General features: G+C 37.4%; 8 protein-coding genes across 10 annotated transcripts in view; 7 read left to right on the top strand and 1 right to left on the bottom strand.

The window, feature by feature from the left end:
* fbxw2 (F-box and WD repeat domain containing 2) overlaps positions 1-1,959 on the top strand; it is a 14,457-nt gene extending 12,498 nt beyond the window's left edge. Inside the window, exons 6-7 of the mRNA XM_056458002.1 lie at positions 1-61; positions 261-1,959. The exon at positions 1-61 is cut by the window's left edge and continues 109 nt beyond it. Coding sequence (XP_056313977.1) covers positions 1-61; positions 261-552 — 353 coding nt within the window. The 3' untranslated portion in view covers positions 553-1,959. The remainder of the gene's footprint in view (positions 62-260) is intronic.
* A 17,713-nt stretch (positions 1,960-19,672) lies between these two features.
* Positions 19,673-22,966, top strand: gas1b (growth arrest-specific 1b). Its single transcript, XM_056458001.1, has one exon. It carries the CDS (start codon positions 20,121-20,123, stop codon positions 20,910-20,912), a length of 792 nt encoding a protein of 263 aa, XP_056313976.1. The 5' UTR covers positions 19,673-20,120; the 3' UTR covers positions 20,913-22,966.
* A 5,031-nt stretch (positions 22,967-27,997) lies between these two features.
* Positions 27,998-44,712, bottom strand: c9 (complement component 9). The gene is made up of 11 exons (XM_056458000.1): positions 44,606-44,712; positions 44,385-44,493; positions 44,094-44,247; positions 43,838-43,988; positions 40,748-40,886; positions 39,607-40,065; positions 31,024-31,264; positions 30,666-30,800; positions 28,628-28,803; positions 28,319-28,547; positions 27,998-28,226 (listed from the first exon to the last, which is right to left on the bottom strand). Exons 1-11 carry the CDS (start codon positions 44,680-44,682, stop codon positions 28,075-28,077), a joined length of 2,022 nt encoding a protein of 673 aa, XP_056313975.1. The 5' UTR covers positions 44,683-44,712; the 3' UTR covers positions 27,998-28,074.
* Positions 44,713-49,798: 5,086 nt separating this feature from the next.
* Positions 49,799-65,998, top strand: dab2 (DAB adaptor protein 2). Of its 3 annotated transcripts, none has more exons than XR_008837835.1 (15): positions 49,799-49,945; positions 53,472-53,715; positions 53,819-53,958; positions 57,581-57,679; positions 58,105-58,236; positions 58,353-58,436; positions 58,536-58,556; positions 58,637-58,687; positions 58,789-58,851; positions 61,505-61,640; positions 62,311-62,937; positions 63,022-63,233; positions 63,691-63,781; positions 64,729-64,772; positions 65,642-65,998. XR_008837835.1 is itself a non-coding variant. In XM_056457997.1 (14 exons), the coding sequence occupies exons 2-13, from the start codon at positions 53,586-53,588 to the stop codon at positions 63,763-63,765; spliced, it is 1,770 nt and encodes a 589-aa protein (XP_056313972.1). In that variant the 5' UTR covers positions 52,638-52,737; positions 53,472-53,585; the 3' UTR covers positions 63,766-63,781; positions 65,642-65,998. The 3 variants fall into 3 exon arrangements, 1 of the variants encoding a protein (XP_056313972.1); XR_008837834.1 differs by lacking the exon at positions 49,799-49,945 and adding an exon at positions 52,638-52,737; XM_056457997.1 differs by lacking the exons at positions 49,799-49,945; positions 64,729-64,772 and adding an exon at positions 52,638-52,737.
* A 439-nt stretch (positions 65,999-66,437) lies between these two features.
* hspb15 (heat shock protein, alpha-crystallin-related, b15) lies at positions 66,438-68,995 on the top strand. The gene is made up of 3 exons (XM_056457998.1): positions 66,438-66,872; positions 66,996-67,059; positions 67,186-68,995. The coding sequence occupies exons 1-3, from the start codon at positions 66,506-66,508 to the stop codon at positions 67,388-67,390; spliced, it is 636 nt and encodes a 211-aa protein (XP_056313973.1). The 5' UTR covers positions 66,438-66,505; the 3' UTR covers positions 67,391-68,995.
* A 12,486-nt stretch (positions 68,996-81,481) lies between these two features.
* Positions 81,482-91,980, top strand: myhz1.1 (myosin, heavy polypeptide 1.1, skeletal muscle). The gene is made up of 41 exons (XM_056457992.1): positions 81,482-81,541; positions 81,665-81,704; positions 82,088-82,309; positions 82,400-82,543; positions 82,627-82,783; positions 82,880-82,907; positions 83,012-83,120; positions 83,205-83,297; positions 83,390-83,453; positions 83,530-83,628; positions 83,718-83,821; positions 83,902-84,040; positions 84,168-84,286; positions 84,418-84,567; positions 84,650-84,820; positions 84,908-85,208; positions 85,305-85,375; positions 85,521-85,608; positions 85,722-85,839; positions 85,922-86,045; positions 86,149-86,285; positions 86,491-86,746; positions 86,830-87,072; positions 87,166-87,342; positions 87,526-87,671; positions 87,757-87,847; positions 87,937-88,326; positions 88,416-88,542; positions 88,784-88,902; positions 88,987-89,183; positions 89,274-89,457; positions 89,565-89,730; positions 89,812-89,936; positions 90,012-90,320; positions 90,428-90,631; positions 90,734-90,859; positions 90,944-91,114; positions 91,239-91,343; positions 91,466-91,561; positions 91,649-91,780; positions 91,893-91,980. Exons 3-41 carry the CDS (start codon positions 82,103-82,105, stop codon positions 91,911-91,913), a joined length of 5,808 nt encoding a protein of 1,935 aa, XP_056313967.1. The 5' UTR covers positions 81,482-81,541; positions 81,665-81,704; positions 82,088-82,102; the 3' UTR covers positions 91,914-91,980.
* Positions 91,981-96,853: 4,873 nt separating this feature from the next.
* Positions 96,854-108,226, top strand: myhz1.2 (myosin, heavy polypeptide 1.2, skeletal muscle). Its single transcript, XM_056457991.1, has 41 exons — positions 96,854-96,909; positions 97,082-97,121; positions 98,380-98,601; positions 98,687-98,830; positions 98,915-99,071; positions 99,168-99,195; positions 99,300-99,411; positions 99,496-99,588; positions 99,681-99,744; positions 99,821-99,919; positions 100,009-100,112; positions 100,193-100,331; positions 100,457-100,575; positions 100,707-100,856; positions 100,939-101,109; positions 101,197-101,497; positions 101,602-101,672; positions 101,818-101,905; positions 102,019-102,136; positions 102,219-102,342; positions 102,446-102,582; positions 102,793-103,048; positions 103,132-103,374; positions 103,468-103,644; positions 103,827-103,972; positions 104,058-104,148; positions 104,241-104,630; positions 104,720-104,846; positions 105,073-105,191; positions 105,276-105,472; positions 105,555-105,738; positions 105,851-106,016; positions 106,103-106,227; positions 106,303-106,611; positions 106,719-106,922; positions 107,021-107,146; positions 107,231-107,401; positions 107,525-107,629; positions 107,705-107,800; positions 107,894-108,025; positions 108,131-108,226. The coding sequence occupies exons 3-41, from the start codon at positions 98,395-98,397 to the stop codon at positions 108,149-108,151; spliced, it is 5,811 nt and encodes a 1,936-aa protein (XP_056313966.1). The 5' UTR covers positions 96,854-96,909; positions 97,082-97,121; positions 98,380-98,394; the 3' UTR covers positions 108,152-108,226.
* Positions 108,227-115,617: 7,391 nt separating this feature from the next.
* LOC130229279 (myosin heavy chain, fast skeletal muscle-like) lies at positions 115,618-127,849 on the top strand. The gene is made up of 41 exons (XM_056457994.1): positions 115,618-115,674; positions 115,885-115,922; positions 116,159-116,385; positions 116,476-116,619; positions 116,704-116,860; positions 116,957-116,984; positions 117,089-117,200; positions 117,285-117,377; positions 117,470-117,533; positions 117,610-117,708; positions 117,798-117,901; positions 117,981-118,119; positions 118,255-118,373; positions 118,507-118,656; positions 118,739-118,909; positions 119,001-119,301; positions 119,401-119,468; positions 119,596-119,683; positions 119,795-119,912; positions 120,628-120,751; positions 120,855-120,991; positions 121,078-121,333; positions 121,417-121,659; positions 121,752-121,928; positions 122,120-122,265; positions 122,351-122,441; positions 122,534-122,923; positions 123,014-123,140; positions 123,407-123,525; positions 123,610-123,806; positions 123,889-124,072; positions 124,186-124,351; positions 124,432-124,556; positions 124,631-124,939; positions 126,345-126,548; positions 126,647-126,772; positions 126,858-127,028; positions 127,153-127,257; positions 127,352-127,447; positions 127,537-127,668; positions 127,774-127,849. The coding sequence occupies exons 3-41, from the start codon at positions 116,179-116,181 to the stop codon at positions 127,792-127,794; spliced, it is 5,808 nt and encodes a 1,935-aa protein (XP_056313969.1). The 5' UTR covers positions 115,618-115,674; positions 115,885-115,922; positions 116,159-116,178; the 3' UTR covers positions 127,795-127,849.
* The last annotated feature ends 6,458 nt before the right edge of the window (positions 127,850-134,307 follow it).

The following is a 134,307-nucleotide window of genomic DNA, read 5'->3' as shown; positions in this document are numbered from 1 at the left end:
TTGTGTGTTGTTCGGACCTTGGCATATACCAGTGGGACTTCGCAAGCTTTGATGTCATCAGGTTCATGCATTTCATCTGTCCATTTAGATTAGCTTCATTTTATATTAGAAATGTAACGTTTAATATAAAACTTTACATTTGAATCTGTAAGTTCAAGTAGATAATTAACATGGTCAAATTAAATGCAAAATATTTTTGTGCATTTTTTTAGATCACTAATTAAATAAGCTAAATTGTTTTATTGAATTGGTCTTCTCAGAGTCATCAAGCCACAGCAGGACCCCTCCAGCCTCTCTCTGCTTAGTTTTGGTGAGGTTTTCGCTCTGCTCTTTGACAACCACCATCTCTATGTTCTGGACTTGAGGACTGAAGTTACTGTGGGCCGCTGGCCATTGCCAGCCTACCGTAAATCGAAACGTGGCTCTAGTTTCTTAGCAGGTGTCACTTCCTGGCTCAATGGACTGGACGGCAAGAATGATGCAGGCCTAGTGTTCGCCACCAGTATGCCTGACCATAGCATTCATCTGGTTCTTTGGAGAGAGAATGGCTAGGGCATGGAGGAGGCGAAAACTAGCCCTGTGTTTTGAAAGCAGGCAGAACTTTACAGCAAAAAGAAGAAAAAAGGGTGCTTTTCATAAAACTTAACAGCCAACATCGTTAGATAATGCATGGACCAAAGTGTTTCCCCCTCAACTTTGTTTCCATTTGCATTACGGATTCACTCTTGCTTCACTCTCTTTCTTAGTTACTTGCAAACAATGCATTCAACACGCTAGGATTCATAGAAAAGGAAACCGCTGGAGATTTGCAGTAGCTTTTCCCCATCATGTAAACAATCCAAGGGTTTTGTTTGCTGTAGACTTGAGAGATTTCCCGCTGAACTTAAGAGCTGAGCCGCTTTTGCTTTCACACCAGTGAAAGTTGTTAAAATGCTACAGCACCACCAGAGCGCAGATTGCTCCACAGCAGGCACGGGCAGGAGAGTTGGCATGCTTTATAGCACAATCACCAGGATTGACAATGAAGTACGTTGTGTGTTTTTTTAAGTGTTACCATTTCAACAACTTTGTGTTTATTTACACTAGGAAGTTCTTTAGGACAAAGAGAAATGTTGCCTTAAATCTATGATTTCCTTTTGAAGAAACTGAATTTGCAGACCTGTCTGGCTATAGGCGCTGGATTCCAGCCCAAACATCTGTGTTGGTCATTTTGCTGGGTCTTAAAAAGGCTCTGATAAAATGCTGTCCGAATGAGTCAAACGGGCTTTTGTATGAAGGTCATTGAGAGGTGGCTCCTCACCATTACTGACCCTTGGTTTTTAATTTTCATTCAGTTTATTAGTCATGTGCCTTTGTTTTAACACTTAACCGTTTGCATATACAGCGTGTCACGTTTTGAAGTCCAGTCCTCCCTCAATGAAAAAAGTCTGTTTTATGCTTATTTTTTTAACCTAATGTAATCAACACTGTAAGAGTTAGTCTTACCACTATTTAGCCAGACTAGATCACACAAAAGTGTTTCTTGTGAAAGTCGTTGAATGTTCATTTTTAATCTTTATTTTTAAAGACTGATCTTATTTTTGCATAATCCAGGGCTAGCCAGCCTTTTGTCACTTTATAAAGCTGCTTCTGTAGTTCTGTATATCCCACTGGAACATTAGAACAATATAACTCTTATTTTCTTTCCCCAAACCATCAAAACAGATGACTGAGTGTTTGGGTGGATAGTCTAATGCATTTTCACTGTATTGCTCACATATTTCAGAGTTTAGATACTGGGTAAAATATGATTACCATTGGGGGGTTACGACGTCTGTATGCACTGGTTGTGTTGCTTCACTGAAATGCAAACCTCACAGACCGTAATGCCATCCGTCCATCGCTAGCAGAATTCAGGTCTGTTGTTTGTATAAGAAAACATGCTGTCTTACAAATAAACAACAGTAGCTAACTAAAAAAGTTGACTTTTTCTGACTCTGGATGTTTTTTTATTTGTATAACATATCTTGTATGTTATGTATGGGTGAAAGATATACAGCCAAATTATATAGTTTTAGTTAACACTTACCTTCACCACCTTCATACTTAACTGTTAGCCACATTGGGATTAGAGGTAGGGGCGGGTTTGGCCATTTAATAAGAGGTTAAAGGTCTTTCTTTGAGGAAAGAGGACTTCCCCACATTTTTTCTCACTCTGTCTTCAACAACTGGTATTTGGGGGGTCAGACCTTCGTTGTATTGGCTAACTATCAAATCAAAGTTTTGGGATTTTGCCATTAACTGCGCAGATGTAAATAACAGGGTATTCAGTAAACAGTCTAGAAATACTTGAAACGCAAAGAAAGCTGGAAATCATGCACTGAGGAGCTGAGAATAATCACTATAACACTGCAAGCCACTACAACACGTCCAACACCATTACAGCTAACCCACAAAGAGCTTCTCAGATTTGCAAGGCTTTAAGTACCACTTGGAACAACGCTTGCTTCGATGCATCACAGCTCACTGCACAGCATGTTTACTTTTAAAAACAAATGCCTGAGGATGAATGCAAATGACATAAAAACAAATACAATTCAAATTAATTATTGATTTAAAACAGCTTTTGTCACTTAGATCAATCTGTACAACTAGAATAAACTGATCTAAGAGACAAAAGCTGTTTTCAATTAATTTTATTTTAATTTGTAGAAAAAAAGCACAACTTGAGATGTATTTGTGAGACTCAAAGCGCAAAACTGACATTTATTCACTTAAATAATTTATAATAAATTAATTTGAAGTATTCTGCCTTAATATGATCCGTCCAGCAAGACATACACGTCATTACTGCAATAAAAAATAAAAGACATTTATTGTATATACTGTAGTGTTTTCAAACCATTACGGTGAAGAAATGCGAATTAATCCTGAAACCGCAACTTTTCTGGTGTTTGCTACCAGTGTAAATTTTAATGTGGAGCAGTGTGATATGAAGCTAATATCACCATTCCCAACCCCAGTACTATTCAAATACAGTGTTGGTAGCATAATCTGATGTGTAGGATAAGTGGTGGATCTCGGCATAGGCACCCAGGGCAGCATGGCATCTTGCTGGGGGTGGCATGAAGAGATGGTGCAAAAAATAAGTGCCCCAGTAAAAGCTTTGAGATAAAATTTACTGTACTGCAAGTGTATTAATTTAGAGTAGTTATCCCAGAATAAAGACGTTAGGGGCTACTCATATTTGGCGTCTTTAGTACACGCAAGTTTGTTATTCTCTATGCCAGACGTGGGCAAACTCGGCCCTGGAGAGCCAGTGTCCAGCACTGAACATGATAATCAGTGTCTTCAAGATCACTAGAAATCTATAAGCAGGTGTGTTTGATTAGAGTTGGAGCTAAACTGTGCAGGACACCGGCCCTATGTGCATCCGAAACACTGGTAAAAGCAAACGGACTCATGTGCGCAGAAAGCCAATTTTCGCGCCTCATACTTTACGTTCCGCTACTGATCCCGGTTGTTTACATGCACGCCTATAAACGTCGACATGCAAGTCGACACAACTGAAGTTTTTTATCATATGATGATGCTGTTACTTTGACTAAGTGATTATGTTACTTTGACTAAGCATTGCTATGAAGCAGAAAGGAGGAATAATGAGTCAGCGAGGTAACGAAAACTTCTAAGACAATAGGCAATTCTATAAAACATCTATATTTTTGTGTTCTTTAGAACTGTCACGGGGGTATGTTTGGGGTGGGTTCGCCCAGGGTACCATTTAAACTAGAACCGCCACTGTGTAGGATAAAATGTCAGAAACTGCTGGTTGAAAACACCCTTCTCGATAGTTTGCATCTCTCGCTGCTTTTAGTCATTTTGCACACTAGAGGGCGATGCTGCAACGAATAAACGGGGGTAGAAATGAGGAATGAACTAAATGGTAAACATTTATTGCTATATCACGACGTTAAATTAAAACTCGTATGCTTTTAACATTTGATTTTCATTGACAAAAAATCAATGTATTGATACATTGAAACGTATTACGTTTGTTAATACGTAAAGGTGAGTGAACGGTTTCTTTTCTTTTATGACTCAACTATCCCAATAAAGACTCGTATATCTCAACATGTAGCACTCGTAAAAATGTTAAGGTCATTCCATAGTTTGACGTTCTTGTAGTCTCGGTCTCGGTCTCGGTATTTGCTCAATTGTCTCTCAACTAATTTATATTCTCCCTCTTCTTTTCTTCGCCTTCTTTTCTTTCGCGCTCCTCCTCCCCTCAAAGACTCCAAAACTCACTGGAAGGAAGGAGTTAAATCCAGAATAACATGCCATTGCCATTCCCAATGCTTCCGCTTCTGTGTCGCAGTGTCACTGCTGAGTTAATGGACCATTTGGGTTTGGAGCATTGGCAAATTCCAAACATTCATGTACATCACAGTTTACACAATCTAGTCCAATTGCTCATCCATTTTATATATGCTTTGTAGGATATTAGGGATGGAGAAAATGATTAATATATGTTTTGTGATAGATTATTTCTGTATTACATTTTAATCCATTTAAAAAAGTAAAATGCAATACTTTTAGAGATTCTAAAAACTCTTAACAAAGTGACGTTCGTTGACATGTTGGTAGTTTAAACCATATAATAAGGTTCTAGGAAGAACCAAAAAGTGGTTTTCACAGTTATGAAATTGAGGAGTCTTTCTATTGCTAGCTATAGACATTGGCAATAAAACAGTTAATACAAGAAACATCTTGGATATTGACCCACTTTAAAGGGCACCTTTTACCCCCTTTTCAAGATTTGAGATAAGTTTTTTGTGTCTCCAGAGTGTGTCTGTAAAGTTTCAGCTCAAAACACCCATCAGATTATTTATTGTACCTTTCAGATTATTGGGACTTTCTGCTCTGAACACAATGCAGCTGTTTTTGTTACCTGTGCCATCAAGTAGGGAGTGAAAGATATACGGCCAAATTATATATTTATTTTTAGTTAACACTTACCTTCCCCACCTACATACTTAACTGTTTGCCACATTGGGATTAGAGGTAGGGGTGGGTTTGGCCATTTAATAAAAGGTTAAAGGTCTTTCTTTGGGGAAAGAGGACTTCACCACCTTCTTTTGATGAGACTCATTCTCTTTTGATGAGTCACACACAATGTCGTTACAAAGTTGACGCACACACACTGCGCGCACGTTTAACTTTGCACTGTTTTTGCATGTCAAATGTGACAGGACACGGTAATATCCACTGCTGTAATGATATCCACAATGATTATCCATTAAACCTAATTTATCGTCAGATTGAAGCGTCTTCTTGTAAACTTGTAAAACTCATGCTTGACCACATTTGATGATGATTGATGATCACAGATTGCTGAACAGATCTTTTAATCTCAGTTGCTTTGCGTACGTCCTGTCTTGTTGATATGATTGTGCGTGTTACTACGGAGACATTAATGCAGGGCTGTCAATCAATTTGGTGGGTGGCAAAACCACACGCCTATGTCACGTTGCTGTCGGCCTTAAAACGACAGGGATTTGGATTCTATTTTAACATCAGAAAATGAAAAAAGAGACTTGTTGTCTTTATATCACTCCAATATGACAGAGGACACACTATACTTACACATAGTTCTTTCCAAACAGCTTACAAAAGATGATTTTCAGATGACTGATGAAAATAAAGTTAACTGAATAAAAGAGTGTGTGTAACTTATTTGACTTTAGTTGTGTAATTCAGCCAAAGTAATGTTTTCTTCTTCTTTTTTTAAATCCAAGAAATGTTTGCTCAATGTCATTCCAGTGCTGGAAGAATTGAGGGAAGCTCTTACCCACCACAATGAATGATTTATGAAGATATAACAAAGATGAAATCAAAAGCCTTCAGCATACCCTTCGAATGAAAGTAAGAAGTTTTATGTTGTTGTTTCAGTGTAGAAGGTCTTCCCATTCCTTAGACCACCCACGTGAAAAGATTTATATCAGTATGCATTGAAACCACAAGCGATTACAATGCAAAGGACCTCTCTGATGAACTCCATATGCTTCAAATCGCAAATGCCAACAGCAAGCACAGCATATTAAGTCCTGGTGAGTGGTTTTTTTTGCTAATCCTTTTATTGATTTGTGCATGCTTAATTATGAGTGCTCTAAACATATTGAAATGGCATGTCTGCACTGTTTCTAATATTGGATGAGAGAACACACTCATACACACACACACACACACACACACACACTGGTGTTTATTTTCACCCTGTCCGCAGACCAAACATGATTACAAGTTGTACAGTCAATATTTAGATATTGTGGTTAGGCTCTCAGCCATGCTCTCTTTTCTCGTCCCCTCAGTGTGTACATGTCATCAGACAGGATATTCCCACTTTGACTGCACTGATCTCAGTACTGTGATCATTGTAATGTCTCCCAGACAGTTGTATGTTCCTTTTAACTCTAATGTATTTGTCAGGGCATGTGCTCAGCAGGGCTAATAATTTCCCACTCCCGGTCACTGCATCATTCCAGGCTTAACACTCACTCACTTTCCTTCTGCTTAGTCCCTGATTTATCAGGGGTTGTCACAGTGGAATGGACCGCCAATTACCATGGTATATGTTGTACATTAAAAAGTGTCAAAATACACCTGTTGCCATATCATCATGATATTGTTTGCTTGACAAAATATACAGATATGCAGATTTATTCCCACAATGTACAATTTTTTTGTCATGTAGCACAAAAACAGCTGACAGCAAGTCCTATTGATATCAAAATTTCACTACAAAACTCACTACAGTCAAAGACTATAGAATACACAAGACATGTCACTCCTATAGCTTTGAATGGAAAAAAATATAACAGTCAATATGGAAAATAAATCCCCACCTACTAGTAAAGGAACCAATCACTGATCGATATAGACTGATGATTCTCTGGGGGCAAAGCTCAGACCAGATTTGTGCTTTTACAACGAGTTTGGTAGTAAACAAGCGCACTAGATGCTCAGTGAATACTTGCTTCACAGACATAAGAAATTTATCCAAATAAAGTTTAACATTTTTATGAATCTTTTAAATGGAACAAGTGCACTTGAAAATAATGGTTAAGAAATCTGTGTTTTTGAAACTAATGAAGACAGCAGACGTCAATGATTTATGTGAATTATTTAGCCTGACATGTTTACTGCTCCAAAATATTATAAATGTTTCTCAAAATAAAATATTTTGTGTTCAAACGGATAAAAAGGTTTTGTTTTTTACCCAGACATTTAAAAAGAACATATTTTAGAGCAGTAACCACGATACAGTGAAACTGTGGTATTGTTATTCAAGGTTATCATACCGTATACATGTATATACTGTTCTACAGCTCAGTATATTTTATGCTGAAGGAAAATTTGGTCAATCAAAATCAGAAAAAAAGGTGATGTGTAAGGGAAACAGTACAACTGTCAAAAGTATGCATAGTTAATTTACACCTATGCGTAGGCCCACACTAAATCTGTGCACACAGACTTCCCCAGATTTTTAGCACATCGTTGAGTCTATGCATTTACTTATGTACATTTATATTTATTCAGTTTTTAAATTAAATTCAGTAATATTAATGACTAATATTAAAGTATTCATTTGATTTATTTACAATACAGTTTGTAAAGTAATACAAAGTAGACATAGTAATAAACATATTTTATGAGAGACTTCCTTGTTACTTGTTAATTTGATTACATTAAATAAAAGTTTATTGTGTATTATTTTTTATTTAACATATTAAGCTTTTATGCGATTCAGAAATAGCAAAAAAATGTCCGCCGATTCTGTTTGGCCCTACCTATGCGATATAATGTACTTGTCCAAAAAGATTATATAATTCCTCTGTTCTGCCATTGTTAAAGTTTAGATTCTGTTATTTGTTTAAATTAGAAGGATTGTTTAATCACATGTATATTGTCATTGCTATTGTTAAAGCCATCAGCTTTGATGTGAACTAATGTATAAAAAAAAAAGACCTGACTCTTTTTAGGGTAAATAAGATATACTCGCCAAACAAGGTAGACTCACCAGCTTTTGAGGTTCCTCAAAATGTTTAACAGTAGCTTTGTGAGCAAGACTGTAATATAAACATAAACTAAATTCCAGACTGCACAACCCAAAAAGTGTGCATATGGGAATTTAAGGCAATGCAAGGAAAGCTCATCTCTGTAGACATACACATCGATTTATTAGCACAAGAGATGGCATTTATCTAACCATGGTATGCTAATGTTGACATGAAAAAGCAGAAGGAAAGAGACCGACCGTAGAGGATATACATGTGGTGGAACAATTTGGGACATAAGTGTCTGTAACCTTGTGCTACCCTAAACGTTTTATTCATTATTTGGATTTCAGCAGTTGTTGATAAATAATAGACTGATAAAAAATGATGTGTTTAAGGGCTTATTATTTAAAACATCTCCAGTGAATCACTTAAATAATTATTTTTCTTTATTTAAATGTCTCATTCCTTTATTTGAACAAATCCTTCAAACCCATACAGATGCATTGAAGGTATGTAAACATCTCTGAGTTTTGTCTATATATATATTTTTTTACCTATTCAGAAACACTCTATCATCGGTGTTGATGTTGGTGAGCACAAGGCTCAAACAATTCCGCTCTCCTCTGTCTTTCCAGCCCTCCACGGACAGACAATGGATCATTCACACTGCCCTGCCTTCATGCCACTGATTGGCTTATACGGTAAAAAAAAAAAAACATTCAGGCCTCGTGGGAACTTTCCAGCCGAGATGATAATCAGCAGGGGGAGGGAAGGGAGAGGGACAGATACTGGATACAATAGGCAAAAGAGACCTTATTTACATCTCATTTCCCCTCCCCAAACAAATCAACAAAAACATAGGCCTAATGAGAGGGACAGAACTGGTGTTTTACACTCATTGGACTACTTAACTACTTGCTCTTGGTGGAAATGTGATGTAAATGCGTTTAAACATTAATGCAGCTTGTAATACAAAATGTTTAGGTTTGTTTACTGGATGAGTTTTACTGAGAAAGAAGGTAACTTGATGTAGATTTGGAAATTGGAACTGGCGGCCAACAAACAGCTGCCCAAAATATTTTACAGAATAAGATGATAAATTGTACAGGAATGTAAAATTATCTACAGCGAGAATGTTAGAGCTCTGCTCAGGACCACCGTGAATTCTCTTTTAATCAAATCGTCCTGGCACATGAGAGCTGTGATGTCATTTGGCTCACATGGAACAGATTTCCTCTGCTCTGCGATTGAAAAATTGGTAAGACGTCTCTGAGAATATGTTATGTCACTTGGTGGAGCAGCTAACTGACATAGTCCAAATAATCAGCAGTGGTATTTGAGCAGCAAGGACAATCAACATTACAAACTTTGATATGAAGACAATAACTAATGAAACAATAGAACAATAACTATTGAAAATCAGACAAAAAAAAATGCACCGTTTTAAAAAGGCTCTGCCAAGAAGATTTGTGATAGACACAATTCAACTGAAAACATGTTTTTGCGTGTATCTATTGAATATATTTCATCTTTATTTTGAAATAGACGTAAATATATATTGTAACTAAGAAGAGGAATTCTATATTTGGGTGGGGCTAAAGATGATTAATGCAGTGTTTCTCTGCCCTGATCCTCGCACCCCACCACTCTACACATTTTATGTTTCTCTTTTCACTTCAGACATTTGTTCCAATTCAGCAAGTGCCCTGCAAAGTGACTCCATGGGATATTCTGCCATGATTTAAGTTTGAGGGGGATATACGTTTCATTCAAATCTCTTTTTAGTGTGTGATTTGAGAATAAATTTTTTTATATTATATATTTTCAAAAATTGTATTACTATACACTACCAGTCAAAAGTTTGGGGTCAGTTTTAGTCATGGCTTTTATTGTAAGAAAATAATTTTGTTCATCAAGCCGGCACTTATTAAATGTAAAAAAATGTACATTTTTAAATATTTATTAGAACTGTAAATAACCGCTTTCTTATATGTAGTTTCAAATTAAATTATTGCTCCAGTCATTATCGCTTTTTATTGCAATTACCATTAATAATAAAAACTGTTATTTTATCATGCAATAACATTTCACAATTTGTAGTGTATTTTAGATTAAATAAACGCAGCTTTGGTGAGCAGGAGAAGCTTATTTTAATACATTTAAAAATCTTACTGACCCCAAACTTTCGACCAGTAGTGCATTTTGCTGTGTATAGGGCTCAGGTAGAGAGCAATGAAAGAGAAAGAGCAGGGAGCAATGCACAATGCCAATTGGAACATAATTCATACATCGAGCTGATCTAAATATGATGTTATCTAAATCATGTGTATTAAATAAGAGAGACATGTAAAACCAGCCTGATCTCACGAGAAAATGTAAGCATTTTACCTTTTGTCAGTTTAGTGGCTAATTTGTACGAGTTCAGTCATACGAAATTGTACGATTTTAAAAAGGAGGCGTGGCACCTAACCCCACCCCTAAACCCAACTGTCATTGGGGGATGAGCAAATCGTACTAAATTGTACGAATTAGATTGTACGAATTCATATGAATTAGCCACTAAATCAAAAAGTTACAAATTGCTGTGAGATTGTGTTGGTAAAACGTGTGAAACACTGAATTAGTGGATTTTTGGTAATATAGTTTTTCTGTGTGAGTTATGCTGTTAAAAATTAAGTTGAATTAATGCAAACAATTAAAACAATTGATCAACAAAACCAGATGCTGTATATTTACAACCTTGTGGGTCAAAATATATTTCTCAATATTAAAAAAAAAAAAAAAAAAAAAAAAAAAAATATATATATATATATATATATATATATATATATATATATATATATATATATATATATATATATATATATATACACACACACACACACACACACACACACACACACACACACACACAGTTGAAGTCAGAATTATTAGCCCTCCTGAACTGCTAGCTCCCCTGTTTATTTTTTTGCCCGTTTTCTGTTTAACAGAAAGAAGATTGTTTCAACACCTCATTTCTAATCACTGATTTATTTTATCTTTGTCATGATGACAGTAAATAATTATTTGACTAGATATTTTTCAAGACACTTCTATACAGCTTAAAGTGACATTTAAAGGATTAACTGGTTAACTAGGCAGGTTAGGGTAATTAAACAAGTTATTGCATAACGATGGTTTGTTCTGTAGATTATTGAAAAAATATAGCTTAAATAGGCTAATAATATTGACCTTAAAATGTTTATTAAAATATGCTTTTATGTATGTATGTATGCATATGCATGCATGCATACATGCATGCATTCATTCATTCATTCATTCATTCCAGGAGCAAACTGTTCCGCTCTTGAGCAATTATGAATGATACTTCAATAAATATTGATTTTACAACATTGTTAGACAATAACAATTATAAAAGTTTCCTTTAAAGTTGTCTAATTCTAAATTGATTATATATTTTTTACTTATCTATTTATTTATATAAATCATTAATGCAAAATTACAAGTGATACCTGGAACATTTTAAACGGCGGAAAGAAGTAGAGATTTGTGTGTATGCAGGCACAGGGCCGGGATAATATGTTTGTACAGTTTTATACTGATTCAGTTACAATCATCCATTTAATTTGCAATGTCTGTTTCTTCTTAATAAGTTATTAAATAAAATCCCATCCTGTGACTTTTTTTTATTTATTTATTTTTAACCACTTTACTTAGATATTGCAATTATGCAGAAGACAATCAGTTGCAAAATAAAATTTCATGTCAACTTTAATATCTAAATTGCTTTTGCATTTCAGTAAGTGAGAAATTAATATATTTTAATAATATAATTTTAATAATTTAAATAAGAAAATATTAAAAATAATATTCTTTCATGTTGCACAATACACAAAATATGGGGATTTTACATATAGAAACAGTGCTGCTGTTTATCATTATGGATTTTCTTTCAGTGAGAAACAAGTATGCGAGTAACACAATTTGAATTGATAATGTAAAAGTGGTTCTTGGAATATTTCATACACAAATTTCAATTAAATTGACCCAGGCAGCATGGTGGCACAGTGAGTAGCTCTCTCGCCTGACAGCAAGAAGGTCGCTGGTTCGAGCCTCAGCTGGGTCAGTTGGTATTTCTGTGTGGAGTTTGCATGTTTGCTTGGTTTCCTCCGGGTGCTCCGGTTTCCCCCACAGTCCAAAGACATGTGTGTGGTGAATCGGGTAAGCTGAATTGTCCGTAGTATAAGTATAAGAATAAAAAAAGTGTATGGGTTTATCCCAGTGACGGGTTGCACCTGGAAGGGCATTCGCTGCGTAAAAAACATATTCTGGATAAGTTGGTGGTTTATTCAGCTGTGGTGACCCCAGATTAATAAAGGGACTAAGCCGAAAAGAAAATGAATGAATTGACCGAATTAGCAACGCAGTGGCGCAGTAGGTAGTGCTTTAACCTCACAGCAAGAAGGTCGCTTGTTCAAGCCTCGGCTCAGTTGGCGTTTCTGTGTGGAGTTTGCATGTTCTCCCTGCATTCGCGAGGGTTTCCTCCAGGTGCTCCGGTTTCCCCCACAGTCCAAAGACATGTGGTACAGGTGAATTGGATTGGCTAAATTGTCCGTAGTGTATGAGTGTATGTGTGAATGAGTGTGTGTGTGTGTGGATGTTTCCCAGAGATGGGTTGCAGCTGGAAGGGCATCCGCTGGGTAAAATCCGCTGTGGCGACCCCGGATTAATAAAGGGATTAAGCCAAAAAGAAAATTAATGAATGAAATGACCGAATTATTTTGTTTTTGTTCTAAATGTAAATCCAACTAGTCAGTGTGGACCAGCAATCTGATTTTAATTTTAGTTTCTTTTTTCAGAATATCAGCTGAACAATCAAACTCAGGTTTTGAACAACATGAGGGTGAGTAAATCTATCCATGTCCCTTTCAGTGTATCTTCAGAGTTCATATCATTCAAAATATTGACATTTAAATTATTTCTGTACTTTTGGCTTTATGTGAGAATAAAGGCTCAATTTAATACAATATAATACCTATAATTATATTAGTCTTACATTTTTAAAGAAGTTGCCATATTATTAAAGAAACATTTTCGAAATTCTGATCAAGAAAACCTCTTTGCAACTGTGACATCCTTTGGTTCTGTTCTGTTCTATTCATTTCACAGATGCTTTGTAACTATGACCGTACTCTTTAAAAATTACCAGACCATTACTTTAGGGTCAAATGCACTTTACAGGTTGTCTAAGTGAGGACATTAATGGGCCAACAATGCATTTAACGCTTCTAGCTGAGATATATGATCAGGCTCTTTACACATACACACACACACGGTTTTATTTTCATAGCCAAGATGGATAAGTGACACGCTAACTGTTAGTAACAAGGAAAGGAATTTATTTTCATTATTTGCCCAGGTCAACATGTGGTAATTGTATCAACGTTTTTAAAGAGGGTCTTCCTTATAAAATGACAAAGGAAATGGCTGCAGCAACTCATTCAGAAACATTTGCTTAAGATATGAAAAAGAAAGCAGATGGTAAAACAAACACAAAGCAGTGAAAGTAACAGAGAACCGGTTAACAGCTGTTTCCATTAAATCAGCAAGAAAGGCTCAACTGGTAGAGTCGGGCCATTCTGGCAACAAACTGATATCGCAGTGTGCAATCTCTGTGCCTTTGAGAGCTTCTTGAAAAAAGAGATCCTGATGAATATGTTTTTGCCAATGAGGCTTGCTTGTGTGTAATCATTTGTGACAGTGGTGGAGACGTGAAGACTGAGACTTCTTGAGCGCAGAGAGTGCTGTGTGTATTTTTCCCCAAAAAGAAACAGAACACTCAGCATTCCTATTCTAGAGTTATGACCTATTGTCATTGTGGGCACTAGTACCATACAGTTTCAATAGGAAAATTAGTTATTGTGTTATATAAAGTATTTGTCTTTTGTTTCATTTGTTATTTTTAGTGCTTTATTAAAGATGTTAAAAAGATAACGCATTTAAAAAAACATTATTAAAGTTTTTGCAGACATAGAAAAACAAGGAACAACCAGACAAACCCATCATGAAACAATAATCTATGCAAAATTTTAAATAAAGCATGAAACAAGGGGAAATGGCAACATACAAGACATATACAGTGCATCCGGAAAGTATTCATAGCGCTTCACTTTTTCCAAATATTTTATCTTACAACCTTATTCCAAAATGGATTAAATTCATTTATTTCCTCAAAATTCTACACACAATACCCTATAATGACAATGTGAAAAAGATTTTGTGAAATTGTTGCAAATTTATTACAAATAAAAAACCTGAAATCACATGTACACAAGTGTTCACAGCCTTTGCTCAATGCTTTGCTCATGCACCTTTGGCAGCAATTACAGCCTCAAGTGTTTTTGAATATGATGCCACAAGCTTGGCATGCCTATCTTTGGGAATTTTTGCCCATTCCTCTTTGCAGTAGCTCTCAAGCTCTATCAGGTTGAATTGGAATCAACGGTGAACAGCCATTTTCAGATCTCTCCAGAGATGTTAAATAGGATTTAGGTCTGGGTTCTGGCTGGACCACTTAATGACATTCACCGAGTTGTTGTCAAGCCACTCCATTGATATGCCACTGCATTCATCTTTTCCTCTATCCTGACTAGTCTTCCTGTTCCTGCTGCTGTAAAACATCCTCACAGCATGATGCTGCCACCACCTTGCTTCACTGTAGGGATTGTATTAGCCTGGTGATGAGCGGTGCCTGGTTTTCTCCAAACATAACGCATGGCATACATTTCAAAGAGTTCAATTTTAGTCTCATCAGACCAGAGAATTTTATTTCTTATGGTCTGAGAGTCCTTCAGATGCCTTTTGGTCAATTCCAGGCAGGAGTATCTTCCGTCTGGCCACTCTACCAAATAGGCCTTATTGGTTTTCTCTAACCTTCCCCAGATTTGTGCCTCAAGACAGTCCTGTCTCGGAGGTCTACAGATTCCTTTGTCTTCATGCTTGGTTTGTGCTTTGACATGCACTGTCAACCCTGGGAGAGTGTATAGACAGGTGTATGCCTTTTCAAATCATGTCCAATCAACTGAATTTACCACAGGTGAACTCCTATTAAGCTGCTGAAACATCTAAAGAATGATCAGTGGAAACAGAATGCACCTGAGCTCAATTTAGAGCTTCACAGCAAAGGCTGTCAATACTTATGTACATGTGATTTTTCAGATTTGTTTTTTTTATAAATTTGCAACAATTTCAAAACTTTTTTTCACATTGTCATTATCGTGTGTAGAAAATAATTGAATTTAATCTATTTTGGAATAAGGCTGTAGTGTAAAAAAAATGTGGAAAAAGTGAAGCGCTATGAATACTTTCTGGATGCACTGAACGACCTACAAAGACACAGCAATGGGTGTAACGAGAGAGAGAAAAAAAACTTACAAATCTAAAGAAATTAAACAACATGATTAGACTTTATGGTGTTTTAGAAAAAAGACACTTCCCAGAAGTGGTATATCTAATTCTTTCCAAATGTAAAGTGGAGGTGAGTCCAACAAGCCAGTCAGAAAAAAAGAGGCCTAACATGTTTCTTACAGAAACAAAGGATAACTTTTTTATTAGCTATGATCATGCCATACTGTACAGGTAACCAGTTAAGAGTCTCCAGAAAATCTGACCAGCCAAATATTGCTATCATTGAGTCTGAGAGTAAAACACAATCATAAACTTTAGAAAATAACTGAAATATTTTAAACCAAAAAATCTGAATTTGTACACCGAACTAAAAAGATGTGCTAAGGGACCCTCAGCAGCTTTACACTTGTCGCATGTGGGGGAAACCGAAGGATAGAATTTGCTTAGCTTTGTATTAGAGTAGTGAAGTCTGTGTAATACTTTGTACTGAATAAGGTTGTGTCTAGAATTTATAGAACATGAAGAAAAAGATAAAAGGCATTGATCCCAATTAGCCTGAGAGATTAAAATTCCAATCGAATTTCAAATGAAGAGAAGCAAGTCATTTAAAGCTGTTTTTAAAAGCATTAACAAATAAAGAGGTTAGGCCCCAAGATAAAGCATTTCATTAATTAAAAAATGATGCATCAACTGGTAAACTGAAGTTTTTCCTCTGTATTAGTATTATATACACAACTTAAGGTGAAGAAGGGCAGTGAGACATTTTGGCTTACTTCATTTCTGGCCTGTGTCCAATATTGACATTATTCAGACTGAATTAAAACAGCATGCATGCACAAAAACAGCTAGGGATTTTCTAAACCCCAAATTATACAAATAATTACACCAAACTCTGATCTAGGTCTTTCCACTGAAAGTCCTCTTTTAGTTTCCCCCCCGAATTGCAAAGCCTGGGCTACTTTTCAGGAAATAATGATAAACAGGTCTGACAGCTTGGCAAGAAGGGACAACCGACTCCTCAGAGAGATTCTGAATACATTTCACAGCAGTCCTCTCTATAAGAAAAGGAAATGCCAACATCTTGCAGTAATAGTCTCACCAGATTGAACAATTTTGTCCTTTGTGAGCAGTGAAGCCCTGAGCCCTGGAGTTGCTCCGAGTCGTCCGTGTGAGTGAAAATACACTGGGCTCATGTTGTGTTTTCTCACCGAGTTAACAGAGTTAAATCTGAGTTTAATCAGACCACATCGCAAAACTGCAGAACTTTCTCATTACCGTTAATCTAATGGTACGCTATTGAATCACTGCTTTACTTTACAAAAACATATTTATTAGAAAGCAGCATCAGAAATGGATGTGCTGTATTACAGTTCTGCTGTGGAATGTCAGAGAATTTGCATGAGACTGTTTGCTCCTTTCCTCCCAAATGGGCCATCTAATCTCTCTAATTGGGAAAGGGAGAAAATGTTGAAAGATGGGGGTGGGGTGGAGGGCATTTTTGGCCAGCTGCCCAAGCTTTGTGGTTTGAGCGCAGCAGTGTGATAGGGTCAATGTAGCATGGATGACACAGTCCACTCTGTTCTCCAAAACTGTCCGCTCTCTTTCTGTAAATCTGGGCCAGGCGATGATTGTGATCAATCACTGACAGATAGAAAGCACTCACATTTTCCATAAAAGTGTAGTGTACACGAAATCTGTGCTTTTTTTTTCATGGATTTAGGTTATGTAACATCATATGTGACTTCTCAAACATGGCCAAGCCAAAGTTTTTTTTTTTTTGTATAAAGCTGTGAAAGACACAATGAGGCAAAGATTTGGGATGAGAACAAAAGGAAAAGAATAGCTGTGTGTTGTAACAGCTGCTATTTTGCTCCATCAGCAGTCAAACCGACGAGAAGGGCTTTTCACTTTGCACTTCACATGGAGTGATTGTTGTTCTAAGCAATGCTTTTGTCTTTCAGTAAGAAAGATTTTACTCTTGTAACTAAAACCTATTAGTGTAAACGGAGCCTGAGAAGCAGGGTTAGCACCTTGTTTTATCACTGGGGTATGAAATGCAGCTCCAGAGCAGGGCTAACCTCACTTTGCTGTGTCAAACATGTGCAGTGTGAAACAATGGTGTTTGAAAGTTATCATGCTTAACAACTGACAGCATATCACATCTCAGATTCTTTTGCATTAGACTGTTATGAAAACACCTTGTGTTATAGAGAACCAGTCGACAAAAGCAATGGGACATGCAGCAATTTGAGAGAAGAGAATGTTTTATTCTCAGCTGTATAGTTTGTATATTTTACTGAGGAAAAATCAGGCAGCAATATATATTGATTGGATGCACAAGCGTTGAACATTTTTGTAAAATGGTTGTGAGATGCATTCATTCAGTCAATTATATTTACCTGAGGTTTACAGTTTTGTACGGTGCATCCCCTCCCACCCCCCATAACGATCTAAAGGACATCAAAAAAAGATGTATGGGGAGTCAGCCCTTTAATAGTTAGAAATAGCTTTCTTCAAAATTAGCTTTCTTAAATATTATACATTTGAAGCACCCCCCGGTTCATACCATTGTAACGCATTGAATCGTGCCTATAAATGGTAGGAAAAATATCATTCAACAGTCTGAAACTGGGAGCATTACGGTGGCGTAGCGGGTTGGACGATCACCTCACAGCAAGAAGGTCACTGGTTCGAGCCTTACCTGGGTCCGTTGGCATTTCTGTGTGGAGTTTGCATGTTCTCCCCGTGCTCATGTAGGTTTCCTCTGGGTGCTCCGGTTTCTCCACAAAGTTCAAAGACATGTGCTATAGGGGAATTGGGTAAGCTAAACTGTTTGTCGTGTATGTGTGTGAATGAGAGTTTATGGGTGTATCCAACACAATCTCTCGGCAATTTGTAACTTTTTGATTTATGGGCTAATTCGTATGAATTTGTACGATCTAATTTGTACAGTTTAGTATGATTTGCTCATCCCCCAGTGACGGTTGGGTTTAGGGGTGGGGTTAGGTGCCACGCCTCCTTTTTAAAATCGTACAATTAGCCACTAAACTGACAAAATGTAAAATACTTACTTTTTCTCGTGAGATCAGACTGGTGTGTCCCATTGATGGGTTGCAGCTTGAAGGGCATCCACTGTTCTGCGTAAAACATATGCTGGATAAGTTGGCAGTTCATTCTGCTGTAGCAACCCCTGATAAACAAAGGGACTAAAAAAACTAAGCCGAAAAGAAAATGAATGAATGAATGAGTCTGAAACTGCCTGTTCTAGAGCACCGATAAACATCTTAAGTATTCTCAGAACAGGTTTCTGGTAAAATAGGTGTTTATATCTGCATGTAGCCTAAAAAAATACACAGAATTTGTATAGTGTGACCTTCAGTAACCTCTAAAATAGTCACTAAATATCCCTCAAAACAATGAAAATGTATACATTTTAGATGTAATTTAAATACATTCATAAATTATATTCACTGAAGCATGTATTACTAAACTACTACTGAAAAAGTTGACACCCCCCTCCTGATTGTTAATGTATAATTCGCACACTGATTATTCATCAAAATCATTATTATTAAAACATCTTTGAAATCCTTTTGTTTAAATGACAAATCCACCTTTTTTAATCCTTCATAGAAAAATAAAACATCTGTCTTCCAAACGGACGTTAAATTTTGTGATATGGAAAGTCATAAATCAGAGTAAAATTAAACTGTATGAAACACAAAGACTTGTTAGTGAAGTCAGTACAATTTGTTTTGGAATTCAACCATTAGTGAATTATGGGTTTTAATTTCTTAAAGAATGGGTATTTAAAACAAATGCAACCTAATAATTTTCCAAAAAATAGAGAGGCAAATCCAATTATTATTATCTGAGATTGCAAAGTAGACTAAAATTCATTGTTGTAATCAACCAAAATTTTAAAAAGCTAATTTGATTAAATCATAAATAAACAGATTGCGCTTAAACAGAAATATTTTTCTAGCTTATAAAAAGTTGTCTAGTCATTTTGACAGGCTGAGGTCTGTAATATGAATAATTGGCAACAAGTTAAAACAAAAGTCTAACAGTCACTTCTGAACATAACTTTGATAGCCAAAAATTCTGTCTCGGAGTAGACGGGGCCGCATTCTCGACCTTTATCGAACTCTGACCGCCACCCTCCAGATGACGTCAGAAATCACAACAACTAATGGGACCAATAGTGTGCTGCGTGCAGATCTCGGGGGTCTGTGCGACTGCATAGACGCAGCAAGAGTTGGCTAGTCGGAGTGAGTTCAACTTTTCCCACTTCTGTGATTTGAGTTAGACGCGCAGTGCGAAATCGCTTTTGAGATGTGTTGATGTCAATTATAGGCTAAACTCTTTGTTTATTACTGGATTACTGCAAACTGTCTCAATGCGCAACAAGATACCCTGCACGTTTTTCCCTCGCGGCAGTGAGTATATGTGATTTATTTCAAGCAGTTGGAGTTTTGTCCACTGAGGGATTTCTGTGCGTGGAGAAGGAAGAATCAAATATGAGCACCTTTACTAGTGTAAACTGGTTAAAAACTCGCGACCAGGAGGGGGTATGGAACAAGGGGAGCTGTTTGTGACATTTTCTGTCGAGAAACGTGGATTACGGACCACCAAATGGAAACCTTTGATCCAGAAAGTTAACTTTTAAGCTGTTGCATGCGGGCACATGAAGGAATGGCAAACTCTGGCAACTCAGTCACTCCCTGCCTGTGGATATTGTTTTTGTACATCGGCATTGTGTTCTTTAATGCTTTATCCACCGCGTCTCCGACACACAGCCAGCGTTTGATATGCTGGCAGGCTATCATGAAGTGCCAAGGAGAGCCTGATTGTCATTACGCGTATACTCAGTATGTTCACGCGTGCGATCCGGTGATAAAGGGCAACAAGAAGGTATGTCCCAGCCACTGCATTTCTTCCATCATTCAGCTCAACCTAACAGTGAACGGCCCTGCACTGGAAGACTGCGAATGCGCCTCGGACACTGTGTGTATGATGACCAAGCGAGCCATCGAGCCATGCATGCCCAGAACCAGCCACATGGGCTGCACCGAAGCCCGTAAACAGTGCGAGAAGGACCCCGAGTGCAAGACTGCCATGCTGGACTATCTGTACCACTGCAGGAAACTCTTCGGAGGAAACCGCTGCTCGGACGACTGCCGGACGCTAATCGCCAACATGCGCTCCAACCCCAAAGCACAGCTCCTTGACACCTGCGTGTGCGACGGTAATGAAAGGACCACATGCGAGTATGTCAAATTCAGCATGAAAAACTTATGCTTTGGCGACGGTTATGGCGGGAGTGGCTTTTCAGATACCGAGGATGATTTGGAGGAAGACTACGAGATGGATTATGAGGACGAAGCGAGCGATGCCCGGGAGTTACGAACACAAACGAGATTGATTGTGTTGTCCACCATTTTGACCTTTTTTCTTGTGTTGTATTAAGATACTGTTTTCATAATTCAGTGGATAGCTGGCCCCTGAAAGTTGTTCCCATCACAAATAATCGCCTAAATTTTAAGTTAAAATGAAGTGTTTTTTTAATATCTCATACTTGACTCAATGCAACTTTTCAATGCTCTGACGTTTCTTCTCAGAAAAAAAGCGAGTTTTTACAGTTGTAAACTCCCAGTTGTGCTATTTATTTGATTTGTATTATTTTCATTTAGGACTCTTAATTTACATTTGTCACTTTAGCCTACAGAAGTTAGTCTTGTGAGAAATAAACCCAGAATTATGAGAACACAAACTTACAATTGTGAGAAATATATATGCAGTTCAGAAGGGAAAATGTTTAGATTAATTTAGTCAAAAATTGTCAAGAAAATTGATATTGTGAAAAGTAAGAATTCTGAGATGTTAACTCAAAATTGCAGTAACTGAGTGAAAAAAGTTCTTCCCATGTTTACTGGGTTTCCTCCGGGTGCTCCAGTTTCCCTCACAGTCCAAAGACATGCGCTATAGGTAAATTGGGGTAACTAATTTGGCCTTAGTGTATGGGTTTGTGTGTGAATGCGAGAGTGTATGGGTGTTTCCCAGTACTGGGTTGTGGTCAGTACTGGGTTACACGGGTCATATGCTGGAATAGTAGGCGAATCATTCTTTTTTTTTTTGCATAGGTATCTGCGTATTTATCCTGGATGGAAATAAATGGTAATTTGGTTACAGCTAAAGTACACGTGTACTTTCCATGATCTGTATTGGATACAAGTAGCTTTTTAGCCTACTTATCACTTCATTGTAGGTTTAAGGTAACTCAAACCATTTGAGGAAAACATTTGCAACAAACCATTTAAGTTCAAAAACTAATCCTAATGGGTACTGTGAACTTTAATCCATTTGAGTAAATGAAGCAATTTGAGGACGGTAAAACCCAATAAATGAAGAGAACTCAAACCGAGTACTGTAAAACCTAATAAGTTAATGCAACTCAAACCACTTGAGGAAACCGATTGCTACAAACCATTTGAGTAAAAAAGAAACGAATCTGTATGAGTACTGTGAACTTTCTCCATTTAAGTTGAAGTAATGAGGTATTTAATTAACTCATTATCTTTAACACTGAGTTCAAAACTCTTTTCAAATGAGTAGAATTAATTTTCAGTAAATTGAGTTAACTACACATTTCATTTGATAAAGTAGACGGTTGAGTTTTACACTGTGTGAAAAACAAGTAAAGTGACAGAAAAGAAGCACCCTGGAAGTGATCGAATAGTCTGATTAAGTATTTGACCCAATTTGCAGCCATTCATTAAGTGATATTTTTCATTGAGCAGAAAGTCTTGTCTTGAGTTTTTACTGTTGTACGGTAACTTTTCTTTACATTTGCTTTTGATTAATGTACAGGTACACTAGAGAGATGGGCAACTGTAAAATAAGAACAAGTGGTCAAGCCAGAATCACATAGCTAAAGGTCTTTTCAAAACCTATTTGAGGTACACCGAATGAAAATACTCGAGTTGTCTTTGATGTAAAGAAAATATGCTCTACGATATATTAAGTTATTTTGAACTATATGTTTGAAACCGTTAATCAAAGAGATGAAAATACTGGAAGTTTATTTTTGTATAAAAGATTGTTTAATGTAAATTGTAGGTAACAACATATTGTAAATGTGTATAGTGATTCTGTATCATAATTGTGTAAATAATGTTGATAATGCAGTGTAAACCTCATCATGCTTATAAAGATTGCCTTCAAATTATTTCAAAGATCAAATTACTTTTTTGCATGGTTATTTCATACACAAAAAGTGGCCATACATTTTTAATAAAATAGCTGAAATAATTGTACACATGAAGAGTTTAGATGCCAAAACCTCTAAATGCCATCTAAATTTTTCCTCTAAAATGAGCTTTTTTTATCAGGCTCCTGTGTGTATGTTCAGTAATATCACTTTTGTGGCAAAGAATAAGTCCTTTTCCTGGTATTTAAAGTGAAAATCTCAGCATGAACAAAGGAGGTTGAGAAATTTTTTTATTTTATTATTAAAAATTTCAGACGGGACTTTGAGGTTTTTTTTTTTTTTTTTTTACATCTAAACTCTTCATATATTTATCTTGCAGACCTTTTTTCTCAAATAAATAAAATTTTACCCTACACTTGAAAGCAGATTTATGAAATGTTAACATACTGTTTAGTATATATGCTAAACGTGTAAATGTATAATATATACAGTGGAAGTCATAATTATTAGCCCCCCTGTTTATTCCCCCCCCCCCCACTTTTTGTTAAACGGAGAGATTTTTTTCAACACATTTATAAGCATAATAGTTTTAATAACTCATTTCTAATAACTGATTTATTTTATCTTTGTCATGATGACAGTGATATTTATTAGATATTTTTCAAGACACTTCTATACAGCTTAAAGTAACATTTAAAGGCTTAACTAGGTTAATTACTTTAACTAGGCAGTAGGCAGGGTAGGGTAATTAGGCAAGTTATTGTACATCGATGGTTTGTTCTGTAGACTATCAAAATAAAATATAGCTTAAAGGGGCTAATAATTTTGTCCTTAAAATGTTTTTTTAAAAATTAAACTGCTTTTATTTTAGCCAAAATAAAACAAAAGACTTTCTCTAGAAGAAAAAATATTATCAGACATACTGTCTAAATTTCATTGCTCTGTTAAACATCATCTAGGAAACATTTAAAATAGAAAAAAGAAAGGGGGCAAAGGGGGGCTAATAATTCTGACCCAACTGTATATATAAATAGCATTTATGCTGAACATTATAAAAAGAGACTATACAATGTATGGTCTTCAATAAAAAATAAAAATAAAATTCAGTTTCCACCTGACATCCACCGAAGTTTAGAAATATGAATACGTCATTATCACGAGCATGTGCTAGTCAAACATTTTGGCTCCGTCTCTTCCTGTACTTGACCTTGTAAACATAAATGTTTACAGAGGGAGTTAGTCTAAGTTTCCCGAGACTCTCCGTATTTAAGAAAACAAATGAGGTTGTCTTTAAATGGGATCAGGGCTGAGCATGAGCCAAGCAAGGCCTTGACTGGCTTATTTGTTCAAAGCCCGAGTGTTTATTTAGTCTTCACTCAAGCTGACAAGGAAAAAAGCAGAGCTCGCGTGAATGAAGCCTCAAGTAGCCATCACAAACACACTCGCTCAGCTACTGTGTGTGTGTTTAAGTGGGCTTGTCATTGAGTTTGCTTCTCAGCGTGAGTAGCTCTTGGCTAGTACAAATCTCCTCTTGGATTCCATATGCCTCTTTGTTCTCTGAAGTTTAATATAATAATGCCAGCCTGATACCTAGTTAGCATTCCAAATACAAAAGAGCAGAAAGGTATTATCCCATAAAATATAATAGAAGTTGCCCTTCCCCCAATACCTTAAAACAGCCAGATTCAGAAGTGAACCACTAGGGAAAATAGTGAATTTTCATGCGTTTGTCAGGAGAGCTGTATCCAAGATGGCAGACGCGGTGCTCGGTTCATTTTGAGGGAGACGCGGGACAAGGCTCCTCAGTGTTAATGAATAAAGGAGAAGTCGAGTGGCACTTCTGTCATGCTAATACTAAACACACAATAGAGGTGGCGCACAATGAGCAGGCACTTCATTCTGTCTTCTAGTGACACCTCTAGAAAGAGCGAAGAGAACTTTCTGGAGAGAGCAGAAGGGAGATGTGGCACAATGTGAATTATGTTAATCTTGTTCAGTGAAGGAGGCTACTTTTTCACACAAAAATAAAGTATATTCTCTAACACTTTTCTACCTTTATTGGTTTAAAGAAAAGTCTCATATAGAAAAATATTCTGTTTAATATAAAAATTAAAAGGGAGTATGTCAGTTTTTTCTGATTTACAATTAATTTGAAATTAAAATGTTGCTATTTAGAGCATCAAATGACAATTGGACAAAAAAGATGTCATGTCATAAGCAATTTTTGATGAAATATACCAGATATTTCATCACAACAAAACAAAATGTGATTATTATTTTTGTATAATTGTCATTTTCTGAAAAAAATCTCTGAATGGCAATTAGAAAATTGGAAGAATTGCTGGAAGAAATGCTTTATAGAATAAAACTAATATAAACATTTTACTCAAACATTTACAGTTGAAGTCAGAATAATTTTTACAGTTTAGTTTTAGCGATCTTCATGTTTACACATGCGCTCCCTTCGCAGTGCACTTTGAAAACATTGATGTCATTTTGAACACAGTCATGACGAAACCTATAGGTGACCTATTATTTAAAAAGCGGAATTTATGTTACGTCTCCAAAGCTTGTGAAAACAAAAGACATACATAAGTTAATTGTTTAAATGTATGGTAGGTTATTTATTAAGTATCTGTACTGTATATGACATGGGCCTGTTGGTTAGAACTTTCTGCAGTGGTTTGCATATGTCAAATTGTAAAAGTAGACGTTTCAAAAAATAAACAATATCCTACTTAATAATAATAATAGTTGTCATCATCATTAATATTATTAATATTTTTATTAAAGTATTATTTTTTTACATTTCCTAATAAATAATACATATACAAATAGCCTCATTATTTATTTATATGATTTATATATGATATTAGAATACATTTTAGCTTTTGTAAGTGATTTTATGTTAATTTAGAATAGACCATAGAATAATCTCAATAATATTTGTAAAGGAAACATAGGCCCTATGTGTGCCATTTACATGTATTTCAATTAATATGGAAAGCGAGTGCATGTTTTTACCAAGACTAATATTGGATTTTTTTTTAAATGTGTGTGCATGTTAAACAAAATAATTTGCACAATGGAATTATGGGGGTCTTCTTTAAATAAGTTGTTACTCGCCCCATTTAGAGCATCATTATGGGTGTTTTACGTTATAACTAACGTGGTTCAAACGATCTATCTGCGATAGAGAAACTACGGGTTTTGGGAAACACTCGTCACTACATTGTTCTTTGGCCAAACGATACATCATACTATGATAGTTCAGCCGCGAGTTACGTCGTTGTTTGGGAAACACACCCCAGGTTAGGGTAATTAGGCTAGTTATTGCATAATGATGGTTTGTTCTGTAGGCAATAAAAAAATAAATAGCTTTAAGGGGCTAATAATTTTGACCTTAAAATGTTTTTATTTTAATTAAAAACTGCTTTTATTCTAGCCAAAAAAACAAATAAAACATTCTCCAGAAGAAAAAATATTGTCAGACATACTCTGAAAATTTCCTTGCTCTGTTAAACATCATTTGGGAAATATTTAAAAAATAAAAAAAATTCAAAGGGGGGGCTAATAATTATGACTTCAACTTTATATTTAGTTAACACCGTGCATCCAAAGAAGTGGTTTCTTAAATTATGTATGTCAAAGTATAAGAATCCGTACTGACTCTTAACTGAACTTTCCAATTGTTTACTGTAAATTAAAAGTAACAACGTGAGGTGAACTGACTATTCATCCTCATCAGGTAAAGGGCCCCATTGGAACTTTGTAAAAAGGGAGCCATTTCTCAGATCAGGCATGCTGTGTTAAACCTGTCACATCCAGTTTTTTGCTAAGAACAGGCCCCTTTAAAACTGACAACACTGCTGTTAATCCAGTTATATCCGCTGATCTGAGTGCATGAGAAGTGAAAAACAGCATAGTTGAAAACATGGTTCTATTTCAGTTCTTGTGCCAGCATGGTGTGCAGCTAGAGTTGTATTTGATGCAAGATTCAGCATGTGATAAAAATTCCTAACCATCCTCTTATCTGAACTGGCATTATCTACATCAGACATCATAGGGTTACGTAAGCAGCAAGACAGGGACCGGTCTCTTATTGTGGAATGTTTTCCCAGATTCTATTTCAGCTGTTGATTGGGGCATAAACCAAACATAAAAACCATTTGAATTTTGGTTGTCAGGCCAGTGGATGGAAAGATGGGGGTTGGTTTTAAAGGGGGTTCTTTAAAAGAAGGAATTTGGGGGAAGGGCTGACTGTGAAGGGCCTTTTCTGAATGACCCTACATGGACAAACAGAGAAGACCCCTCCACACCATGAGCATATTTCGGGCTGCAATAGTGGCTGGACTGCATTGACTTGATTGCACTTCTATGTTCATTTTTTTCTTCTATCCAGTGGATGGAAAAAGAGGAGAGCAGTGAACAGGGTGCGAGAAGAGAGACAAAACTGTGCTGACATGGGGCATAACTTAATTTTCACGGTGCTGAGACAGATGGGAAAGGTAATGTGGCGTGACGGCTCTTAGAAACTTCAATGGATGCCTTGACCTCAGGGAAGTTCCAATCGGACTGCACTAAGACATTTTTTTTTCTTCTACTTTGGGGGTGGAGCACAAGGTGCACCTTTCAGCTCGATGCTTTGAGATGTTTTCCTTTTCTTTTAAAAAAAAACTTGTTTATCATACAGAAAAATGTGAGTGATGGAGTTTTACCATCAAACTGCTCCAGTTCAGTAGATTCAGAAGATGTGAAATAATTTGGAGTGTTGTTTTGGGATGGGGTCTCAGTCCAAAGCCATTCCCACCACAAGCTGACTCTTGAAGGGTATTGAAGCTGAAAGGAGCTTCTCAGAGGCTCAATAGGGAGTTAAGAGTGCTACTCTATTAACCTGACCTCTAGAGGCCCAAGACGAGTGAAAAGTGAGCCATCTACCTAAACTTCACAGCTGTTCCTCGTACATTTATTCCTTTTGTGTGCTTTTATATGAGCAAATTCTTTGTCCTTATTGACAGATGGCATAATAACTAGTTTTACCTTTGAATGTTGATTTTGCTCTTGCAGTTTGCAATGGGGGAGAGAATGAAAAATGGCTAATTTAGCCTAAATAGGTAAGTAATGTTTTATTATAATTTTGGCATATATGTATAATAATATAAATAATATACAGTGTATATTTGTTATAATAATTTGGTTTGCTTTTGTAATTTTGTACTATGGTATATTTAAAAGCACTTTGTAAAGACATGGGTAAACAGATTGTAAACTTTGCTACATTACCAAGTTTGACCACAAGCTGGCAGTGTTGTCAATGTCATAAAATAGTCTTTATGAGAGTAAATGAATGTTAATACAAACCAACTTGTTTATTTGTAATGTTATACATATTTTTTTTAATGTTGTGTGGTTTTTTGTGTCTTAACAGTAGTCTTCACTGGTCTTGTCTCCTTTGCAAATTCCATTTGATAGACCTCGATTATTGCAGGAGCGTGAGCGCGTACGGCGCCCTCCAGAGCAGTGGGACCAAGCAGACCAACAGCCCCAGTTCCCTAGCTGCTCAAAAGACTTGCCTAATAAACAGAAAACAAGAGTAAACGGTCCGCTCAAATCAGCATAAATGAAGTGTATGAAAGTTTCACAGCCTGTTTCATGAAACACACACCTTTCATCATTTCCATGTCAATGATCTGACACGCGACGCCTTCAGATCCTGGTAAGCACATGCATTTACACTGTCCATCTATCTGGATCACAGTGCCACCGTTCTGGCAAGGCTGGCACTTACACACACTGTACTCAGCCACATAATCATCCAGAGCTCTTTTGAGATTGTCCCGCCTCGGCTGAGCATCAGGAAAGCTCAAAGGGATGGCATTGTAGATGGGTTCAGGCTGCCAGAATAATGAAAACAAATTGTGTTCAATTACACCACACGTCCTGTCATGTAAAGTGAATATGAGAAGAGTCTCACCTCACTCTGAATGAGTGCTGGCAGAATGGTGATGGTCTTTGCCCATTCCACATACTGGGTGTAGTCTAGAATGCCATCTTTAGTGAGCTGAGACTTCATGGCTACTGCTGAGGCTGCACTTCCCCCTTTCACTTCAATCAGGACCTTATCTATAACCCCCCTGTTGTTTTTGTCATCTGGTGAGCAAGGTTATGTACAACAGTTTTTATTAGTAATATTGTTAATTAATCTTTTTATAATGAGAAAGCATGCATCTCAAAAACCTATAGGTTCCTTTTGATATGTTCTTCATGTAACACAAAATAAGAACTTGAGGAAAAACGCAAGCCTTTAAGATAACAAATAAGAAAACAAAGAAGATGTTTCCCAGTGATGGGTTGCAGCTGGAAGAGCATTCACAGTGTAAAACATGTGCTCGATAAGTTTGCGGTTCATTCAGCTGTGGCAACCCCAGAATAATAAAGGGACTAAGCTGAAAAGTGAAAAATGATTGAATGAATTTTTTAGATGTCATTTCTAAGTGAACCATACATTTATAAAAGTTGGCTCACTTCCAAATAAAAATTCTCTGATTGTCAGGCTTTAAAATGTTTATGATGAAGTAATAATAATAATAATAATAATAATAATAATAAAAAAATCTATCCCTTTGATTGTGCAGTTTAATCCAAGTCTTCTAAAGAGACATTCCCTCAGTATTACAGACAAGGCTTAACCCTCAGGCATACATTATACTGCAGTCCTGCAACAAAAGAAAATGATTTTTACATTTTTTTCTGTGTTTATGTTTATGTAAAAATATGGTTTTTTGTTATAGGTAATATGTCTTTTACTTCACCAAAAGTATCACTGCAGTCAGTTCATACCAATCAAAACTAAAGAAAATGTGGAATGATGATGGCTAATCAAAAAGTGAACTTCTCTGATGAACTTCCTACAAAACAAATTGTCTTAATACACACAAAAACTGGACTTGATTTGGTTGTTTTAAAGGAGTGTAAAAAAAATGAATCATGTTTAGGTTGAAATTGAAAAGAAATAGGAAAAGGTTAATGGTTTTAGATTTATTTGCCCAAAAGAAATTTTAAACCTATTATAAATCTAGGATGTTTCTTTTTTTATTTATGCAAAGGCCTGGGTCTGGAGCACAAATAAAAATGTAAACAAAAATTCTCTTGTGTGCATGCACACACGCGCACACTAACACACACATGTATGACTGCAATAGAGAACATTTCTATAGAAATTTGCAAAAATCTACAAAATTTCATGAATAAATGAAGGCCTAATGCTAAAGCACAAAATCAACATGGACAAACAGAAAAATATAATTTTTATGTATTTTAGAATGTTAAAATGTATATCTAATATATAATCAATTTGTGAGTAACAAATTTCTGAAGCATCAAGAAATATAACCTTAAAATAAATGAATAGGAATTGACCCCTGCTGGATATGAGAAAATTGCTTTTATTATTTTTCTAACAAAAATCTAAAATCTTTTTCTCTAACCTCAGATTTCAGTATTTTATTCCTAAAATGTAAACCAATATCCAGAAACCTTTAACATGAAATTTAGGTTAGAAGTTTTGTGTGTTTTTTTTAAATTAAAATATAATTTTTCACAAGCCAGCTTATGGCGTAGTTGCGTGCTTGTGTAAATAGATAGAATAGTACAAAATATACACAAAAACACTGCATAGCTGAGAAGTGATGTAAAAAATTATATCTAGTTTATTTTATAAACATTAATATTTCCCTATGTAATTGGTAAATGTTTGAGGACCACAAGGAACCTAAATGTGATTTTTTTTTTCCTGGGCTGCTCTGGGTTAAATATCCCAATTAAACGATGTATTATTCACGACTTAAGCCCTGTCTGTGAAATCAAGCCATCATCTCTATGTAAAACAATGTTACCACATTAATCCAGTGTTTACTCTATATGTGAATAAAATCCTAATTTCAATCAGTTAATCTTCAGAAGATTTACTGATGCATATCGTTTTAAGTTAATTAAGCAAGACTCATACTCACCTATGTTTTTGTTTGTTATGCCATTGCAGTCATTTAATGGTTTAACCTCTCCTCCTCCTCCTGCTGCTGGGGTAAATTGGAAGTCTGCTTTAAGTCCAAGCTCAAAACACTTTTTGACCGTGGCTTCAGTGACATCTGTGGTTAAAGGTGAATCATCAAATGAAGTCATTATACTTTAAAAACACTTTCTGGCTGAAGACGTATACCTTTCATTAACAGTGTCATTTAGATACCATGTACAGTATTTTTACATTTCAGTATTTTGTTCTTATTTTGGAATTATAACCGAATGTTCTGATGCTGCAGCAAAGTTTCCAGTTTTCACTGAAAAAAAGTATTGAAATATTTGATAACTTACGTTTTTGTTGCCGTATATCCTCATTCATTACGTAAACAAGTTGATATTCTCCACCAGACTTTCCGTTCTTAGTAAAATGTGTTCCATATTCCTCCAAGAAACTAAAATACTGCCCCTTCTCATACTGTAGTGGCAGAGCATCAACATCATCCAGGAATGTTGAAGACACTTCTAGCCCGCGCTGTCTCATGCGGTATGTGGCCAGCTCCACTCTGCCTTTTACTCTCATGAAAGTCTTTCTCTAAAATAGAGAAGATGTGCTGGTCATTAAAGCAAAACAAATGTGGCAGATTGAAGTTAGGAATGTTGTCTTTTTTACTTATATTTTGATCCAAATACTTCAATATGTTGTAATAATTTTCCCCCAGTTTTTAATTCCAGTCTGTTCTATGCACATGGACATTGCAGGGAAGTAACTGATTACATTTGTTCTTTTTTTATGAAAACTTGATTTAAATTAACATTGTATGCTCCTCATGATGCAAAGAATGGAGTATATATTTATTTCTACATATTTTTATGTAAACGTATTTCTGCTAATATATATTTGATAAATCAGTTAAATCAAACATTATTTATTAACAATGGGACAGGGTTAATTAATTAACCAGCATTACTGAAGAACGCAAATGTATAACCAAATTAGCCCAAAGGCTAATTTTTATTTTAGTCCCTTTGCCAGATGTTATGAATCTAAAAAACACACAAATACAGCCCCAAATTATAACCAAGTCTAAAAAATACACAAATAACGGATAAAAACACACGTTAAAAAACACAAAAAAATGTATTTAATATTCACATTGTTGATGAGCAGTTACTTTTTTAATTATACTTAAATGAGTTATATAAAACACACTCTCTAATCGGTTGTAATATTAAATTCCACTGACGTGAGGCTAATGCAATCTAGCTGCGCCTATATTTGTGTTTCGTTTCCAACAGATTTAAATGTAATTAAAGCTGCAAGCAGCAATGAAAGGTACCTCGCACCCAGCTCACCGCCTTGGGTGGCCTTAGGATGACAGAGAACAGTGGACAATAATAATAATAATAATATATATATATATATATATATATATATATATATATATATATATATATATATATATATATATATATATATATATATATATATATATATATATATAGTTGAAGTCAAAATTATTAGCCCCCTTTGAATTTTATTTCTTTTTTTAATTTTTCTTAAATTATGTTTAACAGAGCAAGGAAGTTTTCACAGTATGTCTGATAATATTTTTTTTCCGGAGAAAGTCTTATTTGTTTTATTTTGGCTAGAATAAAAGCAGTTTTTACCTTTTTATAAAGCATTTTAAGGTCAAAATTATTAGCCCCTTTAAGGTATATTTTTTTAGATAGTCTACAGAACAAACCATCGTTATACAATAACTTGCCTAATTACCCTAACCTGCCTAGTTATCTATCTATCTATCTATCTATCTATCTATCTATCTATCTATCTATCTATCTATCTATCTATCTATCTATCTATCTATCTATCTATCTATCTATCTATCTATCTATCTATCTATCTATCTATCTATCTATCTATCTATCTATCATCTATACATCTGTCTATCTGTCTATCTGTATATATATATATATATATATATATATATATATATATATATATATATATATATATATATATATATATATATATATATATATATAAATATATATATATATATATATATATATATATATATATATATATATATATATATATATATATATATATATATATATATATATATATATATAAATAAATAAATAAATAAATAAATAAACAAATAAATAAATAAATAAACAAACCTGAGAAATTCACAGATTTATGCCAAACTTCCTTCTGTCAGCAGGTGGCGCTATGACTGTGACTCAATATTGAGAAATCTCAACTTCTGAATTTTCAGGCATATGGGACATTGTTTGGCTGAGTTAAAAGTACTTCCTCCTCCATAGCGATACACTGAACTTTGTCATGGACACGCTCTTGCATTATACTGACAAAACTTGAATTTAATTTGATAGAATTTTAGGAGTTTGGGCGACGCAGTGGCGCAGTAGGTAGTGCTGTCGCCTCACATCAAGAAGGTCGCTTTGAATTGGGTAGGCTAAATTGTCCGTAGTGAATGAGTGTGTATGGATGTTTCACAGAGATGGGTTGCAGCTGGAGGGCATCCGCTGCGTAAAACATGGGCTGGATAAGTTGGCGGTTCATTCTGCTGTGGCGACCCTGGATTAATAAATGGACTAAGCTGAAAAGAAAATGAATGAATGAATGATGTAGGAGTTTGTTACACTGTAAAACATGTCATTTCCATTTGCCAACAGGTGGCGCTGTAACTGATATTGGCACGTAAACGAGTTCAAGTCAGGACAGTTGTCAAACGTGTGGATTTTGAGGCAGATCAGACAATGCACGCCTGAGTTATAACAACTTCCTGTTTCGTGGCGAATCATCAAAGTTTGAGAGACCGCCACGGACACTTCGACGAAAACTTTAGATCTTCACAATTTAACGTCGCCAAGGCCTTTAGATGACAAAAGCCAATTTCTGTGTTGATCTGATAATATCCCTAGGAGGAGTTCGTTAAAATACAACACCTGGAAATAGCAAAAACTGCACTTTTTCCGGCAGAGGAAGTTAAAAATATCCGACTTCCTGTTGGGTTTGAGATTTCACTCCAAGACACTTACACTTACACTTACCCTAACACTTGTAGGTATTGGCATGTTTGATATTTGTGCCAATTTTCATAGGTGTGGGGGGCCACTCCATAAAAAGTGCATTGGTGGCGCTGTTGAGTCATTTTGCCACTCGAATTGCCGAAATTCATTCATTCATTCATTTTCTTTTCGGCTTAGTCTCTTTATTAATCTGGGGTTGCCACAGCAGATTTAACTGCCAACTTATCCAGCAAATTTTTTATGCAGTGGATGCCCTTCCAGCTGCTACCCGTCACTGGGAAACATCCACACACACTCATTCACACATACACACTATGGATAATTTTAGCTTACCCAATTCACTTTTTCCACATGTCTTTGGACTTGTGGGGGAAACAGGAGCTCCCGGAGGAAACCCATGTGAACACGGGGAGAACATGCAAACTCCACACAGAAATGCCAACTGACCCAGCCGAGGCTCTAACCAATGACCTTCTTGCTGTGAGGTGACAGTGCCACCGGGTCGCCTCCGAAACCTATAAAAACTTACATTTTTGCCACTTCTGGCACATGTGCAAAGTTTAGTGAGTTTTCAAGCATGTTTAGACCCCTTAAAAATCGTGATTCATTCCATAGAAGAAGAATAAATGTAGCAATTCCAATAGGCCCCACGCATTGTAAGTACTCGGTATCTAATAATGTCAGCCAGAGGCGGAGAAGCTAAGCCATGCATAATCTTAGTGATTTTTTTAGATTTTTAGCCCATCATTGATTCTATTTATTTACTTGTGTACATTTATATTTATTCAGTTTTTAAATTAATTTTACTAATATTATTGTGATAAAATAATATTAATATTATAATGTCCATACACTCTCTGTCAGGATCCAGCCCTTACAGTCCTGTCACTCCTGTCTGTGTTTAATGTCTCTTTGTTTGTTTTGTGTATAAGCACATGGTTGTCTCTTTTGTTGTGTTGGCCATGTGCTCCCCTTGTCCCGCCTCCTTGTTTTCCTATGCCTCGCCCCCTTGTTTAGTCCTTGTTTGTCTAATTATGTTCACCTGTTCCTCGTGCTCTTTACTCTTCATAATGAGTTCATTTTCCACTTGTCCTTGCCGGTTCGTCATACTATCTTTTGTGTGCTTGTCGCTAAATCTTGTTTAGTGCCTGATAGAGGTTTTTTTATATAGTCTAGCTTTGTTTCTTTTTTCTAGCCTTAGTCTAGTACTAGTCTTTTTGATCTTTATATCGAATTCATTTATCCTTCTGGATTCAGTTTATTTATTTTTCTTTCAGCAAGGTTGCTGTTATTTTCATTTATTATTGTTTGTAGTTCAAGACTAATTACGAGTTTTCATTTTGCCATTTTTGTAATCCTCAGCCCCAGTCTGGACCTAGTCCTTTTTTTTTGTTCTTTATTTTTTAGTTCCGGTTGTTGTGTTTTGCTTTGTTTTATTTTAAGCTATAGCTATCCTTTCGCCCTTTTGTTTTAATTTTTAGTAGTTTTGTTTAGTTCATTTTGTTTCATTTTTATTTTTCGAGTTATATTTCCCCCCCTCCTAAATATTTCTTATTTTTGTTTGTTTGTTTTTGCCTGCACTTTTAATTTTCTTGTCTCCCCAGCTGTCTAGTCCTGTTGTGTTGCTTGTCACTTGACTCCTAAGTCTTCGCTGGTTGTGGATCCCCTTGATTTGATGTTTCATCTGTTTGCCACCCCTGTCCCATACCGGAGGGTCGGCTAGCTACTTGACTGCCTGGCCTGAAGTTTGGAATTTCCCCTTTCCCGACCAGCCTGTTTCGCCCCCCATAAGACACTCCCCTCTGTATCATCCTGAAGTCCTGAGTCTCTCCCCTCACCAGCCTTTTCTCCTGCCATCACCCTTCACTATTGTGTGGACTGTCCTTCAGCGTTGCCTTGTTTACCTCCTGTAAATAAACCTTGTGTTCTCCTGTCTATTCTGCGTTTGGGTCCTCCTTGCCAACCCTGACAGTACGAACCGGCCTGACAAGAACCCAGCAGAATGAGCATCACTATTGTCCGTCCCACCACTAAGGAGGGGAGATTGGCCCTCAAGCGAGGACTGGCTCAGCTTCGCCAGCAGGGTCTGGAACCTCGGGCATTTGCCCAATTTTTCTGGACCATGGCCAGGGGCCTCGACTATGATGACTGTGCTCTCAAGAAGGCCTTTAACCACTCCCTAGATGACCCTTTGCCAGAGTGGGAAATGGAGCAATTACAAGTTTTGAATTTCTGGGACTTCTCTAATTATGTTCATTATCGTAAGGACTGGCAGATCCTCAATCCTCCTGACGATGTTAGCAGTGATCTCCCCACCATCCCTCTCTCCTTGAATCAAGACCACCATCATCTTCCGGCTCCCACTGTGAAACGGAGAATCAGGAAGAAGCAGGTGACCCAACTTGCTGCTTGCCCCAGTGTGTCCTCTGCGCTGGTTTCTATTCTTGAGTCGACTGAATCCACCATAATCACCTCAGGGGAAACTAAATCCCTTGAACTCAATTTAACTTCCAGAGAAGTGTCCCAGTCAACCTCTGATTCCATGTCGGTTAAGTCTGACCCAGTTACATTGCAGTCAGTCATGTCCAGTGTTGATATCCCTTTGTTTGTGCCAGCCCAAGTCACGCAAGATGTGAAAGACCCGTTAACCTCCCGTCCTGGGAGGCGTACGGGTAGGAGAGCCCGTGCCAGGGAGGCCAGAGCCCTTCGTTTGAAGACTGTGTCGGCTCCAGCCCCAGAGCGCCCGCCTGTGTCGGCTCCAGCCCCAGAGCGCCCGCCTGTGTCGGCTCCAGCCCCAGAGCGCCCGCCAGTGTCGGCTCCAGCCCCAGAGCGCCCGCCAGTGTCGGCTCCAGCCCCAGAGCGCCCGCCAGTGTCGGCTCCAGCCCCAGAGCGCCCGCCAGTGTCGGCTCCAGCCCCAGAGCGCCCGCCAGTGTCGGCTCCAGCCCCAGAGCGCCCGCCAGTGTCGGCTCCAGCCCCAGAGCGCCCGCCAGTGTCGGCTCCAGCCCCAGAGCACAGCTCAGTGCCGGCCCCAGTCTGGGTCCTTGCCTTATCGGCACCACCCAGACGTCTTGCCCTGCCGGCACCACCCAGACGTCTTGCCCTGCCGGCACCACCCAGACGTCTTGCCCTGCCGGCTCCCCACGGGCCACCTCCAGCCCTGCCGGCTCCCCACGGGCCACCTCCAGCCCTGCCGGCTCCCCACGGGTCTCCTGTCCAGCCGGCCCACCACAGGCCTCCTGTCCAGCCACCCCCAGCTCTGCCGGCTCCCCTCGGGCCGCCCCCAGCCCTGCCGGTTCCCCTCAGGCCTCAAGTTCACCTGCACTCTTCTATTCTTGTCCCACTCAAGACCCCTGTCCTGCCTGTTCCTGTGGATCCTCTCTGTATTGTCCCTCAGGCTCCACCCTGGTCCTTAACCAGGTCCATAGATCCTTCAGATGTGGCCCCCAGCCCAGTTTATGCAGCCCTGAAGGGTGTAAATGGTTTAGCCCCTGTGCGGGTTCCTGCAGCCCTGGAGGGCGTCACTGACCCAGACCCTTTTCCAGTTCCAGCAGCACTGGAAGGTTTCTCAAATTCAGCCACTCAGACTTTACATGTGACTTCAAATGATGTCTCGGATTCAGCCCATGTAACTGTCCCTGCAACTCCAGTAGCCCCTACAGAATTGACCTCTAATCCAGTATCTGCAGCCCTGGAGGGTATATTAGATCAAGACCCTGAGCCTGTCCTGACAGCCTCAAAGTACACCTCAGATTTAGCCCCTGTTCCAGTTCCCTCAGCATCGGAGGGCTTTACAGATTTGGCACCTCAGCCAGCTTTACCAGTCCCAGTGGGCTCTGATTCAGCCCTGAAGCCTGTGCCTGCTGCTCTGAAGGGCAAACCCAAGTCTAACCCAGACACTGGGCCCCGTCCCAAGGTTTCCCATGTTAAGAGACTGAACGTATCTAAAGGAGCCTCGACTTTTCCTATCCCCCCCATCCCCCCCTCTGTGTTAACGAGCTCTAGTGCTTTCCAAAGATCTGCACCTCCCTGGTTGTCCCAAAACAACTTCCCAGGACTATTACCACCCCGTCCAGCCCCACCTCCAGTTTTTCCAGTCTACCCAGGTCTTGCTCCTCACTCTCCCTCCCAGTTATTACCCCCTGGGTTTCCAGCCCTCTTCGATCCTTCAAGTTTAGCTTTCCACCCCCTTTCCCAGTTGTTACTTCCCTTCCCTCTGCCTAGATTGGACGCCTGGAGGCGTCCGTTCGGGGGAGGGTACTGTCAGGATCCAGCCCTTACAGTCCTGTCACTCCTGTCTGTGTTTAATGTCTCTTTGTTTGTTTTGTGTATAAGCACATGGTTGTCTCTTGTTGTGTTGGCCATGTGCTCCCCTTGTCCCGCCTCCTTGTTTTCCTATGCCTCGCCCCCTTGTTTAGTCCTTGTTTGTCTAATTATGTTCACCTGTTCCTCGTGCTCTTTACTCTTCATAATGAGTTCATTTTCCACTTGTCCTTGCCGGTTCGTCATACTATCTTTGTGTGCTTGTCGCTAAATCTTGTTTAGTGCCTGATAGAGGTTTTTATATAGTCTAGCTTTGTTTCTTTTTCTAGCCTTAGTCTAGTACTAGTCTTTTGATCTTTATATCGAATTCATTTATCCTTCTGGATTCAGTTTATTTATTTTTCTTTCAGCAAGGTTGCTGTTATTTTCATTTATTATTGTTTGTAGTTCAAGACTAATTACGAGTTTTCATTTTGCCATTTTTGTAATCCTCAGCCCAGTCTGGACCTAGTCCTTTTTTTTGTTCTTTATTTTTAGTTCCGGTTGTTGTGTTTTGCTTTGTTTTATTTAAGCTATAGCTATCCTTTCGCCCTTTTGTTTTAATTTTTAGTAGTTTTGTTTAGTTCATTTTGTTTCATTTTATTTTTCGAGTTATATTTCCCCCCCTCCTAAATATTTCTTATTTTTGTTTGTTTGTTTTTGCCTGCACTTTAATTTTCTTGTCTCCCCAGCTGTCTAGTCCTGTTGTGTTGCTTGTCACTTGACTCCTAAGTCTTCGCTGGTTGTGGATCCCCTTGATTTGATGTTTCATCTGTTTGCCACCCCTGTCCCATACCGGAGGGTCGGCTAGCTACTTGACTGCCTGGCCTGAAGTTTGGAATTTCCCCTTTCCCGACCAGCCTGTTTCGCCCCCCATAAGACACTCCCCTCTGTATCATCCTGAAGTCCTGAGTCTCTCCCCTCACCAGCCTTTTCTCCTGCCATCACCCTTCACTATTGTGTGGACTGTCCTTCAGCGTTGCCTTGTTTACCTCCTGTAAATAAACCTTGTGTTCTCCTGTCTATTCTGCGTTTGGGTCCTCCTTGCCAACCCTGACACTCTCAGAAATAAAGATACGCGAACACTTTTGTACTTTTTAGGTACTAATATGTACTCTTAAGGTAATAATATGGACCTTTTAGATACAAATTTGTACCTTTTGAAAAGGTGCCACCCGAGTGACAGCCCGCATACCTTTATTTCTTAGAGTTTAGAGTTTTTCTTAGAGTGATTTATTTACAAAACAGTTTGTAAAGTAATACTTTCTGTCTTTTAGTAGATCTATTATATTAGAGACTTGATTTGTTTACCAAATAAATGGATCTTATTGGATTTGCATTGTAATCATTAAATAAAAGTTATAAATATATTATTATTTTTCATTTGATATATTAAGTTTTTAGTTATGATACTCCTAACATTATTCCACATAAATCCGCCTGCAGAAAAATGTTTGCAGATTTTTTTCTGGCCTTATGAGATTTGAATTTCAATGAATAAAAAGCTAACAAGTAAGAAATAGTTATTCAGAACAGAACAAGCAATAAACAAATAAACTCATTCTCATTCACCTTGGTTGTCGTGAGTTCTGATAGTTGTTTGATGATATTTGTTGTTGTTTGCTTATAATTAGCCCCTGCTGATCCACTTATACCAAATCCAGGAGCTGCATCTGGGATCCCACCAGAAACTCCTGGATCACCGCCAACACCAGCTCCACCAGCTCCACCTGCTCCACCAGCTCCACCACCCTCAGCGGGGCCTTCACCTCCACCACCCTCAGCGGGACCAGCAGCTGCATCACCTTCATTGGGACTGGCAACCTCTCCACCCTCACCAGCACTTTCAACATTGCCACCCTCGCCAGCACTGCCAGCATTACCACCCTCATCGTTTTTGGAAGTCTCAGTAGGTGTAAATTTGAAATTTAAGCCTATTTCAAATGTTGATGAGGTCTCCCTAGTTATCTCTTTTATTAAAGAGTGAATATCCTCATACATCTCCTTAGAGCTGCTCTCTTCCACCTTTGTCTGAAGGTAAAGAGACATGAGTTAAGACTAAATATATTTGTCAGAATTTAACTTTTATGTCATTTTGTCATATTTGTCATCTTATCCCTTTAACTGCCCCACCAAGAAAAAAAATGTTTAGATTGGATTTCTTAACTCCTAATGTCGCTAGTTAACACACTCAAAGCATTTTTTTAAAACACATCCCATAATTTATAAAATATCAGCCTCTACCAAATGGTTTATGGTAAAGTACTGGAATTAATACATACACTATTGAAAATATGAAGTGTAAGTAAGTAAATGTTTATTTAAAAACAATCAAAATAAAAATTTTCAATACTAAATCATCTTTATTTATTGAAGTATGCCATAAAATATTTCAGATTCTCATTTAACATGTTCTCTTGTTTTTTTTTTACAATGAAACCAAATTCAAGTGTAGTAGTGCAACAGGATTATGTTTGTTTGATTTTCTGTAAACCGACAATTCTGTGTACTGTGAACCATTGTTTAAAACAGCCATTCTTTAAATTACTTTAACAGTCATTATTATTTAAAACAGTCAAAACATGGTTAACCATTTGGTAGAATGGGCAGTCAAAGGGTCATTTTTATTAGATGTTTACTGGTTTGCTTGCAAAAAATCCTTTTTTGTAAAACTGAAGTTGAAATCATGCAAACAGTAAACTGAAAGCCCTACCTCATAGTGAAGAACTCCAACATTCCAGGGTAGTCGGTTATACTCCAATGAATTTGGATCTCGGATCCGGTTGCATTGGCCATTATAGACTTTGTTATCAAAGGGGTTATTTCGAGGTCCGGATCCCAGAATATTTATTCTGTAAAGACATAATTGTGTTTACAATGATAACCACAGACTTTGTATATGCAAGAATGTAGTGATACATGCAGTCTTTGTGTTGTTTTGTCAGTTATTTATTTATTTTCTATTTGTTTACATTTTTGTCACATTATTCTATTAATTCGGTGTCACAGTGGAGCAGTGGGTAGCACGATCGCCGCACAGCAAGAAGATCACTAGTTCCAGCCCCGGCTGGGTCAGTTGGGATTTCTGTGTGGAGTTTGTATGTTCTCCTCATGTTCGCGTAGGTTTTCTTCGGGTGCTCCGGTTTCCCCCACAGTCCAAAGACATGTGGCATAGGTGAATTGAATAAGCTAAATTGGCCGTAGTGTGTGTGTGTGTATGGGTGTTTCCCAGTGTTGGGTTGCAGCTGGAAGCGCATCCACTGCATAAAACATATGTTGGAGAAGTTGGCAGTTGATTCCACTGTGGTGACGCCTGATGAATAAAGGGACTAATCAGAAAAGAAAATGAATGAATGATTTCATTCATTCATTGATTCATTTTCCTTCGGCTTAGTCCTGTTGTTTATCAGAGGTTGCCACAGTGGAATGAACCACCAACTTATCCAGCATATGTTTTACACAGCAGATGCCCTTTCAGCTGCAACCCAGTACTGGGAAACATCCATACACTCTCATTCACACACACATTACGGCCAATTTAGTTTATTCGATTTACCTATAGCGCATGACAAACACAACACAGAAACACAGAAATGCCAACCAGAACTTGAACCAGCGACCCTCTTGCTGTGAAGCGACAGTGCTAACCACTGAGCCACCCTGTCGCTGTCACATTATTTCTGCTTTAAAATAATTATTTTTTTGTTCCATAGCAATGACAGCCACATTTCATTCAAACATTAACATTCTGTTTTCATTTACTCACCCTCCACTGTTCACTTGTTGAGTTTTTTCTTTCTTTCATTGAAAACAAAATATATTTTTTAAGAATGTCATTAAATGATACCCTTTGTATTTGTATTTATTTTTGTATTATGGACGTCAATGGCTAACAGTTATTAATTATTTAATATTATCTTTTGTGTTCAACAAAAAAAAGAAACTCATCAAGGTTTGAAACCCCATAAGGGTGATAAAACTGAAATTTGTAGGTTAACTATATAATCTTTTTTAACATTATAAATGTCTTCATGGCCACATTTATTATGCAACCCTGCTGCATAAAAATATATATTTTTTCTTATTACAAAATTGCATAACTTACTGACTTACAGGTTGAAAGCTGGAAACCATTGACTTCTTTTCCCATTGACCATTGACAATTTTTCTTTTCCTACTATCAAAAATGTTTACCATTTCCAGCTTTCTTCAAAATATCTTCATTTGTGTTCAAATGAAATGTGTTGTGTGTTCATAAAGAAACACTTGAGCCTTAGGCTACGTTCACACTGCAGGCAAATGTGGCCCGAATCAGATTTTTTTGCCCACATGTGACTCGGATCTGTTTTTGTCATGACTGTGAGAACAGCCCAAACCACATTTAATCTGATCTTTTTAATTCTGATTTGTGCCACTTTTATATGTGGTATTAAATATGATACAAATCTGATATTTTGCAATTTGACCACAGTGTAAATGGTTATGTAGGATTTCATGTGACTTTTACATCATTTTTGATTGACACGCATCATTATTCTGTACTGGATAGTGCTGCAAACAACCTCTACTCCTCAGCGGCATAGCAGAACAGAACACAGGTCAAATACTTTACCAAAAATTAAGGTTGTTTATTTTGAATGTTTTTTGAATGACAACTGCCTGCTCATTAACCTTTGAGTTCACTACACACCAGTGGTCAGATCAAATTACAAATTATCAGTGTTTTTGATAACAAAACACTTATTTTAGATTTGAAACACTGAAATACACATTAGTCCTAGCAAAACAAACATTTACATGTGATAAAAAACACAGCAGTTGTCTATGAAAATAATCATATTAAGCATAAATCTGACAACGTGCTTTATTAATACAGTACACACACTGTGTGCATAATTGGACATTTATGTGCTGTGCGTAGTTGTACTTTTGCGCATGTGGGTCAGTTTAGGACCATGATCTGTTCACACTGGAAAGCTGATATTGGCCACATTCATATATTATAACAACAGTGTGAACAGCTCAGATTTGAAAAAAAAAAAAATCAGATTTGAGCACTAAGCCTTGCTGAGTGAACGTATCCTTAGTAAATAGTGAGTACATTTTCATTTAGGGTAATCTATCCCTTAAATATCATGAGTTATAATCATAAGTGAAGTTTATTTATAAACTAATTTCGAGAGGATCCCATGCTTATGATTGCTTGCAGTTAGTCCTGCATTATTCAATTTATTACTCACCAATCAGACGATTCCTAAGCCTCTATATATACCCTGAGTTCCATATAACAGCCATCTTCATTTTGAAGAATCCCCCTTCCACCCCTACTCCTCCTCCTTTCCTAGACGGGTGGCAATGTGGCCCAGTGGTTAGCACTGTTGCCTCACAGCAAGAACGACACTGGTTCTAGTCCTAACCAAGCCAGCGATGTTTCTGTGTGAAGTTTACACGTTCTCCCTGTGCTCACGTGCGTTTCCCCCAGGTTCGCTGGTTTCCTCCCACCGACTAAAAACATGCAACTTAAGTAAATTGACTAATCCAAATCGGCACCATAGACATGCACCTAGTAAGTAGTTATCTTATAAGAGCAATCACTATCTGTTCATCAGCTACTACAGCAGGGGAGTTCTCGAGATCTACCTGAGCTCAAAATCCCCTCTCGCCTTGCAAACGGGAGGGAGCCCCGGGCTTGAGGATCTTGTGAGCTCAGGGCTCTCTCCCGGGACAGCATGCCAAACAAGCTTTATATTCAATCATCAGCTAAGTGTGAACTCTTGAAAGAGATTTAAAAAAATGCTCCAACCCGTATCCAGCTCTGAGGGCTATGTCAGACTCAAACACAGCTGTCTTGCCGCAAGGTGACCTTATGACATCACAGTCTTCTTCATCGGACTCATCGGTTGGGCCACAGTCATTATCCCCGTTACATCTGAGATTTTTGCTTATGCACATTCCTGAGGGAAGAGTGAGAATCTTAATACTTAACATTGTGTAGCAATTCACCCCACAGCTAAACAACTGTCGGCCATCTTACTACAGTCAAAAAAGAAAATACTGACTTGTAATGGTGCACTGCCACTGAGAGCTTTTGCAGACAGGAGGATCATCCATCTGGCATTTGGTTTTGGGTACACAAAGTCTCCGGTCTCCAATTGGATTTGTGCAGACAGTGCCCTTAAACTGCCCAAAAACCTCAATACCCCTAGAGCGATACTGAGTTACACAGACAAAGAGGAATGCCTCATATTTCTTCAGTTTGGTGAATTATTATGGAATGCAGAATGATTTCAGATGACATTATACACTGAATAGAGGTAGAGAGTGACAGAGGAGAAGACGAACTCCAGTACCGTGGTGTTAGTGCAGGGGTCGCAGGGTGACCACTGAGACCAGGCACTCATTTTGCAGTCAACTGGTGGTGGATCGTTAATTTGCCGCACCTCCCGTCTGGATCCTTGCCTTTGAGAAAGATACATAATGATCAGATTTATTACCTTTGCAATTCTCAAATTAAAAGTAAGCAGAAAGGTATACACTCCATTGTTTTGTTGTCAAATTTGCGCATACATACACAGGGTCTGTTATGCTCTTTCCATTAGCCAGATAAAAAAGACATAGTGTCACACATAAAGCAGCTAAAGCCTTCATGGTGAAGCTCTGGACAGTTCACTGGATGTAGAAATGTGTACACTTGTATTTAAGCATTGGTTCACTGTTAATAATTAACATGAACCTTTTGGAGTTGACAAGAGGTTTGTGTACATCTTTGTGCTTTCCCAAATATCACATGATCACACACCGTTTACCATAACTGTCTAATGCTAAACTGTTGTATAAAAAAAATTTAGAGCTGTTTTTTTGCCTCGTTTTAACAGCAATTCTTTGTTTATTGTATCATTTCTTTTCTTTTTTAATTGATCTTTTTTTTTTTTTTTTTCACAGATTTTACCATTTTCTGTATTATTAAGTACAATATGTATACACATTTTCAAAGTAAGAATATTCTATCTAGTAGTTTTAAAGAACTTTTCAATCAAATATTCTCAATTCTCAGTTCCTTATATAACATTAAGTTTGTTCTTTTTTGGTGTAGAGCATTTCAAATGTTAAAAATGCTTAAATAATTGGGAGATTGGGAACAGATGGCAAATATTACAAAAGGGGAGTTCACAGTGATCATAGTGGGGATTTGAGTGATGGCTAGAGTCATCTTAAAACACTGGAAAACTCCCAAAATTCCACAGTTATAAGAACGTGTCAATATACTAAAACAGCTTTGTATGAACTTTACTTAACAAATTACAAAATACAAATTACAAATAAGGACAAAGCAGTGGTACCTGTATGAATCCCAGTGTGGGAAGACTTTTGTAACACAATTTAAAATTACTCACCAGGTTTTCTTTATAATATTGTCCTTTTGTCCATAGGAACCACTGTATACACCCTGGCTTTACATTTAGTAGGCCTACCAGTGATAATTTTTAATGTGTTTGTATTATTTTGTCATGAACCAGAAGAAAACAATAAAACATCTTAAATAATAAAATGCTTAAATAATAAAACAAATTTCAAAATAAATAAAAAAACAAGCAAGTAGGTCAGTGCACAAAGCAGCCTTTTCTGGCTATGAGAGCATTGATTTCAGATGCATGTTGAAATCTCAAACAAATACTATTGACACATCTTTCTTTTTTATTGACTAGTCCAAAAGTTTTTAGGGGTTTGAGATTTAACTGTTTACTTGGTGGATGTTTATAAATCTTAATATTAACTCAAAATCCTCAGTATCCTAGTATTATTTCAGTCTGAACTCTTGAAATTGAAAGTATCAGACATAAAAAAGTGTTTTTGCTTTATTTACAGGATTTGTATTGGCTTTTAGGTAAAACAACATAGATTGTCCTGACACAGCTGATTCAACTAATGAAGGCGTTCATGACTCTTTTGAACACCTCGATTATTTGGATCAGCTGTATCTGATAGGGTTGGAGCAAAACTGTGCAGAGCTGCGGCCCTTCGCAGGAACACCTATGGTTTAGATCATATTTATTAGGTTGGACTCAAATTCATTCATTCATTCATTTTCCTTTGACTTAGTTCCTTTATTCATCAGGAGTTGCCACAGCGGAATGAACCGCCAACTTATCCAGCATGTGTTTTACACAGCGGATGCCCTTCCAGCTGCAACCTAGTACTGGGAAACATCCATACACACTCATTCACACACTCATACACTACAGCCAACTTTGTTTATTTAATTCACTTATAGCGCATGTCTTTGGACTGGAGGGAACCGGAGCACCTGGAGGAAATCCATGCCAACACGGGGAGAACATGCAAACTCCATACAGAATAGCCAGGGGACCCAGCTGGGACCCGAATCAGCGACTTTCTTGCTGTGATGTGACAGTGCTAACCACTGAGCCACCATTTTACCCCTTTGGACTCAAATAAGTTAAATAAATAATACAGTTTGTTCAAATTAAATATTTCAGATCATTGAGTGATTCTCACAAATGGCATGCCTTAGGGCAGGGGTGTCAAACTCAAAGTCCTGTAGAGTTTAGTTCCAGCCCAGCTTCAACACATCTATCTGTAGGTGTCAAACAGGCCTAGAGCACTCAATTAGTTTGATCAAGTGTGTTAAATTAGGGTTGGAACTAAACTGCAAAGCTGCAGCCCTCCAGGAACTGAGTTTGACACCCCTGCCTTAGGGCTTGGTTCCCTTTTTTTATTAATAATTTTGGCCTTTAGCTCTTATTTTGCACACATTTGTTATAGGTTTCCAGTGTTTCTCGAATTACATGAAGGCTCAAAACTACAACCTTCCTGTCTTTTGGTTTATTAATTTGAAATTAAAGTGCACACAATTATTAACAGCAAGAGAACTGCTAGAAAAAAAGTGACTATTGACACCGAGTATTAAAGCTCTGTAATCTTTTTCCCTGTTTTCAGAGTGACCTATCAGAAACATGCACTAAATCTGTGCCAAGTCAGCTGTCTTCTCCACACATTAAATTCAGCCATGCCACAAAACAACACAGCTCTGAGGGATTCTTTGTGCAGGGTCAAAGAGGAATGTTGTCCAGGCGAAGTGGAGATCCATCAACATAGATCCTGTCCTGTATGCTAAAGCTATGTGCTGAGAACACCACTTTTTAATGTTTCAGACACTTCCTCTCGGCTCACTCAGGAAGGTGCTGGGGGACATGAACTGCACTTATCTCTTCTTTTCCTGTTTTTGGCCACTATTCTTATGTGCGGTTTGTGCAGTATTCTTCAGATTTGCCAAGCTTAAAACCAAAAATGAGATTCATTTAAGATATTTTTGTGCATCAAGGAGAATATTGTTGAAGAGACCTTTTTTCTTTGTCGGTTCTGTGATTTATGCACCTTTAAAAAAAAAGTTTAGAAAAATCTAATTTATTTATTTATTATTAAGTAAAGATTGTTCTATGAAATGGTATAGTGTAAATGTGTCAATAATTTAGTTTTAGTAATATGTCTTGCTAAACTCTTAATTTGAATACAATTTAAACAGTTTTTCTCTGTCAGACAATGTCAACAAAACTTTTTTTATTTGGCTTCTAGACTGTGTGTGTCTAAATTTTAGATAAATGACCCTCATGACCGCACTGTAAAAAGAAAAAACTGTTATTTTACATTCTTTTTCCGGCAGATAAGTTGCTAGAAAAAAAAAAAACGTAAAAATAACGGCCGTTAAATTACAGACATTTCCGTAAAATAACTGATGGTAAATTACAGAAATTTACCGGAAATGTAAATTTAAGGACATTTCTGTTACTTAAAGTCCGTTATTTTACGGTAAATGTCTGAAATATAACGGCTGTTTTAACTGATTTTTTACTGTGTGGTTTCTGGTTCAGGGTCACATATAGCCACAAGGCTTGATGCTCACATTTTTCAAAATAGTCAGTCATTCAGGTGAGAGCATTGTGTTCTAGCAGGTGGGCTTTTTAAAAATTATAATTAATATTATTATTTTATATAAGGTATCCAAATTCTCTTGATTTTTCAATGGATGTTTCTAATGTAAGTGATGTCCTATAAAGTAATTGAGGGATTATGAAAAAACTGTAAACTGTCAGACATTACATGAACACCCTTTCATGGGTTTTTAAATACGTGTTCTACAATGATAAGCTGTAAGATTTTTACTCTATTATTTTGATTGTCTGATCAGCCCTAAGAAATGACTGATGTCAACTGATAATATTTAATATGCAGTATTCTTCAGACTGGCCAAGCTTCAAACCAAAAATGAGATATAGTTAAGATATTTTTGCATGTCAAAGAGAAGATTGGTCAAGAAAAGTATTGAAAACTCAAAAATACACCATCTAGACCTTTTTTGCTTTGTCAGTTGTGTAATTTATACATCTTTAAAAAAAAAGTAATAAACAAACAATGTACTTTTAGCACTTTATTCATTGTAGATTGACCAAACTTGGGAAAATGTGTTCTAAAGCATCATCACTTTACATTTACGTTATTGTTTAGATGATTAAAATGTGTTCTGTTTCAGTTAAAAATAAATAAACAAATAAATAAATGAAAGAATTGTATATTTTGTACCTTGATGAACAGAAGACACACGCTAATTTAGAGTAGGAATAGTTTATACACTTTAAAAAAAATTCTGGTTGCCTTACATTTTTAAGCTGAATCAAATTAACCCTATGAGTCCATTGAACTTATATTATGTTAACCTGACTAAAAACCACTCGCGTAACTTATACAATTAAGTTAGAACATGATTAACTTAGTTTAATAAGTTACAATGATCTATAAACATATGCTGTCATGACTAATTGATCATATAATTTTTTACAGAGTACGCTGTAAAACCCCAAAAATTAAGGTAACTCAAACGATTTGAGGAAACTGATTGCAACAAATCATTTAAGTTCAAACACTAATCCTAATGAGTACTGTGAACTTAATCCATTTGAGTAAACGAAGCAACTTGAGCACAGTAAAACCCAATAAATGAAGAGAACTCAAACCAACTATACTGTAAAGCCTAATAAGTTAAGACGACTCAAAATGTTTGAGGAAACCGATTGCTACAAACCATTTGAGTTCAAAAACTAATCTGAGAACTGTAAACTTACTCCATTTAAGTTGAAGTAATGAGGTTTATAAATTAACACATCCTTCAACACCGAGTTCAAAACTCTTTTCAAAGGAGTAGTATAAAAATTTCAGTAAATTTCATTTCATTAGATAATGTTGACTGTTGTGTTTTACAGTAAAGCAAAAAATCTTTTAGGACATATTTAAAACAAGAATCTTTTGACATTAAAACATTTTTTAAATACCATTTAACAATATTTGACATATTTTTAAATCTTTTTATTTGTGTTTAACATAAGAAGGAAACTCTTGCATGGCATTTCTTTATCATTTTCTGTCATTTTTCTTCCTCTTCACTCACCCTGACTCTTAAATGTCAGCAGAGGAACGAAGCATATAGAAGAATTTGTGGCTTTCAGAATTACTCAATACTAAATGAAAAAAAAAACATTTTGAAATATAAGCTCTATAAACTCTCATTTTAACAAACCTTTCAAGAGACAGGGCCTGATTAATTCGGAACAAATAGGCTTGTGTTCTTCAGCCTCTCAAGGTTGCGGTTGTGGGAAATGTACGGGCAGAAATGGGCTTATAAAGGCGGAGTGAAGGTGCGCGATACCTGCGGGAGGCGCTCGAGTCTCTCTTAGTGAGTTTGGCACAATTTGAGGAGGCCGAGGAGCGCCTGTGTCTGCTCAAAAGAGTGCTTTGGGTGACTCACTCACTCTCTCATACAAACTATCCACGCTCATCTGCACCATCCTGAGTTTGTTATCATTGTTTCAGGCGCGGATTTCAAGAATGCACGATTGCGGTAAGCGCAGCTTCTGTTGTTTTCTCTGGCTTTCTGATATTTGTCTTAACATAATCCTATCAGTTTGGCGCTTGTTGTTGTACGAATGTATTAATCACCTAAGATAAAAGAAAAGTTACGGAGCTTGGTTACATTTAAATAGACTTGGCGTGGTTACAGGTGTTGAGCTGAGCTTGAACTTGGCCACGTGCCATAAAAGACCACGAGCCTCTTTCTATATATTTTTCAAACACTAAATACAAACATGTGCAAACAATTGTGTGTACTTAACGTATATAGGCTATTGTGTAAAACCACAGAACAAGTTTAGTATTGTACCACAATTTCCAGTAGGTAGTGGAGAAAAATCGTGTCTTTTAGTAAATCAATTATAACCTTGACCAAGTTCATAAGTGTTATGTTTTGCTAAAGGTTGTTTATGTATTTATCATTTTATTCTGTACTATTAGTAATGCATTGGGCATTTTGTGCATGGCTAATATGTAACTTTGCTGGTTGTAATAGTGCTGATGTGCGTCAGTTTATGAACACCCTCAACTGTTGCTGAATCCTCTGTTTTAATGAAACTTTTGTGACTTTTGGGTTCATTTAAGTTACTGAGCAACCAGGACCATTAGAACAAGTCCTCATCTGAGTATAAACAAGTTATTATGTGAGGCATTTCACCGAATGTTGTGCTCAAACAAACCCAATCATAAAATTTAACCACTTTAATGTTTTACCATATTTTATCGATCGTTTTAATAGAAGTTCTAATGGCCCCTGTGGGTTTCTTCTAGACCCTTTTTTTATTTATTTATTTTTTTTATAGAAGACATTTATGTGCCACCCACACCACAGAATACATTAAACTGCAAAGGTTTTAATAGTTAACTGTTGATTTGTTTGTTTCTAATGTTATTAGTATTTTTTTTTCTTTCTTCTTTGCTCTAGCAGTAGTATCCCCTTTTAAATAGATGGTCCCAGTCTCACACATTTGTGCATCCTAAGTGTTTTCTTGTGACATTTCTTGTGAAATTGGTCCTTGTGTGCATTTGCTAATCTGGGTTGGTTTACGTATGACCCTGGAGTCTTGTTACATGGGTATAATTTGAGAATAGGCAAAAATGTATTGTGTATTAAAATTATAGATTTTCTTTCTTTTTGTGCTACAAAATCAGATAAAAGGTAAATTTTTTTTTTTTTTTTTATAAATGTTTCTAGTGTAAATGTATCATTGTATTTTTTTTTTATTTTAGTAATATGCTTTGCTAAATTCTTAATTTGAATCCAATCAAAGTTATTTTTCTCTGCTTATTATTATTATTATTATTATTATTATTATTAATATTATTATTAACAGAACTTTTCTTTTTTTTTATTATTATTATTTAGCTTTTAGACTGCTTTCTGGCTCAGGGTCACATGTAGCCATAAGACATGATGCGCACATTTATGAATATAAATTAAATTAATATATCTTAAACTCCTCCTGAAGCAAGTGGGCAATTAAAATGTATCCAAGTTCTCTTGATTTATCAATTGATGTTTTTTAATGTATGTAATGTCCTAAAGTAATTGAGGGATTATGCAAAATCTATGAATTGGTAGACATTACATGGACACCTGTGTTTCAATGATAAGCTGTAAGATTTTTACTCATCTTGTTTAGCTGATCAGCTGCAGGAAATGGCTGATATTAAACTGTTTAACTGGTTGTTGCTTGTGATGTGTGCATTATAATTGGAATACTGCTCCAAAACCCTTGTTTAAAAGTAACTTTTACTTCATGTTTAAAAGGAACTTGCACTTCACAGCAAAAAGATTTAATGATCATGTAAAAATGTTATCACCATTATATTATGTCCTCGTGTGAGGTGGGGATGCAGATTACAGCTTGGATTTTTTTTTTTTCACTCATTCTCTTGCTACTCTTGCTTTATGGTTGTCTTATGTTTGACACTGCACACCTGGCTGTAATGAGTTATCTAACAGCAATTCTGCCACTGTTTTCCGCTCTTGATGATAACTCTGCTGATAAACTCTTCATATCTCTGCTTTGGACTGTCTTTGTCAGCTGTTGAGGGTCATAAAAACATCACTTTTTTACCATTTGAGAATTCAAAGGTTTACCTAAATTTGAATTATTCTAGAAGTAATTTCTTTTTGTGACAGTCATTAACTTGATTAGCCCATTTTACTGCTTCTATTTAATGTATACTAATATGTAATTCCACTTGGAAAAAGTAGGGTGCCATGGTCCTTTTTTTTTTTTTTTTTTTTTCTTCTTTCTTCCTCCCTCTTGTGAAAGAAAATGATGAGCATGCTGCTCATGGTCTTATGACCAGATAGAACTTTGGGTTAATTATAAAACGTTAATGCATGATGGCAATTGGCATCCATTTGGATGTATCTGCCATTGGAATGGGCCCTCATATTTATTTTTCAGCGCTGTTTTCTCATATTTTCACTGCATTTGGCATTTGCTGCTTTAGTTATGTAATTGCATAAGCTTGTCTACATATGGGTTATTACAAATTTATCGTGGATCAGGAACAGATTATCTGAGTTCATCAGATTTTTTTTCCCCTTCATATAAACTGGGAAAAGTAGTTCTGCCCTAGGAGAAGCACTGATAGATGTTTGGTTAATCTTGAGAATCATGGGATTTGCGACGTGTTTTTAGGGCAGATGAGCTGCTGGAAAAGGATTAACAAGTTTTAATTGCTCAACCTTTGATCAGTCCACCTTTGCTCTTGCTCTCTCATTCCTCTCTCTGCTGAGAAATACACAAGCGCTGTTTTCTGCTCAAGGTATGCCTTTCAAACTATTTAATTATTATATATATTTTTTTTGGTCAAATGATTCTTTGGTTAAATAAGGCAATTTAATTTGATTTAACTAAAGTCTGTGCAGAAGTTACTTGTTTGTTGGTGTATCTTTCTTGAGTGGTGTAACTGATTTTGGTTGGGATGCAACCTTTTTCTGAGGAAATGGTGGTGATGATGATGATGATGATTATGATGATTCTGTGCTCATTATTTCTTAGTGTTACAGGGCATCTGTTTTGATTTGATTTTAAAATGCACTTTTATTGATTCCATGATTGAAATGAGCTTTTACTATTGGAGATAGGTATACTTATTAAATGAGGGACTACTTCTTGCAGCCTTGTGATGATTTTACCCTTTAATGTCATTTTGATTCCTGTATTATATTTCAGGAATGGGAGAACTTATTTGGCACTTTTTGTTTTGCCTACTAAGCAGGAAGCGTTTTCCTGCTGACATGGTTTCCTCTACTTCCTCTTATTTTTTTCACTAGCAAAATCTATATCTCTACTATGGCTCTACTATACTGTAATTTTTTATTATTATTAAATGTGCTTATGAGACTTTCTAAATTTGAACATGTAAATGGGGGAAAAAAGGTGGTTGCTAGTGGTAGTTAATATCGCAATGAATGAATCCATAAATATTGTGAATGAAAGAGATATTGGTCTCATTTTTGGCTAACTTTCTGTCATTTATCTCCATCCTCCATCCAGGCCCAGCGCTGAGAATGTGTGCTTGCTGAATATCCCACCTGTCCCCCCTCCCTTATTTTCTTTTTTTTCCTTCACTTTTATTTGCTTTAATTTTCCTGCAACAACGCACTCACCATGTCACAGTCACCTGAAGCTGAGCCTGTTACTGTGGTACCAGCAGAACCAGCATCAACCACTGAACCAACATCTGTCACAACCACTGCACCCGTGACCAGAACTTCATTCTGGAAGGAAAGGAGAAAAAGTACAGTCTGGCTTCCTCTTTTTATCAGTGCAGAGTTATAGCTAGATATATATGATTGAATTTTTATTATATTATTAAATTATGAGTTTGTCGTCCTTAACAGTCCCAGAGAAGACAGATGAGTTCCTCCTTGCCAGATTTCAGGGTGATGGAGTGAGATTTAAAGCCAAACTTATTGGTGTGGATGATGTTCAAGATGCAAGAGGGGATAAAATGTGTCAGGATTCCATGATGAAACTAAAGGTACTGATACAAGATGGCTGCCTTATGGTTTGTTTATTTTTATTTTTTTTATTTCATGTGGACATGAAACCACCCACCCTCTTTCAGTCTACCTCAGATTTTTTTTAGAAAATGCTTCATGATGGGCGTGGATTGCTGCGAGCAGAGGGAGGAGTGGGCGTGGCCAGCAAAGCAGGGGAAAAAGAAGGGCTTTTGTCAGTGGGCTCACCAGCTCAAAATATAAATAAATCTAATGCAAAATGTGAGGCATGATTTTTAGTTTACAAAGTTAAAATGCAAAGAAATAAACAGTAGTTTTAATGTAGTGATCTATGATAGGCTATTTATAATTTAATAACCACAATTTGTTACGTCATTATAAAGATTATCATTCAGTTTAATTCACCTTTTATTTGTATAGCGCTTTTACAATGTAGATTGTGTCAAAGCAGCTTCACATAGAAGATCATAGTAAATTGAAAGGGTGTAGTTCAGTTTTCAGTGTTTAAGTTCAGTTCAGTTTAGCTCTGTTCAGTGTGGTCAATCACTACTGACAGTCCAACACTGAAGAGCAAATCCATCGATTCGCAGCTCTACAGATCCCGAACCATGCGAGCCAGTGGCAACAGCAGCGAGGGGGAAAAAATTTCACCAATTGGCGAAAAATGAAGAATTAAAAAAACCTAGAGGGAAACAAGGCTCAGTTGGGCACGACCATTTCTGCTATGGCCAAACGTCTTGTGCAGACCTGCAGTCTAGGCGCCGGAGGTTGGAGAATGCTGGACCTCAGCGACGACTTGTCTGTCCCTGGAGCATCACAGGAATCAGTCTCATGCTCTTCACTCCTCCATGACCACCTCAGCGGCTGCTCAGGATACGGCCTGGTCCAACCTTGGGGTTGTCTCGTCGCTGGTCTGGATCTAATCAGTGGCGCTGCATAGTCTGTGAGGGCCTCGGGATGAGTATCCACAGGTGGAAATGGAGAATAATTAGCGTAGCTGTTGTTCATAGTGTTTATGAACAAGATGCAAAAACCTGCGTGGGGCACATTCATGTATCACACCGCTAAGTGGTGCCCTGAGTGTATGATTTACTAAAAAGATAGGTCTTTAGTTTTGAACTGCAAGAGCCTCGGACATTATCAGGAAGGCTATTCCAGAGTTTAGGAGCCATAAATGAGAATGCTCGACCTGATCTTAAAGAGCGGGTTTGATTGTAGCGAGACAAGGTTGGTTCGATAAATAGGAGCTAGATTATTTAAAGCTTTATAGGTAAGAAGCAATATTTTAAATTCAATACGAAACTTAAAAGGCAGCCAGTGTAAGGAGGATAGAATTGGGGTGATGTGATCATATTTTCTAGACCTGGTAAGAACTCTGGCAGCTGCATTTTGTACTAGCTGAAGATTATTAATAAAGGATGCTGGGCAGCCAGCAAACAGAGCATTACAGTAATCCAGCCTAGAAGTCTTTAAAGCATGGACTAGCTTTTCTGCATCTGAGATGGATAGCATACTTCGTAACTTGGCAATATTTCTCAGATGAAAGAAGGCAGTTTTTGTGACATTAGATGTATGATTTTTTTTTAAAGGTTAAATTGCGATCTAATATGACACTCAGATCTTTTATAGTAGAGCTAACGCTAACTTTATCCCTCTAACTGTAGATTGAGTTGTGAGATCTGCTGTGTACAGGATTTAGGCCCAATAAGTTATTCTGTTTTGTCTGAGTTTAAGAGAAACCAACCTTCCAATCTTTAACATCTTTAATACACTCTGTTAGCTTAGACAGTTCAGACATCTTATCAGGTTTAGTTGAAATATATAATTGAGTATCATCTGCATAGCAGTGAAAGCTGATCCCATGTCTTCTAATAATGTCTCCCAGGGGTAGCATGTATATTGTAAACAGCAAAGAGCCTAAAACTGATCCTTGAGGCACCCTGTACTTAACTGGGCTGACTTGTGAAGGCTGTCCATTAATATTCACAAACTGGTAACGGTCAGTTAAGTATGACCTAAAGTCTACAGGTGTCCAGGGACAGGCTCTACATTGGTTTAAGCAATTTATGAGGATATTGTGGTCGATGGTGTCAAATGCGGCACTAAGATCAAGTAAAACGAATAGCGAGATGCACCCTTGGTGAGCAGCTAAGAGTAAATCGTTGGTTATTTTCACTATTGCGGTTTCTGTACTGTGAGTCCTGAAACCTGACTGGAACACTTCAAAAATTGTTTGTCTGCAGAAAGGAGCATAATTGAGCAAAAACTATTTTTCTAGTATTTTAGACATAAATGGAAGATTAGAAATAGGCCTATAATTAGCTAAGTTGCTGGGGTCCAGTTGTGGTTTCTTAATAGGTTTAATAACAGCTAACTTGTAAGGATTTGGAACATGGCCTAAAGATAAAGAAGAGTTGATAATGTTAAGAAGAGGTTCTCCTATAACAGGTAGCAATTCTTTCAGTAATTTTTGTTGGAATTGCGTCCAACATACACTTAGTTGGTTTAGAACTATTTATAATTTTATCTAGCTCTTCCTGTTCTCTGATTTTGAAGCACTGTAGGTTATTTTGATTCAGTGGAATGTTTACTGGATCTGAAGTATAAGGTTGTGCAGAAAGTTTAACATCCTATTTTCTAATAATAGAAGATTTAATCACGGTATGTAAACATTATAAATGAGGAGGACTTCTCTCCTCCTCAATCCCTGGTTCTTAATGCAGACACAGTGCAAAGCAGTACAGCAGGTCTCTTTCCCTATCTTTTCCAACTATTAGCCCTGACCGTAATCTGGAGGATTTTAAACGTAGGCGAACAGCAGCACAGATGGGTTATATGTCTGAACAGTAACAAACTCGACTGATAAAAGACAAAGTCCGCCATTCTCCTAAAGCACTCCCGACAAAAATGCTTACTGCACACAAACAGGTTGGCCGTGTCAGCCCTGACAGCATTGCAGAGAGAGCCATGCAACAAACTCCGTGAACGCATACAAGCCTTCATGAACCGCTGAATACTTAGTCAAATGTGGCTGCTGTCTCACAGCTGGGCTGGTCTGTCCATATTAATCTGTCATCAGAATATTGAGGGAAAATGGGTGTCTGTTGAGAAATTTGACAATAATTAAACTTTATTTATGCTAGTTACTTCCTTATCTGGTTTAAGCTTATGATGGATAAACGAAGACTAATACAAATCCCAGTTTTAATGGATGACAATTTAATATAATCTTATTTAGACAAGAAGCAAGCAAGTCTTTAAATGAATTGATTTATTGAATCATTGACTCATTCACCAATTAATTTACACAATGAAACGCACATGGCTGCTCTTAGTTTATTATTTTCATTGCAGAAGTTAAAAAAAAATACTTATTTTTTAAAAAATATTTAGTTTGATGTCTTGATTTAAAAACAAACAAAACCAAGTCATTGTGCAGATTTTTTATGTATAATTGTAGCTGCATTCTAACATGTATTACACTTTTTTTTTATGTGAAAATTACTTTTATATAAAAAATTCTGATGAAAGCGGACCATCTTTTTTTTTTCTTCTTCACATGACTTTGCTGCTGTTATTTTATCATAACTACAGTAATTATTGTTCGTTAATTGTACAGTGATTTTGTTGTTTTGTGTGCAGGGCATGGCAATAGCTGCTCGTTCTCAAGGCAAGCACAAGCAAAGAATATGGATAAACATCTCTTTAACAGGAATCAAAATTGTTGATGAGAAAACTGGGGTGAGTGGTTCCAGAGACTCTTCAGTAAAGCTGTGGTCACATTGGGCTTTTCCTCCCATAGACTTCCATTCATACGTACGCGAATGCGTCAGACCAGAAACACAAGGTCATGCGTCAAGTTTCGCATGTCGCTGCGGTGCAAAGTTCAAGCTTGGTGAACTCTGACCTGCGAAATCGCATCACTTTACTGCGTGAGACCAATTGAGGATTAAAACACAACCTCTGGACAGAAATTTAATATATTACGCAAACGTTGACTTTTTTTTAAATGTCTAATCATCTTGTTTAATCCCTCCCCTTTTCGCAGCACCGTACGCCAGAATTTCGCGCACACACAGCCCAGTGTGACCATAGCTTTAATCAAAAAAGTCAGTATTGACTTTATAGAACACTCCGTGTCTAATCATGCTTTGGATCTCTTTCAGGTGATTGAGCATGAACATGTGGTGAATAAGATCTCCTTCATTGCTCGTGATGTCACTGATAACCGGGCATTTGGATATGTCTGTGGAGCAGAGGGCCAGCATCAATTTTTTGCTATTAAAACAGCTCAGCAGGTTAGTTTATCAAACGGAAAATATAACTAAAAATGCAGATTTGACAAGTGGATGTGATGGTTTATGCAAAACATGGAAGAACACTTGTTTATCTTTGCACAATTTGTCTCTTACAGGCTGAGCCTCTAGTCATTGATTTGAAGGATTTGTTTCAGTTGATCTTTAATATGAAGAAGAAAGAGCAGGAGGCTGGACAAAAGGTGATGTGTATATAAAATATAGACAATGTCTTAAATTGTTGCTGTTTAAAAGGAATATTGTTCTGAAATGTTGTTTTATTAACATTAACTGTTTTGCAGGGTGAGGGAAATGGCACTGAGGTAGGTGTGAACACTGCACAGTATTTCAGCTTTTATTTGAATGCAGTCTTTCATGTGTTGTCTTGATGTTCTGACATTAGAATGGTGGCGATGCTTTACTCGCTCTGGATGGAAAAGAAAATGCTGTAAAAGTAAGTGTTTGCAACTTCATAGAAAATTACATCATTGACTCTAAATAGGACTTTTTAATCCTCAGAAATTGACCTACATGACTCCGTTTGTGTGTTCTTAGAGTGTAGAGCAGATGAACCTGTTTGGTGATATGTCCACTCCACCTGACATTCATTCTCCTACGGTAATGACACTAGTGTACAAGTTTGCAATGTTTATTAAATATGTATCATGAACAAATTCCCAGATTTTAGAAATGAGTGAATTAGGATTGACATTCATAATTTGATTTCGTCATGGGTTTTTTATTTTTTTTTTATACATATTCTACAGATATTTTATTTATTACACTAAAGGCTTTGTCAGTGTGTTCTATTGATTTTTAACAAAAGCTGTCCAACAGTCATCGATTCTCATTCAAGGGTCTCAAGCATTTACAGTGGCTGTTTTTAACAGAGGAGTTAAGCTCAGTGGCAGGTTTTATTTTTAGGAAGGTACTATTGGCCAGCAGATGGCACCCAAACACAAAAAATGGGAAAAAGTTCACTTCAATTGCATTCTGACAGTGTATGGCTTAAAGACTACATCTTGTTTTGGTGTTTGCATCCAATTACGTTTATCAAAGTTGTGTTTTTTTTTTTTTTTTTATTTATTATTTTTTTTTTTTTTTTTTTTTTTTTTCTCTTCCCTATTAAAAAAAACTAGTTTTAGTAGAAGCGATCACATTTCTAGTAACTTATTAGTCTAGTGGTTTAAAGGAGAGTCATTGCAATCATCCTGAAATCATGGTAAACTTTTTACATTTTTGTTAGTCGTTACATTTTGCAAGGGGAAAAAATGAAGATATTCTAATAAGAGGTAAAAATGAATAAAACTGTTGTATGCTTTTAATGTTTGAGAATTTTCATCTCATTTTTCTGATGCTGAATGATTTTACAATCAGAAATTGTTCATTTTAGCTAACTTTTTTTTTCAGTGATTCACAGAATCTACCCATTTCTTTCTCTCTCTTAAACCAGCCTGACAGTGTTCTGCTGCTTGAATTATCTGATTTGTTTGGGAATCAAGTAAATCACGAAAATCCTTTCATCACAAACCCATCTCCCCTCTGCAATAAACCATCTGACAAATCCCCTTCATCCACATCAGATCTTTTCCCAACTTTGAGTTCAGATCCCTTCAGCGACGATCCCTTTTCTCCCTTGAATGATCAATCAGATTCTGTGTTTTCCTCTAATAACGAGTCAGATTTTTCTAGTTTTCTCCTGAACGGGCCAGACTCAAGTGAAGACCCCTCTCCAAAAAGTCAACAGTTTAATAAACTGTTTGATTCCCAGTTATCAAACGAGAGTCCAAATAAGCAAGTACACCAGCTACCGATAAGTGATCTGAATGGTGAAACAAATTCCATCTTTAGTCAGAATCCTTTTTTGAGCATCTCATTGAACAACCCACCCATCACAAATGGGTTATACAGCTCAGATCCCCCTGTCCTCCAAGCTCCTCTGTGTAATGGATCAAATAAGTCATTGTTTCAAACCAACCCCTCAACTTCTGTTCAAAATGGAGGCTTGATGGCCCTCTGCCCTCCACCTCAAAACCTCAAGCCTAGATGTGCACGGAGGAGTGAGAAGGTGAACGTTTGATAAGAGAAACTACTTAGTGAGGTCACATTCTGCACGACTGCACGTCCAAAGGCTGAGAGAGACTAAAAGGACTGAAGTTCACAAAATGGCACTAGCTTTATTTTTTAAGTAAAAGTATTCCATGTTCCTCCTGCGTATAGGCAGTGAGGCTTGACAAAGCATGTGTCGATTAGGCAGGGGTCAGTGTAAGTTTCTGAAGGTATGATAACCAGCTTGCATATTATTTTATTTATATATATATATATATATATATATATATATATATATATATATATATATATATATATATATATATATATATATATATATATATATATATATATATATATATATATATATATATATATATATATATATATATATTAGGTACACTGACCCCTGCCTAATCGGGAGTATTGGGAAATATTTATAATATTTTGGAGCAGTAAACATGTCAGGCTATACAATTCAAATGAATCATTGACTTCTGCAAATCTTCATTAGTTTCAAAAACACATTTCATTTTAACAAAAAAAAAAAAAACACAAACTTGAATATACCTTAATTTTAGCACTTTTTAAAACCTCTAATTTTTTCAAACTGCAGCAAACCTTGAAACTGGTTATCTCATGCCTAGTGTCGATTTTAATGATTGTTCCTAAAGTCCTTGTAGTCTGTCTCTTAGAACTCTGGAATTATGGGTTTTGGGAAAGGTGTGCTTTTATTTATTTATTTATTTATTTTTTTTTTGGAGACACGTGGTGAAATATGGATTTAAACTGCCAAAACCTGTTGAGGGACATGACTTTGTTAGCCTTGGATAGAGTTGATTTTTGCAACTTTGCATGAGCAACATGCCAAGTTTTATGCTCTTAAACTAAGCTGGATTCACTGATTCTAAGGATCTTTTACTTTTAATTTAGGTTGTGCGCAGCAATGTCTTGGCAAATATTAGTATTGAGATTAGCTGTATTTTCATTTAAAGAGCTATATTAAGAAAAGCATTTATAATATATTTTTAAATTATTTTATTTTATGTTCCTTCACTTGTAATATGTGTAGTGCAAGTACTAGATATAGATATATAGTTGTGGGCTCTTAAGTATAGTTTTGTTTTAAAATCTGTTATATTATGTTTTTTTTTTTTTTTTTCATTTTAACTGACAATGTAATTTTATCCTAAAGTATTAAATGATCAATGTGTATCTGCAGTCACCGGGTAATGACCTGTTTGGATCTGGACTGTTTGCTCCACCTGCCCAAAATGAGTCTCAGGCATCAAATCAGAACTCCTCCATTCCAGCAGACCTGTTCAACTCCACACCATCCTCCACTATCAATGCTTTTGGTATAATGCGTTTTCTTATCATTATACTCTAGCATGTGAGAAATTACTAGTTTTAAAATGTTTTAATTATTTTCAGAAGCAGAATGGAATCCTGTAATTGTTGTTGGTGTGTGAGGTTTTCCTTTTTATTTGATTTATTTTTTTTTTCCTATTACATTCCCCACATAGTAGAGGCCAAAAGTGGTGATTGCGGCGGGCAAAATATTGGCTTTCAAAAGGAGATCAGATCAAAACAATCAAAATATAAGAAATCAAATTTCGAGGAGCAAAACATGAAATTTGTTTTTCAATGACAATTAGTTGCCAATTTTGTCCAAATATGAGTTTTACAATGCAAAATTGCATAGAAAAATCAAACTCTCAGGAAATAAAGCATGCAGTTCTTTTGTTCTCCATTTATCTATCTAATTAGCAGCCATTCTCAATTGCATTCCTTGTTTATGACGCCTCTTTGCATAACCACAATTAAAGTGTGGAGCACATTAAGGTTTTACACTTTAAGCTCATTTATGCAATAAATCTATATCCATACAACAATATTTTAAATAAAGTCGAAGATGTAAAATTTCCTCCTGATTTCTGCCACTACTGTACTTTCACTTTATGTTTGAATTTTTTATTTTTTCTCAAACATTAACTTTTGCATATTTAATATTTTCATAATTTGTAGGGTCCATGTCTCTTGGCCATGCTCCAGGGACAGCTCAAGTCTCTTGGGGTCAGACAGCCACAATGTTCCCTCCTCAGGCCGGTGTTCCTCAAGTAACAATTCCAGGACCCCCAAGACCTTTTCCTCAGCCATCTGCCTTTGGAGGCCTGTCTGCACCTGCATGGGGGCAGCAAGGAGCTTCGCCTTTCGGTCCACCAGCTGGCACACAAGCCTGGGGTCAACCGGGAACCGCAGCACCTGTTGGGACGTGGCCTGCTCCTGGTCCTGTGACTAGTCCCTTCCAACCAAACCAGTTTGCTCCCATGATGCCTCCCAATGCCATGATGGGAATGCAGCAGGGTGCAGTAGCTCCTCCTCGCCCTCCACCCCGTCCTCCAGTGAAAGAAGAGCCCCCAGTGGTCAAAAGTGCCTTTACAGCTTTGGACCCCCTTGGGGAGAAGGAGAGTAAATCTGGAAAAGACATGTTCAAAAATTTCCAGATGGTTAAACCCCAGAAACCAGAACCAGGGCCTGATCCAAGCACCAATGGCTCATTTGATCAGTACTTTTCCAATAAGGTTGGCTTGGCTCAGGAGGCAGCAGATCATGATGATTTTGAAATAAACCAAATCTCCGCTAACTCCAATGGTATATGTTTAATAATCATCAGCTGATTAAAATGTGGTGATCGTTTGGATGCCATTTGATAATTGCAGTTGCTCTTATGTTTAGGGACCTCCAAACCTGCTTCTCAGCTGATCCCTACTATGGATGCAATACCTCAGGCAGCAGGTTTGATCCCAGCTCCAGCCACAGGGCTTTTGGATTTGGCCTTTTCCCCTAATCCAGTCCCTCCACCCACAAACCCAGCTCCTGCAGCAGGCACAGATCTTTTTGATGACACTTTTGGAGTGAACCCATTTGGGGCACCACTCATGAACACCGTATGTACATTTTGAGTTCTGAAGGTTTATAGAGTTGCTGTGTATAAGATTCTGACGGTATGATAACCTTTGATAATAAATATCTTGGTTTCATGGTACTCTGATTACTGCTCTGAAATATATTATTTTTAAATATCTGTGTAAAAAAACAACTGCTCGTGTGTGTGTGTGTGTGTGTGTGTGTTTGTTTTCCTTTTGAACACAAAATATTTTGTTTTGAGAAACCATTTAAAGTATTTTGGAGCAGTAAACATTTCAGGCTAAATAATTAAAATGAATTATTGACTTCTGCTGTCTTCAATAGTTTTAAAAACACAGATTTCTTTACAAACTTTGGCGGTTTTAAAACCTTGACTTTTACCTTAAACGGATATCGTTCCATGCCTAGTACTGTGTTTGTGATTTACAACTTTAATCCTTTTTTTGTGTGTTCATTTCATTGTGCTTTATATTATAGAGCACTCAGGCCACTCAGAATGCTGCTCTTGCAGATGCTTTTGGAGACCCGTTTGGGGGAAATCCCTTTGCCTGAAATATCAGCACTGTTGGTGAGAAACTAAAAACGCATTCATACTTATTTAATTTGGCTTTGACAGTTTTAGATTTCTAAAAATTTGTAATGAGAGATTTAATCCAAAATTATAACATTAAAAAAAATCTATTTTTTAATCTGCCCTGCAGCATGTTAAGAATAATTCAGTCTATTTTTAAATGTTAGGAACAAGTGAAAATTATTTATTTTTCACCCTCTCTGGCACATCATCAAAAACATTGCATACAGGTGGCTTTTGGGGGCTTTGTATCCTTTACATCCTCTGAAAGATCAATATGGGAGTTTGATTCTCTCTCAACATATTTATCTCCTTGATGCCATACAATGATGCATTTTATAATGACTTTACCATTTTTTTTTTCACTTGGATAGATTGGAATATATATATTAAGACACGGAGTTGCTTCTCAGTTCTGAAGCTTGCAGTATTTATTTGTGTATTAAAGAACATGCAAATGAAATGTCAATTCAGCTATATGTTAGGGTTAGTTTTCTTAGCCCCTGTGCACTGTTCAAATTTACTACCCTTTTAGTTATGCTGGGAATAAAAACATCCACTGATTTAAACTGCTGTAATGCATCAAATATTTTTTTGCATACATCTGTTATTAAACAACAGTCCTGATCAACTGTTAAATTGTTTAGAAAATTACAGGATTTTAGCTCTTTAATTGCCAATGATGTCACTAATTTGTTAAAAAAAAAACCACAAAATGACGTATTTTCAATATAAAAAGAAATTGTGGAACAAATTGTTTTTTACCTTTTTGTCACAGTCTTGGGACATGTGAACGATTAGTAACAGCATTGCCTTTGATGTATTGTGTTTTGTTTTTCTCTCTAATTTACTGTTGGTGGCTGTTTTTACCCCATTGACCTCCATTATAACCACATTTGATGGTGCATAAATACACAGCCTTTGTTTTTGTTTACTCCATGTAGTTCTGGGAGCTGAGATGCATTTAGATTTTCTAAGACACATCAAGGTAAGTGCACAAAGGTCACTGTCACACACTCGGACACACATACACACACTTTAATTTGCTGTTATACACCATATAAAATCCAGAAACGAAAAAGCTTTTTTTTTTTTTTTTTTTTTTTTTTTTTTGCACAGGCCTATCTAAAGGGTTAACTGGGCCAACTGATGATCAACAGTAAAAATGACAATTCACCTATTCCCAACAGGGAAAACTACCAACAATCAATAATGCATGATTATATGGTGTCATGGTTTTGCAATAAAAAAATGTGGTTATTATGGTAGTTAATGGGGCAAAAACAGCCACCAACAGTAAATTAGCAAGGAACAAATTTATCAAAAACAAGGCATCAAAAGCAATGTTTCACTTGTCTAAGACTTTGATTAACGGTAATAAAAAAAATCCAGTCCAACTCTTTATTTTATTTTGTTTTTTATTTATATTGAAAATGCCATTTTGTTATTTTCACTAGATCAGTGACATAATTTGGCAATTAAAGAGTTAATCCTGTCAATTTTAAAAACATTTAGTAGTTTTGACCAGGACTGAGGTTGATTTATGCAAAAAAAAATATTGAGATTTATCTGATGCATTTTTACAGCAGTTTAATTTGGTGAATGTTTTCATTCATAACCTGACAAAAGGGTAATAAATTTGGCCAGAGTGAATTTTTTATTTATTTTTTTTTCTTTAAAAAAAAATAAATAAATAAAAAAGATTTTTCTCAATTTGATTTTTCATCAAAAATCTTTCTGCTGGCTGAAACTGACTCAAAACACCCCAGATTGGATGAAAACATCCCAACAATTAATATATATATATATATATATATGAAATCTAAACTAATTAGTTGTTCATGTATTTCATTTCAGAACACCTGCTGACCCAGAGCTGCTGAGCGAGAGGGCCACACAAGCACTGTAGAGCTGCTTTTAGCGTTCTACTTGGAAAAGCACTGTTTTGAAAACTTTTATTCTGTGCTCTGCTGTTCTCATCCCCACTGTATATCTCCTGTACTCTCTCTTTCTGTGCCTTTCTAACTGATCAACCCCAAGTCACATGTGAAATGAGCTGCACAGTGAAGTAGCTGACAAAGGGTTGTAATTGAAGGAAAGAATAAAAAAAAAAAAAAGTCATGCTTATGTACATGAGATTTCCTCTATGCAAGTATTCCTGTGCATTCATAATTAAGTAAAAATGCTTAATCCTAATTAAAAAGACAAATCTGGCGTTGTGTTTGGGTTTCTTTTTTCTTTGTCTTTTGCTCTCAATTTATCATTGGGTACAAAAATTAGTGTTGCGTATCTAGTTGTAAATGTTGTTTACAGGACTGAGGGATTCTCTAGAGGTGAGATAGAAACTGTGAGTCCATACTGTTGTGCAACAAAGTTCATCACCATGGAGAAGAAAAGTACTGAGATGTGACCAGAATACAGAGGCCTCTGCTATTGCCAGTGCACCTATTGTCATGCGCCAAGAATTTGCCATTAACCCTCCACTTCTATTAATACAAGCAGGATGGCATCATTCTGTGCATGTCAAATTGTAGCACTGGAGTGAAAACCTTTTTGTTGACGTTTGGGACTGGAGAATCTGGGATGAGGTTTTAATAGACAAGAAGAGTATAAAAGAAGTGAGTGGCAACTCCCTGCAGCTTTTCATGTCTGGTTAATCGTTGCTGTATTGGCATTAGGTATTAAGACCAAAACAAACAATTTTATTTATTTTTTTTAAAGATGTCTCGTCCTTTGTTTCATCGCAATGGTTGCTGGGACCCTCTTCACGAGCAGCCACAAAAGGCTCTTTTCAGCAAAAGCACAGAGCTCCCTCGTTTTCTTGAACCTGATGAGGTTAGCTGGATAGAATCAGCCAGGAGGAGACTGGGGACATCAAGTTGGCCAGGATCGATGCAGTTACCTCTCTTCAGCTCATTGTGCAAAGAGACTCCATCTAAATCATGTACTGGATCCGAAGGACACATTTCTGATGCTGTGTGTGAACAAATGATAGGAGACCAAGACTGGAAAGTGTGTCTTGATGTCGGTCCTTTTTCTCCAGAAGAGATGAGCATCAAAACCAGGGATGGATACTTGGAGATAACAGGTATGTGATAGAATAGAAATGTTGTCAGAAGAATCTTTGAGGCACATATTTATTAATTAAATGGAATATAACCACATTTCCCAAGGATTTTAGTGCTGTGTCCTTTAATGTATTCTTTTGTAGGTAATCATGAGGAAAGGCAGGAAAATCACAGGCTGATCTCAAGAAGCTTTGCAAGAAAATACAAGTAAGCCTGTCTATCTCATTTTGTCCCTCCTTGTAGTAATTTATCCTGCATATAAAATGGGGGGTGGGGGGACTGACTCCAGGCTGTTGCCCCAATCTCTCAAATTTTTCTTATGTAATTTATTAGGCTTCCGGCTGGCTTAGACCTAAAACAGATCAGCTCCATGCTGTCTCCAGATGGCGTTCTCTCAGTTGAAGCTCCATTAACTGGCTCTAATATCAGTCTCCCAGGAGAGATTGTCATCCCTATTCACATGATGGACAAACAGTTACCTGCAAAAACGGATGAACTATGCCTCACCAGTAACCAGAGACTTTCAGACTCTCAGTAGTTACTGGGTATACATAATCAGTGTGATTTTTAACAAATGTACAGCTTTGGACGTACAGATCACTTTAAAGTTGTTGTTAATAATAGGTATTAGTAAAATGTCAGATATCAAAATATGAATCTAATAATTTTGCATGTTTGCAGACAATGAAAATGGGTCAATATTAAACAGTCCATGTTTTCAGACCTTGAGTATTCAGCATTAATTTTTTTTTTTCAAGATACGTTATCAGTTGTTTAAATTCAACAAATGCTAATTAATGGCAAATCTAGAAAACTACTTTGAGGTGATCTTGTAATTCTCCTAAACTTGAATATTGAAAATTAATGAATGTGTTCTCAACTTTTTGTTTTTGATTGTTAACTTTGGAAGCATTTGTAAATACTGGCTTGGAAAGAGAATAATTACCATTATAAAAATAGCAGGCATTACTAACCAATGATAATAGGCTGAATTGATGAGATTTGCCATTTTGTTTGAAGACTTATGAATAATGTACTTCATGCTGTTTATGTATAAAAATATTTCAAAGATGATCACTCCTATGTAACCAGTGCTGACAGTCTAAAAAAAGAAGAGCGAGCTTTTCATAGATCCTCAATTCTCATGCTAGAATGATATATTTAGGAAAGGCATCAAAATGGGGCTTGTGTTGTATAATGCCAGGACAATCTTTTTGCTTAAGCAAAAATATTTTGATGAATCTGTTACTTAGTCTTGTAAATTAAAATAAACCAGAACTGTTTTGAGAAATTGTGAGAGGATCACCTTAATTTACCTACTTACTGTTCATGTAGCCTGGTAAAGTTTCAGTCCACATCCTGTAGATGGTGCTGGTATTTAAAGCATGCAGCTGACAACAGGTTTTCTGTGTTCGTTCTGCTCGTGTTGCAGATCAATGACACACTTCTGAAACCCAAAGCCTTCCTTTAGTTTCCTTCTTTGGGTGATCAGACGTATAGAGGCAGGTTTCTCCTTACCAGCACAGTTGTACCATGACTATTTCCATACATGTTCCACAGCTTTCATCACATTACTCTGTAGTCATCAAATGATGTGTCTGTTACCCTATGCTTGTAGGCAGTGATGGGCAAAAATACCTTGAAATGTATTATAAAGTAAAATATCAAATACCTCAAATTTAAATGTTTCAAAATAAACTACAAATTACAGCAGCCACTAAATATAAAAAAATAAAACACTATTTTGAAAATGCTACAGAAAGCGTACTTTTACAAGAAAGCATTACATTTCCTTGCAAACCTTCGAATATTCGATCAGTCCTTTCACCATTAAACTGACTCGGTGAAGTAAACAATGTTTGACCGCAATAGCGTTTCTCTGAGCAATTTTGATTAGCTACTCTGCCAACTCATTCACCTCTACTTCTCTACGTGAGTAGGTATTTATAAACTTGTTTCTTTCATTTTAGTATACATTTTGTAGAAATTTCATACAGAAAGTCCTGCCTTGAAGAGGTTTAATTATTGTAAAAACCATGTAATGCAGATATCGAGTTGGAATATAGCACTATATCTCTTTGTGTTTCCATCCATGGTGTGGCCAGTAAAATTGCCACAATCTCTTAACGCTCTTATATTTTGTAAGGGTGATGTGAAGAGGTTTAAAAAAAAAAAAAAAAAAAAAGTTCACTTTTTTTTTTTTTGTTTTTTGCTTTTAAATGTAGTTTCTTGTCATTTGAAATCTTCAATACTCGAGATTGTAAAACTTGATTTCTGAAAACTACGAAAATACCCACTTTTAGTAATTTTCATAATTTTTTTTTGCAATTGTACTCTTCAATGCACAACATAAAACATCAAAATGGAGTTGTCTCTTTTTGCAAATTGACCCTTCATATACTGTTAGGTTCATAAATATTTAGATATCGACACAATTCTAACATTTTTGACTCTTCAATGCGGAAGTGTGCGCGTTTTTGCGATTTTGTTTTAGAACTTCCGATTCAGCTGCCTATGGGAGAAATGACTAGGAATAATAAATGGCAGAAAACGGTTACACTATTTACTCTACAAACAAGTGTTTGCATCACAATACAGACAAAGTAGAATAATATAATAAGAAAATATCAGTTTGCAACACCGAGCAGCAAAACGAGCTGTTTTTAACGTCGAAAAATGAATGGAAGTGAATGAGACCAGAAGTCTCGAGCCAAAATGATTCAAATGGCTGCGCCCACTCGCACGCGGAGAATAAGGTGAATAAATACACTAACAATGGATTTGAAATGAAACGAACAATATGTGCTTTAACTGCAGACTGTCAGCTTTAATTTAAGGGTATTTGAATCCAAATCTAGTGAACACTATAGGAATTACAACAGTTTGCATATGTGCCTCCCACTTGTTAAGGGTCCAAAAGTAATTGGACAATTGGCTTCTCAGCTGTTCCATGGCCAGGTGTGTGTGTGTTCGCTTATTATCTCAATTACAACGAGCAGATAAAAGGTCCAGAGTTCATTTCAAGTGTGCTATTTGCATTTAGAATGTTACCGGCAACTCTCAAGATGAGATCCAAAGAGCTGTCGCTATCAGTCAGGCAAGCCATCATTAGGCTGAAAAAACAAAACAAGCCCATACGAGACATGGCAAAAACATTAGGCGTGGCCAAAACAACTGTTTGAAACGCTCTTAAAAAGAAAGAACGCACCAGTGAGCTGAACAACACCAAAATACCTGGAAAACCACAGAAAACAACTGTGGTGGATGACCAAAGAGTTCTTTCACTGGTGAAGAAAACACACTTCACAACAGTTGGCCAGATTGTGTGTTAGTCAACAATCAAGAGAACACTACACCAGAGGGTTTTCCACAAGGTGTAAACCATTGGTGAGCCTCAAAACAGGAAGGCCAGATTAGAGTTCTAGAAAAGCCTTCACAGTTCTGGAACAACATCCTATGGACAGATGAGATCAAGATCAACTTGTACCAGAATGATTGGAAGAGAAGTGTATGGAGAAGGAAAGGAACTGCTCATGATCCTAAGCAGTGAAGCATGGTGGTAGTAGTGTCATGACGTGGCCATGTATGGCTGTTAATGGAACTGGTTTTCTTGTATTTATTAATGATGTGACTGCTAAAATAAACAACAAGGTGAATTCTGAAGTGTTTCAGGCAATATTTTCTGCTTGTATGAAGCCAAATGCTTCAGAACTCATTGGACGGCGCTTCACAGTGCAGACGGAAAATGACCCAAAACATACTGAAAAAAAAAAGCAACCAAAGAGTTTTTGAAGGGAAAGAACTGGAATGTTATGCAATGGCCAAGCCATTTAACTGACCTGAATCTGATTGAGCATGTATCTCACTTGCTGAAGACTAGACTGAAGGGAAAAGGCACCAAGAACAAACAGGAACTGGAGACAAATGCTGTAGAGACTCCAGGCTGTAATTGACTGCAAAGGATTTGCAACCAAGTATTAAAAAGTGAAAATTTGATTTATGAATATTATTCTGTCCAATTACTTTTGGACCCTTAACAAGTGGGAAGCACATGCAAACTGTAATTCCTGCAGCGTTTACCTGATTTGGACGTAAATGCCCTCAAATTAAAGCTCAGTGTCTGTAGTTAAAGCACATCTTGTTCGTTTAATTTTAAATCCATTGTGTAGGTGTATATAGCTAAAAAACAGCTAGTTGTGTCGATGTCTAAATATTTATGGACCTAACTGTATATTATATACTGCTGCTGCCATGTAACCGGAGTCTGGACCAGTCTTTTGACCAGTCTGTATAGATTGGAGTATTATGAAATATTTGTGTCGGATATACTGTATTGTGCCACTGACATCTTTCCTCTTCATTAACTATACAGAACACCTGCAGATCAACTACTGGCATTTATAACAGCCAATGAAGTATTGTAGAAATCACTACTGTAAGACTTGTTTTTTATGTTGCTTGCTGATGTAGATGCCAAGAAAATAAGACAATGCATCTAAAAATACTGTTATTTGTGCAGTTTACTCATTCTTCCAAGATTTCTTCATGTGTGTTGCATAATTCCATCCATACTCCAATCACTAACCACTTTCTTAATACATTTTCTGTTCTGATCTCAATAAAGCACCAATCAGAGGCTGCATTATGATGTCATCATGTAGACTTCTTAAAGTTTTTTGATACAAAATATTAACCCATTTACATAAACCTTATCAAGTGCAACTTACAAAATACTATTTTGTTTTTGAAATGCGTATTTGAAATACATGCATCATAAATACTGTCCATCCCTGCTTGTAAGAAACTGAAATGTGTTTTGTATGATCGATTTGACCCGTCACTTGCCTCTTAACATGTGTTGATGAAAGACAACAGAGCATCTGCCTTAAACGTTAGATCTCCAGAGGAGCTCCATTGGTTGGCAAACCATAACTTTTGTAACTGTCTGTCCCTGGGTTTCAACATGAATCCAAAAGATTTACTTAAGTCTATGGTGGTAAATAAACTTCCGCAAGATAATGCGTGCAAAGGACACCTATAAATATCTCTGTCCATATTTGACTTAATTTAATTTGTTGCTCAAGGTACAAAAAGACTTCCACGGTCATTTTATTTTTGTCCAGCAATCAGCATGTGTGCTTGTAATGATTTTTATGCAAACAAGTAGTTTCATCGAGTCACTTTAGACAAACGACTGTGACATCAGTTGTGATTTACACAGTCAATTAAAATATTTTTGATGATCACTATTTGTTCATGACCGATTAAATGAAAGACTGGAACTGGGCCTGTAAATATGCAACATATAACACCATTGCACAGCACCATGCCATTTGGCACCATCATTTAAGTAACGTAGTGCACACATGGTGGACGTGCCAAAAATACAGCACAGGGACTCTCCGGTTACATGACAAGTCTTAAACTATTCAGGAGGAAAGAAGGTGTTGAAACGGTGAGAATGTCAGCAAGCTCCACGGGGGCCACTTTCCACCGGCTGTGGTATGAACAAGTGTAATGGCCAAATGAAGATTTACAGCACAATAAAAGTTTAGTTTCAAGCATGCCAACATGTCAGAGTTGCATAGACAACAACAAAGCTCAGGAGTACTACATCTCTGTTAATTATATAAAGAGCTTTCTGATTTCAGCTTGGGTTTACTTGCAGCACACATCTTTTACAAGAAGTTGTAATAATAAAAAATAAAAATAATAACTGCTTGTCAGTAGTTGGCATGACAGTGACTACGTGAACATAATATAAAGTATTGGGAGACTGATTAGGCTTCAGTCACAAATACAAGTTATTGAAATTTCATTTTTTTTTTTTTTCTGAAGTATATCTTTAAGTAAATGGTGGTTGTTGTTTTTTTTCCTCTCATAGTTTGTCTTTTTCACTTGTCCTGCAGCTCTAACCTAATAAACACTATGCATGTTAAGAATGTACAGAGCTCAGTGTTTATTTACCCTGCTGTAAAATAAAGAGCAAATGTCATGCTAGTGCTGAATTAGGCAGTAAATAATAATATTCATTCATTTTTCTTCAGCTTTGTCTATTTTAATGGTCACCAAAGCAGAATGAACTACCAACTATTCCAGCATATATTTTACACAGCGGATGCTTTTCCAGCTGCAACCCAGTACTGGGAAACTAAATAATTACAATAATATAAAAAAAATATATGCTTAAGCCAAAAACTTCAGCAAAAACTAGCATTTTGAAAAACATATGTGTATATACTGCCGCATAATATTACCAGTGTGAAACTGAGGAAATTGGGTAGCTGGTAATTGTTTGTTTGGGCTTATATTTTTCCTTTAGATAGGTGTGACTAACACATTCCCCTAAAATGCTTTTTGAGATTATTGGTAATGTATCTTTACAAGTTACCTTTACAAGTTAAGGTTACTATTATTACAATTACTGGGAAGGTGGACAGCAGTACAGATCAAATAAGACAGGACCGGGAAGTGGAAATGGGTAATAACATTTGTGATGACAGATGAGATGATTGCTTGAGTAATGTACATTCATGTTCTGTGAATGCAAGACATCATCTGATCCAATATAAGGTAATTTATAGGCTCCGTTATTCTAAATCAAAACTTCATGAAATCTTTCCAACAATCTCTTAACGTTGTAGTAGGTGCAATGTGTCAACAAGATCTCGGTTGCATTCTTTGTGGTCATGCAGTAAACAACAAACATTCTGGAAAAATATATTTAAATTTCTTTCTGAAGTGTATTCAATGAATCAAAGCTCTTACGGTCTTGCAGTAAAAAGCAAACTCATGCAAATCTATTTTGTGTGTGTATTGCAAAAAAACTCATTTTACAAATGTGGAAATCTGATGCTGTCCCCACCTTTTAAATGTGGGCTAGAGCACTTGGAACTATGTTACACTTACAAGAGCTGAGATTCACACCACGTGACAAATTGTCCATTTTCAAAAAGATCTGGGATTCATTCATACTATTTTTGCAGATAGACTGAACTGATATAAACTTTTACAAGACTGTTGTATGTTAATTAATTCTTTTATTTATTTTATAGTTGTCTTGATTATTTTATAATGTCTCTTTTGGTTTCATTGTCCATGTACACCTTGCTTCAATTTGTATTTTTGTCCTAGCCAGTTATGATTGTAAATGTTACTCAAGAGTAATATGCCTTTTTTATTTTTTATGAACCTTCCACTTACATTTTGATCAATGTTAGATGGGTGGGGTGGGAGGTAGGGTTTTGAGCTAATTTTTGTAGTCAGCTAAATTCACTGTGGTACAGTTTTTCCAAGAGAACTTTGATGTATGGTCCATCTCTCTCTTGTAAGGATTTAAGTGGTACTGTATGTATGAAGGTTTTTACAATGAAAATGTAAATAGAGTTAAAAAAAATAGTGCTTTTTGAGGAAGGTATATACAGAATACAACTAAAATAAGGAGCATCTTATGCACTGTGTAAAACGTAAGCCAGGATAATTGGCAGTTCTTCCGGTGTGGCCACCCTGGGTCAATTAGGAACTAAGCTGAAGGCTGTGAATATACAGTAAGGGGTCAGCAGCTCCTGCTTTCACAATCAATATAACAGTATATTTAAAAATTCCAATGTAATCTATTAAGACATTTCCAGCAAATAAAATGTTCATACATGTCTCTACTATTAGGATGTTTTCTTATCTTAACATTTTCACTTGTAATATTAGAATATCTCAACTGTATACCCGCGATGTTTTTAACAGCTTTAGGACACTTATTTTTTGGATTACATGGCAACACATCAAGCTTGAGTTAAGAAGAGTGGCCAATTTGAAATTCTGATCAAATCAAGTGAGTTGGCATCTACAAAAATTCTAAATTATGTTTTGAGTTTGGCCCAAACACCTGCAAAGTCATTCTTAAGCAGAGATTAGGCTACATTTTTCAACATGCAGGACCTTAATCTCCTCTGTCCAGTGCCAGCTTTAAGGATTTACACAGAGTTTTTTAGTTCTTTCAGACAGAGCACCTCTTGGTCTGCTTTGCTGGATTGTCTAAAAGACTCTGACTTTCTTGCTGAGTAGTTGATGCAATCAACTCTCTGTCGGCTTACAGCATCCCATAGTAGAGAGAGTCCACTCCACTAGGAGAATGGCATCCTCCTGGGCATGGGGATTTCTATTCACAACTTTTGTACGACCACCAGATGGTCATCACTAGGAGTGCAACAATACAGACATCTCACAGTTCAGTTTTAGGGTCAGAGTTTGGTTCCGTATATGATATGTTTAGTAAAAAAAGAAAATTCTACAATCAAAATGAATGCAAAATAGCAAAGATGCTTTAATAATAAACAGCGCTTTTCAGGGTTTGCCCAATATCTAACAGTATTTTAGTTAAACTGAATTCTGTAATCAAATAAACTGTTGAGAAGCAAGACTTCATTTGCACATCACAAATTTCCTTCACCTGTTCATATGAGGCACAAATTAGCCTGTGTGAGCTCTCTATGCAGTTTGAATGACAATCTACTCTTGTTGTCGATCCCAGTTGTAAGAGAAAAAAATAATAACTTGACTTCTAGTTAGTTCTAGATCATTTGGAAAAGTGGCAGAAGGCAGAATCATCTGTTGAACTGCATCCCAATCATCACAAATACTACAAAAGACCCATTGTAACTCGCATGGACCCAAGATTCTCACAGAAATCAGTCAAGTTTGGTGAAGGAAAATCATGGTCAATAGCCTGAGGTGTCAAGACATTTGTGCTGCCCATTACATTACAAACCACAGGAGAGGGCAAATTCTTCAGCAGAACAGCACTCCTCCTCATAATTCAGCCTCCACAATAAAACCTTCTTTGTTCCTGAAAGCAAAGAAGGTCAAGATGCTCCAAGATTGGCCAGCCCAGTCACCAGATATAAACATTATTGAGCATGTCTGGGGTAAGACGGAGGAGGCATTGAAGATGAATCCAAATAATCTCGATGAACTCTAGTAGTCCTGCAAGAATGCTTTTTTTATTTTGCCACTTCAGATGACTTTATTAATAAAGTTATTTGAGTCATTACAGAGATGTATGGTTGCAGTCCTCCAAGCTCATGAGAGTCATACACAATTCTTTTTCCACTTCACCATGACTTTATATTCTATACTGTACATTATTTCTGTTCAGTGACAAGACTTTTGTCTAAGCAAAGTCGGACCTTACTATCCTAATGAAATAATTAAAAATCAAGGCATGGTCATATTTTATTTTGGTAAAATAAACGTATTCATATAAGCCGGTTCTGATACCAAATGATCAACTAGAAGTCAAATTATTATTTGTTATTCCTAAAACTTGGATAGGTGATGAGATTTTTGTTAGGTAGTGTAGTGATGAACAGTTTGGGCTTCTGGTCCATGTGCTCTCACACTGACATGCAGCACTTTCAATTCGTGTGAAAGCGCCCCTAACTTTAGTGCTCACTCACAGAGAGCTGGGTTTCAATGCATGGACATAGATCACAACATGCACAGAGGCAGTTCAAAGAGTAATTCAGACGCAGAATCAGAATCAGTTTTATTGCCAAGTGTGCTTCACACACACAAGGAATTTTTTTGGCTACAGAAGCTTCCAGTGTACATAAAGTGACAAGTGACAACACAAAATTAATATGAAAAAAAAAAAAAAAAGATAAACATTAAACAGATGCGGTTAGTCAAGAAACCTGGATGTTGAGTTGTATGTACAGATTGTTATAAATATATAGGTTATAAAGTGCTGTGTACAAGTGCGAATGTAGAAGGTATTGCATTGTATATTGATATAAGGTGCTGTGTACAAGTGCGTATGAAAAAGTATTGCACATATTTATTGCACAGTAGGGGGATATTTAACTGTTCATAAGGTGGACAGCCTGAGGAAAGAAACTTTTCCTGTGTCTGGCTGTTTTTGTGCTTGGTGCTCTGAAGCGCCAACCAGACGGTAACAGTTCGAACAGGTAGTGTGCAGGGTGTGAGGGGTCCAGAGTGATTTTGCGAGCCCTTTCACTCACTCTGGAAGAGTACAGTTCTTGAAGTGTAGGAAGGGTTGTGCCAGTGATTCGTTCAGCAGTCCGGACTATTCGCTGTAGTCTACGGAGGTCGGTTTTGGCAGCTGAGCCGAACCAGATGGTGATTGAAGTGCAGAGGATTGGATCCAAGTGGATTGGATGACAGCTGAGTAGAACTGTACGAGCAGCTCCTGTGGCAGGTTGAACTTCCTCAGCTGACGAAGGAAGTACAGTCTCTGCTGGGCTTTCTTCACAATGGAGTCTATATGAATGTCCCACTTCAGATCCTGAGAGATGGTGGTGCCCAGGAACCTGAATGACTCTACTGCAGCCACAGTGCTGTTCATGATGGTGATTGGGGGGAGTGCAGGGGGGTTTCTCCTAAAGTCCACTATCATCTCCACTGTTTTGAGCGTGTTCAACTCCAGGTTGTTGTATCTGCACCATAACGCCAGCCGCTCCACCTCCTGTCTGTATGCAGACTCGTCACCGTTCTGGATGAGGCCGATAACAGTAGTGTCGTCTGCAAACTTAATGAGTTTGATGGAGGGGTCTTTTGCAGTGCAGTCGTTGGTGTACAGAGAGAAGAGCAGTGGAGAAAGAACACATCCCTGGGGGGCAGCAGTGCTGATGGTACGGCTGTCGGATGTGATTTTGCCCATTCTGACTAGCTGCTGTCTATCTGTCAGAAAGCTGGTGATCCATTGACAGACAGAGCTAGGAACAGAGAGCTGGGCCAGTTTGTACTCAAGCAGTGATGGGACGATGGTGTTAAAGGCAGAACTGAAGTCCACACACAGAATCCTTGCGTAGTTTCCTGATTTGTCCAGATGTTGTAGGGTATAATGCAGTCCCATGTTGACTGCATCATCCACAGACCGGTTTGCTCTATAGGCGAACTGCAGGGGGTCCAGCAGGGGTCCAGTGATGTCCTTCAGATATGCTAGCACCAGTCTTTCGAATGACTTCATGGCCACAGATGTTAAGGCCACAGGTCTGTAGTCATTGAGTCCTGTGATCTTTGGCTTCCTCGGGATTGGGATGATAGTGGAGCGCCTAAAGCAGGATGGAACTTTGCGCTGTTCCAGTGATCTGTTGAAGATCTGTGAGAAAATGGGAGCCAGCTGGTCAGCGCAGGTTCTCAGACAGGCTGGTGAGACACCATCTGGCCCTGGTGCTTTCCTTCTCTTCTGTTTAATGCATACCATCCTCACTGATCTGAAGTTCAGGGGGGGGAGAGGAAGATGGCTGGAGGTGTTGATGGCTGTGTAGGGAGATGGTCCGTGCTGTGTTGATGTGGTATTGATGGCTGTGTAGGGAGATGGTCCAGGCTGTGTTGATGTGGTGTTGATGGCTGTGTAGGGAGATGGTCCGGGCGGGTGTGAGGTGTCTGGTCAGAGGTGTCAAATCTACAGTAGAACATATTCAGCTCGTTTGCAATATGTTTATTGCTGTCGATACTGGGGGACGGTGTCTTGTAATTAGTGAAATCTTTTAAGCCTCTCCACACTGATGCAGGGTCGTTAGCTGAAAACTGGTTTTGCAGCTTTTTGGCATAGCTTTTCTTAGCCACACCAATCTCCTCTGTCAATGTGTTTCTGGCCTTATTGTACAAGATCCTGTCACGACTCCTGTAAGCATCCTCTTTGGCCTGACGAAGCTGTCTGAGTTTTGGTGTGAACCATGGTTTATCATTGTTAAATGACAAGTAGGTCCTGGTAGGGATGCATAACTCCTCACAGAAACTGATGTATGATGTTACAGTCTCTGTGAGCTCGTCCAGATCTGTGGCTGCAGCTTCAAAAACATTCCAGTCAGTGCATTCAAAACAGGCTTGTAAGACCTGCTCTGTGTCGTTGGTCCATCTCTTGACAGTCCTTAATACTGGCTTAGTAGTTTTAAGTTTTTGCCTGTAAGTTGGTATAAGATGAACCAGGCAGTGATCGGAGAGTCCTAGAGCTGCTCTGGCGACGGAGCGATATGCATCCTTTATTGTGGTGTAGCAATGGTCCAAAATGTTATTGCCTCTGGTGGGGCATGTAATGTGCTGTTTGAATTTAGGCAGCTCATGTGTGAGTTTTGCCTGATTAAAGTCCCCAAGTATGATAAAAACAGAGTCCGGGTGTTGTTGTTTTGTCTCTGTGATCAGATCAGCCAGCTGTTGCAGCGCAGTACTCACGTGTGCTTGCGGTGGAATGTAAACACAGACGAGAATGAACGAGGAAAACTCTCTTGGTGAATAAAACGGAAAAGCACTTCCACATCAGGACAGCACATCTTCTTTAACACAGTTACATTCATACACCACCTTCTGTTGATGTAAAAGCATGTCCCACCACCTCGCGTTTTGCCCGTTGACTCCGTATCACGATCTGCTCTGTACAGCTGAAAGTCCGGTAGGTTTAATGCGCTGTCCGGAATGGCTTCGTTTAGCCAGGTTTCCGTGAAACACAGGACAGCAGAGTTGTTAAAGTTCTTGTTTTTGCATGTGAGCAGAAGTAGTTCATCCATTTTGTTAGGAAGAGAGCGGAGATTCGCCAGGTGGATGCTGGGCAGCGCTGTTCTGAAGCCGCGCTGTCTTAGCCTGACAAGCGCGCCGGCTCGCTTCCCACGCTTGCGCGTCTTGTAGCGTTTCCACAATGCGGCTGCTCCGCCGACTACAATGTTCCACAAAACGCCGCAAAAATCAAAATCCAGTTCTTGATTAGTTGGTGTGCACTGCTGAATGTCCAGCAGCTTGTCCCTGGTGTAACTGATTGTGTTTGATAAACATAAAACAGGACAGACTAACAAAAACAGTGCAAACACTGGAGAGCCCCACACCGAAGCGGCCATCCGCGGCGCCATCTTAATTAACGGAATGGGGAAAATGCAAAAACACAATTTTTAAAAATCTAAATGCAAAATCACAAAAAACACTATTTCCTTATACGTAATATTATATTGAGTATTATGGCACATCACCAATCGCCATCAACATTTGCTAGATGTTACAATCTAGACATCCCTGCTTTACAGACCCATGTTCATCAGCCCAAGTTCTCAGTGGAAATTCTCAAGAAATCACCTTGGCTCTCAACTACGTATATTAGGAAGCACTTTCTGCTTATTTGGATGGCCCTTTCTTAAACATTTAGATGTTTAAGTTCTTCTATAACATGGCTATTTAGATGCAACAAGAGTGACAAGTCTTTCAAAAGAAATCTTCAGTTACTGGCAAAACTTTCGCAGCAAACAATTTTGTGTTTCATAATTGTCTAATAGACATCTAAACGTAGGCATCTGGGCTAAAACAAGGCTAAACTTGGGCTGTCAGTGAAAATCTAATAGACATCTAAGAATAGCCCAAAACTAGACTAGTCATCAAATAGACAGTTTAGCCAGTCTTTATATGTGTAGTCATTCATTTCTGTCCATTTGACGACTAGTCTAGTTTTGGCCTATTTTTAGACATCTATTATTTTCACTGACTGCTCAAATTTAGCCTTGTTTTAGCCAAATCGACTATGTTTAAACATCAATTAGACATATATTAGACATCTTTTAAAAACAAAAATGGTTGCTGGCTTGCTTTCCCGAGATAAAGGAATGAGTGCTACATCAACACTAACAAAAGACAATGTAATTAACAATGTAACAAACATACAACATTAAAAAACATTCTATTCCTATCATTTCTATAAAAACAATTCCATTTAAAGGATAATTTACAAACACAGTAATGTATTACAACCACAATCCTCAACTCTTTGATCCACTATCTACCAAAGTTATCTTATTTTTTTAACCATACATTCATTTTCTTTTCGGCTCAGTCCCTTTATTAATCCGGGGTCGCCAAAGCGTAATGAACCGCCAATTTATTCAGCACATGTTTTACGCAGTAAATGCCCTTCCAGCTGCGACCCATCACTGGGAAACTTCCATACACACTTATTCACACATACACTACGGACAATTTAGCTTACCCAATTCACCTGTACCGCATGTCTTTGGATTTGTGGGGGAAACCGAAGCACCTGGAGGAAACCCACGCGAACACAGGGAGAACATGCAAACTCCACACAGAAATGTCAACTGACCCAATCGAGGCTTGAACCAGCGTGAGGCGCTACCCACTGCGTCGCCCTTTTTTTAACCATATAATCCTTATTGCTCAATTAATTTAACAGACAATAAAGCAAAATAGTATTTACTGTATATCTATTACATGCTTGAGAAAGTTTATCTAAATAAACTAATATTTGCAGATTTAAAAAAATAATCAGCCATAACATAATGATATAAATAAATAACATTATATATTTAGTTTTGATCAATGCAACCTTATACAGGCAATCTGGTCAAGAAATAGACAACACTTTGAATCATTTCTAATCTTATGTTGTCTGTTTCATGTTTACAGATACAGTGTGTATCACCTTAAAGGTCATCTGTAATCTATTTGCCATTTTTAAATGTGATTTTATAAATATAAATATTATCTCACAGTTAACTCTTTATAAAACGATGTTTCCATTTTGTGGTCCCCAAGTATGTTTGCAAACTCCACCTTTAGCCATATTTGGTATATGACATATTTAACTTCTGCACTGCTTGCAAGTCAAGTACAGTATAAAGAGCTGGAGCTGGACAGGAGATCTTTGCGTTCAGAAGATCAGCCAAGCTTGATTGTGGTGAGTGGACATTAGTTTTTTTTTTTGTTTCAGGAAATATGCAGTTATTAAAAGAATAAGGCATGTTATTTGATAACTATAACTGTTTGTAATTAATTTGACTTATTACTGTGTGTATTGCAGTGTTGCAGAATTTCATCAGAAACTGTGGGAGTGTGGTCAGGTAAAGATGCAAAATTTGCTATTGAAATTAAACATGGCATAAAATGCACTAGTGCTCTGATGCTGTGTAGGAATAAACACACATACTTCAGAATATATAAGCAACATGCATGCTTTACACCAGAGTTCTCTGTGCACAAACCCGTAGAGTTTAGTTCAAATCTTCATCAAACTTGTGAAACTGTGCTAGTAGGTCTGAAGACCTTATTAGTTTGCTAAATTGTCTTTGATAAGAGTTGGAACTGAACTCTGTAGCGTAGTGGTCCTGCTTTTCTGTCTTCTTTTTAATATTAAGTAGTAAATCAAATACGTTTAAAATAAGTGAATTTAATCTAACTTTAATTTAAATAATTTTCCAATGACTTTGACAATCTTTATGTTTAGAAGTAAGCCGCCATCATGAGTACAGACGCGGAGATGGCCGTTTATGGCAAGGCTGCCATTTACCTCCGTAAGCCTGAGAAGGAGAGAGTTGAAGCTCAGAACAAACCCTTTGATGCTAAGACCGCTTGTTACGTGGTTGATGACAAAGAGCTGTACGTCAAGGGAACAATCAAGAGCAAAGACGGTGGCAAAGTCACTGTTATTACGCTTGACACTAAGGAGGTGAATTTTTACATTTCATAAAGATTAAATTAAATTAATTACAATTACACAGTCTTGATACATCTATTATTGACTGGATGACTTTTATAGGAGAAAGTTGCTAAAGAGGATGACGTCCACCCAATGAATCCTCCCAAGTTTGACAAGATTGAGGACATGGCCATGATGACCCATCTCAATGAACCCTCTGTGCTTTATAACCTCAAAGAGCGTTATGCAGCATGGATGATCTACGTAAGTTCTGAAACAACCTACAACAGCACTTAAAGACATTTAGTCTGTGGCTTGCCATTTGACCACTTCTCTCCTCATTTCAGACCTACTCTGGGCTGTTCTGCGCCACTGTGAACCCCTACAAGTGGCTCCCAGTGTATGACGCAGAAGTGGTTGCTGCCTACAGAGGCAAGAAGCGTATGGAGGCTCCACCCCACATCTTCTCTGTCTCTGACAATGCCTATCAGTTCATGCTCACTGGTGAGATCTCATTTACAAGATCTGAATTCCACACAAGTTCACATTCATCATTGTAACAAAATGATTGCTAAAACATTATTACCTTTGCATTTACAGACAGAGAGAACCAGTCTGTCCTGATTACGTATGTATCTAATCTTATAAAGATGCTGAGAACAGGTTTATTTTCCTCTTGTGCAACTTCTACATGTCTTATCATCTTCTGTCTTCTTGTCTCTCATAAACCAGTGGAGAATCTGGTGCTGGAAAGACTGTGAACACCAAACGTGTCATCCAGTACTTTGCCACAGTTGCAGTTCAGGGCCCCGAAAAGAAGAAAGAGAGTAGCAAAATGCAGGTATGAGATAAAAACTATGGAAAATATTCCTAAAACAATGTTTAGAAATTAAATGGAAAATTAATGAAACTTCAAACAACACAGGGATCTCTTGAGGATCAGATCATTGCTGCCAACCCTCTGCTTGAGGCTTATGGTAATGCCAAGACTGTGAGAAATGACAACTCCTCTCGTTTTGTAAGTCACATCTCAGTCAGTTGGTTTTTCTATAAATTTATTCTGTTTTGATTGTTGTTGTTATTATTAATTTGTTATTATGTTTAAAACAGGGTAAATTCATCAGAATTCATTTCGGCACATCTGGAAAACTGGCCAGTGCTGACATTGAGACATGTAGGTGGACATGATTTAATTTGTCTTTGTCTGTCACTCTTTAGATGATTGTGACTCAAGTTGATTCTCTCAACAGATCTGCTGGAGAAATCTAGAGTGACATTCCAGCTTTCAGATGAGAGAGGCTACCACATCTTCTACCAGATGATGACCAACCACAAGCCTGAGCTGATTGGTAGGTGCACATATTTCATTCAGTGCTTGTTATCGTATATGTAATATTGTAAAACTGTGCATAATAAATGTTCTGCTCTTATTTTACAGAAATGACGCTCATCACCACCAACCCCTATGACTTCCCCATGTGCAGTCAGGGTCAGATCACAGTGGCAAGCATTGATGATAAAGAGGAGCTGGTTGCTACTGATGTGAGTCGATGATTGATTATTGATATATTCTATATAGATATGGCAGATCGTAGGTCTCATTCTTACTCTGTAATCTCCAGACTGCTATTGACATTCTGGGCTTCAATAATGAAGAGAAAATGGGCATCTACAAGTTCACTGGAGCTGTGCTTCATCATGGTAACATGAAGTTCAAGCAGAAGCAGCGTGAGGAGCAGGCAGAGCCTGATGGCACAGAGGGTGAGACTCAGTTGCACTAATGTGTGTCATCACATGCAGTGCATTTAACAAATCAATGTTTCTTTTTGAAGCAGCAATCGTTGAATTTACAAGGCATTAAATGAATAAAAAAAATGTTTAATTGCAGAGGCTGACAAAATCGCATACCTTCTTGGTTTGAACTCCGCTGATATGCTGAAGGCTTTGTGCTACCCCAGAGTCAAGGTCGGAAATGAGTTTGTGACCAAAGGCCAGACTGTGCCACAGGTATGTAGTAACATTTTCTGCATGCTCTTGTCTTTAATTAGAAACTCATCTGACTAGTTATCACTAGTTGTAACTAGAATTTATATATTAGTAAACATTTGAATACAATTTTAACTCTGTTCTTCTTACAGGTGTACAACTCTGTTAGCGCCTTGTCCAAATCCATCTATGAGAGGATGTTCTTGTGGATGGTCGTTCGTATCAACCAGATGTTGGACACAAAACAACAAAGAAATTTCTTCATTGGTGTGCTGGATATTGCTGGCTTTGAGATCTTTGATGTAAGAAGGATTCTTTCATTTGTTTGTACTTCAAACTGAGTCATATTCAGTAGTCAGTAAATAATCCTGTTTCCTTCTCTAGTTCAACAGCATGGAGCAGCTGTGCATCAACTTCACTAATGAGAAACTGCAACAGTTTTTCAACCATCACATGTTTGTGCTGGAACAAGAGGAGTACAAGAAGGAGGGCATTGTTTGGGAGTTCATTGACTTCGGCATGGACTTGGCCGCTTGCATTGAGCTCATTGAGAAGGTTTTTACTGGTTTATGGATTTATTAATTTCCATTGTCTATTCTCAGAATCATACAATTTTTACTAACAACCTTCTTTCATAAACAGCCCTTGGGTATCTTCTCCATCCTTGAAGAGGAGTGCATGTTCCCCAAGGCTACAGACACTTCCTTCAAGAACAAGCTGTATGATCAGCATCTTGGCAAGTGCAATGCTTTCCAGAAACCAAAGCCTGCCAAAGGCAAGGCTGAGGCCCACTTCTCCCTGGTCCACTATGCTGGAACTGTGGACTACAACATTTCTGGCTGGCTGGACAAGAACAAGGATCCACTGAATGAGTCTGTGGTGCAGCTTTACCAGAAGTCTTCTGTCAAACTGCTGGCTACTCTCTACCCACCTGTTGTTGAGGGTAAATAAGCAACATCAGTTTAACTTTGAGTCAAATGTACAATTCTTATCCTTTCTGTTAATTACATTATATGCTCCCCCCCACTTGTATTAATAGAGACTGGCGGTGGAAAGAAGGGAGGAAAGAAGAAGGGTGGTTCCATGCAGACTGTGTCTTCTCAGTTCAGGGTATTTGTTTTGTTTTTGTTTTGAGACCAAATGTAAATAGTTACCAAAACTGAAAACAATGACATGATTTTACCTGAAATTAATTAGATAGTACATAAAAAATTAAGAATGTGAATAAAATCTGAAACTTTTTATGATTAATCAGGAGAACTTGGGCAAGCTCATGACCAACTTGAGGAGCACTCACCCTCACTTTGTGCGTTGTCTGATTCCCAATGAGTCCAAGACTCCAGGTAAAGAAATAAAGGGACAGATGTGGTGACATGAACACAGCATGTAATGTTGATTTTGATAATCATTATAATATAATCTTTACCAACATCATAGAGTATACTGTTTCTTATAGGTCTTATGGAGAACTTCCTGGTTATCCACCAGCTGAGGTGTAACGGTGTACTGGAGGGTATCAGAATCTGCAGAAAGGGTTTCCCCAGCAGAATCCTCTATGCCGACTTCAAGCAGAGGTAAATGTGACTTCATAAAAATTTAATTTACTGTAACAGTCAGTTAATTAAAAGTTATGAACCATTGTCAAATTTTCTACAGATACAAGGTGCTGAATGCCAGTGTTATCCCAGAGGGACAGTTCATTGACAACAAGAAGGCCAGTGAGAAACTCCTGGGATCTATCGACGTTAATCATGATGAGTACAGATTCGGACACACAAAGGTTCATATTTTATTTTACAGCACGTGAAACATTCATTGATCGTGAGTTCTTGAAAAAGCTCACTGCGTTTCAATCAATATCCTGTGACATATTCTGAATTCAGGTGTTCTTCAAAGCTGGTCTTCTGGGTACTCTTGAGGAGATGCGTGATGAGAAACTGGCTAGTCTGGTCACAATGACTCAGGCTCTCTGCCGTGCTTACCTGATGAGGAGAGAGTTTGTGAAGATGACGGAGAGGAGGTGAGGAATGGCATGATAGATACATAACCCTCTGATTCTAATATTTATGTAATTCACATCTTGTTAGTGATTTAATTTACAACAAATACTCATAACTTATTGATTAAAAAGTCTGTGTATAGCAACAACAACAAAAAAAGGTTTCAAAGCTATTAAATGGTCCTTTAAGCAATAGTTCTAATGATCGTCTAAATTGTTTCATTAGAGATGCAATTTACACCATCCAGTACAATGTCCGCTCATTCATGAATGTCAAACACTGGCCATGGATGAAGGTTTATTACAAGATTAAGCCTCTGCTGAAGAGTGCTGAGACTGAGAAAGAGCTGGCAACCATGAAAGAGGACTTTGTCAAATGCAAAGAAGATCTTGCCAAGGCTGAAGCCAAAAAGAAGGAGCTGGAAGAAAAGATGGTGGCACTGCTGCAAGAGAAAAATGATCTGCAGCTGGCAGTGGCTTCTGTGAGTATTCTTAACTTAATAAACTCAACTTCATCTCCATTAAAATTAGTTTGCAACTAAAGAACGACTTGTTTTCCTAACAGGAATCTGAGAATCTTTCAGATGCTGAGGAGAGGTGTGAAGGTCTGATCAAGAGCAAAATCCAGCTTGAAGCTAAACTCAAAGAGACAACTGAGAGACTGGAGGATGAGGAAGAAATCAATGCTGAATTGACAGCCAAGAAGAGGAAACTGGAGGACGAGTGCTCTGAGCTGAAGAAAGACATTGATGACCTGGAGCTTACCTTGGCTAAAGTGGAAAAGGAGAAACATGCCACAGAGAATAAGGTTTTTTCTTTTTAGACATAAATTGTCATCTTTTAATTATGCAAATTATTAAAACAATCTTACTAAACATATTTGATACAAATATTCACACAGGTCAAGAACTTGACAGAGGAAATGGCAGCTCAAGATGAGAGCATTGGTAAGCTTACAAAGGAGAAGAAAGCCCTCCAAGAGGCACATCAGCAGACTCTGGATGATCTCCAGGCTGAGGAGGACAAAGTCAACACCCTGACCAAATCCAAGACAAAGCTTGAGCAGCAAGTTGATGATGTAAGTTGTTGTCATTGGGTTATTATTTCAGTATTTGTTCATAACCCACGAACAATAGTATGGAGTAAATATTAAAATAGGAATGCATTCGACATATTGCTAGTGATTTTAACCTGAATCATAAAAATATGATAATAATTTGTGCACTTAATTAATGCCATGTCAACTTTTCAAATAATTTAGCTGGAAGGTTCCCTTGAGCAAGAGAAGAAGCTCCGTATGGACCTGGAGAGAGCCAAGAGAAAGCTTGAAGGAGACTTGAAATTGGCCCAAGAGTCCATCATGGACCTGGAGAATGACAAGCAGCAGTCTGAGGAGAAAATTAAAAAGTAGGGATTCTTTGTAAATTCTATATTAGAGTAATTGTTAGTTTGTTTTCAAATCACACATAATATTTTCCCATTTTACCCACAGGAAAGACTTTGAAACAAGCCAGCTCCTCAGCAAGATTGAAGATGAACAATCTTTGGGTGCTCAGCTCCAGAAGAAGATTAAGGAGCTTCAGGTATATTTTATTCAATTAAAATTTATTAAACAATGTTAAAGGCAAAGCTAAGACAAAGACTAACATTCATTAATTGTCTGAATGCATAGGCTCGCATTGAGGAACTGGAGGAAGAGATTGAGGCTGAGCGTGCTGCTCGTGCCAAGGTTGAGAAGCAGAGGGCCGATCTCTCCAGGGAACTTGAGGAGATCAGTGAGAGGCTTGAGGAGGCTGGAGGAGCCACTGCTGCTCAGATCGAGATGAATAAGAAGCGTGAAGCTGAATTCCAGAAGCTGCGTCGTGATCTTGAAGAGTCCACCCTTCAGCATGAAGCTACTGCTGCTGCCCTGCGCAAGAAGCAGGCAGACAGTGTGGCCGAGCTGGGAGAGCAAATCGACAACCTCCAGCGTGTCAAGCAGAAGCTTGAGAAAGAGAAGAGTGAATACAAAATGGAGATTGATGATCTCTCCAGCAACATGGAGGCTGTTGCCAAAGCAAAGGTTTAAGAATTGTTCAAGAATTGTCAAATAAGTAAAACATTTTTATTTGGTTAAGATTCATAACAATCAAATAATGTCGTTTTTTACAGGCTAATCTTGAGAAGATGTGCCGCACACTTGAGGATCAACTTAGTGAAATTAAGTCCAAGAATGATGAGAACCTTCGCCAGTTAAATGATCTCAGTGCTCAAAGAGCAAGACTTCAAACTGAAAATGGTAAATTATGATGCCAATGAACAATATGTATTTTACTACAAAGATTTATGTCAATGATTTATCAAGAAGAAGGATAATTCATCAGAGGATAATTCATCAGTCTGACAAAGTCATATTTCAGCAAACACAATTTTAAACGATTCAGAAGTCAACTGATAAAATATTAATTACAAAGAATATGCTTGATATTTGATGATAGAGTTACTGTACTAATCTGACACAACAATATAAATCTCAAAAGGTGAGTCTGGCCGTCAGCTCGAGGAGAAGGAAGCTCTGGTTTCTCAGCTCACAAGAGGAAAACAGGCTTTCACTCAGCAAATTGAGGAGCTTAAGAGGCAGATTGAGGAGGAGGTTAAGGTAAGACAACATTAAAGATATATATCCCACATAATTTCCATTTACTGCGGAGCCAAGCTAACAGTTTGTGACTTTTCCTCCTAGGCTAAGAATGCACTGGCCCATGCTGTACAATCAGCCCGTCATGACTGCGACCTGCTCCGTGAGCAGTTTGAGGAAGAGCAGGAGGCAAAGGCTGAGCTGCAGCGGGGAATGTCAAAGGCCAACAGTGAGGTTGCTCAGTGGAGAACCAAATATGAAACTGATGCCATCCAGCGCACAGAAGAACTTGAAGAGTCCAAGTATGAACTTCAAATGAAATGAAACCTTGTGTTTTTTTAAATTTGGACCACTGCATGCATTTTTATTGATGAGTCTGAAACATTTAACAGGAAGAAGCTGGCTCAGCGTCTGCAAGAGGCAGAGGAACAAATTGAGGCAGTGAACTCCAAATGTGCATCTCTGGAGAAGACCAAACAGAGACTCCAGGGTGAAGTGGAGGACCTCATGATTGATGTGGAGAGAGCCAATGCTTTGGCTGCCAACCTTGACAAAAAACAGAGGAACTTTGACAAGGTAAAATATGGAGTCATACTGTGATGTGATATTCTATTTCAGAAAATGGTCTTTCTTCTGGAGACTACAAGTTGAACAAACCTGATCGTGATATATTCCCCCTAAAGGTTCTGGCAGAATGGAAGCAGAAATATGAGGAAGGCCAGGCAGAGCTGGAAGGTGCCCAGAAAGAAGCTCGTTCACTCAGCACTGAGCTGTTCAAGATGAAGAACTCATATGAGGAGACTCTGGATCAACTGGAGACCCTTAAGAGAGAGAACAAGAATCTTCAGCGTAAGAATCAAACATTGAAAATAACAAAATCTGATGAATCAATGTTCTTTGTTATACAGTTTATATTTTTTCTTTCTACAGAGGAGATTTCAGATCTGACAGAGCAATTAGGTGAGACTGGTAAGAGCATCCATGAGCTGGAGAAGTCCAAGAAGGCAGTGGAGACTGAGAAGGCAGAGATTCAGACCGCCCTAGAGGAGGCTGAAGTGAGTGGAGATGGAGATTTACATGGGGTTATCTCTAGAACATTTTATACTATAAATTTTTTTTATTTGTCATAGGGCACCCTGGAGCATGAGGAGTCCAAGATCCTTCGTGTCCAGCTTGAGCTAAACCAGGTCAAGAGTGAGATCGACAGGAAGCTTGCAGAGAAGGATGAGGAGATGGAGCAGATCAAGAGGAACAGTCAGAGAGTTACTGATTCCATGCAGAGCACTCTGGACTCTGAGGTCAGGAGCAGGAATGATGCTCTGAGAATCAAGAAGAAGATGGAGGGAGATCTTAATGAAATGGAGATTCAGCTGAGCCACGCCAATCGCCAGGCTGCTGAGGCCCAGAAACAGCTCAGGAATGTTCAGGCACAACTCAAGGTAGGACTTCTCTTCATGTTTAGGTGCATATCTATATTTCTCAAATTAAATCTATTTGCTAACACACAGCACACAAAAAGCTTACTGTAAAGCTTTGCTATGTTCAGGATGCCCAGCTGCACCTTGATGATGCTGTGAGAGGACAGGAAGACATGAAGGAGCAGGTGGCCATGGTGGAGCGCAGAAACACTCTGATGCAGTCTGAGATTGAGGAGCTGAGAGCTGCTCTGGAGCAGACAGAGAGAGGACGCAAAGTGGCTGAACAAGAGCTGGTGGACGCCAGTGAGCGTGTTGGCCTGCTGCACTCTCAGGTAAAAGCATAATGGCTTTGTTTTTTGGTTTTCTTTTGTACAACATCAAGATAGCTGAAAGCACCTTCCAATACATTTATATTGTTGCTTTCCATGTTGTAGAACACAAGTCTTCTGAACACCAAGAAGAAGCTTGAGGCTGACCTTGTTCAGATCCAGAGTGAAGTTGAAGACACTGTACAGGAAGCCAGAAATGCAGAGGAGAAGGCCAAGAAGGCCATCACTGATGTGAGCAACAGAACATGCTAAACGCTTCATAGTGTATTAAAAAGAATAATGAGAGTCTAATGGAGATTTGTGTTCATGTAAAAGGCTGCAATGATGGCAGAGGAGCTGAAGAAGGAGCAGGACACCAGTGCTCACCTTGAGAGGATGAAGAAGAATCTGGAGGTCACAGTCAAGGACCTGCAGCACCGTCTGGATGAGGCTGAGAATCTGGCCATGAAGGGAGGAAAGAAACAACTCCAGAAACTGGAGTCCAGAGTAAGCATGATTTTATTCTCATCTTAATCATTATCATGTAAATAGAAAATCAGGTTGGAATACTTAGAAATAGTCAGATAGTCAACTCATTTAAGAAAATAGTTTAATAATGTGTCTTATTTAGGTTCGTGAGCTTGAGACTGAAGTTGAGGCAGAGCAGAGACGTGGAGCTGATGCTGTTAAAGGTGTCCGCAAATATGAGAGGAGAGTCAAGGAGCTCACCTACCAGGTAAAGACAGAGAAAAAGTATAATAAAAAAAATATAATATCAGAGAAAAAGTTTAGATCATATTAACATAAAATTAAAGTTTTTTAAAATAGATCACATTAATTTTTGTTTGCTGTATGCAGACTGAAGAGGACAAGAAGAACGTCAACAGACTGCAGGATCTGGTTGATAAGCTTCAGCTGAAGGTCAAGGCTTACAAGAGACAGTCTGAAGAAGCTGTGAGTTTCTCATTTGAGAACTTTACATAAACACCTGTGATCTTTCAAGATGTTCTTTTACTGATACAGTTGTATGTGATTTTGCAGGAGGAACAAGCCAACTCTCACCTGTCCAAGTTGAGGAAGGTGCAGCATGAGCTGGAGGAGGCTGAGGAGCGCGCTGACATTGCTGAGTCCCAGGTCAACAAGCTCAGAGCCAAGAGCCGTGACACTGGAAAGGTAATTGGTTATTTTTGATTCATATGTTTTTAAGACTTAACACAGTTTCGAACAATCACATCATATATTTTGTTTTATTCTGATCATGTATTTGTTTACTCCTTTTTTCAAGGGCAAAGATGCAGCTGAGTGAACAAAGCTGAAGGAACCTGCTTCAGCACACCTTTAAACCTTGAAATGAATAAACCTTGACTAAAATACGGCAGCTTTTATTGTATTTTTTTCTTAATTTTATTGGTTCATTCACCAGTTGTTGTGTTGTTACCCTTATATATTTCACGAAAAACTAGAATACTTGATAGGTACAGTATGTGACTTAACAAGCAGTTTATGAAATAGGTTCAATAATCAGAACCTTGGTGTAAGATTAGGTTGCATATTCCTCTTCATTATCATTTTGACAAAAGAAATGCACTGAAAATCAAACAAATAATAATGCCAAAAAAACTACAAACAGTAGCAAGTTTCAGAACATTATTCAGAACTTAAACATTAATGTTTGATATACTGACCTTAAAAGAATAAAAAAAAAGCATTAATTTAGAGAAAAAAAAAAACAGATGAGCCCAGTCCACGTGGTTTTGGTCTTTGACAAGTCTTTTTTGTGTAAAGATGATATTTTATCATCAGATAATTATTTCAATACAAGTATTGAATATAGAACAGCACAGAATAGACACACAGAACAGCACATATGACAGAAATGCGATTGATAATGGTTCTGTGGTGATACTGTAATTGTGAAAATTAACTCATTTGCAATTTGCAAATGCATATAATTAAAGTTAGGATGGTGCTAATACCTAAATTATATTTCTAATTTAATTTTTATATAAATGAGATGACTACTGCATTGGTATGACAGAGTAACACCCTAAGCCATAAAGTGAATGTTGAATTTTAGTAACTTTACAATTCAAATAATAAAAAAAAAAGAAACACTGACTCTTTAGCCAATTCAAACCATTAAAAAGTAATATATAAAGATTCTGAATTATATTTAATAATTGAAATTTATTTTAACATGGTATTACAATGTCAGATTCATTCTAATATTTTATTATAGTCAGAACTGACTGCAAATGTCTCAAAAGAGCAACATGATTGCACACATATTAGAAACACCTCACAGTACACATTATAGATATTCAATACTTGTTTGTGCTTCAATAACTGTCATCACAGCCTTTTGAACTTTATTACTCACATTAAGCCATATTGTGATTACTGTTTTTTGCACCCAAATTTTGCAAGTTTGTTTCTTACAATGGTAATTAAGATTCTTCTTACATGTCACCTATCATGCAAAATCAACCGTTGGAAATATATGTAGGAAAAGTGTGTATACAGCAAACACGTCTTTTTAAAGCAATCTTAAAAATTAAACCAGGACCCAAATCCAAGCTATTTTGAGGCCCATCTGCGGTACCATGATGTAGTGGTGTGGTTATCGCTAACCACCGATATTGATAATAAACATTTTAAAACAATTCATGCTTTTAATGAAGAAAAGTCAGTAAAATCGCTGTGTTATTCATAAACGCTCTAACCACCACAGCTGCATGTACATAACTATAACCAAGGACACTTCGATCATACACCAGGATTCCCAGTTTGTGGACATTACATCCTGTTTCTCTAACATTTGCTACAATAAGATGTGCAAAGACATCTGTGTGTTTGTGTGCACGTACAGCGGACTTTGTAACAGCATTTGTGTGTGGCTCATTCATCACTGAAGAAAGCCTGAATAAGCTCCACAACTATCAAATAACATTGATCACTGTGGTATTTGGGTTTCTGCTTCATCAGTGTAATTGCTGTCCATGCTTGTGCTGTGTTTATCTGACATCCTGAAGCACACATGCCAGAACAGGGGCCGGGGAGAACCAGTTCATTCGCATTTAAAGGCACAGGCTCAAAACAGCTAACGTTCCCTCTAACCCTAAAATTAACATTTCAACAGAGTATTATAAATTATCTGATGGGCATTTTGAGCTGAAACTTCACAGACACATTCTAGAGCAGGTCCGGATTGGCTAATCGGGAGGACTGGGAGAATTCCCAGTGGGCCGGCCCATTTTTTGGCCACGAGGGCCGGTACCCCTAGCTGCCTACACTCTCAGCAGTCGCACTTTTTATTCATTCATTTATTTATTTGATATTATTTATTTATTTTTTAACCATAGCCTCACTCTTTTTATTCATTATTTTAGCACAGCTCCACTCTTTTTATTTAGTTTCTCGCAGTCCTATTCGACTTCAACAGCGACACCTCGCTCATCAGCCAAATCATTTAAAACATACGCAAGAGATGAAAAATGGATTATTAAAAGCACAAAGGTGGTGCTGAAAAGGCAAGAATTAAAAAATAAATAAATAAAAGCTCTAGAAACTGATGAGGGCAAATGTAGTAAGTTGTATTAAGTACTTTTTTGTTAAAACCAATGACAGCGAGAGTAAAACAACCCATGAAAACGATGAAACGGCCGGTAAGTTAGCGCTAAGCTAATTAGGAGCAGTGCAAAACAACGATGTCTGCAAACCATTGTTTATGTACCGAACTTTTTCCTAGTACTCTAGTCCTTCAGCAGCAGCAACCTCTAGTCCAGTTTGCTGCCAACAGTGATGAGGCAGACCCTGCAGTGTTACCAAACCCCAGTCATGAGTCCAAAACACTAGTATGGGCAGGTAGCATTGTCATTGAGTGAATATAAGAATTCAATATTAATGAATATTACACCTGCTCAATGAAAAATGCCCTGAGACAATTAATGAAATCAGATGATTCACGACATTAATAAATCTGACTTGATCAGAAAGCTTAAAAAGGGGGACAAAGATGAAGCCATTATTAGAAAGTAATACTGTGGTTAAAAAAGTCAGATAACAGTGCAATACTTTTTTTTATTATTATTTGGGTTTAAGGACTGAAAATCTGTGAACAATTTTGCACAGAATATTCATTTATTCATTAATTTTCTTGTCGGCTTAGTCCCTTTAATAATCTGGGGTCGCCACAGAGGAATGAACTGCCAACTTATCCAGCACATTTTTACGCAGCGGATGCCCTTCCAGCCGCAACCCATCTCTGGGAAACATCCACACACACACTCATACACTATGGACAATTTTGCTTACCCAATTCACCTGTACCGCATGTCTTTGAACTGTGGGGGAAACCATGGAGGAAACCCACGCGAATGCAGGGAGATTTAGCTACCCTTTAATGTTCTCATATATATGAAAAATATTTGAAGTTATAAAGCAGCTGTTTCCTTGAAAAGGACATGATAGTGTCATTAGAAAATTCAATACATTTAATTTTAATCTTTATTTTATACGTATAGCTTAATATATATTTTTATTTATTTGATATTTTTTCATTTCAAGGTTTGGATATTTATGAGCACTAATTCTTACAGAAAATAGATTCTGATACTGTAAACATTACATTGTCTTAACTGTTCAAATAAATCCTCACTCTGAAGTACTGAATTGGAAATGACGTTATTTTAATATAATGTCGTGTAAAAACAGGGCAAAGTATAAGCTCTTTAGGCCTTTTATATGACCTTAAACTTAATTTGCTGAACACCCTGCAATAATATGTATATGTGAAAAGGAGTTTCTGCATACCTGCAAAACAGATTGATTATGATGACGAAGGTGACTATCAATGATTATGTCGTGTTTGCTGTCAGTGATAACATCATTCTTATAAAATGAAATAAATTAACTGCCTGATGAAATGGATTCATTAGTATACACTGTAAAAAAAATACGGGTTGCCTTAAATTTTTCAGCTGAATCAAATTAACCTTATTGAACTCTTATTATGTTAACGTCACTTAAAAGAGCTTGCAAAACTTATAAAATTAAGTTGGAACAAGATTAACTTAGTATAATGTTAAAATGAACTAAAAACTTATGCTGTCGTGACTAATTGTTCAAATGAGTTTTTACAGTGTATGGCAAACTAGTACTATAAATGAAATATACAAGCAGATAGTCTCAGAAAGCCTTATTCGAGCAATAGTCTAGTCATTTTAACAGAAAATGAGTTGTAAAAATGAGGTCATGTTTAGCTGATCAAATAAATCAGCATGCAAATCCAAGCAGGTCTAATTTAATCTTGTTCCCAAGTACAATCACATAAACAAACTATAATAAAAAGAGTGAAGACTCAAAAAACCACTACATAACTGTTATCTTACCTCCACTTATCTTACAGATCTGTCACTATGAAGACAAGAGAGAAGTAATAATTTTGCATTTAAACTAAGCCATCAAAAAGCCATTCAACTGTCCCCTAGCCAATACATGGCTCTAATACTGCAGTCACATAAGTCTTTTTTTACATGTAAGGAGCACCATGAAATCTGATCCTTGAACATGCCTGTCCGAGGAATGTAAACTCATCAAGTAAAGCAATAAAATGTAAAATAAATGTATGGATAAGTAGAAGAGAGAATGTTATTGATCTGTTATTTAGATAATAGTGACACTTAACCAGTCAATAGAATATACTGTATGATAAATGAAACAAATCCAATCACAGTGATTTGTCAGTGCCAATGAGAGTTAAATATAAAGAACCAAATCATAGCCAATATTCACAGACTAATAGTTCTCCAATAACATGTCTAATTTTCCAATCTTCTGCTATGACACATTGTTTGTTTTACATTAATGGTCTAAATGATGAACATTTTACACATTTAATTGTTAAATGGAATTTCATCTTATGTGAGTAAGATATAAACACTGCGATATGCAACAAAATAATTATTAGTTATTCAAATTATTGTTTATTTCAGGGTTATACATTTATATCAGGTTAATCTGCAATCTGATTAATGTTCGTTTTAAATATGCGCTTCACTGTTTCTGTATCTTACAAAAACTCTTCACAACAAGTTATTCAAATGTTATTTCCATTTTTGTGATCCTCAATATAGACAGTGCCAAATGGTCCATCTGATCGAATTTTTAACTCCACCTTGACATACTGTATTTGGTATAAGACACATTTAACTTCTGCATTGCTTGCAAAACAGGTACAGTATAAAGAGCTGGAGCTGGACTGGAAACCTCTGCGTTCAGAAGATCAGCCAAGGTTGACTGTGGTGAGTGAAAACTTTCATTTATTTTTCAAGACACAAATTTCAAAATATTTCAGATTTAAAAAAGGATGGCATCTTTTTCAATCTATCAACTGTTTGTAATTCAGTTTACAAATTATTTTTGTAAGAAAAAAAAAACAGTATAATATTTAACATCTTGCTTTGTGCATTACAGTGTTGCGGATATTCATCAGAACCTGTTGGAGTGTGGTAAGGTAAAGATGCAATATTGTATTATAAAATTAAGCAAAGCAAACAATGCTTTAGAGCTATGGCCCTGTGTATAGGGATACCTGTGTGTGAATGAATGCTTTAGATTTAGATTTATTTGATATATATACAGTTGAAGTCAGAATTATTAGCCCCCCTTAAAATTTTTTTTTTCTTTTTTAAATATTTCCTAAATGATGTTTAGCAAAGCAAGGGGATTTTTATAGTATGTTTGATAATATTTTTTGTTTTATTTCATGTTTTATTTTGGCTAGAATAAAAGCAGTTTTTAATTAAAAAAAACAAACATTTTAAGAACAAAATTATTAGTCTTTTTAAGCTATATATTTTTCAATAGTCTACAGAACAAACCATTGTTACACAATAACTTGCCTAATTACCCTAACCTGCCTAGTTAAACCAATTAACCTAGTTAAGCCTTTAAATGTCACTTTAAGCTGTATAGAAGGGGGGGGGGGGGGTAATAATTCAGGGGGGCTAATAATTATGCCCACATAACAACTTTTCTCTGACCCAAACAATCAACCTTTGCCTGGCCCACATGCCGCAGTAAATTACGGTACATGACTGGACCAAGTCTGGCTTGTAGACAAGAGCCAATCATGGACCATTTCGAGGAAAAGTCTCAGTCAAGTTAATAACCTTTAACTGTGCCTGAACTGGGTCAGATTTGTTGGTGTGTCACGACTGCAATGAAATTGATAAATACATAAAGCATTGCCCTTTAGGTGTGCAATGGGTGTGCTTTTTCTCAAAGCAACCTGATTGGTAGAATTATTTTCTTTATTCAAAAATAATTTCAATGTGGGTTAAGGTAGGCCAAACTTACGTGACCCACATATCAATTTTCAACATCTGGGCCAAATACTACATTTGACATCTGGCCCAAGTCTTGTGTGCCACCTTTTGCCACCTCTGCCGAACCCAAGCCATGTTTGGCCTACATACTGCTTTCCAGTGCTTGAGGAATGCCTGCTGTACCAGTTTTATGCTAGATCTTTGCCATAATTCTTTGCTACCTGGGTGTGCACTACCCTGTAGATTTTAGTTCAAATCCTCATCCAAATTATGGAGCTGTAACTTACTAAATCAGAAGACCTTTTTAGCTTACTCAGTTGTCTTTGATTAGGGTTGGAACTAAACTTTATAGAGCAGTGGCCCTGCATCACTCTGTCCCCCCTTTTTGCATAGAGTAGGAAAACAAATGACAGTCTGACTTGCATAATTGTCATTTACATTTAGAAGTAAGCCGCCACCATGAGTACGGACGCGGAGATGGCCGTTTATGGCAAGGCTGCCATTTACCTCCGTAAGCCTGAGAAGGAGAGAGTTGAAGCTCAGAACAAACCCTTTGATGCTAAAACCGCTTGTTACGTGGTTGATGACAAAGAGCTGTACGTCAAGGGAACAATCAAGAGCAAAGAGGGTGGCAAAGTCACTGTTATTACGCTTGACACTAAGGAGGTGAATTTTTACATTTCATAAAGATTAAATTAATTACAATTACACAGTCTTGATACATCTATTATTGACTGGATGACTTTTATAGGAGAAAGTTGCTAAAGAGGATGACGTCCACCCAATGAATCCTCCCAAGTTTGACAAGATTGAGGACATGGCCATGATGACCCATCTCAATGAACCCTCTGTGCTGTATAACCTCAAAGAGCGTTATGCAGCATGGATGATCTACGTAAGTTCTGAAACAACCTACAACAGCACTTAAAGACATTTAGTCTGTGTGCTTGCCATCTGACCACTTCTCTCCTCATTTCAGACCTACTCTGGGCTGTTCTGCGCCACTGTGAACCCCTACAAGTGGCTCCCAGTGTATGACGCAGAAGTGGTTGCTGCCTACAGAGGCAAAAAGCGTATGGAGGCTCCACCCCACATCTTCTCTGTCTCTGACAATGCCTATCAGTTCATGCTCACTGGTGAGATCTCATTTACAAGATCTGAATTACACACAAGTTCACATTCATCATTGTAACAAAATGATTGCTAAAACATTAATACCTTTGCATTTACAGACAGAGAGAACCAGTCTGTCCTGATTACGTATGTATCTAATCTAATAGAGATGCTGAGAACAGGTTTATTTTCCTCTTGTGCAACTTCTACATGTCCTATCATCTTCTGTCTTCTTGTCTCTCATAAACCAGTGGAGAATCTGGTGCTGGAAAGACTGTGAACACCAAACGTGTCATCCAGTACTTTGCCACAGTTGCAGTTCAGGGCCCCGAAAAGAAGAAAGAGAGTTCTAGCAAAATGCAGGTATGAGATAAAAACTATAGAAAATATTCCTAAAGCAATGTTTAGAAATTAAATGGAAAATTAATGAAACTTCAAACAACACAGGGATCTCTTGAGGATCAGATCATTGCTGCCAACCCTCTGCTTGAGGCTTATGGTAATGCCAAGACTGTGAGAAATGACAACTCCTCTCGTTTTGTAAGTCACATCTTAGTCAGTTGGTTTTTCTATAAATTTATTCTGTTTTGATTGTTGTTGTTATTATTAATTTGGTATTATGTTTAAAACAGGGTAAATTCATCAGAATTCATTTCGGCACATCTGGAAAACTGGCCAGTGCTGACATTGAGACATGTAGGTGGACATGATTTAATTTGTCTTTGTCTGTCACTCTTTAGATGATTGTGACTCAAGTTGATTCTCTCAATAGATCTGCTGGAGAAATCTAGAGTGACATTCCAGCTTTCAGATGAGAGAGGCTACCACATCTTCTACCAGATGATGACCAACCACAAGCCTGAGCTGATTGGTAGGTGCTCATATTTCATTCAGTGCTTGTTATCGTATATGTAATATTGTAAAACTGTGCATAATAAATGTTCTGCTCTTATTTTACAGAAATGACGCTCATCACCACCAACCCCTATGACTTCCCCATGTGCAGTCAGGGTCAGATCACAGTGGCAAGCATTGATGATAAAGAGGAGCTGGTTGCTACTGATGTGAGTCGATGATTGATTATTGATATATTCTATATAGATATGGCAGATCGTAGGTCTCATTCTTACTCTGTAATCTCCAGACTGCTATTGACATTCTGGGCTTCAATAATGAAGAGAAAATGGGCATCTACAAGTTCACTGGAGCTGTGCTTCATCATGGTAACATGAAGTTCAAGCAGAAGCAGCGTGAGGAGCAGGCAGAGCCTGATGGCACAGAGGGTGAGACTCAGTTGCACTAATGTGTGTCATCACATGCAGTGCATTTAACAAATCAATGTTTCTTTTTGAAGCAGCAATCGTTGAATTTACAAGGCATTAAATGAATAAAAAATGTTTAATTGCAGAGGCTGACAAAATCGCATACCTTCTTGGTTTGAACTCCGCTGATATGCTGAAGGCTTTGTGCTACCCCAGAGTCAAGGTCGGAAATGAGTTTGTGACCAAAGGACAGACTGTGCCACAGGTATGTAGTAACATTTTCTGCATGCTCTTGTCTTTAATTAGAAACTCATCTGACTAGTTATCACTAGTTATAACTAGATTATATCTATAAGTAAACATTTTAATACAATTGTAACTTTGTTCTACTTACAGGTGTACAACTCTGTTAGCGCCTTGTCCAAATCCATCTATGAAAGGATGTTCTTGTGGATGGTCGTTCGTATCAACCAGATGTTGGACACAAAACAACAAAGAAATTTCTTCATTGGTGTGCTGGATATTGCTGGCTTTGAGATCTTTGATGTAAGAAGGATTCTTTCATTTGTTTGTACTTCAAACTGAGTCATATTCAGTAGTCAGTAAATAATTATGTTTCATTCTCTAGTTCAACAGCATGGAGCAGCTGTGCATCAACTTCACTAATGAGAAACTGCAACAGTTTTTCAACCACCACATGTTTGTGCTGGAACAAGAGGAGTACAAGAAGGAGGGCATTGTTTGGGAGTTCATTGACTTCGGCATGGACTTGGCCGCTTGCATTGAGCTCATTGAGAAGGTTTTTACTGTTTTATGTATTTATTAATTTCCATTGTCTATTCTCAGAATCATACAATTTTTACTTACAACCTTCTTTCATAAACAGCCCTTGGGTATCTTCTCCATCCTTGAAGAGGAGTGCATGTTCCCCAAGGCTACAGACACTTCCTTCAAGAACAAGCTGTATGATCAGCATCTTGGCAAGTGCAATGCTTTCCAGAAACCAAAGCCTGCCAAAGGCAAGGCTGAGGCCCACTTCTCCCTGGTCCACTATGCTGGAACTGTGGACTACAACATTTCTGGCTGGCTGGACAAGAACAAGGATCCACTGAACGAGTCTGTTGTGCAGCTTTACCAGAAGTCTTCTGTCAAACTGCTGGCTACTCTCTACCCACCCGTTGTTGAGGGTAAATAAGCAACATCAGTTTAACTTTGAGTCAAATTTACAATTCTTATCCTTTCTGTTAATTACATTATATGCTCCCCCCCCCCCCCCCGCTTATATTAATAGAGACTGGCGGTGGAAAGAAGGGAGGAAAGAAGAAGGGTGGTTCCATGCAGACTGTGTCTTCTCAGTTCAGGGTATTTGTTTTGTTTTTTTTTTAGACCAAATGTAAATAGTTACCAAAACTGAAAACAATGACATGATATTACCTGAAATTAAACAGATAATACATAAAAAATTAAGAATGTGAATAAAAATCTGAATCTTTTTATGATTAATCAGGAGAACTTGGGCAAGCTCATGACCAACTTGAGGAGCACTCACCCTCACTTTGTGCGTTGTCTGATTCCCAATGAGTCCAAGACTCCAGGTAAAGAAATAAAGGGACAGATGTGCTGACATGAACACAGCATGTAATGTTGATTTTGATAATCATTATAATATAATCTTTACCAACATCATAGAGTAAACTGTTTCTTATAGGTCTTATGGAGAACTTCCTGGTTATCCACCAGCTGAGGTGTAACGGTGTACTGGAGGGTATCAGAATCTGCAGAAAGGGTTTCCCCAGCAGAATCCTCTATGCCGACTTCAAGCAGAGGTAAATGTGACTTCATAAAAATTTAATTTACTTTAACAGTCAGTGTATTAAAAGTTATGAACCATTGTCAAATTTTCTACAGATACAAGGTGCTGAATGCCAGTGTTATCCCAGAGGGACAGTTCATTGACAACAAGAAGGCCAGTGAGAAACTCCTGGGATCTATCGACGTTAATCATGATGAGTACAGATTCGGACACACAAAGGTTCATATTTTATTTTACAGCATGTGAAACATTCATTGATCGTGAGTTCTTGAAAAATCTCACTGCGTTTCAATCAATATCCTGTGACATATTCTGAATTCAGGTGTTCTTCAAAGCTGGTCTTCTGGGTACTCTTGAGGAGATGCGTGATGAGAAACTGGCTAGTCTGGTCACAATGACTCAGGCTCTCTGCCGTGCTTACCTGATGAGGAGAGAGTTTGTGAAGATGACGGAGAGGAGGTGAGGAATGGCATGATAGATACATAACCCTCTGATTCTAATATTTATGTAATTCAAACCTTGTTAGTGATTTAATTTACAACAAATACTCATATCTTATCGATAAAAAGTCTGTGTATAGCAACAACAACAACAACAACAAAAGGTTTCAAAGCTATTAAATGGTCCTTTAAGCAATAGTTATAATGATCGTCTAAATTGTTTCATTAGAGATGCAATTTACACCATCCAGTACAATGTCCGCTCATTCATGAATGTCAAACACTGGCCATGGATGAAGGTTTATTACAAGATTAAGCCTCTGCTGAAGAGTGCTGAGACTGAGAAAGAGCTGGCAACCATGAAAGAGGACTTTGTCAAATGCAAAGAAGATCTTGCCAAGGCTGAAGCCAAAAAGAAGGAGCTGGAAGAAAAGATGGTGGCACTGCTGCAAGAGAAAAATGATCTGCAGCTGGCAGTGGCTTCTGTGAGTATTCTTAACTTAATAAACTCAACTTCATCTTCGTTAAAATTAGTTTGGAACTAAAGAACGACGTGTTTTCCTAACAGGAATCTGAGAATCTGTCAGATGCTGAGGAGAGGTGTGAAGGTCTGATCAAGAGCAAAATCCAGCTTGAGGCTAAACTCAAAGAGACAACTGAGAGACTGGAGGATGAGGAAGAAATCAATGCTGAACTGACAGCCAAGAAGAGGAAACTGGAGGATGAGTGCTCTGAGCTGAAGAAAGACATTGATGACCTGGAGCTCACCTTGGCTAAAGTGGAAAAGGAGAAACATGCCACAGAGAATAAGGTTTTTTATTTTTAGACATAATCTGTCATCTTTTGATTATGCAAATTATTAAAACAATCATACTAAACATTTTTGATACAAATAATCACACAGGTCAAGAACTTGACAGAGGAAATGGCAGCTCAAGATGAGAGCATTGGTAAGCTTACAAAGGAAAAGAAAGCCCTCCAAGAGGCACATCAGCAGACTCTGGACGATCTCCAGGCTGAGGAGGACAAAGTCAACACCCTGACCAAATCCAAGACAAAGCTTGAGCAGCAAGTTGATGATGTAAGTTGTTGTCATTGGGTTATTATTTCAGTATTTGTTCATACCCACGAATAATGGTATGGAGTAAATATTAAAAAAGGAATGCATTCGACATATTGCTAGTGATTTTAACCTGAATCATAAAAATATGATAATAATTTGTGCACTTAATTAATGTCTTGTCAACTTTACAATTAACTTAGCTGGAAGGTTCCCTTGAGCAAGAGAAGAAGCTCCGTATGGACCTGGAGAGAGCCAAGAGAAAGCTTGAAGGAGACTTGAAATTGGCCCAAGAGTCCATCATGGACCTGGAGAATGACAAGCAGCAGTCTGAGGAGAAGCTGAAGAAGTAGGGATTCTTTGTAAATTCTATATTAGAGTAATTGTTAGTTTGTTTTCAAATCATACATAATATTTTCCCATTTTACCCACAGGAAAGACTTTGAAACAAGCCAGCTCCTCAGCAAGATTGAAGATGAACAATCTTTGGGTGCCCAGCTCCAGAAGAAGATTAAGGAACTTCAGGTATATTTTATTCAATTAAAATTTATTAAACAATGTTGAAGGCAAAGCTAAGACAAAGACTATCATGGCTTCATTATTGTCTGAATGCATAGGCTCGCATTGAGGAACTGGAGGAAGAGATTGAGGCTGAGCGTGCTGCTCGTGCCAAGGTTGAGAAGCAGAGGGCCGATCTCTCCAGGGAACTTGAGGAGATCAGTGAGAGGCTTGAGGAGGCTGGAGGAGCCACTGCTGCTCAGATCGAGATGAATAAGAAGCGTGAAGCTGAATTCCAGAAGCTGCGTCGTGATCTTGAAGAGTCCACCCTTCAGCATGAAGCTACTGCTGCTGCCCTGCGCAAGAAGCAGGCAGACAGTGTGGCCGAGCTGGGAGAGCAAATCGACAACCTCCAGCGTGTCAAGCAGAAGCTTGAGAAAGAGAAGAGTGAATACAAAATGGAGATTGATGATCTCTCCAGCAACATGGAGGCTGTTGCCAAAGCAAAGGTTACGATTTTATAGAAAAAAAAATATCAAGGTAATATATCAAAAGTGGTTTATGATTCTTAAAACTTAATGACTTTGTTTTTTTGCAGGCTAATCTTGAGAAGATGTGCCGCACACTTGAGGACCAACTTAGTGAAATTAAGTCCAAGAATGATGAGAACCTTCGCCAGTTAAATGATCTCAGTGCTCAAAGAGCAAGACTTCAAACTGAGAATGGTAAATTATGATGCCAATGAACAATATGTATTTTACTACAAAGATTTATGTCAATGATTTATCAAGAAGAAGGATAATTCATCAGTCTGACAAAGTCATATTTCAGCAAACACAATTTTAAACAATTCAGAAGTCAACTGATAAAATATTAATTACAAAGAATATGCTTGATATTTGATGATAGAGTTACTGTACTAATCTGACACAACAATATAAATCTCAAAAGGTGAGTCTGGCCGTCAGCTCGAGGAGAAGGAAGCTCTGGTTTCTCAGCTCACAAGAGGAAAACAGGCTTTCACTCAGCAAATTGAGGAGCTTAAGAGGCAGATTGAAGAGGAGGTTAAGGTAAGACAACATTAAAGATATATATCCCACAAAATTTCCATTTACTGCGGAGCCAAGCTAACAGTATGTGACTTTGCCTCCTAGGCTAAGAATGCACTGGCCCATGCTGTACAATCAGCCCGTCATGACTGCGACCTGCTCCGTGAGCAGTTTGAGGAAGAGCAGGAGGCAAAGGCTGAGCTGCAGCGGGGAATGTCAAAGGCCAACAGTGAGGTTGCTCAGTGGAGAACCAAATATGAAACTGATGCCATCCAGCGCACAGAAGAACTTGAAGAGTCCAAGTATGAACTTCAACAAGACTGATGTTAATAATTTCTACAACTTCATACACTTTCTGACTGATGTTTACAAAACACTTTACAGGAAGAAGCTGGCTCAGCGTCTGCAAGAGGCAGAGGAACAAATTGAGGCAGTGAACTCCAAATGTGCATCTCTGGAGAAGACCAAACAGAGACTCCAGGGTGAAGTGGAGGACCTCATGATTGATGTGGAGAGAGCCAATGCTTTGGCTGCCAACCTTGACAAAAAACAGAGGAACTTTGACAAGGTAAAATATGGAGTCATACTGTGATGTGATATTCTATTTCAGAAAGTAGTATGTGCTCTCGTCTGGAGACTACAAGTTGAACAAACCTGATCATGATATATTCCCCCTAAAGGTCCTGGCAGAATGGAAGCAGAAATATGAGGAAGGCCAGGCAGAGCTGGAAGGTGCCCAGAAAGAAGCTCGTTCACTCAGCACTGAGCTGTTCAAGATGAAGAACTCCTATGAGGAGACTCTGGATCAGCTGGAGACCCTCAAGAGAGAGAACAAGAATCTGCAGCGTAAGAATTAAACATTGAAAATAACAAAATCTGATCTGATGAATCAATGTTCTTTATGATACATATTATATTTTTTCTTTCTACAGAGGAGATTTCAGATCTGACAGAGCAGATAGGTGAGACTGGTAAGAGCATCCATGAGCTGGAAAAGTCCAAGAAGGCAGTGGAGACTGAGAAGGCAGAGATTCAGACTGCCCTGGAGGAGGCTGAAGTGAGTTGAGATGGAGATTTACATGGGGTTATCGCTAGAACATTTTATACTATAAATTAATTGTATTTGTCATAGGGCACCCTGGAGCATGAGGAGTCCAAGATCCTTCGTGTCCAGCTTGAGCTAAACCAGGTCAAGAGTGAGATCGACAGGAAGCTTGCAGAGAAGGATGAGGAGATGGAGCAGATCAAGAGGAACAGTCAGAGAGTTACTGATTCCATGCAGAGCACTCTGGACTCTGAGGTCAGGAGCAGGAATGATGCTCTGAGAATCAAGAAGAAGATGGAGGGAGATCTTAACGAGATGGAGATTCAGCTGAGCCATGCCAATCGCCAGGCTGCTGAGGCCCAGAAACAGCTCAGGAATGTTCAGGCACAACTCAAGGTATGACTTCTCTTCAGCTTTAGGTACATTCATGTGTTTCTCAAATTGAAACTATTTGCTAACACACATCACACAAAAAGCTTACTGTAAAGCTTTGTTATGTTCAGGATGCCCAGCTGCACCTTGATGATGCCGTGAGAGGACAGGAAGACATGAAGGAGCAGGTGGCCATGGTGGAGCGCAGAAACACTCTGATGCAGTCTGAGATTGAGGAGCTGAGAGCTGCTCTGGAGCAGACAGAGAGAGGACGCAAAGTGGCTGAACAAGAGCTGGTGGACGCCAGTGAGCGTGTTGGCCTGCTGCACTCTCAGGTAAAAGCATAATGGCTTTGTTTTTTTTTTGTACAATGACATCAAGATAGCTGAAAGCACCTTCCAATACATTTATATTGTTGCTTTCCATGTTGTAGAACACAAGTCTTCTGAACACCAAGAAGAAGCTTGAGGCTGACCTTGTTCAGATCCAGAGTGAAGTTGAAGACACTGTACAGGAAGCCAGAAATGCAGAGGACAAGGCCAAGAAGGCCATCACTGATGTGAGTAACAAAACATGCTAAACGCTTCATAGTGTATTAAAAAGAATAATGAGAGTCTAATGGAGATTTGTGTTCATGTAAAAGGCTGCAATGATGGCAGAGGAGCTGAAGAAGGAGCAGGACACCAGTGCTCACCTTGAGAGGATGAAGAAGAATCTGGAGGTCACAGTCAAGGACTTGCAGCACCGTCTGGATGAGGCTGAGAATCTGGCCATGAAGGGAGGAAAGAAACAACTCCAGAAACTGGAGTCCAGAGTAAGCATGATTTTATTCTCATGTTAATCATTATCATGTAAATAGAAAATCAATGGAAATACTCAGAAATAGTCAGATAGTCAACTTATTTAAGAAAATAGTTCAACAATGTGTCTTATTTAGGTTCGTGAGCTTGAGAATGAAGTTGAGGCAGAGCAGAGACGTGGAGCTGATGCTGTTAAAGGCGTCCGCAAATATGAGAGGAGAGTCAAGGAGCTCACCTACCAGGTAAAGACATCAGAATAAATCAAGTTCAGATCAAATTAATTTGGTCTAGTCTAATCTCTGCTTTTTAAACTGCAGACTGAGGAGGACAAGAAGAACGTCAACAGGCTGCAGGATCTGGTTGATAAGCTTCAGTTGAAGGTCAAGGCTTACAAGAGGCAGTCTGAAGAAGCTGTGAGTTCCTCATTTGAAAACTTTACATAAACACCTGTGATATTTTGTTCAAGATGTTCTTTTACTGATATAGTTGTGTGTGTTGTTTTGCAGGAGGAACAAGCCAACTCTCACCTGTCCAAGTTGAGGAAGGTGCAGCATGAGCTGGAGGAGGCTGAGGAGCGCGCTGACATTGCTGAGTCCCAGGTCAACAAGCTCAGAGCCAAGAGCCGTGACACTGGAAAGGTAATTTTCGTACTGAAACTTTTGTATTTTTTAAATATTAAAACTTTAATTTGTGCTGTAATTTGTTTTATTTATACATATGTTTTTATTTATGTCCTTTTTCAGGGAAAAGAGGCAGCTGAGTGAAAAACACATTCATTGTCTCCAACTCCCATTTGTATATGAAAATGTGCTAATGGTCAATAAACCTTACCTTCATCAGCTTCTCTTTTAATGTTTTTTATTTCATCTTGATAGATTTTATTGTGCTATTCTACTATTCACTACAGTATTCACTACTGTTCAAGCTTTCTATGAAATGCTGAAGCCTTCTCAAACCTATAAGTAAATATTTATAAAAGAAAACAGTCAAACTCTTAAAGTACAAACACAATGCTTTTCAAGCTGTGAAAAGGTGAAGTTGTAACATTTTAGGCTGAGTCAGTATTTTGTGAACTTCATTACATTAATAAAGACACAGTTTGTCCACAGACAAAACTTGCATTATTATTCAGTTTGTTTACTCAGGAATTTAGCTGTATTTCAAATGTTTGTTTGGAGCAAAACAAGTTGGATGTTAAAGGTGCAAGTTATTGCTTATGAATAACATGTAAAAACTGTTGTAAATGTAAATGTGTATAAAAAAATACACAATACATTATTTATGATATATTAAGCTATATATCTGGAACATTGGTTGAATTAGCATGAATCCACCCATAGCGAGTTGATGTATGAGTAAATACATTATTTCTTTCATCATTCAATTAATTGACAAGATATATGAGATCCCATGTCCAGTGAGACTCCTACTAGTGTTATGTCTATTATGGGAGTGTCTTGAGCAGTTCCTTACAAGGACAAGCACAAAAGGCATCTGCTGAGACGAGCACAAGCACTGCTGTGCTTGAATGTCTCAAGTGAATGACAAACTGATTTAGGTACTTAAATATCTTAAAATGTTTGTGTTTTCAGGTGACTAAACAGAAGGCAATTAGTCTAATAACTGAATTAACTGGCAGTTTTAATCTTATTCAAATATATATGTTTATTTATTGAAGTCTCTTCAGGTCTGTGAATTATTCTCTTATTTCAAAGCCTAGAAAGAGCAAATAACAATATACTGTATAACAGGCTGCAAAAGAGCATACACTGGTTGGCAAAACTTAAAAACAAAAAGTAAAAATAAGTGGCTGCAGTTCCCAGAAAAAGGGAAATCAATATGGTCAAGCTCAGCAGTTCTTACCTCCCATGGTGTGACAGTTGCCTATGGCATCAGAGGTAGATGGGATTTCTTTTAATTCATTAATTCATGTTGTTTTTATTATTTTTAATTTAATATATACAGTTGAAGTCAGAATTATTAGTCCTTCTTTAATTTTTTTTCTAATTCTTTTTTAAATATTTCCCAAAATATGTTTAATAGAGCAAGGAAATTTTCACATTATGTCTGATAAGATTTTTTCATCTGGAGAAAGCAGTATAATAAAAGCAGTTTTTAATCAAAAAAAAAAAAAAAAATTAAAGATTAAAATTATTAGCCCCTTTAAGCTATATATTTTTTCAATAGTCTCAATAGTCTACAGAGCAAACCGTCATTAAACGATAATTGGCAAATTACCCTACCCTGCCTAGTTAACCTAATTAACCTAGTTAAGCCTTTAAATGTCACTTTAAGCTGAATACTAGTGTCTTGAAAAAAAGACTAGTAACATATTATGTACGGTGATCATGGCAAAGGTAAAATAAATCAGTTATTAGAGATTAGTTATTAAACCTATTATGTTTAGAAATGTGCTGAAAAAATCTCTGTTAAACAGAAATTGGAGAAAAAAATAAACAGGGGGGCTAATAATTTAGGGTGGCTAATAATTCTGAAATATTCTGTTGCTTTTTTAAGGATTGATAATAAATACAATGTACGACATATCCAAAAATGCATCTAAATTTCCCACAAATAAGTGCTTTCTAACTATTTTTAGTTGAAGACTATTTTTACAGTGGACGTACTCCACTATGCAAAACCTGCATGGTGTTTGACACTGATGTATGTCTGCAGTGCGTGTTGATAACCAGCCTATAAAAGAAAAAAACTAAACTCTTTTTTTTTTTTTTTTTTTACAATCCTCATAATTTAGAATTTAGATTTAATCAATCTTTTTTTGTTTGCACATACAGTGCGTGGCTCTTTAAATCTAGTACATCACACACTGTGCATAGGTTAGTTTATGAAGCTTAATATGAAAGGGAAGGATGGCTAATGTGAATGGAAGGGATTCAGCAGTGTAAAAGTGACTAATGCCCTGTTTAGACCAGCTAACAATATGCACTTTGGTAGATCGGATTGCAAGTAGACAAGGTAGACATATTGCTTAGGGTTAGGGTCTTTTGTCCACTTTCAACAACTTTTCTGATGATTGAACAGGCACACACACACACGCACGCACGCACGCACGCACGCACGCACGCACACACACACACACACACACACACACACACACACACACAAAAGTAATAATCCTTAACTTTTTGTAAACATTTGTACAGTTAGCACTAAAGCAATTAAATATAATGTATGAACTTTGTGCATAGAGACTAATCTCCTTTAATTGCAATGGGTTTCTAATACAGATTGTATGCTATTATACAGTTTATATACACTAATGGTTTAACAAATATTTTATATCATCAAAATTAATTTAACTTTAGTTAAATGAATTTTTATAACATCAAAATAATTATTTGGTGTCCATATGAATAAATGTTTATTATGCAATGGACCAGGAATTTCACAAGTTAAAAAAAGATCATTAAAAATGTTTTGTAGGTTGTAACTGCACCCGTGTATGCTGTTTTTTGAATAGAACAAATGTATTAGCAGCATAATTGACATAATCCATGAAATTAAATATCCACAAAACTGTAAACACTAAAAACTGCTGCATGAGACATGCTGTTTGAAGAGAATAAAGTAGCTGTAGAATAATGCATATTTTGGAGTGAATAAACATGAAAGTCAGCTATTTTATTTGATCTAACAGCCACAAAACTACATGCTAAATGTTGTGAGTTTGTGTCAAGGTGATGACACATGGGGCACCTTTTTGGGCAGTGTCGATGGGCAATATCGCAGAGCGATGTTGCTTCGACTTTCCTGCTGACAATGGACAACAACATTTTTACATCAAAATTAGAAACGTAAGTTCGTTTGTACAAACCTATACTAGTTACCTGATGTCTAGTTACCAAAGTAAATCTAAAATAAGTAGTTGTAATGGATACTTTTTACTTGTGTTTGACAATACTTCTTTACTTTTACTTGAGTTAAAAAGTGTAGTCAGTTACTTCAACGTGAGTATCTATACAATGTAAAAAATCCACCTTCAAAAAAGTTGAAGCCTGTGCAGATTACTGGAGAACTACACACAGGACACTTTATTGAACTACAACTCCCATTATGCACCTCATACACACCAGTTTCTGATTCCTTCTGATTACACACACACAACTGGAAGCTCATGATAAACTGATTTCTAGGACTATAAAGACACCCCATTCACACAAACTCTTTGCTAAGTCTTGTTTTTTTCCCTGTAAACAATTACAAAGGGGTTTTGCCTGTTTGTCCTGCCATATTTTGATCCTTGTCTTGCTTACCGTTATTATTGTTTTGTCTCTTGTCCTGTTTCTAATTCTGTATCATCTAATCATTTTTAAATGTTTTGTTAACATCTTTCTCTGTTTTATTTAAGATTTTTTTTTTTATTTCAATTGAACTATGTTTGTTTCCTAAAGAGTTTTTTGTTTACTCAAGTTCAGACATTTTAGATCAGTGTAATTGATGTTTTCAAAAGTTGAGTACACGAGAAAAAACTAAAGGAAATAAGCATTATGTTGTTGGTTTTTTTACTCAACATCAGGTATTCCAGTTCTGCAGACAAAAAATTATAATGATGGCACAACTTAAAAAGTTGTTACAGAGTAGTTGTTCTGGAGTACCTCTCCAGAATATAAAAAATCTTATGTTAACCCAACTAAATGTTTTTTATACTACTGACAAATAATTTTAGGCCAGTGCAGCTGATGTTTGAACAGGAGTGAACAGGAAAAAATGAAAGGAAACAAGGATTGGGTTTTTGTTGTTGTACTGGCTTAATATTTTTTACCATGTACTGGTACTTAAGCAAAGTATGTGCATTTTGCTATCTCTGACAAAAAAAAAAAAAAAAAAAAAAAAAAATCTGAAACCTGATAATTGCTTAACTTTATACATTCAATGAGGACTCCTATCATTTTTGAAGAATCTAGCCCAGAAGCATTTTTTTCACTTAATGTCTTTGCAAAATGTAAAGAAGCATCACATCACACCCATCCATTTAATTTTACAGACAAATCTTAGGTATAACTACTCTTACACATAAAAACTGTATTAAACCTTATGTCAGCCACCCAAAAACAATCTAAAAACTGTACTGCTATAGCAACGCTCTGGCAACAACCTAACAACCATGTGATGGGATTTGTGCTCAGTGTAATTTGAAATGCTTCGGCTGTTGAACCACATAATGTATTTTTGAGACTTTTCAGAAAATATTATGCATTAAAAAGTTCATATTTTGGTTTTGGGGGTCTCCAACAATAGGCAGATTTGCATGCAAGGTCAAAAAACACTTTTATTGTCTTATAATATGCATTTAATTTGACCTAATTATCCCAACGACTCCCAAATGATTTGTTCAGCAATTAATTTGTTCTCAAACCCCTCATTTGCGTGACGCTATCTGCAGTGATTGGTACGATGACCCAGATTGTTGTGATTGGTCGACTGCGTTCAGCGTGAGACAGAGAAAAGTCCACTACGATTATGAAGTAGCACAGAGTATTTGTGTGAGGCCAATGCAGGAATGCATTAAAGCAATGCAATTAAACACCAGCATATTACTCTATTCTTAACCACAACCCCAAGTAATAACAACGACACATATTCAGACAGTAGCAAAAGCTATTTTGAAAATTGAACGCGTAACATGTATGTAGGAACAGCTGATGGTACATATCAATGACAAACAGATCACGCCACTTCAGAAACGCATTAAAATCAGTAAAGAGATGGTTTTGGAGGCGATATGTAAATAGCCCTATAAAGATTTAACCTGAGAGTTCCATTACAAGCCGTGCGGAGCGATTACAAGTTATAACACAGAATTAAATACATATTTTATAAACTACAGAAAACAAGGAGGCAACCATTTTAAATCACACATACAGGTTTTGATCTGGAGAAACTGGTCCATATGAACTGTGTACTGACAAAGGATCCTCGCAAGGTCTGACAAAGTCCCATATATTAGTAGTCTTTGCTGATTCTTCCTTTAATAACAAACGGCCGACGAATCCCGTGTTGTAGGGTGGGTTATTGTATTAATCATCAGAAAAATGACAGAAACAAACACAGCACATGGTATACTGTGGTATTGTTGAGAAAAGGAACTCTAATCGTTTATTCCCCACAGCCAAATCTCCATCTCTTGTCATCTTTGCATCATGATCAATCCAATGATCAATCCCATGATCCCCCTCACTCTGCTAGTGTTTAAAGGGAAGGGCGCGTTCACGTTTTACCAGATCCGGCCCTTCATATTTGGCGATGTCGATACGAGCAGGCAAAAGATTCGGACACAAGACAAATCATTTATTCAACTCTTGAGTCGAGTCTTTTGTTTAAGAATCGATAGTTTTAAACAGTGTACTTTCATATTTATACTTCAGCTAGATGTTTTCATTCACTTAGAGCTGTGTTACACACTACATGGAAGGTCATTTCGACAGAGAGCATAATGATGACCAGTCTGAACACGTTTTGCTGCAGACATTTTAAACTACTTACTAAACTACTATTGTAGCGGCTTTCCAATTGCCACATTGTTGGTAGAATGAGCAAGTTTTGCATGTGTAAAAGTTAGAGTCCATAGGCAAAATAGTAAATCAAACATCTTTATTTTTCCAATAAACAAGATTCAATCTATATTGCATGCTTCTCTGTAGTACGTTACAGTCAAAAACGGCGTGCTTCCTACCAACCTCTTCCTCAATGCAGTAAAGCCACAGTTATATTAGAATCATACTGACACACAGTGGCCAAATACAATGTATGGCTCCAACAAATACAGACATTAACAGACTTAACTCACTTTTTATATTACTGTGTAGTTATACTATACAGTAGTGTTTACTTTGGCTTGTATGGAGTTAATTTTGGTGTGATCTAAGATGCAGCAGAGAAATCAGACAAATCTCTGTAGATTGCTGTTGATTTTTATCGTTCATCTGTGAATAAAAGCTTCTGTTTTGTCATCACTATGACATTACAATACATGATGCAGAAAAATAATTAAAATACGTGTCTTCTACACAGTACATTACTAATTCTGAATTAAAATGACCTATTTATACTATTTATAAAAAGACTTACACATATACATACTTACACATTGTAAAATATTGTTAAAGAGTGGGGGAACTCTTTTTTTTTTATTAAAAACAATGTTGCTTATCGTTTTTTTTTTTTTTTTTGCCTATATGATCTACCTGATACGTACTGTAGGCCTGCCACAATTATAAAATAACTGTCTTGTTCTAACCAAATCAAAGCATTAAATGCCTTGTTTCTCAGACAATTAATTATCAATAATTTAATAATCCATACAAACATAGTGCACCAAAAAAAGATTCACTATATTAACATTTTTACATTACTTTCTTAATTTTTACATTAGTAGTAACAAGCCTATTTAACACAATTTCGCTATACAGTGTATTATTTACAGTAGTATGCCAAGTCCTATGTGCAACACTTGATATTGCAAATTGGTATTTCTTGTCATATTAATTTGCATTGCAGTTCTCATGAGCCAATAGTTTATTAATAAACTAGACCAGAAAATCTGATCAGTAAAATGCACACCATCCTGATAAAGAACTAAAATATACATGTATAACAATACACAGAAAACAGCATGTGAATTTTAGATCGATGAAATACCTGGACACTGACCAGAATTTGCATCAAAAGATATTGGAAATGAATTAATGCTAACCAATAGTTTAACAAGCTTGGATTTGTTTTTAAATCAGTTAACACCTATGGAACATAAAGACCCGTTTCGAAAATGTATCTCATATAACTAGCACATGACAAGAGATTTATAGTACAGCAAGCTTAAAAAAGATTCAACGTAACTTGTTTCATGTGTCATGTCCCAAACATGTTCTATTTTAATTTAAATTACACTTTTAAACCTTGATACAATCTCAGTATGTACATTTTTCTACTTAAGAGAAAATTATACTTGAAAAGACCAAATTAAATGATACAAAATGACTCTTTATGCATATTACACTAGAAGTTAGCAATGCCATTTGTTTTTTAGGAATTTAAAAAAACAGTTTAGAAAAATATCCTAATAATTTAGTTTTTTACACTTTTGTCATTTCCATTTTGGCAAGGGCCAAATGGTTTATCTGACCGATTCTTTAACTGCCTCAAATGACCATATTTGGTGGTTGCCATATTTAACTTTTGCATTGCTGGCAAAGCAAATGCAGTATAAAAAACAGGAGCAGAAGTGGAGACATTTGCGCTTGGAAGACCAGCCAAGGTTGCGTTTGTGGTGAGATGGTCATTCATTGCTTTGAAGGGAGTATGCATGCAATAATTAGATTAGTGGAGATAACTATGCCATGCCTTTGTAGAATATATATGTATAGATGAAAAAATATATGAAATATGTTTCAGGTTTATCATCACAATATGTGTTCACTAACTATGTGTTCACTTTTACATGGCTTTAATATTTATGTTTAATATCTTTGTATTGCAGGATTGGTGCAATTCAACACTACTTGGGAGACAGGGAAGGTGAAGGATAGTTTTGTATTATTGAGGCAACTAGCTCACACATTCAAATAGACCAAAAAATATCAAAAATCATTATATTTAAATGCAACATACTTTAGTCCTAAACAAACATTTAAAATAAAATGTTTAAGCATAAATTATTTTTTAATTCTCTATGCCATAGCACTTTCAACTTTCACGCTTTCATGGAAAACTATGTAAAATCTATGTCTTTTTTTCTAAACTTTCTATTACAGAAGTACGGTAAGCCGCCACCATGAGTACAGACGCGGAGATGGCCATTTATGGCAAGGCTGCCATTTACCTCCGTAAGCCTGAGAAGGAGAGAATCGAGGCTCAAAACAAACCATTTGATGCCAAAACTGCTTGTTATGTGGTTGATGACAAAGAGCTGTACGTCAAGGGAACAATCAAGAGCAAAGATGGTGGCAAAGTCACTGTTATTACGCTTGACACTAAGGAGGTGAATTTTTACATTTCATAAAGATTAAATTAAATTAATTACAATTACACAGTCTTGATACATCTATTATTGACTGGATGACTTTTATAGGAGAAAGTTGCTAAAGAGGATGACGTCCACCCAATGAATCCTCCCAAGTTTGACAAGATTGAGGACATGGCCATGATGACCCATCTCAATGAACCCTCTGTGCTGTATAACCTCAAAGAGCGTTATGCAGCATGGATGATCTACGTAAGTTCTGAAACAACCTACAACAGGACTTAAAGACATTTAGTCTGTGTGCTTGCCATCTGACCACTTCTCTCCTCATTTCAGACCTACTCTGGGCTGTTCTGCGCTACTGTGAACCCCTACAAGTGGCTCCCAGTGTATGACGCAGAAGTGGTTGCTGCCTACAGAGGGAAGAAGCGTATGGAGGCTCCACCCCACATCTTCTCTGTCTCTGACAATGCCTATCAGTTCATGCTCACTGGTGAGATCTCATTTACAAGATCTGAATTACACACAAGTTCACATTCATCATTGTAACAAAATGATTGCTAAAACATTATTACCTTTGCATTTACAGACAGAGAGAACCAGTCTGTCCTGATTACGTATGTATCTAATCTTATAGAGATGCTGAGAACAGGTTTATTTTCCTCTTGTGCAACTTCTACATGTCTTATCATCTTCTGTCTTCTTGTCTCTCATAAACCAGTGGAGAATCTGGTGCTGGAAAGACTGTGAACACCAAACGTGTCATCCAGTACTTTGCCACAGTTGCAGTTCAGGGCCCCGATAAGAAGAAAGAGAGTTCTAGCAAAATGCAGGTATGAGATAAAAACTATAGAAAATATTCCTAAAGCAATGTTTAGAAATTAAATGGAAAATTAATGAAACTTCAAACAACACAGGGATCTCTTGAGGATCAGATCATTGCTGCCAACCCTCTGCTTGAGGCTTATGGTAATGCAAAGACTGTGAGAAATGACAACTCCTCTCGTTTTGTAAGTCACATCTCAGTCAGTTGGTTTTTCTATGAATTTATTCTGTTTTGATTGTTGTTGTTATTATTAATTTGTTATTATGTTTAAAACAGGGTAAATTCATCAGAATTCATTTCGGCACATCTGGAAAACTGGCCAGTGCTGACATTGAGACATGTAGGTGGACATGATTTAATTTGTCTTTGTCAGTTACTCTTCAGATGATTGTGACACAAGTTGATTTTCTCAACAGATCTGCTGGAGAAATCTAGAGTGACATTCCAGCTTCCAGATGAGAGAGGCTACCACATCTTCTACCAGATGATGACCAACCACAAGCCTGAGCTGATTGGTAGGTGCACACATTTCATTCAGTGCTTGTTATCGTATATGTTATATTGTAAAACTGTGCATAATAAATGTTCTGCTCTTATTTTACAGAAATGACGCTCATCACCACCAACCCCTATGACTTCCCCATGTGCAGTCAGGGTCAGATCACAGTGGCAAGCATTGATGATAAAGAGGAGCTGGTTGCTACTGATGTGAGTCGATGTTTGATAATTGATATATTCTATATAGATATGACAGATCGTAGGTCTCATTCTTCTCTGTAATTTTCAGACTGCTATTGACATTCTGGGTTTCACTGGTGAAGAGAAAATGGGCATCTACAAGTTCACTGGAGCTGTGCTCCATCATGGTAACATGAAGTTCAAGCAGAAGCAGCGTGAGGAGCAGGCAGAGCCTGATGGCACAGAGGGTGAGACTTAATTTCTCTAATGTGTGTCATCACATATAGTGCTTTTGACCGATAATTGTTTCTGTTTACAATAAGCAATGGTTGAATTTAAAAGTCAAAAAAATAATTGACTGTATGTCAATTTTTAAATCACAGAGGCTGACAAAATCGCTTACCTTCTGGGTTTGAACTCTGCTGATATGCTGAAGGCTTTGTGCTACCCCAGAGTCAAGGTCGGAAATGAGTTTGTGACCAAAGGCCAGACTGTGCCACAGGTATGTAGTAACATTTTAGCTGGTCCGTGAGTATAATTAGAAACTCATGAGTGAATCGGAATAGTTATTGCGAGTTGTTTTATTTTATTAAAAAGCAAATATATAAAAAAAATTAACTCTGTTCTTCTTACAGGTGTACAACTCTGTTAGCGCCTTGTCCAAATCCATCTATGAGAGGATGTTCTTGTGGATGGTCATTCGTATCAACCAGATGTTGGACACAAAACAACAAAGAAATTTCTTCATTGGTGTGCTGGATATTGCTGGCTTTGAGATCTTTGATGTAAGAAGGATTCTTTCATTTGTTTGTACTTCAAACTGAGTCATATTCAGTAGTCAGTAAATAATCATGTTTCCTTCTCTAGTTCAACAGCATGGAGCAGCTGTGCATCAACTTCACTAATGAGAAACTGCAACAGTTTTTCAACCACCACATGTTTGTGCTGGAACAAGAGGAGTACAAGAAGGAGGGCATTGTTTGGGAGTTCATTGACTTCGGCATGGACTTGGCCGCTTGCATTGAGCTCATTGAGAAGGTTTTTACTGGTTTATGGATTTATTCATTTCCATTGTCTAATCTCAGAATTATACAATTCTTACTAACAAACAACCTTCTTTCATAAACAGCCCTTGGGTATCTTCTCCATCCTTGAAGAGGAGTGCATGTTCCCCAAGGCTACAGACACTTCCTTCAAGAACAAGCTGTATGACCAGCATCTTGGCAAGTGCAATGCTTTCCAGAAACCAAAGCCTGCCAAAGGCAAGGCTGAGGCCCACTTCTCCCTGGTCCACTATGCTGGAACTGTGGACTACAACATTTCTGGCTGGCTGGACAAGAACAAGGATCCACTGAATGAGTCTGTTGTGCAGCTTTACCAGAAGTCTTCTGTCAAACTTCTGGCTACTCTCTACCCACCCGTTGTTGAGGGTAAATAAGCAACATCAGTTTAACTTTGAGTCAAATTTACAATTCTTATTCTTTCTGTTAATTACATTACATGCTCTTTTTGTCCTGTTATATTAACAGAGACAGGTGGAAAGAAGGGAGGAAAGAAGAAGGGTGGTTCCATGCAGACTGTGTCTTCACAGTTTAGGGTAATTTTTACTTTTTATTTTTGTTGGGACCAAAAGTAAATACTGATGCAACTGAAAACAGTGAAATGGTTTTGCTTGACTCTGTGAGAATGGGAATAAAAATCTAAAACTTTTCATGACTAAACAGGAGAACTTGGGCAAGCTCATGACCAACTTGAGGAGCACTCATCCTCATTTTGTGCGTTGTCTGATTCCCAATGAGTCCAAGACTCCAGGTAAAGAAATAAATGGCTTACAGATGTACTGACATAAACAAAATGCTGAATATTTTTGTTTACAATACTATCAATAATTACCAAGCTCGTGATGTATACTTTTCCATATAGGTCTTATGGAGAACTTCTTGGTTATCCACCAGCTGAGGTGTAACGGTGTACTGGAGGGTATCAGAATCTGCAGAAAGGGTTTCCCCAGCAGAATCCTCTATGGTGACTTCAAGCAGAGGTAAATGTGACTTCATGAAAATGTAATTTACAGTAAGGGTGTACTCACACTATGTACAGTTGCCTTGAACCGGGCCAAAGCACGCTTGTTCCCCCTCCCGTTTCCCCGACGGCCCGCACTCACATTACATTTGGGCCTGGGCACGCTTACGTCATCGATGATTCGCTGTTCAGTAAGCACTTTCGCTCAGCACAGAGGAGATGTCTTTAGTTACATCGTTTAAGTCGTTTGATATGCAGTGACACGCAGTCAAATATTTCGCCGAACAGATCAGCCACTTTTTATGCTCATAAGCAATCATAAAGTCCTCGTGCTGCAGGAATTAGGAGGTTTGCTGAAGGTGCAGCTGTTGTGCAGGGAGGGGTTTGCGTCTTTAACAAATTACGACAGTTTGCATTCATTGAACAGTAAGAATGATTAATAAACCATATGAAACAGTCTCTTAAAAGTCACGTCTCGCTTTCAGTTTCTGGCTCAGGCGTGTTTGCACTCACACACACGCGTACTGCGCTAAGGCTCAAGTGAACCACGCTCTGGCACACCTCTTCCAACCGGGCCAGGGCTGGCCAATTGAATCGTGCCCGAGCCCGATTCAGAGCACTCACACTTCTCAAACAATCCTGGAAACGGGCCTGGGCACGGTTTGGATAGCATAGTACGAGTATGCACTAAGAGTCAGTAAAAAAGTTATGAACCATTGTCAAATTTTTCACAGATACAAGGTGCTGAATGCAAGTGTTATCCCAGAGGGACAGTTCATTGACAACAAGAAGGCCAGTGAGAAACTCCTGGGATCTATCGACGTTAATCATGACGAGTACAGATTTGGACACACAAAGGTTCATATTTTATTTTACAACAACATTTTCAGAGATTCAGTGATCAGTGTAACGTAGCTTAGAATTAATTTATTGCTCCTTTTCTCTAATTACATGAATTCAGGTGTTCTTCAAAGCTGGTCTTCTGGGTACTCTTGAGGAGATGCGTGATGAGAAACTGGCTAGTCTGGTCACAATGACTCAGGCTCTCTGCCGTGCTTACCTGATGAGGAGAGAGTTTGTGAAGATGATGGAGAGGAGGTGAGGAATTGCAAAAAAGATAATATGAGTAATGTGTAAACAGTAATAAATTTAAGATTATGATATTTATGATAAATTATTTACAGGGAGTCCATTTACACCATCCAATACAACATTCGCTCATTCATGAATGTCAAACACTGGCCATGGATGAAGGTTTACTACAAGATTAAGCCTCTGCTGAAGAGTGCTGAGACTGAGAAAGAGCTGGCAACCATGAAAGAGGACTTTGTCAAATGCAAAGAGGCTTTGGCCAAGGCTGAAGCCAAAAAGAAAGAGCTGGAAGAGAAGATGGTGGCACTGCTGCAAGAAAAAAATGATCTGCAGCTGGCAGTGGCTTCTGTAAGTATTCTTAATTTAATAAACTCAATTTCATCTACATTAAAATTAGTTTGTAATGAAAGAACAACATGTTTTCCTAACAGGAATCTGAGAATCTGTCAGATGCTGAGGAGAGGTGTGAAGGTCTGATCAAGAGCAAAATCCAGCTTGAGGCTAAACTCAAAGAGACAACTGAGAGACTGGAGGATGAAGAAGAAATCAATGCTGAACTGACAGCCAAGAAGAGGAAACTGGAGGACGAGTGCTCTGAGCTGAAGAAAGACATTGATGACCTGGAGCTCACCTTGGCTAAAGTGGAAAAGGAGAAACATGCCACTGAGAATAAGGTTTTCTTTTAAGACATAATCTGTCATCTTTTACTTATGCAAATTATAAATAAAAATCTTACTAAACTTATTTGATACAAATATTCACACAGGTCAAGAACTTGACAGAGGAAATGGCAGCTCAAGATGAGAGCATTGCCAAGCTTACAAAGGAGAAGAAAGCCCTCCAAGAGGCACATCAGCAGACCCTGGATGATCTCCAGGCTGAGGAGGACAAAGTCAACACCCTGACCAAATCCAAGACAAAGCTTGAGCAGCAGGTTGATGATGTAAGTTGTCATTACAATATTATTTTCATATTATTTCAATATTTTTTCATACCACAAGATTAAAAGTATGGAATAAATATTAAAATAGGAATGCATTAGACATATTGCTAGTGATGTTAACCTGAATCATAAAAATATGATAATAATTTGTGCACTTAATTAATGTCTTGTCAATTTAACAAATAATTTAGCTGGAAGGTTCCCTTGAACAAGAGAAGAAGCTCCGTATGGACCTGGAGAGAGCCAAGAGAAAGCTTGAAGGAGACTTGAAATTGGCCCAAGAGTCCATCATGGACCTGGAGAATGACAAGCAGCAGTCTGAGGAGAAGCTGAAGAAGTAGGGATTCTTTGTAAATTCTATATTAGAGTAATTGTTAGTTTGTTTTCAAATCATACATAATGTTTTCCCATTTTACCCACAGGAAAGACTTTGAAACAAGCCAGCTCCTCAGCAAGATTGAAGATGAACAGTCTTTGGGTGCCCAGCTCCAGAAGAAGATTAAGGAACTTCAGGTATATTTTATTCAATTAAAATTTATTAAACAGTGTTGAAGGCAAAGCTAAGACAAAGACTATCATGGCTTCATTATTGTCTGAATGCATAGGCTCGCATTGAGGAACTGGAGGAAGAGATTGAGGCTGAGCGTGCTGCTCGTGCCAAGGTTGAGAAGCAGAGGGCCGATCTCTCCAGGGAACTTGAGGAGATCAGTGAGAGGCTTGAGGAGGCTGGAGGAGCCACTGCTGCTCAGATCGAGATGAATAAGAAGCGTGAAGCTGAATTCCAGAAGCTGCGTCGTGATCTTGAAGAGTCCACCCTTCAGCATGAAGCTACTGCTGCTGCCCTGCGCAAGAAGCAGGCAGACAGTGTGGCCGAGCTGGGAGAGCAAATCGACAACCTCCAGCGTGTCAAGCAGAAGCTTGAGAAAGAGAAGAGTGAATACAAAATGGAGATTGATGATCTCTCCAGCAACATGGAGGCTGTTGCCAAAGCAAAGGTTACGATTTTATTGAAAAAAAAAATATCAAGGTAATATATCAAAAGTGGTTTATGATTCTTAAAACTTAATGACTTTGATTTTTTGCAGGCTAATCTTGAGAAGATGTGCCGCACACTTGAGGATCAACTTAGTGAAATTAAGTCCAAGAATGATGAGAACCTTCGCCAGTTAAATGATCTCAGTGCTCAAAGAGCAAGACTTCAAACTGAAAATGGTAACTTTTGGCACATTTTAAAAAACATTTAAAAAACTATTACATTTTTACACTTTATTTCCTCCCCTAAACCCAGAAAAAGATTTCCAAATACATCATCCATGTCAAATACTGTCATGGCATATTGACCCTCTTTCTCAATACAAATATATTATATATTCATAGATGATATAGTGCAATTATCCAGTCTAATTGTGTAACAAATGTTTTTCCTATTATATAACTTAAATATTTTAAATGCACTTAGTTAATCTAAATTGAAACAGGTGAGTTTGGCCGTCAGCTGGAAGAAAAGGAGGCTCTGGTTTCTCAGCTCACAAGAGGAAAACAGGCTTTCACTCAGCAAATTGAGGAGCTTAAGAGGCAGATTGAGGAGGAGGTTAAGGTAAGACAACATTAAAGATATATATCCCACATAATTTCCATTTACTATGGAGCCAAGCTAACAGTATGTGACTTTGCCTCCTAGGCTAAGAATGCACTGGCCCATGCTGTACAATCAGCCCGTCATGACTGCGACCTGCTCCGTGAGCAGTTTGAGGAAGAGCAGGAAGCAAAGGCTGAGCTGCAGCGGGGAATGTCAAAGGCCAACAGTGAGGTTGCTCAGTGGAGAACCAAATATGAAACTGATGCCATCCAGCGCACAGAAGAACTTGAAGAGTCCAAGTATGAACTTCAACAAGACTGATGTTAATAATTTCTACAACTTCATACACTTTCTGACTGATGATTACAAAACACTTTACAGGAAGAAGCTGGCTCAGCGTCTGCAAGAGGCAGAGGAGCAAATTGAGGCAGTGAACTCCAAATGTGCATCTCTGGAGAAGACCAAACAGAGACTCCAGGGTGAAGTGGAGGACCTCATGATTGATGTGGAGAGAGCCAATGCTTTGGCTGCCAACCTTGACAAAAAACAGAGGAACTTTGATAAGGTAAAATATGGAGTCATACTGTGATGTGATTTTCTCTTTCAGAAAGTAGTATGAGCTCTCTTCTGGAGACTACAAGTTGAACAAACCTGATTGTGATATATTTTCCACTAAAGGTCCTGGCAGAATGGAAGCAGAAATATGAGGAAGGTCAGGCAGAGCTGGAAGGTGCCCAGAAAGAAGCTCGTTCACTTAGCACTGAGCTGTTTAAGATGAAGAACTCCTATGAGGAGACTCTGGATCAGCTGGAGACCCTCAAGAGAGAGAACAAAAATCTGCAGCGTAAGAATTAAACAATTAAAATAACAAAATCTGATGATCGAATGTTCTTTGTTATACAGATTATATTTTTCATTCTACAGAGGAGATTTCAGATCTGACAGAGCAGTTAGGTGAGACTGGTAAGAGCATCCATGAGCTGGAGAAGTCCAAGAAGGCAGTGGAGACTGAGAAGGCAGAGATTCAGACCGCCCTGGAAGAGGCTGAAGTGAGTGGAGATGGAGATTTATATGGGTTATCTGTAGAACATTTTATACTATAAATAATTTTTGTTTGTCATAGGGCACCCTGGAGCATGAAGAGTCCAAGATCCTTCGTGTCCAGCTTGAGCTAAACCAGGTCAAGAGTGAGATCGACAGGAAGCTTGCAGAGAAGGATGAGGAGATGGAGCAGATCAAGAGGAACAGTCAGAGAGTCACCGAATCCATGCAGAGCACTCTGGACTCTGAAGTCAGGAGCAGGAATGATGCTCTGAGAATCAAGAAGAAGATGGAGGGAGATCTTAATGAGATGGAGATTCAGCTGAGCCACGCCAATCGCCTGGCTGCTGAGGCCCAGAAACAGCTCAGGAATGTTCAGGCACAACTCAAGGTATGATTCTCTTCAGCGTTAGGTGAATTTTGTTAAATTTGTTAAGTTAACACGGACATTGTATATTAATAAAACATTTCTGTAAGTGAATCAGAATTAGCCAAAAGTATTTTTTCATGTGTATTCCCTGAACAGAATGTTAAAAGTCAACCTAAAGCAAATGTAATTAAAATACTTTTAAAACAACTTTTCATTTATACATTACAATCCATAAAAATAAATAAAAATACAAAAGGCCCAAAAGACTTACTCCCAAGCTATAAAATAAAGGATTTTAATCTTTACATAATTGAGTACTAATTAAGCATATTTTTAAATTTAACCCTAAATACTTCATATGTTTCTATATCTCTTACAGTTGTTGTAAAAATATTCCATTCTCGTGCAGCTTTTATGAAAAAAGAGGACTGAATAAGCTTACATTACATAAGTGGTTTAATACAGTCTTTTCTAGAATGATAAACAATTGCTCTAATACTCACTAACTGATCAAGAGAGGGTGATGTTAAACCATTAAAATTTTTATACATCAAGCAGGCATTTGCATACCTAATCACAATTTCTCCTATTTAGCAGATTATACCTTTTCATTATTGAACAGTGATGGAATTATGCAGGTTTCTTATCAAGAACCTTAATTGTACATTTGTATAAAAACTCTGTTTAAAAGACTTTGTATAAAAGTATACTCTAAATGATTTTAGAGTTGCTAAACTCGTCTGAGACCAAGTTGTTAAACAGTAAGTTATATGGGAAATAACCATAGAATACATCTAAGTCTTAGCTTTCTCTGATTACATGTAATTTCTTATAAACCTAAAATTTCAGAGATTTTAATAATATAATAAATTATTATATTAAGCCCTGACTCATAAACATTTGTTTATTTATTAAGACTATTTAACTTGGAGAAAAACTTGCAAACCGTTTTTGACACATTTAGTTGCAAGCAGTTCTCTTTTAGCCATGCTGACACATTTACCATAGAATTTGTAAGCTCATTTGCAACATGTGTGGAACTATTACCATGAAAATAAACTACAGTATTATATGCATACATCTGCATATTTATGTCAGGACATGCAAAATGAAGATATAGTATATAGATTTCTAAGAGCAGTGGACCCAAGATAGATCTGTGAAGAACTCCAGTAGAAGTACCTATATCAGTTGATTTATGATTTTGGACTCTGACACACTGAAGCCAATCAGACAGATATAATTCTATCCAACTAACTCTATGTTGAGAGAAATTAAAATTAGATAACTTGGACATCAGAATTTTATGATTAATTGTTTCAAAGGCTTTCTTCAAATCAAGGAACTGCTCCAACTACTCCACCTTTATCTAAAGGAGATTTAATACATTTCATAAAACAACTATACTGTATGTTGTTGTGTTCAGGATGCCCAGCTGCACCTTGATGATGCCGTGAGAGGACAGGAAGACATGAAGGAGCAGGTGGCCATGGTGGAGCGCAGAAACACTCTGATGCAGTCTGAGATTGAGGAGCTGAGAGCTGCTCTGGAGCAGACAGAGAGAGGACGCAAAGTGGCTGAACAAGAGCTGGTGGACGCCAGTGAGCGTGTTGGCCTGCTGCACTCTCAGGTAAAAGCATAATGGCTTTGTTTTTTTTTTGTACAATGACATCAAGATAGCTGAAAGCATCTTCCAATACATTTATATTGTTGCTTTCCATGTTGTAGAACACAAGTCTTCTGAACACTAAGAAGAAGCTTGAGGCTGACCTTGTTCAGATCCAGAGTGAAGTTGAAGACACTGTACAGGAAGCCAGAAATGCAGAGGAGAAGGCCAAGAAGGCCATCACTGATGTGAGCAACAGAACATGCTAAATGTTTCATAGTGTATTAAAAAGAATATTTAAGAGTCTAATGGAGATTTGTGTTCATGTAAAAGGCTGCAATGATGGCAGAGGAGCTGAAGAAGGAGCAGGACACCAGTGCTCACCTTGAGAGGATGAAGAAGAATCTGGAGGTCACAGTCAAGGACCTGCAGCACCGTCTGGATGAAGCTGAGAATCTGGCCATGAAGGGAGGAAAGAAACAACTCCAGAAACTGGAGTCCAGAGTAAGCATGATCTTATTCTCATGTTAATCATTATCATGTAAATAGAAAATCAGGTTGGAATACTCAGAAATAGTCAGATAGTCAACTTATATAAGAAAATAGTTTAATAATGTTTTTTATTTAGGTTCGTGAGCTTGAGAATGAAGTTGAGGCAGAGCAGAGACGTGGAGCTGATGCTGTTAAAGGTGTCCGCAAATATGAGAGGAGAGTCAAGGAGCTCACCTACCAGGTGAAATAATCTGAGCAAAAATTTTGATCAAATGCAAATAAAATAAAGTTTAGTAAAAGTTGAAATCACATTAATCTTTGTTTGCTGTATGCAGACTGAGGAGGACAAGAAGAACGTCAACAGACTGCAGGATCTGGTTGATAAGCTTCAACTGAAGGTCAAGGCTTACAAGAGGCAGTCTGAAGAAGCTGTAAGTTCCTCATTTGAGAACTTTACTTAAACACCTTAAACATCTTTCAAGATGTTCTTTTACTGATACAGTTGTATGTGACTTTGCAGGAGGAACAAGCCAACTCTCACCTGTCCAAGTTGAGGAAGGTGCAGCATGAGCTGGAGGAGGCTGAGGAGCGCGCTGACATTGCTGAGTCCCAGGTCAACAAGCTCAGAGCCAAGAGTCGTGATGCTGGAAAGGTAATTATAAAATATTAAGATGTACATCTAAGTGTTCTAAGTTTTTACAGTATGGTGACGTTTATACCACATCATCGTCTTACAATATTTATTTTTATTTTTAAGGGCAAGGAGTCTGCTGAGTAAAAGACCTTCAACAACTGTGACAATGTAAAAATTAAATAAACATTTCTGACTATTATACCTTGTTCTTGCTTTTTATTTTATCATATTTGTATGTACATGTGTATATATGAATTACAATTAATAATATTACAATCATGTAAATAATTTATATGTATATATATTTTTATGCCCAACAACATTGCAATTAAGAGCTACCATCCTCACTTTAATGTAGCAGATTATTGGTTAGTGATGATTTGTGAAGTGTGCCACTCACACTTAAATACATCATAGTATTTGCCATCTGGATTAGAAGTTTACATTAGTTTACAGCCAATTAATTAACAAATCAAGGTTTGTTTTGTTATTTACAGTAGCTTGCCAATGTCTGTGACTGCACTGTACACTAAAAAAAATAACTGGTACTGTAAATACTTGGAGTATTTATTAATCGCTGTGAGAATGACTGTTAAAACACTCTCTTGTGCATCTGGCCATAAGCAGCCTGTTTCTAAACTTATTTTGCTATGCATTATACTTATTCATTATACTTATTCAAAGGGTCAGTGATTATTATTAGTAGTAGGTTCATGACAAAACAAAAATTCTGAGACTGATGCGGAGGACAGCAAATATGAATTTTAAAGTCCTCAACAATTAAAGTACACTCAAATTTGCAAGTAATACTCCCTAAAAAAATCTGTGAACTCAGCAATTAAGTTTTTATTTGGTTGTGCTGTGCAATAGACCACTGCCACCACTATAGTCACTTAAAAAAAGTTATATATTTAACCCAATGGTTGACTTAAAAATATTTGGTGCTTTGTTGGGTTATTTTTAACCTTTATTTGGTTATTTATTAATAACTAAACTAGATGGGTTAAATGTAATTATTCATTATAACTATATTTTAATGAGCTTATCAAGTCCAAAAAAACTGAACTTCGAGCTTGTAAAAGTGTCTGTTAAAGGCTTGTGAAAGTAAAAAGATAAAGTCTTGTAAAAGTGTAGGCAACAGAAACAACAGCTTCTAAAAATATAAGCCAATGGTCCCTTTTCACATTTCTAGGTTTTTCAGTAGCGGAAGCTGTCATAGTTGGGTAAACTTAAGAGAGCAGTGAATGGGAGAATAGGCCTAGAACAAATATATATTTTTTACAATTCTGTTAGCTAAAAAAATAAAAGACTTTCAGAAAAACATAATGAGTGAGGCAGCAAAAGAAAGAAAAACAAATTTCCTGTCCTGTCTATTTTCAATCACCTGACACAAGCAGTAAATTGTTTTTTTTTCGTAATTTGATAAAAAGATATAGTAAAAGATATGATATAATGCATACAAAACTACATAGAAATGTACATACAATTAAAAAAATCTAAATATTAAACACTTTCAAGGATTTAATGCTGATGACTGTTAAACACGTCATAACAGTCATGTGAAAAGGGTCCATCCTCCACCCCTGCCAGAAATGAGAATTACAAAAGTTAAAATTAGGAGTCAGTTCAGAGAAAGTACTACTATCACCAACAGTGTGCCGAGACTCTGTCACAAATAGAATGTCTAAATTGCCAATTTGAAGAGTTGTTTAAAATAAATGACTCGGTACCCAATGATCTTGAGTATTACAGGTATGCATCTTAACTAAAACATTGAAACATGACAGTGTCAGTGTGCACAATAAGACATTATTCTTATTTTATTCTAAATAAGAAATTATTCTTATATCTTCATTATATGGAAAGTTACAAACACAAATATATTTTGCATACCTTATTCTTATTAATCAATATTATTTACCTGCAATCTGCGATGTTTAGTAGTTGCAGGTATGGCACATCCGTCTCCAACTGAGGAACTTCTTATACTGTCCTCGCTTGGACATTGCCGGTAAATTGGATTTATTTTTTTTAAGTTTCTAAATAAACTAGTATAAATTTGGGGGTGGACCGCCCAAATTTTTACTACCCGCCTATGTAATTTTTTACCCGCAAAAATAAATTCAAAACCGCCCAACTGGGCAGGAAACCGCCCAATCTGGCAACACTGGTTGCCGCTTTCTCAGAGGATGACAAATTAAAAAACATTGCTGCAGCTCTGATACAAGTCAAATAGCTTAGAAAAGTTTTAGCTAAGGTGAAAATTGTGATGTTAGGGTGTTCAATGTTAGTTTGAGATTAGTCTACCGAAATGGGCATATTCTATACAAAGAACCTGATCGGTCAGATTTTGTCATGTGACTCGCGGTCAAGCGGTGTGCTTGCGGCATTCTGAAGAGCTGATAAACTGTAGGCACCATGACTCTAATAACCATGTTTTTGTATGTGTACCGTGGCTTTACTATACTGTAATGTTCCTAGTACTATAGTAAAACTGTAGAAACCATGACTCTATAGTTACCATGTTTTTTTGGTGTGTACTATGCATACCTGTCAACATTGGGATGTGAAAATAAAGGATATGCCCACCATAATAAGGGACAAGTCAAAATAGGCAGTGAACAAGAAAGGACAGATCAGAGCTTGACACAACAGGAATACACAGGAAATAACTACTGACTACCAAGTTTATATTGAATCTTTAGACATTTATTGTAATTTAATTACATATAAAATCTCCAGTGAGTTTAATTCTTTAATAATATATCATATACCAAAATTACATACAATTAAATTAATTTAGAGATACAGGGAAAGCAGGTTTGAGTTATCAGAAGTCAGATTTAGTCTCTGAATACTTTCTTAAATTATGAGAAGAGAAACAAGAGGTCCTGTAGTTGTGGCATTGCTCGTTGTATAATGGAATGTTAAAATTTGTGTCATTTCAATAACAGCTGTACAAAATAATAAAGTAATTTTTCTATTATAAGCATGATCTATTTTCCACAGTATTGACATACTGTGTTTTAGATAACATAACTGCATTTAATATGATAGTAAATATAGTGGAGTAGTATACTCCTTACCTCATCTAATTCTTCTTTCCATAGATCAGGATGTACAGCAACACTGTGATCTGAGGTGAATTCAACAACTGAAAACATTCGGAAAGACAAGTTACATAAGTCATTTGAAAACAACAGTGAGTGGTTAAACAACAGAGTTTTATGCAACTTACACATAATTAAAATCCAGAAATTATCAATAGACGATTATTACCTCGATGTGAAAATAGCCTGTTGAGCAAAGAAAAAAAGTGGATTTTAAATTCAACCATCAAAAGACCAATCAAAATAGCAATTTAGCCAAGCAGATCTGATATCAATATTAACTAGGCATATTAATATCAATTTATATACTTTAACTATAGGGATCACCCAAAACTGACAATTCTGTCATTTAGCCTCATCCTTTACTTGTTCCAAACTTATTTAGCTTTTTTTATGCTGAACAATAAAGAAGATATATTGAATAAAGCTGGAAAACTGTAACTACATTTCCATTTCCAACTGTCCCTTTAACGAGACACAAACTGCACAGAGGTGTTTTGTATTTAAAAACAGTTCTTGTGTTTTGCAAAAAGTTGGTCAGCTGGGATCGATGATGAACTTAAAAAACATTATTGTCCATTTGACTAAAGACAAGGGGTAGGTAAATTATCAGGAAATGTTTTATCGAGGAATGATGCAGTAGTAGGTAGTGCTGTCGCCTCACGGCAAGAAGGTCACTGGTTCGAGCCTCGGCTGGGTCAGTTGGCGTTTCTGTGTGCATGCTCTCCCTGCGTTCGCGTGGGTTTCCTCTGGGTGCTCCGGTTCTCCCCACAGTCCAAAGACATGCGGTACAGGTGAATTGGGAAGGCTAAATTGTCTGTAGTGTATGTGTGTGTGAATAAGTGTGTATGCGTTTCCCAGTGATGGGTTGCGGCTGGAAGGGCACCAGCTGTATAAAACAAATGCTGGAAAAGTTGGCGGTTCATTCTGCTGTGGTGACCCCAGATTAATAAAGGAACTAAGCCGAAAAGAAAATGAATGAATGAATGTTTTATCGAGAGATTTAACATAATGATTTTTAATGTTGTCGCCGTCCGTGAACGGAGTACTGAAATGTTACTTGCTCGTAATAACTTCATTATGGCTTTTTTTGTGTGTGTAATGTTGGAACAGATTGTTGTCGAAATCGTAGGTTCGTTTAAATATTCACAATTTACATATCTTATTTAGCAAGAAGAATTAAAACAATAGTCACGTCTCCTCGGTCGTTGATGAATGAGACGGTCTGTTGAAATTTAAACTGATTCAGCTGTGACGAGTAAATGTCGTCCAGGCCACCTAAGCACAACCTAAAGCATGCGGCCCTCATGATGTTTAAATGGCAATATTTTGACATCGTTGTGACAAACCTTTAGCAACAACGTAGAATCCTCAACCTTTTTGCAAGGTTGGTACAACGTTGTAGGAAGGTCACTACGTTGAGGCAACGTTGTGTGTTTGTTGGTACCACGGTTTGTAAAAGTCAAGGTCTTAACCGCCAAAATTTTCTACTTCATCTTTCCTAAGGTATGTGTAAGATTTTTTATTTACTTTTTTGTTGTTTTTTTATAACAACAGTAGCTTCAGCAGAAAAGATATCCAAAGATACCATTTTAAATTGCAAAAAAATTAGTGTCTTTGAAACTTATGAAGACAGCAGATGTCAATGAATCATTCTCATTATTTAGCCTGACTGACATGTTTACTGCTCAAAAATATTTTAAATGTTTCTCAAAATAAAATATATTGTGTTCAAATGGAGAAAAAAGTTTTAGTTTTTTAATCAGACATTTAAAAGAAGCTATTATAGAGCAGTAATCACAATCCTGTCAAACCGTGAAACCGTATTTTTATCCAAGGTTATCATATCGTCAGAATCTTTTTTTTAAAAATTCAATTCACCTTTATTTGTATAGCACTTATACAATGTAGATTGTGTCAAAGCAGTTTCACATAAAAGGTCATAGTAAATTGGAACAGTGTAGTTCAGTTTGTAGTGTTTAAGTTCAGTTCAGTTTAGTTCAGTTCAGTATGTTTAATAATCACTACTGAGAGTCCAAATACTGAAGAGCAAATCCAACGATGCGCAGCTCTATAGATCCCGAACCATGCAAGCTAGTGGCGACAGCGGAGAGGGAAAAAAAACTTCACTAATTGGCGGAAGAGAAGAAAAAAAACCTTGAGAGAAACCAGGCTCAGTTGGGCACGATCATTTTAATTTCTCCGCTGGCCAAACGTCTTGTGCAGAGCTGCAGTCTCAGTGGCGGAGGCTGGAAGCTGGCCTCAGCGAAGACTCGTCTGTCTCTGGAGCGTCACAGGAATCAGTCTCGTGTTCTCCACTCTTCCAAGACCACCACAGTAGCTGCTCAGGATACAGCCTGGTCCAGGATATGGAAACCTTGGGATCATCTCGTTGTTGGTCTTGGATCGAATCAGTGACTCTGCATAGTCTGAGGGCCTCGAGAAGAGTATCCCCAGGTGGAAATGGAGAATAAAGAAAATAATTAACGTAGCTGCTGTTCATAGTGTATATAAACTAGATGCAGATCCTGTGTGGAAGCCCCCTAAGTGGTGCACTAAGTGTATGCTTTACTGAACAGATAGGTCTTTAATCTAGTTTTGAATTGGGAGAGTGTGTCTGAGCCTCGGACGTTATCAGGAAGGCTATTCCAGAGTTTAGGAGCTATAAATGAGAAGGCTCGACCTCCTTTACTCGAATTTGCTATTCTAGGTACTACCAGAAGCCCTAAGTTTTGAGACCTTAAAGAGCGAGTTGGATTGTAGCGAGACAGAAGATTGGTTAGATAAACAGGAGCTAGATTATTTAAAGCTTTATATACAAGAAGCAATATTTTTAATTCAATACGAAACTTAACAGGCAGCCAGTGTAAGGAGGATAAAATTGGGGTGATGTGATCAAATTTTCTAGACCTGGTAAGAACTCTGGCAGCTGCATTTTGTACTAATTGAAGTTTGTTAATAGAGGATGCTGGGCAACCAGCAAACAGTGCATTACAGTAGTCCAGCCTAGAAGTCATAAAAGCATGGACTAGCTTTCCTGCATCTGAGATGGATAGCATACTTCGTAACTTAGCGATATTTCTCAGATGAAAGAAAGCAGTTTTTGTGACATGGGATATGTGATTTTTAAAAGTTAAATTGCTGTCTAATATGGCACCCAGATCTTTTATAGTAGAGCTAACGCTAACTTTGTATCCCTCTAATTGTAGGTCGAGTTGTGAGATCTGCTGTGTACAGGATTTAGGCCCAATAAGTAATAATTCTGTTTTGTCTGAGTTTAAGAGAAGATAATTGTTGGTCATCCAGTCTTTAACATCTTTAATACACTCAGTTAGCTTGGACAGTTTAGACGTCTCGTCAGGTTTAGTTGAAATATATAATTGAGTATCATCTGCATAGCAGTGAAAGCTGATCCCATGTCTTCTAATAATGTCTCCCAGGGGTAGCGTGTATATTGTAAACAGCAAAGGGCCTAAAACTGATCCTTGAGGCACCCCCTATTTTACTGGGCTGATTTGTGAAGGCTGTCCATTAATATTCACAAACT

The sequence above is a fragment of the Danio aesculapii genome, chromosome 5 (assembly GCF_903798145.1).
Source record: "Danio aesculapii chromosome 5, fDanAes4.1, whole genome shotgun sequence".
NCBI lineage: Eukaryota > Metazoa > Chordata > Actinopteri > Cypriniformes > Danionidae > Danio > Danio aesculapii.
This window is presented reverse-complemented; position numbering and strand designations above follow the sequence as displayed.

Coding starts and splice junctions, on each gene's coding strand:
- LOC130229279 (XM_056457994.1), top strand. CDS start 116,179: ATGAGTACAGACGCGGAGATGGCCATTTATGGCAAGGCTGCCATTTAC. Junction 120,992..121,077: donor GTGAAGATGATGGAGAGGAG/GTGAGGAATTGC, acceptor AATTATTTACAG/GGAGTCCATTTACACCATCC. Junction 126,549..126,646: donor TTGGCCTGCTGCACTCTCAG/GTAAAAGCATAA, acceptor TCCATGTTGTAG/AACACAAGTCTTCTGAACAC.
- dab2 (XM_056457997.1), top strand. CDS start 53,586: ATGTCACAGTCACCTGAAGCTGAGCCTGTTACTGTGGTACCAGCAGAA. Junction 53,959..57,580: donor ATTCCATGATGAAACTAAAG/GTACTGATACAA, acceptor TTTTGTGTGCAG/GGCATGGCAATAGCTGCTCG. Junction 61,641..62,310: donor CTCCACTATCAATGCTTTTG/GTATAATGCGTT, acceptor CATAATTTGTAG/GGTCCATGTCTCTTGGCCAT.
- gas1b (XM_056458001.1), top strand. CDS start 20,121: ATGCGGGCACATGAAGGAATGGCAAACTCTGGCAACTCAGTCACTCCC.
- hspb15 (XM_056457998.1), top strand. CDS start 66,506: ATGTCTCGTCCTTTGTTTCATCGCAATGGTTGCTGGGACCCTCTTCAC. Junction 66,873..66,995: donor TGGATACTTGGAGATAACAG/GTATGTGATAGA, acceptor ATTCTTTTGTAG/GTAATCATGAGGAAAGGCAG. Junction 67,060..67,185: donor AGCTTTGCAAGAAAATACAA/GTAAGCCTGTCT, acceptor GTAATTTATTAG/GCTTCCGGCTGGCTTAGACC.
- c9 (XM_056458000.1), bottom strand. CDS start 44,682: ATGAAGGCTTTAGCTGCTTTATGTGTGACACTATGTCTTTTTTATCTG. Junction 43,989..44,093: donor GTGGCAGTGCACCATTACAA/GTCAGTATTTTC, acceptor CTCTTCCCTCAG/GAATGTGCATAAGCAAAAAT. Junction 40,066..40,747: donor TTGGAGTTCTTCACTATGAG/GTAGGGCTTTCA, acceptor CTTTACCTTCAG/ACAAAGGTGGAAGAGAGCAG.
- myhz1.2 (XM_056457991.1), top strand. CDS start 98,395: ATGAGTACGGACGCGGAGATGGCCGTTTATGGCAAGGCTGCCATTTAC. Junction 100,857..100,938: donor CTGGCTTTGAGATCTTTGAT/GTAAGAAGGATT, acceptor TTCATTCTCTAG/TTCAACAGCATGGAGCAGCT. Junction 102,583..102,792: donor GTGAAGATGACGGAGAGGAG/GTGAGGAATGGC, acceptor TTGTTTCATTAG/AGATGCAATTTACACCATCC.
- myhz1.1 (XM_056457992.1), top strand. CDS start 82,103: ATGAGTACAGACGCGGAGATGGCCGTTTATGGCAAGGCTGCCATTTAC. Junction 88,903..88,986: donor AGATTGAGGAGGAGGTTAAG/GTAAGACAACAT, acceptor TTTTCCTCCTAG/GCTAAGAATGCACTGGCCCA. Junction 90,321..90,427: donor ATGTTCAGGCACAACTCAAG/GTAGGACTTCTC, acceptor TGCTATGTTCAG/GATGCCCAGCTGCACCTTGA.